A 106,972-nucleotide genomic window follows, 5' to 3' on the forward strand; every position below is an offset into this window, starting at 1 on the left:
TAAGGCCAGGTGTCTGGTTCATAGTTTAGGTCTTTGTTTTTTTTTAGCAGTAATTTATGTGAAAGCCAAAATGTGAAATCACTCTGAGAAGCTTGAATTTGTGGTAGATCACGTTAACATGTGCATACAATGTCATCTGTATAAAATTGATGGTAAATTGTTGACATAGAGAAGAGAAGTGGTCCAGATGTTGAACCCTGCGACACACCTCTTTGTTAACTCAACAGATTAGATTTATTCTCATGGAATGGAGGATAACACAGTATTTTCTGTTGCGAAAGTGAACCATAGAACCAATTGCAGGGAGTTCATCTAAAAGCAGATGGTGATCAATCAAATCAAAACCTTTAGTTAATTCAATAAAAATGGAAGTTTGAATGAATTTAGTCATGAGATGATGACTTACAGACGACAGTAGAGAGCTCCACACAAGAGCAGTCCACACCATAGTTAACAGGCAGCTGCATGAGTGAGGCCTTGAGTGCTGAATAGGAGTCAATAAATGAATGCAGAATACTGTGCAATAAAAAAGAAAAAAAATCCAAAAACCACCATAATGACAGCAGCTTTTAAGGTTATCATATAAAGACGGTACGTTTGCAGTATTAAATATAAAATCATCTCTTGTTTCTGCAGGTCTCATTAGTCACTTAGTATTTATAGTTCTTTATGGTTCTGTCCAGGTTTCAGAGGCATCAATTAAATGTTATCATGTAAAGTGGTCAGACAATCTGAGATTTGCCATTTCTGCATAGATGATGGAAACCATACACTGTAAATGGTTTCTGTAACTTTAACAGTATTTTACTGTGCTATGTACAGTAGAGTATGTTACTGTAAACAGTAAAGGATTCTGGGTAAACACTGGGTCACTTCTGTAATTCTTCTTAACTGTAAATCCATTTACAGTAATAAACCTGCCTGCGAAAAACTGACCAATGGGAAGGCAGATTTCTTCTTTTAAAATGATTTATACATTAAGTGTCTCTGGTAAAGACAAAGCTAAAGTAAATGCTTGGTTAGATGATGCTTGGTTAGAAGGGTATGAGGTTTTACTTTACTTTTACACTATTTAATGTAGCTGGAAACATTACACGGTCATTTAAATGGACATAGCAGTTGTGTTAACCTAACGCTAATAGTGAAAATGTAGTCGAGTGTTTGCTAAAAAGAGGTGATGTGATTTTGAGCTGATCAGGAGGTTGTATCACAAGAAAAAGTGACATATCAGCATATCTGTCATATATTAGAGCTCATTAGGAAGTGTTGTGAAATTAGAGAAAGACTCAAGCTTGTTCTCCATACTGTACATATTATTAATTTCTTCCATGTCTTCCATTTCTTTCGTTGCTGAACTCAGGTCACTGCAGGTCCAGCAGATGTAGATGGCAGTTTGTGTCACTGGGTAAGGCTATCAAGGTGTTTAGCTGATCAATACTCAGCCAGAGTAGCCATTTTTGATCCAGAGTTTTCGCTTCAATGTCATATAGCTTCTGAGGTCTCCCTGTTATCATGAGTATTGACAGTCCTCACAGCTGAAGACTGTTGGTTTTACCTGCTTTTAGACGACAGCTGGTCCTGTTAGTTGGAGCAGACTGTAGCAGCACAATGTCTCACAGGGAGCATGTTTTGCCCCAAATACACAGAAACAGTACGTCTAAGGTTGTGGTTGGTGTTATGTGTTTATGTTGAAGTTGATAACTCCAAATTGTGCACAATTTCTATTCATAATTTTTATTTATGTTTTGGTTTTTAGATTCCACACCTCCCAGGTAGCCATCGGTTCTAGTTTCTCAGTATGGTTTGGGAAACCATTCACAAAACTCTGAAACACTTTAAGGGAAGATACTCCAACCCAGTGAGCATTTCCATTTTGTCCAAATGAAAGTTACAGCATTAGGTAACCCAAAATAAAACTTATTGTCATGGAGCTTTAATGATCTGACTGTGATTGATTATCAACTAATCATGTACCTTCCCAGTAGGTTCAAATGTGTATGTGTAGATGAGAAAAAGATGCTTTTACTGGCAATTTTATCTAAGTAGTACATTTTATTACAGACGAGTTAAACACTAAAGGGCATACAGCACCTAGCGATGACGACCTGCGACTCAGAGGTGGGGAAACACTGGTTTGTACCAGCTTGAATCCCTCATGGCATCTCTCATCACAGAGCATGTGGAATTTGCCTGGAAAAACTATTCAAATGTAACACATTTGAATATTTTTTCTTCATTTTGTAATGTCTGTCATGCTTTTCAGCAGTATGAGTTCACATTTTAGTCACGCTAGCAGCATGGTGATCCTCTGAGTTTATCTGGACCCATCGTCAGGTCACAAGTGTCATTAGTTTAATACTTTGGTTTATGACTAGATAACCTGCAGAACTAACGACCTCCTCATCAGCCTCAGCTGGACTCTTATTTAGTGATAACTAGCAAATGTTGGTATGTTAACTCACCACATTAAGATGGTGACCATGGCAACAGCATGTTAGCTCCTTGTGGACAGTAGATTTAAGTGACACTGTGTGTGTGTGTGTGTGTGTGTGTGTGTGTGTGTGTGCGTGTGCGTGTGTGTGTGTGTTTTATGTTATTTGTATTAAACTGACTAAAATGTTTTGAATTTTTACTCATTAAAAGTTCTACAATTTAAAATGTTAAGGACAAATGTTCATTGGTAAATGTGGTTTCTTTGGCTGGTTTACAGTGCTATGCTGCACTTGGATTTAGTTTTTTAGGGGAAGATATTGCAAACAAATTATCAGTAAAACATTTAACTGATTTTATTCAAAGGAATTTCGACTGAATTGAAAATTTAATAAACTCTAAATAAAAATACCGTAATAATATGATACTGTAAATGAAATTACAGTCATTTAGTGGCATCCAGCTTTCAGTAAGTTAGGGTAAAATTTACAGCAATCTTTTTACAGTGTATGTTGATGTGGATTCCCAACCACCTGTTGCATTAACAACCAGCTCCCTGTCAGACAGACAACAGACAGAGAGACAGACAGACAGCTAGACAGACAGACAGGTGACCTGCAGTGATCAGACAGACAAACTGCACCTCTTCCTGCAGTGCTTGTGCCCAGCAGAACAGTGTGGATGTTTGGACCAGCTGTCCGTTATTCGGTAAACCGTGTGAACCCACAGCAGCTATTGGCCGACAGAGACTGAGGTGAGTCGATTCAGTGTCTCCAGATGGAGAGAGACAGTTTATTGACATTATTCTCACACTGAAGACATCAGATGTGTAGTGATGTATGTTAAGGAGCCATGGGACGGTCACGCGTTCATCAGGGTGTCCTTTCCTACGGGTTGGTGTCCACGTTGCGCCATGTGTCAGCACGTGTGGATTAAGGAGCGTAATCTGGATTACAGTCAGCACCGCCTGGAGATAACGGTCCTCAGAGATGAGACATGGGATGTTTTTAAAGAGGAACACACCCCATAATTTACAGCACTGGATCCGCAAACACACTGGCAGAAGATGTATTTATCACAATTTAAAGACTCTGCTCAATATTCTATATGTTTATAGCACTGAGATGCAGAAGTTCAATGAAGGGATCATTATTACTAACATGTTCATGCAGAATGTTGATGCTAGAATTGGTCAACATGCAGCTGCTGATTTTGAACAGTGTATTTTCTTCAAGGAATGTATTATATTTCACTGACTTGATGCATTCATCTAACTGAAGGTAAATAGGAAATCTAACAGTCAAATCACTATAGGGGGGTAAAAAAGTATCATTTCCCTTCAAATGCAAGTACCTCAAAGTTGAAGCACACAACTTGAATAAAGGTACTTGGTTCATTCAAACAGTTTGAAATGCACCAGACAAATGAGTTTCATTTGAATGTAGAGCTTAGCTCTATATAGGGCTCTAACTGAGAGGTCTCTCTTTCTTACTCCTGTTTGTTTTTGGTCAGTAACCTTTGGTCAGAGACCTTTACTGCCCCACGCCTTGAAGGGAACTGTAAAAAACTGCTTTGAGAGGAATTAGAGGGACAGAAACCAGAAAAAAAGAGAGACAGCGACAGCAAGCTTCTCTGAGAACTAAACTAACGCTGGAGGTGGACCTGTTGAAGACCCGGAGAAGGGCCGTGAAGCATGCAGGGCTACGAGGCTGGGAACAGACTACGCTACAGGTTGACTCTGGCCTCGGGGATGCTGGAGTGTCTGTGTTTTGCCGGTGTGGTGTTTGGTTTCGCCTCTCTGGTATTCGTGCTGAAGGAGGATGGCTACTTCAGCGAGCTATGTGTCAGTGCCCCAAGTACCAACGGCACCCTGACCAAGGCAGGTGAGAAACTGGTGATCTGAAACACAACATGCACAAATACTGTCAGTTAATAGATGAGCTCCACAACACAGCCACCCCTCTGTCATCATTTAGACACGCCAGTGATCATCTAGTTTACTTAAGGAATCTAATTCCAACATTTCTTCTGCTTATCAGTGAACACAGTTTATTGTCCACCACCAGTTTGCTAAATGATATAAATTAGCTTGATACATTCAACCTCACAAGCTCATGTGACTGAACTACCACTACCACTGAACTACTGCTGCAGTATCTGAGCCCACTGCACGCTGTGCAAACAATGATTATTTAAGATCATAAAACTCTGAGATCTTTTGGTATACAGTTGGATTTTGATGTGTTTAAGTTTGCTAACTGTGTCCCAAAAGGCCAAATAGATTGTTGAATGAGAACTTATTTATTCTGACTGCAGTAGTGTACTAAATGTTTCTGTCAGAGGATAATGGCTAATCACTGCTAAATGCTGTTTTACTCAGTGATGGTCTGAAAATGTTTTACCTGTTTTTCTTTATGGATCTTGTTTGAAAATGTTTCTGCTGCACTTGCTTCCATGTCCCAAGCTTCTCTGTTCCGTTTATCAATTTTGCAGACTGCAGTAGGCAAGATGAGCAGTTCTCTCTGGTCTTCACCATCGCCTCCTTCCTCAACAACTTCCTCAATCTAGCCAGTGGTTATTTGTTTGATCGATTTGGCACCATGGTGACCAGGCTGCTGGGAGTGTGAGTTCATGTTATTTTTCTCTCTCCAACCACCAACAAAAAGGAAGAGGTTTTTATAAGGTGCTGGTTGTTTATCCAGGTTGTAGCTGACTGGCAAACTCAGAACTTAGCAGAAGTTCAGTGGGCAAAACAAGCAGCCAACAGTTTGAAATTATTCCATTCACGATACACAGGATCTTTATTACTAATGTGTACCTGAGCTTGCAGTTCAGTTATTTAAAGAGTTAAAATGAAAAGGTGGATAAATATGATGCTGCTCTAAATTCACTCCGTCTTCTTTCTCCAGGTCCTTGTACACAACAGGAACCCTTCTTGTGGCCTTCTCCAGTGCAGGCTGGTGCACACACGACCACACACGAGCACTCACAACACATACAGTATATCAAACCATAAAGTGACCGTTTCAAGATCACTAAGAATGTTCAACATCTAAAGCAAATGAATCAGCTTATTGTATTTTTATATTTAGAAGAGTTTTAGGACACCATCTTTAAAGTGCAGCGTTTCTTTTGTTTTCATTGTACATTATCTTTGTAAAATAGTCAGACATATGGTCTCCCATCCTAGGAGGGGAGTTTGTCCAAGTAGCTCCTTGTTTAGCTCATGAACAGTAGTTACTGTAAATAAGGTGCGTCAATCATATCAAACCCATATTTCATTCATTCACTCTGGTGTCTCGCACTGACTATGTGAGGGAAATGAGTACAGAAGTACCCTTGGTGTTTACAGGTAGTCTTCCACTGTCATGTAGCCTTTTCAGAGCTGCTGTTTCCTGCCTTGTCCTGCATTGCTGTGGGAGGAATTCTGCTCCTTCTAACTAACATGCAGGTGAATTTGGATTGTAATTTCTTAGAAATAACTTAGCATGGAAATATTCTCAATGGCCACAGTAAATCATATTTCAAACTGAATGGTGTCTCTGTATGTGCGGAAGGTGGGCAATCTGTTCGCTGCTCATCGCTCCACCATCATCACTCTCTACAATGGTGCCTTTGACTCCTCCTCTGCTGTGTTTCTCATTTTCAAGGTAAAAGAGTGCAGCCACACCAGTGGAGCAGTTGTCATAATGTGCTCTGGCAGCATCTGAAATGAATTACTAGACAGGCAGATGCAACTGAAACACATTGTTTGAGCTCATGTTGCTCTTTGGCATACATGTTTATTTTTATTTGAGCAGAAAACCACGTTTGAAACTTGTTCAAAAGGGTGATGATCTATATTCTTGGAGTTGAACCAAAAGATTTTCCTCTGCTTTCCAGGTTTTATATGAACAGGGAATTTCTCTGCGCTCCTCCTTCCTTGTTTTGTCCATGTGCAGCATCATACACCTGCTGAGGACGTTTCTGCTGATGCCCAGAACCCACATCCCTTACCCTCTGCCTCAGCACTACACTTATGGGTGAGAACACGTGCTTGGGAACAGCTACTGCATTTGGTCACGTAGATCAAGTTCAGGATGGAACATGACATTAACCTTTCTTGCTGTATAGATTGAACTGCAGAAAAGCTCACACTTACAATGTGGAGCAGTCTGAGAGGATGAGGGATGGTGTCATGACACTCTCACAGGAGTTTAGAGAGAGAGATAATGTGCCACCAGCACCTGAGGACGGGACTGAGGAGCCAGACTCAGGAAAAGGTACTGATCCTTCCATCACCTTCACATTCGCACTGTCAGGTGTGGATAGCATGGTTCATCAAGAAAACTTCACACAAATAATTTAATTCCTCTTTGCAGAAAAAATGGTGATATGACTGCTGTAACCATGTTCAGTATGAAAGAAACAACAAGGAAACACCCACTGCCTTGAAAACATCACTGTACCTTCAGCTGGCATGTAGTTACTGAGATGATGGCTAATGTGTAATTTAGAGGTGAACAAAAACACAGCGACATTTGTGATTTGAGTATCATACATAGAAATATGGGAATTTATTTGACTTTTTTTGACATTAGTGCTTTGTGTGTACGTCAGTGTGTGTGCTTTGTGTGTGTTGTGTTCATCCTTCAGTGTGTGTGCTTTGTGTGTGTTGTGTTTATCCTTCAGTGTGTGTGTTGTGTTCATCCTTCAGTGTGTGTGCTTTATTCGTCAAGTTTATCAGGTTTCATGTGAATTTCCACGTTTAGAGGTGAGTTTCCGGAGCTGTGTGCTGTCCTGGTTCTTCCTGTGCCACGTGTTGTGGTTGTCCATAATGCAGCTGAGGCACTACCTCTTCATTGGCACGCTCAACCCCATGCTCAACCGACTGGCCAACAATGAGCCCAAACTGGGTAACTCATCGTAGCAGTGACAGAAAACTGACTGTGATTGAAAGCCTCCTTTTGTCCTCCTCCTGACTTTTCCACCATGTCACCCCTCAGTGAGTCACTACACCAATGCCTTTGCCATGACCCAGCTGTGTGGAGTGCTGTGTGCTCCCTGGAATGGAGTCATCATGGACCGACACAAGGGGACTCCTCTGGCTCCTGGTACGTTAGTCACTGCTGTGTGTGTGTGCAGCAGAGGGTCTTTACTCAGTCCTTCTCTACCATTTGTCCTCCCGTAGGAGAAAGTGAGCAGGAGGCAGACCTGCGCTCCTCCTGTCTGTCCCTCTTCCTGACTTCCCTGCAGTGCCTGCTGTTCTCTGTCTGTGCCTCTGTGCCTGTCCTCCCCCTGCAGTACGTCACATTTGCCCTACAAGTCCTCAATCGCTCCTTCCTGTATGGAGGAAATGCAGCGTTCATTAGCATCGCGTGAGTAGCCATCACACACTGGGGGCCACTGAGACACTGTGACCTGATGTAGTTTAGTGTCTTTCAGGTCGTGATTCTTTTTGATACTGCAGTTTTCTTCTGTTTGGCATCACACAGGTCATCACCATAATGATCCAAACATTTTTCAGTTTTTGGGGCTGGCCCCTCTTTAAGGTGCGCTGTTGCTATGAAGACTATGAATTTGCATATTTTACTCCAGCTTCACACCAAACATGCAGGAGTGCAGACTTGGCGTCATCATTAATGCTGAAATGACACTGGACACAATCCACATTCCTCTGTAATTGTGAACTACAGGAGCCCTCCATCAGTTTCACACATGGAGAACCCCGTTAACTTGTAACATTTTAACAGAAAGCCTGAGGCAAAAACTTGAATTCTGAAGTTTAGAATACGTGAACAGTTACCAGGCTTGGCTGATTTAAAGAAAGATGCCATTGAGTTGCATTATGGCAACCATAAAAACTATATAATGACCTCCACTAAACATTTAGGTAATGGAGAACTACTGATCGGAGACATTATGATGAACTTGTGTCTCTCTCTCCTTCTCAGTTTTCCAGCCTGCCACTTTGGGAAGCTATACGGCCTGGTGATGTCCATGTCTGCTGTTGTCTCTCTGCTGCAGTACCCCTGCTTCGCCCTGGTCAAAGGAGCTCTCAGTGGAGACCCCTTCTTTGTAAGAACCTTTGAACTTTACATTACATTATATTTATCTAGCTAGTTTAACAAAAGAACTACTGGGTAAACATTCAGCCTTTTGGAGAGCACATTTGGGCAGAATTCGTTTTTATGAACAATCTTAGTTTGTGCCACCGTAACGGTCCGGATGTACTGATGGAAACCTGGTGTTTCTGTTACAGGTGGACATTGCTCTGACTGTCCTCACTCTGTTGGTGTTTATTCATCCTGTCTACACCTTCATCCACTGCAGGAAAGTAGCCTGTCACAGAGAAGACTGTGCCCAGGCCCAGGCTACTGCCGCTTCCAAAATGGCTGAAGCCATCTTATAGTTCTGGGGATAATCATACTAATCATCATAATCCTGTTTCAGTGTCTGTCTAGACATTTCACTTTTCAAGTTGTTAAATGCTTTTCCTGGAGGAAAAACACCATCTTACTTGACTGTAGAGTAGAAAAGTTGAAAATAGTGCTTACCATATTTTGTATGACTCGTTCTTTTTATCTAAGTGCACAGATGTCACTTCAAATGTTTTTACTGCCTGTGGAAACAGAGACGTGTTGTAATGTTTTGTGTCTCAAATGTGTTCATTGTTTGACAAAAAAAATTATATGATGATTTATAGTGCTTCATTTTATTTGAGTGCTTTTTTAATGTCCACATGTATTTGCTATGATGACAGTACACAATGTAGTGCAAAATAGTGGACTTAATGCCCTGTACACAGTACATCAGTGCTACTCAGGACTGAATAGGTGGGCAGTTAAAATAGTATGAGATAATATATTTTTTTAAATTATGACTTTACAGTAAGACATTAAAAGCAGCACATGACCACGAGCGTCACAGTCTACGACAGTACAGACATTGTGCTAATAAGCTTTATCCATTGTGTTAACAGTGTGTAGTAATGTAGTGCTTATACTGAGCTTCATACGAACATATGAAACCGTTTCACATGTCAGGTTACTCTAAACACTTCCACAATCACCTGAAGCATAATTTAAGTTCTACTTCACCGACAAAAAAAGCAGCATTAACTAAGGTAATAGCTAATATTCAGTCTTTGGAGGTTTTTTTCCACGATAAACTGATTCACAACACAAGTGGTAATGTAAAAGCAAAGGCACATGGTAGTAGTTACACACAATGCTACCATGGGAGACTTGTGTATGTTTTTACAGAACATCTACACACTTGTAATCAGTTATACATTTGTAAGAAACAAAAATGAAGGATAAAAAAATAGGATACGTACCAATTTACTGTATGATTGTATACAAAAGAGGTAAGGCACTAGGTGCTAGAAGATCATAAGAATAAGAGTCTGAGTATTCGGTCTTTCGCTTCAGTCTCCAGGAAATAAAAATAAAAACTGCCACTTTTGGGCAAAACGATGCATCTTTAAGTTGTAGTTTTTTTCAACTTTAAATTTGCTGCACAGGTATATCAGATTTCAGTCAATTCAACTTTAGCCAAATATGAAGCCCAGTCTCATCCCTGTGTTCCTAATGTGCACCTATGTCACCCTCTGCTGTTGTGGTGCTGTTGTGCTTTTCCTGTTTTTGTTCCCTCTTGCTAATCTTATGTCGGGGCTTTGGCTCATGTTCTGAATCAAGCTAACATTTAGATGAGGCTAAGTGTTACACATGAAGCTGAGGGGGTTAGATTCAGAGTGTGAAGGAATAAATGCTGTTAGTGTGTCTATGGGACCTTGTTAGGCCCACTGCTCTTGTTGTCATTCCAGACCGCTGTTTGCCCACTCTCCGTGGTCAGCATGTGGTTGTGGTGCAGAAACAAAATTGAGTCCAAACTTTCTGGTGGGATGTTGGCTCTCTTCTTGTACGTGGCCCCTGCTCCGTCCTGCACAAAGTCCTGTGCAGCGTTGCCTGCCACTGCCGGGGCAGCCAGGAAGGCTCGTGCAACTGTGGCCAGCTGTGGGAACTGCACTGCTTTCGTTCTCCACCACTGCAGGGGCTCCACCCCCAGCGAGGCCCCCTTGTCAGCCCTGAAGACAGACATCTCCATGTCTATGGACTCCTCCACGGAGCTCTGCCTGCTCCTGGGGGCAGAGCAGAACAGGTCTCCCAGAAGGAACTCCATACCAGAGAGCCCGCCCTGAGAGCCTGGATCTGCCTGCTCGCTCTCATCAGCTTCTGCTGCATCACTCTCTTCATCTTCATCTTCATCTTCATCTTCATCTTCAAGCTCTCTGAAGTTGATTGGGCGGGATTCTTTGAGGCGCTTGCTCCGTCTCAGGAAGTCATTCTCTGACTCCGGTGACCCAGGGGAGGGGCTTCTCTTACCCTGGCTTTGCTTCTTAACTTGGCTTCTCCTCATTTCCTCCTTCACAATCCTGACAGCCTCTTTCTTCAGCCAATCAAAAGTGGCTGTCTGCTCCTGGGAAGATAATCATGACAAAAAGGTTTAACTCAGTTACAGTCAGAGTATCCTTTGTCCAACACACATTATTACATCTATGACAATGATGAAAAAAGCAGCCTCAGAAGCTAATGTACTTCAGTCTCCCTGGCCAATACACCAAGCAGGATTGGCTAGGAAGAGGTCACATCAGAAGAGCTGGGTACACACAGGGATAGGATCCATATTTTGCTACCCTCATGTTGGGAAAATTAAAAGTATAAAAAGTATAGACTTAAACTAGCTACTAATTGTAAGCTTCACAACATGGTCATACTTCATACATACACATACTGTATATCATACATGGGGCACTTTTGGCATTATTGATTATACATACTGCAAAATTATCCTACAAATATGATAGTTATTGTTCATCCAGCAACACTGATCAAAATGGAAATAAAAAATTCCATTTCCAAGGTCAGGTACCTAAGCCACCAATCATGACCATTGTGTTAACCTCTCCCCCAGCAATGATCTCCACCAGCGACTACGTTTGGAGGGTCCTATCTTTACTTCTTTATAGGCTTGTGTCTGTTGTTGGGCTTCACCAGAAATGGTGAGGACTACATGTTTCTGTCTTTTGAACAAAGGACTCCCTCTCTGAACTCAGTTTCCCAGAGTCCTTTAGTTTCACACATAGATGCTAAATGCAACCCCAAACGCAGCTTTACAGCCACAATTGGCCAGTGTAAGACACATGATGCTACAACCTCAGGACACAAAACCAGATCAATCGATCTAAGCTAGGTTCGGTGTCTTGTCCAAGGACACTCCGACATGGGACTTTGAGGAGCCAGGGACCGCCAATCTTCCTATTTATGGCAAACCCATTCTACATCTGAGCCACAGCTGCCCATTTGTAAAAAAAGAAAAAGTGTTCGTGCTCCGACAAGCACGTCAGTATTCATCTACATTACTTTGTGCAGTTACAGGTTAGAAGCTCTGTCTAACTCTATTGGATCTAGGGAAGGCCCGCCTGCTTTACCAGAGACAACATGACGCATTCAAACACAGGAGAGTCCTCATCCTTCAACAACAGTTACCTTGAAACGCTAAAAGGGAAAATTGTGATACAAACGTGTACGCTAATTGGTTTATGTTACGATGAAATAACAGCCTGTTCTTACATTTATCTTTATCATACATATACTACGAGGAGTAACTAGCTCTGCACTGCAATACAATTTAGTTTTTTTATTTCCATATCTTCTATATGAATCAGCCTCAGTCTTTTAGCATGATATCACTGTAAAATTAGTCAGCTGAAAACATTAAAAAGTCACCTGGAAACAAGAGCCATCATTAGTTTAATGACCTTGCTAGCTCAAGTTAAGTGACAGAGCAGAGCAGGGGTTAAGCCTACAGGAAATTCCCTGCAGTTTAACTTTATGACTCACCTTCTCCTCCATGAACCCCAGCCCATGGAACTGTGGGTCGAGGGAACATGCCACACACAGAACCTTGTTGACAGTGGGGTTGTCGTAACAGCTCGCCAAGTTCCGCCTCATCATCCTCTTTACGTCCTTCAGGATGGATGATGAATCTCCTGGCCGCGACACAAGGTGGCGGGAGAGCAAGCCAATGAGAATGGGTTTGATGAGGGACAGACGGGGGAATGCCTCCTTGGCAAGAGTTCGACATGCTACATCCAAAGGTTTAAGGACCAAACACAACTCCTCCAGAATCTTCCACTCAGATCGTAGAATTATCATGCTTGGTGAAGAGGTGCTGGAGGTTGAGTTTGCATGGCAGCAGCCAGATGAACTGGAATCTGAAGCAGCGTCTTCTTTAGAAAAGCCCTCACCTTTAATCTCTTTTATCATGTCACAGAAAAGGCTTTTGTGTTTGATGAGCATGCTCAGTAGAGGGTAAAGCTTATTCCATGTTGGGCGGCTGTGAGCCCATGACTTTAGCTCTACCAGTTCTTGTTTCATCAGCGTCTGCAGCAGATTCTGGGTGTGGTGCTGATAGGAACTTTTGCTTGGAGCAGGTGGCAAGAACAGGATTGACAGAATACCCTGAAACTGGTTTAGGGTTTTGGAAATGACGGGGTATGACATTACTTCTTCAACGCAGCCTTGCACAGCGCTGAAGAAACATGGCACAGATGGTAGTCTGTCACTAGAAAGGCCATGCTCTGAGCCATGTGGTTCCTCCGGTGACCTGGAGTCATCCCTCTCGAGAAACGTTGTTGAGTTTGGGTGAGGAACACTTCCTGCTGCCTCTCCACCTTTCTCACTCTTTGTTGGCCCCAGCCTGATCTGGTTCCTTCCCGACCCTCCTAGTAACACCACATTAGGATGGGAGATACCCCACTCCTGGGCCATCACTTTTACGTGAGTCTCTACTGTCCGAAGGCTGTAATCTTTCACTCCACTCTCTGTCAGTCTTTGGGTTGCAAGAGCGAGGTTCTGAAAAGTAAAATTACAATCTATGTAATGTGCCCAGAGGGTGAGGTACCTCTCGGTGTTGTCCTGCCAGTTGTGGAACCAAACATCTGCACTTAAAGTGACAAAGTGAGGAACTTCCCTCAGATGGCTGGGAGGTCGCCCACGTCTCCTGGGCTCAAACTCGATGGGAGCAGTGTGGTCGGATATTTCCTCATTTTCTCTGCTTGCCATTCTCCTCCTCAACAGCTGAGCCAGGCTCGTCTTGCCTTTGGCGTGGTGTTCTTTCAGGAGGTTCTCCAGCTGACAAGATGATGGCAGGTCTTTGTAGGAGGGCAGCAGGGTGTGGATCAGCTGTTTGAAACCTTTGCCTTCCACCAAAGCAGGGGACTGGAGATCCATGATGAGAAAGTTGGCGATGGCGTCAGTCACATGAGCAGACAATAACAGGGGGAATGTACTGACCAAGCCGCTGCCAACCACTATTGACTGTGAGCGCTGTTGACCTTTTGTGAAAAAGAACCAATCTTCAATCAGAAAAGAAGCTTAAACAGTTTGACAGCACATTTTTACAAAGCCTGTTTAAGCTCTACATCAGTTATGACCTACTTCACATAAACCTGAGCTCACATTTTGACAGAGATTTTTAAACAGCTGCAGAAGCTCTTCTTTTTTTTGCCATGCTAGCAACACGGCTCTGTGGAAGTCTTAGTCGGACACAATGAAATATCTTAACAACTACTGAATGGATCCTGAGGAATGTTGTAATATCAGAAATGTGCTCCACACATTACTGTCCCCCACACACGATGGATCCTAATAACTTTGGTGATCCTCTGACTTTCCATCTTGTCCCATCTTAAGGCCAAAATTTTCTGTTGCCTAATATTGTAGTTTATGATATTTTCAGAACTACTGACAATCCCTTCTGCCTTAGGTATAAATTCTTTGCGACAACAGCTGCTGATTTAGCAAATCTTATCATGGTTGCACACTAAACTAAGATGGTAAACATTAGACCTGCTTTACATTGTATACTGTGAGCATGTTGCCATGATAGTGTTAGAATTTATCTCACTGCACTGTTATGCCGAAATACCACCTCACAGAGCTGCCAGCATGTCTGTAGACTCTTAGCTTTGCTGTGATTTTGGCCATCATTCCTTTTAGAATTGATTAATAACGGAGATCAGGGAACACATCAGATAAAGAAGTCCAAGTATACAAAAAAACAAGCAGTCAGACAAGTAGACATGTAGTAACAAAAACTTATTTGAACTGCACTTTCACCTTCTATATTATATTATATTCTATATATTTGCTGGTACCCCAATGTTCCCAGAGTCACTAGGGATGTTACAAACATCCCTAGTACAAATACAGGAGTTTAGATTATTTAGCTTGGCCCTTCGTTAGTTTACAGACTGTCTGACAGCAGCATTCACTCTGGTTAATACAATGGTATCGTGACTGATAAAATTGATGGTAAGGTACTAGTTACCTGCTGCCAGATGACTCCTGTCCTTGTGACTGTCACGTGGTCTGATGTGGTGCTTGTTGGTCAGATGGCTCTGGAGATCTGATGCCCCCCCTCCACAGCCTACGTGTTCCATACATAGCTTACACACCACAATGCTCCGGTCCAGAGGCCGGCCGGTTGGATCTGGTTCAAACCCAAAAAAGTACCACGGGCTGTTCTGCGTGGGATTTGGATGACTCAGCAGTTTCTTGGTTCCAGGCATAAAAACGTATTTTTCCAATGGGTGGGGGTTAGGGGACGGGAAGGAGATCAGGGAGGAGGAGGGGAGAGCAGAGGCAGATATGCCAGAATCACTACCTGCGTCTGGGTTTGACATTGTCGTCACGTCACTGATCACTGGCATGGGGCTCTGTGATTGGCTGCGGTCTGACCAAAGGGAGGAGCTGCTGGGCTCAGGAAGGGTGACCAATTGGATGTCCCGCAGCAGGCGCAGAACCATCTCCTTGTCTCCAACTTCACGTTTCACATTGTCACCTGTAAACAATTAGATTCCTCCTGAATGAATGATGTGTGAATGAGGATGTGATGGAAAAGCACTTTGAGTAGTTGAAATGACTAGAAAGGTATATAAAGGCTATACAAATACAGACCTTTTACCATTTAAACATCACCATAATACGGTGGGTGGGATGTTGGCCAAGTTAAATTTAAGTCTGCAGCCTGAAGAAAATGAATGTGGACATGAAAACCTTAAAGACCTGCATCATATCATTGCATACTTCAGTGAACTCACCCATCCCGAGGCCCAGTAAGTTGGCATAATCCTTGCCGATCCAGACCCTGAGCTCCCCTCCCTCTGCGATAGCCTGGGAAACCCTGTAGTAGATGTGACGGTAAAACTGGAAGACGACCAGGTTGTGCTCCTGCTCACTGCTGGTATATGTTACATACCTGTAACAGAGCAAACAGCCGTAGTCTATAACAGGGACCAGGAAAATTAACTCTGTCAAACAAATGCCAAGACAGAAACAAATTCCCCACAAAAGTGACTGAATGCAAAACCACGACTAAAACTAGGAAACTACATTGAGAGGGAAATGTTACTGCCCACCTCATCCAGTTAGATTTGTTTTCATCAGAAGCATCAACGTAGACAAAAGCAGCATCATCCCTGATCTGGAAATGGGAGCAATATATGTGTCAGCTATGACCAGTTCTACATGGAATTTGTCCTGGTTATCAACACAAGTCTTAAATTACATCATGGATTCCAAACAGCCTCTGTACATCCACTCAAACCAGTCTACTTACAGCCCAGGCATATCTGAGGTTGGTCGGCATTTGTCCTTTGCACACTTCTCCTACAAATGGCCCAAACATGACGCCCTGCTGAAGGTGACACTTTGCATAAACCCTCATCTCTCCCATCTGCTCCTCGCCAGAAGATCCAGAACCTGACATTCCAGAGCCAATGTCCCCACACAGGCACAGGCAGGAAGGCAGGGACAGCACTGCCCGGGAGGGGCCACTGTGGAGCCACGGCTCTCCAGGCGGCAGCACAGCATCTGGGACATAGTTCTGGTTCGAAGCACTCTGCAGAAACGGAACCTCCTCGAAGAACTCTTCATGGTTCAGATCCAAACCTGGAGAGGCAAAAAGTTAGAGAAAGAAACCGTCAAATACAGATTTCAGCTGAGATGTAGACATCCAGATGAGAATGTTCACTGTTTTTTTTTTTCTTCTAAGTAACAAAACAGAGATTATGGAATTAATCAACACAGGAAATAGAGACAAGACCTTTTTGTGACTGCAATAGAATGTGACTGTTACTGTACAATATTAGACATATTATGTTATAGTAAATACACAACATTTTGCACATTGTTTGGACTGATTTTATTTAGAGTTTCTTTAGCGTGTTGTGTCCAGTGTCACATTCTTTCATCCTAACTTTCTATAGACATTTATCTCAACACTTCACCCAGACTGTAATCACTAAGATAATGACTCCATTGCAGCAGTGGTGCAGAATGTGAATGCTGGAGTGAACTTCTGTTAGGGATGCCCACTTGTCTGGTGGCAGACCTGCTGGGCCAGCTGAATCGCTCTCTTGCAACATCTCGCTCCGCTGCTTATGGTTCCCCAAGGCTAGCGTCTGGACACTTTGGAGGGATCTTTCAGACCTGTTGTAAAAATTATATTGAAGTAATTTCAGCAGGTGTCACAAAACACGTGGACATGAATTTAGCAGGGGTGGATGCGTTCATCCTACCTGTGCACGCTGACAGGAATCACTTCTCTCCTCTCCAGTCCCGCATCACACAGTTGGTGAAAGGGTGTGCTTCTTATGCAGTGATTGGTATAAATGACTGATGTGCCTGCTTCTTTACACATGCGAGCCAGCATTGAGCCCAGATAATTGACCCCTAGAGGAACATGGCTGTACCACATGTCATCCGTTGGCTCCTTACTCGGCTGCAAGTAAAGGGCGGTTGCGTTGGGTGGGAGCTTGCTGAGGTACTTTAAAAGAGACGTAATGGGACAGAATTCATGGCCTGGCTTCTCAAACATAAAGCATCGGTCCTTCTCGCTATGATTTTTCGTTTCATCAGCAAAGGATAAAATGCAGTATCTCAATCCCCTCTCATCTTTCCTGATCACAAATGAATCTGGCTTTAGGTTCCTGTTGGCCTGCTTTCCTCTGCGGCCAAAATGTACCTGTACATCAAACCAGACTTTGTTCAGAAGTCCCCTGGGAAAACTGGTGTCCATCACACGCGAGTGTCTGAGGACGTGGATGTCATCAGGAGACAGCGCCTGGTGGTGGGATGTTATGTCTCGACCGGACTTCCTAATTCTCTTGAGCATTCCCAAGAACACCTTGTTGGCTGAGGTGAACTCAGGATCTCTCATGAGGCACACGGGGCGGCTCGCAGGAGGCTCTTTGAAGTAACGGTTCAGTCCAGCTCTCAGTGCAATATAACTGGCAATCCCATACAGCTCCCCTTTACTGTTTCGTACTGACCCATAGAAGCGTCTCAGCAAACCGTTCAGCTCAGTCTTCTCCACTGTATTCAGGTCCACCTGCAGCCCCTGGACCTCAAGCCAGCCAAGGAAACAATTTACAGCCCATGTTGTCTGCTTCTTAGTGAGCTTACTTATTTCAGTCCTGCTGTCTTCAACCTCCTCCAACTCCAAGTCTGAGACCACTGCATGTCTACAAATGTCGGTGGTATTTTCCTCACACTCTCCCTCTTCTTTAAGTATGAGTTCCTCTTTCGTTTTCATATCTGGTTCAAACAAACCAAAACTGTCACGAGGGTCCCTCACGTCTGCGTTCATCTTGTTAGCTACAGTTGGCAGCGGTGGGACACACGTAGAGTGAAGCGGCCATGTAAACACAGCGGAGGGTTACCGCTTCAGTAGTCAGGTCCTGGTGCTATACGGTCATTTTACCACAGTCATTATCAGCCTGTAATGAAGAAACGACTCAGTTGGTTTACTAAAAGGCTTTTAAAACACAAAAGATGGCGGCCCTAACTGACCAATCACTGCTCCAGCCGCATACCTCGTTATTCACGACATATGACACCAATGAGAACACAGCAACATGACCCGTAACCATTTATGCTAGATCTCAAAAACCTTACACTCCAGTATATGTCCGTCCGCTACCCACAATGGACTACGTGAATGACTGTTTTGGTGATACCATGACAACAACAACAAGGGTGTGCAGCTGTCGTAAATAATGTTCTCTGCGCCTGCGTACAAGCCTCGTTTGGTGTTTTTAAACGTGTGTTTACATCAGCACTCCACACGCCGGAAAGCAAGTTGCGATAAATGTAGTGTAGAATGTGTGAGTGGCGCTGAAGGGGACTCGGAAAAGAGCTTCGGTGTAAAAGCGCTGACGTTAGAGAGCCACCTGTTTACTGACACACTCTGTTTCACCAGGAAACTCAATGAACCGGTGACACTGCAATGGATTACCTTGAATGTATACACCCATCATCGACGTGACAGTCACATCACTTCCGTGATACAACATGAATCATTTCAGGACTCAACTTTGACTCACACTTCACATTCACAGATCCTGCAGTGAAAGCAGAATACCTTGAGCCTCACACAAAACTCCGGAGGACGAGGAAGAAGTGGTCTCGAAAAAATCTGCACGATGTCGACGTCTCAGGTGACTTCTTAAATTCGTGGTATTTCCACCTTTAGCAAGCACTATTTTTCGGCATAAACGACACACGGCCTCGCCAGAGTTAAGAGGTTGTCCCTTTTCATCTGCTTTCAGGCCGAAGTACAGCCACACAATGGACTTGCTCCTGGGTTTACTGATCAGGTCCATATTCATATGGCCTGTCTTCTGCTGCTGCACAACTTCCGCTTCTTGTTCTTCTGTGGTTTTGCTGGAGGACTGCACACCAACATCAAAGGCGCATGCTGCCACCTTCCGTATCGGAGCGTGCCGCTGCAGGAGTCACCGTGGGTAGAAAGGACCCCACGCCCGCTGAATGAGTGGCACTTATCGTGTTTCTGATGAGGGGAACTGTGTATGTGTGGGTCTCTTTAATGTCTGGTACTAACTTGGTATCTTCCCTGGAGCCTTGCTTCTTTTGGTTGCTGTTTGTTTTGTCTCTCTCTAAAGAATAAAGATAGATGGATAGATTGATTTATTGATTTATTGATTGGTTGAAAAAAAACGTGCGACTCACATTCATACCACTATGACCGAAATTGTGAACACAATTGAGGACAACTACGACATGTTAATGGCAAATATTCCATCTTCTATTACGTTTCGTGACCTGTGCTAATCATGGATGTATACTGAGAAATACTGGGCCAGTTGAGGGTGTAACAAAAGTCCAAAAACGTGGCTCTCGGGATGGCGAGAATGAGTGATGTCACTTCTATCTTATTTATTTCTATGTCTTCATCTGTGCAACAACTACACCCCACTGCAGGGTTGCCAGGTCTTTCTGTTCATTGACCCACACAGCCTTTCAGTGGATTCACCATTCAAAAAAGTGTGACCATAAAAAAATATGTATGTATTATATATGTTTGCTTTAAATCAACTTAAATCCATGACTGAATTACCACCTGGTTAAAGCATACCGCTGACTCACTGTGTGGCAATTGGGTTTTTCTAAAGTTGAAGCTCTGCCTTGTGCCTTGACCTGTATCAAGATTTAGGCTACGTTTAATATCTTTATCATTTTAGCTGATTGCCCTTGAATGCTGCATATTAAAAACATATATAATTAATCTATTTACCACAAATTAACAGAGACACGGCAGACCTGAAGAATATTTAGCAGCAGTCGGATGTCTACATAGAAGTGGTGTAGGGAGAGATATAAGGGCTATATGAGGAGAACTGCACTCTGATGGACATATAGACCACCTAGAGATACGTTCGGACCAGTAGAGATGTTGTGTTGTGATGTTGTGGCTCTTTTGAATATGTAAAATACACACAAAGTCAGCAAAGGCTCATCCCGTTTACGTCAAATCTTCAAACCTGGCAACATGGAGGCTGTTGCCCCCACAGCCTGCTGCTCTCGTTAGCTGTCACATCCACGTACGGCCGCTCAGCAGGTGAGTGGGACTCGTGTTTTCAGCCCATTGATTCTTTCACACAACGGGTGGGGCAGTTGTTTCTGAATGTGTGTTCAGGAGTTACTACATCTTTCAGGTAAGACGGAACCCTCCACATACATTTAAATCTCGGTATTTTCACCATGACGACCTCACGCCACGCACGCTTCAGGTAAATACATGTAAGTTTATGGACACTGAGCTTTAGCTTAGTCTCGTGCGGTTAGCTTGCACCATCTGTAGCGACAGGGTCTCTTCGCTTCACGTGCTGGCCATTAGCTTTCGCGTAGCCGCTGCTAACAGCGTATTAGCCTCTCCGGCTTGCCGTAGCATGTTGTCTCCTTCGTGGTGGTGGTGGTGGTGGTGGTGTTGCTATGGCAACCGCACTCACAAGTCGTTGGTGGTAGAAATGAGCTGAACCCTGTACCTGCGGACACACCTTCGAGCAAAAGACACGCAGACACTTGAAACACACGCACTTTGATGACTAAGATGGCGTCCTGTCTGGTCCCAGACTTCCCGGCCGTCATGGTGGCTCTCGAGCATCTAAAAGAAGTGGACAAGCAGCTGAAAGAGGACGGAGCTCCTTTCTCACTCGAGGCCAGCTTCCACTTGGCAGAGATAACAGCTGCTGTCACTGAGCTGGAAGCGGAGCGGCGCGCTGCTCACGAACATTTAGAGGTGGAAACCATAGAAAACAGCAAGCTCAGACACCAGATCAACAATGTCCGGGAGAGAATGAGCCAGGACATCATGGAAGACGTGGCAGCAGCCCGGACATCTAATGCTGACGAGATGGAGCAGTTGCACAAAGACCTCAACACAGTTTCTCAGCAGCAAGAAACCACTGTGAAGAGGCAAGAGATCCTCTATAGACAAAACGAAGCGCTGCACGCAGAGCGAGAGCCGGTGATGGCCGAACACAGAGACATCATTGCTGTTCTCAATGATCAGATCACCTTCAAGTACAGCCTGCAGATCCAGCTGGGTCAGATACGGGAGCAGATAGAGGAGCTGAAGTCTTGCACGGCTGCTGTCGAACAGGATCAAATAACGCTGCAGCAGAACATGGAAGTGGAGCGCGAGGCTTCCACTATGAAGAAGGACAAGCTATCCAGAGAAGTGGAGCAGGTGGAGGGGAGATTCAAGCATCAAAAGCAGGGGATTGGGCTGAGCCAGAGTGAGCTGAAGAGAGTTAATGACAAGAAAGGAGAAACTTACAATCATCAGGCCAAGCTTACGATTCACACGGCCAAGCTGGAGAGCAGTTTACGCAGGCTAAGTGCATCACGGTGTCAGTGTGAGGGACAGCTGGGAGGGGAGACTCAGAAGTTCCAAGATCTAAGGCAGCAAGGAGAGAGGCTGAAGAAGGAGTTGTGCGAGTTAAGGGATGCCTTCAGTGCTGCTGTCCAGAGCCTTCAAGAGGAAACTGCTATAGTGGAAGGTAAAATGGAGGAGGGTCGAGCATCAACATCAGTCCATCAAGACTCCCTGGCACAAATATATGAATTATTCAAGCGCCAGCACGATGAAGAGACCGAAGTACAGACAGAGTATCTCCACGTCTCACAGCAGCTGGAGCGATCCAAGCTGCAGCTGGAGGAGCGCATTGCATCCATAGTCAAACACGGCAAGGAGGTCAATGAGATGGACAAGCAGGTCAGAGAGCTCCTGGAAGCTGACACAATCAACAAGCGAGTGTTTGAGAAGAATCAGGAAGAGATGTGCAGTAACGTGGATATGGAGAAGAAGAACATTGGCCGTTTGAAGGAGGAGAAGAGACACCTAACAAGGCTCTTGGAGGAGGCAGGGAGGAAGCAGGAGGAGCATGTGACGAAAATGACCTCCGATATCAACAGCACCAGAAGGAGGTACCAGGGGCTTCTACAGGAGGAGGCCGCACTGCAGCGGCATCAGCCTAAGAGCGCAGATGCTGAGATGCTGATGAGCCATGTGACCCAGTGTGAGGTGGAGTACAGACAGAAAGAGACTAAACACCATGAGGAAATAGTGTGGTACACTGCAATGACAGACAGTATTGCCAGGAACAACGAAGAAAAGCAGAAGGAGATGGAGAAGAAAGAGGAGATGCTGAAGGATGTTGAAGCAAAGTGGGAGGAAGAGCAATACAGGCACCAAAGATTGAAAGGACTGACCTCTGAACTGATGAGGAAGAGGAAGGATCTGGAGCAGTCCATTCAGGTGCTGAAGGAAGAAACCAGCTCTGCGCTTCAGCCAAAAGAGAAGCTGAAGGCTGAGCTGGAGGAGCTGCGAGCGATCTACATGGACACGCTGGACGAACAGGCCTCCGAGCTGAGAGCTGTGGAAAGGAGCATCTATGACCACAGAGTGAAACTGGAGCAGGTGAGCATGGAGAACAGCAGGCTGCGTCTCTGGGTCACACAGATGACTGAAGGCGTCGGCAAAGCCCGGGAGAACAAAGCCCGATACTGGCAGCAGGGTCACCAGTCCAAGCAGGACTCAAAGGCCTTGACTGAAAGTTTACAGGAAGCATGGAGAGAGGATCTGCTGGTGACCAAGAACTGTCAGAGCAGCGATAGTGTTCTGTTGGGGTCAATAAACACCATGTTGAGCCATCTGAAGGCCAGGAGACAACAGTTAGGGGATGTCAGCACACTTCTACACCAGCAAATGTTAGATTTCAGCAAACGACTGGGAGATAAAAGCACTGTAAGGTAGCTGAACTGACTCTCCAATTCTGACCTGTCACGTCTGACACAAACTGTATGCAACGTTGGCTTTAAAACCTTTCAATAAACCTCACAGCAACAAGAAAATGGCATGAAGTTGTGTCTTTTTTTTTTATTTTATCCAAGCTCATACATATAAAATTGAACTTGGACTTGAGTGAGAAGCTTTCAGACTGGGACATTTTCACTCTTTAGACATTTATCACAACCCTTTGACTTCATAGGTGTCCATCACAGGTGTCAGTGATAACGTGATGGCCATGAATCTCAACGACTGTTGATGTTAATCTTTCTTTTTCATAGATATTTTCCCACAAGAATCTTTCTTTTGCTGCAACACGGCAGGAAAAGCACTGGTCTAAATAATCAAATGCATAATGGCTGAATTCCATTTAGCTGCTTCAGTTTCAGGGGCTTGGTATTGTTAGTACTGACTTTGCTGACTGATCCACTGAGTATTTAGACTAAGTCTAAGACTAAGACAAAGAAAACAAGCTTTTCCTCTGTGTCAGCCTGTAGTCACACATAGTTTTTCTGCTTTTTCCTATTTAAGATATATTTGTAGACCAAACCAAACAAAACGATCACACCAAAACAAGAATAATTTTCCGTCTGTGTAATGAATATCGGCTTCAGTTTTTTTCAGTTGGTCTTTGAGTGGCTCCGACCAGCAGGCGGCAGGAGGGAGTTAGGCTGCTCCATACTGTGACCTTGCTCTGAAGCTAGAGGGTGAAGCAGCCTCCCACTTCCCTGTGAACACAACCAGGCGGCACGTGTTGTTCGAAAGGTACATTCCCTACATCTGCTGTGTCACATACTGTGAGAACAGGTGGAAAACAAGTGGGCGAGAGGGGGCCAGTAGGCAAGAAGGTGAATGTTCAGATAAGCGTGACGAAAACTCTGCTGTCAAGTACTTTGTGCCATGTGATCTCTGAACATATCTGAAACAGGGCTGTGACTTACTTTAGGTATGTAGCTCTATTACAGTATATCTGTATTATGTCTGTGTGTGATGGATGCCATAACACAATCACAGTGGGTCATCAGTATGTTTTGGTGTTGATCGCTGAACTATTCAAGCTAAAATCCTCTTTGTGTTTTATATTTTGCATATTACTTGAGAACAAAACAGCTTAATTATTGGCTGTGAAAAACTGACATTTTTCATTGGACCGTGAGCCCGTCTTTACATTGACTTAAGTAATGAAGAGTAAAGTCTTCTGACACAGACACAAACCTGTAGGTTTCTGAATGCTGTTACAGCGACATATCATCACTTCTCATAAATGTATCATCATCCTTTCAGACCCAGAAGACCACAGAACAAAGAGTTTACTGTGAGTGAGGAGTACTATCAGAGGTACCCTTATCTTAAGTGAAAAATACACTTTTCACCCTTTACACACACTTTGTCAGAAGTACTTTTGACTTAGACAGACTTTATTGTCATTCAGGTATGCAACAAGTGTATACAGAATGAATTTCAGCACAGTATTAAAATATAATTTAAAAAGTGTGTGTGTATATGTGTGTGTGTGTGTGTGTGTGTGTGTGTGTGTGTGTATATATATATATATATATATACACACACACACATACAGTGACTTTATGTAGTCAAGCAGAGTGCAAAGCGACTATGAAGTGCCCTGTTTCAAATGTCAAAATGCAAAATGGGAGTTTGAGGGTTCTGCTCAGTATCTTAGCTGTTCCTGTGACTCCTCACATCTTTTCCAGCTCTTCTTTCAGCCCTTGGTATTTTTCGAGCTTCTCATGTTCCTTCTTCCTGATGTTGCTGTCACTCGGGACCACTGCCTTCTTCTGTTGTCTATCAATCAGTCCGATGTCAGGTTGGTTAGCCATCACCATTTTGTTAGTCTGGATCAGGAAGTTCCACAAGATCTTGGCTCAGTCATTCTCTACCACTTTGGGAGGTGGCTATGCCAGCCACTTTGTTATGGCGTCCCATGTATGCTGCTCCTGCATGCATGCTGTGCCTGCTCTTGTGCTGCCATTATTAGTGCTTCTGTGCTGTCTGTTCAGTCTTTTCCAGCCACCGGTAGGATTTCTTGATGTGCTGATTTCTTGATATATTGTTTTGGCCTGGACAGTGGCTCTGATGCTCACCAGCCCTCGGCCTCCCTCGCTCTGCTTAGTGCACAGTCTCAGGGTGCTGGACTCGGGATGAAATCCTCCATGCATCGCGAGGAGCTTCCTCGTCTTGATATCAGTGGCCACTATCTCCTCCTTTGGCCAGCTTTTTATACTAGTGGGTTATCTGATGACTGGTAGGGCGTATGTGTTGATGGCTTGGACCTTGTTCTTCCCATTCAGACAACTTTTCAGGACCTGCCTTATTCCTTGGAGGTATAGCAGTGAGTCCAGCTGCTCCAGTGTGCAGTGTGTCCAGCACCTTTCCCCTCAGCCTGTCCAAAAGTCTCAAGAGACTTTACCCGTCACTCCCTGAGAAGATGTTACCAAGCTGAATGAGAGGGTTGTGGAAGATAGGCTCCTCCTATATATATAGCACTGTGCCAAAGAAAGGCAACATATCCACAGCCCCTCGTTTCAAAAGAAAAGGCTGTCGGTCCAGTCTAATACCACTGGTCACTGGCCAGAAGAAGTCCATCAGTATCCTCTGTATCCTCTCCAACAGGCCAGCAGGTGGATTTAGAACAGCCAACTTGTGCCACAGTGATGATGCCACTAAATTGTTGATTATCACCTGAGAGAGAATCCACCTCCACTTCACCAACTTGGTGGATAGAACTCCCTCCCAGTTCTTGCTGACCCAGGCAACTGAGCCGAGGTACACCCCTAAGACCTTCAGCCCTTCCCTGTTCTACTGTAATCCCCCTGGTATCAGTGGAACGTCAATCTCCCTTCACACCCTTCCTTTCCCACCCCACTTGAACTTTGAAGTATAGACTGACATATGTCATCAACTATCAGGTTTATGGCCATAAAACTTGATACAGATGTCATCTTTCTTTTTAGAAGGATTTCAGTGATATTGGTGACCCCTTTCAGCTAGCACCATCATCATGCCAGATTTATTTTGCCCAACACTTTATGCTATTATCAGCAAACACCTGAGCACCTCATGCTCACCAGCCTCAGCTGGACATTGTGTTTACTGCTAATTAGCTAATCTTAGCACATTAACATGCTAACTAGGATGTTGACCATGGTAAACTCTAGACCTGCTAATCATCAGCAGGTTAACATTTAACCTAAAGCATGCTGTGTCTCAGTTCAGCCTAACAGAGCTTCTGCTGACCTTTATTCAAAAACAGTTCTATCAGTCTAATTGAATACTGGATTCTGATTGGCTCCAGGGTGTCTATCAAAGTTTGATATGGGGCAACTACTCAGTAAATGCCGTGAGCTTAAGATCTCACCTGAAAACATTGATATATTTAGAACTTCATATAACTGCATAATTTACAGTGAACAAAAATGTTTTTCTTATTTGTATGGAAAAATTCAAAAGTAGTGAAGTAGTTTAGACATGACACACATGCGTGTATGCGCTCTCATACATGTGCACACACATGTAATGAGGCAACTGCCCTTCAATGTGGAAATGTCAATATGCCACTAAAGGATAAAGTGACGCACTCGTACACATTCTCTCTCCCTCTCTCTCCCTCTCTCTCCCTCTCAGTTCCAGTTCAACTGTATTTATTGGCTATCAAAATACATCCATCCATCCATCCATCAATTGTCTACACTGCTTATCCTTAAGGGTTGTGGGGGGGGTCCCAGCTGACTTTGGGGCCAGAGGCAGGGTACAACCTGGACTGGTTGCCAGCCAACACATACAGACAGACAACCATTCCCGCTCACACTCACACCTACGGGCAATTTAGAGTTCACCAATGAACCTGACCTGCATGTCTTTGGAAGCCAGAGTCCTCGCAGAAGAATCAAAATACAGTTTGTCCAAATATTTGGATGGTCAAATATTTTGGTCCTTCTGTGTTCAGTTTGTGGTCACTGAGCAACGGGTCTGTCTTTGCTTTCTATCTGTGACAGTAGAGCAACACTCAGCCAGCTCATAATCTCTGTTTAGGGCTTGAGAACACTCTTGGCTACTTTGTCTTTTAGTTTCTTCCTTGTTGGGTTCTAAATAGGCCTCTTTACATCAGAGTTCGGTTCACTCTGATTGGTGTTGTTGTGAGACCAGAATGTGTCTGTGGGGGTTCACTTAGTTTATGCACCAACTGACATAGGAGACTCTTTCCTGGACTCAACTCTGGGGTTTGTAGATATTCTATTGGATGTCTGTCTCAACAGATGCCCCCCCACACTTCCCTCCAATCAATTGTTCTGTATACAGAATATGACACAACTTGTGGTTCTTGTATGAGGCGCTTTGTTCCTGCTGCTTACAGACACTGCACACTGCAGAAACAGTCTGTTTCTGTGTCTCAGTGTTGTGACAGTAAATGTGTTGTAATAACTGTGTCATCAGTCACACACAGCAGGACTCTTTCTGCTCGCCTCGATGCTGCAACACTGACGTCAAACCAACGCAGTGGAAAATGAAAACATTCACTCCTTGACTCCATTCTGTGGGATTAAGAGGAGGCAGAATGACGTGGATCACAGTACATGGTTGTGCAGCAGGAATGGGTGCTGTTTATATTCTAAGAGGAGCAGGTGGATGTTTCACACAGGTATCTGCAGAATGTCCATCCAGACCTAAACACCACCTTCACATTCTTATTCAACACATACGCACAAGCATGTTGCTTACTGATGGCTTCAGTGCACACTCTGATCTAGACTTCACCTGTGCTGATAGTTGCCAAGTAAAAACCATTTTCATTCCAGCTCAAAATCTAATTATGTTTCAGCTTGGAAAAATACAATGTGGTACACGGAAAATAATACCGAGCACTGGTGTAACATCAGTGACGAGAAATCCTGATTAGTGATCTGGGTGCTGTTACAACATGAACACTGAGGAAGTTATTATTGCATACACACTCACACGCTCTCAGAGAGAGAGAGAGAGAGAGAGAGCACAGTGTATCTTCTCTCCCTCACCAGCACACGACCTGTAATACTCCATATGGCCTGATGACGTCTGTACTTCCTAATCTGCCCCTCTCTCCCCGAGGCTTTATAGGCAGTGGGGCGACGTGAGAAGTCTGATTTTAGTGTTCACACAGAGACAAACGCATCTGTTGCTCTCTCCTGTTGCAGTGAAAACACTTCCAGAGGAGCCAGGGAGCTGAAATCAGTTGACAGTAGCATACAGGCTCTTTTACCAGTTTTACTGTAGTGTCAGAAGGAGGCATTTAGGACAATTCTGTGTGCTGTGGACAGTGATGGAGACTGTAGGTAAGAGGCAACTATCCTTTGTTTTACTGTAGATGATCTGTACAGTATCTACATGACAGGTGTCACTTTAACTGTGTCAAAGATCAGATGTGGTTCTAATCACCGTATTCAGTCTCGCTGCTGCTTCATGTTTGTGGATAAGCATGCACCCACATTATCATTAACAATAAAGTGTTAAGGGTCTGTTGACCTGCCTCAGGTGTGTTTTACATGTGGAGAGAACTGGTAGCTGACTCTCATCAGTCAGGTCCCCTTATCGCTCATACACACAGAAACATCCGGGGTCAAACGGGCTCTGACTTCTCCTTTTATAGTCCAGGAGAAGTTAGTCAGGTTGATAGAACAGAGGTCTGTCTCAGATCTGTGCATGTTAACATACAAAACATGTTTTTCAGATTGGCAGAACGCACACTGCAAAGACCTGGTAGCTTACGATTACAGTGAAGTGCGTGCATTGCTCTGTTCTGAAAAATGACTAACGCCCTGGCTGGAATTTAATTGGTTGCAGAAATCTAGATTACAAAAACATTTGTGTTGTTTTTGTTGACAATCAGAACAGCTGGAGGCCTCATGTTCAAACAATCTAGTTTGAAATGGCTCAAGTACATTTAATATTCTCTTTTATTGTCTGCAAAACTCAGTCTGACACACTTTGGTCTGACCTACTGCAGCTCAAAGGTCTCACAAACAAACAGCTGCCATGTTAAATACTCACAGAGGGCCAGACCAGAAGAACAGATGGCACCTACCTCTGTGTGTGTGTCGGTGTGTGTGTGTGTGTGAGAGACATTATCATTATCAACAGGCAGCAGGGAATGACCCGTGTAAACTTAAACCTTAAACCACATTTATCAAGTGGACAGAAACACAACTCAAAATAAGCTAAATAACACGTATCTGCAGGATAGGTTAAGAAGAGTCAGTGTTCAGTCACTCCAGGTTTAAACTGTCAGGGACCACAGAACCACAGCGGTGGAGATACGACTGGATGCAAAGCAAACAATCACAACCTTGAATTTTTCCTTTCCATTGTCACCTCGTGTGGGGATTCTTGAATCCTTCAGTCTGAGTCAGTGACTGGCTGGGTCTGTCTTCATTAGTTTGGTCTTGACCTGCTCTAATGAAAAGTGTCTTGTTATGAATTAGCATTATATAAATTAAGACCAATTGATCTTCAAGTTAGTGTTGGTGACAGTCGCTGGGAAACAGCAGACTTCTTTTAGGTCGTATTAGTGGTATGGGTGTCCTGAGAGTGGGTTGATGTTGAGCCGACCTGCTTCTCCATTCAGTCACAGAGACATGAGAACACTGTGTACACGTATATGTGGTGACGAGGGCACGGGTCAGTCACAGTCCAGCTGCCTCTCAAACACGTTCACTAGAGAAGATATCTAAAACAAGCATCTATTGCAACAGTATGTTGGAACTGGAAGAATCCACAGAGACGGCATTGGAATTTGAAATGTTTTTCTTTTTCCTACACAGTGTGTCCAATGGGCGGAGGGGCAAGCCGGCTGCACAGCGCCCTGACTCTCAGCAACAGCTCTGCCCTCCCCCTCCCTCCATCTCATCTGGACCCCCACCAGCCTGCCGTCACAAGCCTGAATCCAGCTTTCTGCCAGGTGACTCCCGCTCTTCTTCTCCCAGTTCAGGGTTCAGTTGAACCAGTGCCTCATCAGATCCTGTGTAGTGTACTAATGTACGTCCTGAGGTGAACTAAATGGAAAATGTCATGTCGGCCTTGCAGGAGCAGAGGGGCCCCCCCGATCCAATGGAGCTGCTCCGACAGTGTGAGGAGGCCCTCAGGGAGCGACCACCTCGCTTACACAGGAAGTTCACTCACCTCCGTGATGGAGACGGCGTCCCCAGCAGCCCCATCAGGGTGATGCAATGGAACATACTGGCCCAAGGTAGCTTCTAGGTTTCAGGCCGACAGCAGTCTACAGTCACATCACGCTCTGACGACACACCTCACACTTCAGTCATAAAAAAAGTTAGTTAGTGATGTAGTGGTGATACATTTAGCTTTCAGATTGTGAACCAATATAACAAATGTCTTTCTTCTCTCCATTATCTTCCATTGATTTTCATGTCTGGTAAAGATGCACCAGTGAATGTCTCCCTCTTTCTCCTGTCCTCCAGCTCTCGGCGAGGGGCTTGATGGTTTTGTCCAGTGTCCCCCAGAGGCCCTCAGCTGGTCCCACAGAAAGTACCTCATCTTAGAGGAGATCCTCACCTACCGACCTCATATACTGTGTCTGCAGGAAGTGGACCACTACTATGACACCTTCCAGCCGGTTCTGGCAGGCCTCGGTTACAGCAGCAGCTTTTGCCCTAAACCCTGGTCTCCGTGCCTGGGTGTGGAGGGCAACAATGGTCCTGATGGCTGTGCGCTGTTCTTTGATCAGGTGCGGTACGAGGTGCTGGATAGCATGAAGTTAAGGCTTTCTGCCATGAGGATTCCAACCAATCAGGTGAGTAGAATCTCTTTACAGCCACACACAACACTTAAAATGCTTCTTATAAACACTGTTAACATGCTGGCATTCGGCCACAGGTTGCCCTGGTGACATTGCTACGTTGTAGGAGCACGGGCAGATGCGTGTGCGTCGCTGTGACACACCTGAAGGCTCGTTCTGGCTGGGAGTGGCTGCGCAGCGCCCAGGGCTCTGACCTCCTGCGACACCTCCAGAATCTGCTCCAGAAACACACTGGCGGGCCCCTGGGGGACACCAGCACAGATATTCCTCTGCTCATATGTGGCGATTTCAATGCGGTCCCAACTGAGGAGGTGTACCGACGCTTCACGGCATCGCCTCTAGGTTTGGAGTCGGCCTATAAGACACTCAGCCAGGACGGTCTAACTGAGCCGGAGTACACCACATGGAAGATTCGGCCAACGGGGGAATGCTGTACCACTCTGGACTACATCTGGTACAGCCAGGACGCACTGAGGGTGGACTCTGTTTTGGATTTGCCCACTGAGGAACAGATTGGACCAAACAGGCTTCCATCCTTGAGCTATCCATCTGACCATCTTTCTCTGGTCTGTGACTTCAGCTTTAAAGAGAAAGAGTGAGATGAAATGAACTAGCACGCCACAGGGATGACACTGTGAAGAGATGGAGTCGAGGCTCCGTCCTGGTTGGCTTCACCCAACATGGAGGCACGCAGATTAGATGCCATGTGCAATCAAAGACAGAACAAACTCAGGACGCAGAGAACCCAGAGCTAAAATTGCCAATGTAGCACAGACTGAGAGCAAAGGGGTTTGCTCTGTGTGAGGTTTATATTTGATGACTGGCTGGTGCTTCTGAAGTGCATTATTCAGAGGTCTGCTAATTACTTGGTGATTTGGGAATTAAAGGGTCCGGTTAGGTGTTATCTAATGATACAGTAGTTCTGGTTTTATTTGTCTGCATCCACTCCACTCTAATGGACGGGAATGTATTGTTTCTGGTTCGTCTAACAGTGCGCCTAGATTGGAAAAATAAATGCTATCCTTACTTATGAGATTAATAGCAGTTTTGAGTTTATAAGTAACCTCCAAGCTTCAATGTAAAACTAGAAATAAATCAGGGAAACCACAAGGGAAATGACGATGGCCAGGTTTCAAATGTCTTTATATTTCAGTAAAATCTAATACACTTTGAAACAAGAGTACAGCAAAATAGAATATACTTCAAATGTTGAATATACAAACAGTTCAGTCTGAACACAAATGTCTCTCTCCACCTTCCCTCTTTTAGATAAAAAATCATAATGAAGTATAGGGGCAGGGCTAATACGGCAGTGAAATTGAAAGTATGCTGGCAAGTTGCCCCTCTGTTTTCAGTTAGAAGTTGGTGACCCTGAATCCACACTGGTTTCATATTTCTCACAGCCGTTTTGCACAAACTGGTGATTTTCAATGCCTTTCTTTTTATCATTAAAATAATTGCTCCATTTCTTACAGACCTGTGTTTTCATACATTCCTATTTGGATTCATTTTTTTCTCGACATGGCAGCATGCATCAGCTCAGAGTCATCTTTCTTTGCATGTCCATGCAGCCAGACTGTTCTAAAAAGAGCAAACCAAAAAACAGAAGAATTGAGAAATTCAAGATCCCTTACTGGAAGAAGTCTGAAATTCAAGCCTAGAGATTTTCTAGATGCTGGAGGACACACTGCAAGCAAACCTGGCCACTGATCTACAACATGTTGCAGTTTCTGTTGTAAGACTCAATCTATACAAGGTTTAACAGCCTGGTAGACAGAAGAACTAATAATAAAACTAATAATATATTAGTTCCAGTAATACTGTGCTTGGTACAAGGTATCAAAACACAAAACAAATTTTACTGTTCAGACAATACATGAAAATTCAGATCTAAGGCTGTTCTGTTAACTTCAGCTCCGTAAACTGTATAGATACATACATGACAATTTTCTGTTCGATACTGTCCCTTGTTAGAAGCTCCACCCTCCATTTCTCACGTCAAACTCCATCTGCACAGTGATGCAAGTAAAAAAAATATAAGTTGTTGCTGGTTTTAACATTTCTAAACAAATGGTCTTTATGAAAGCTTCGTTACACCCCCGTGGTGCCTTTCACATTTTGGTTAGTTGTAATTATTTGCCTCATTTTGTAGTGTTAGAGCTTTTTTTGTGTATGCAAGATTCTTTCTTTTTTACCAGTTCGCGTCAGTGATTGAGATCCGTTTTGAAGATTGTAGTGATCAAGGTTGGTCCCTTTGCCTTCCCAGTAAAGTCCAAGTCTGTGTGGATTCCTTTGTTGCAGTACAGTTTGAGGCCCGTACAAGACAGAGGTTTCAGTGTGGTTCTGAGGGATTTCAGTAAAGTTCTAGGGAGCAAGAGGGAAGATGTGAAGTCACAATGAGGACTAAAAGTAGGCCTTGAGGAGTCTTTAAAGTCTGGCAGACTGCTGCTGGTTATTACAGGAGTAAAAAGGAGCTCAGACATGTAAAATCTGACCACCTCTGGCAGAGAAGGAAATATTGACAGATGTGTGCATTTCAACACTCGGGCTCCTCTGACTTTATCGTTATGTCGGGTGTTTCCAGTTTGATAACCACTTCCGTGTCCACAGCCTCTGACTGGACATTCTGGACAACCTCGGGGTTCTGCTGGACTGGCATTGGCACAGTTTGAACCTTAACTCCTGCCACCTTCAGCTTCTCTGCTGTGACTCCTCTGGGTGTTGCTGCTCCCATCACCAGCTCTGAGCCATTGATGACGCCGCCTATGATCCGTGGCTGTACCGTCTGATTGGCTGTTGATACTGTTACGACCCCTGCCCCGCTACCCGGCTGTGACATCACCAGAGTCTGTTGTTGCACCTGTGTCGGCATGGTGAGTCTCATCACTTGTGCTCCTGGGGTGACGGTCACAGGTGCCAGGGCCCGGACCGTCAGGGGGCTCCCGAGGAGGCTGATGCCTGCCGGGGAGCTCCCGACGCCGGCCTTGTTTGAGCTCGTGGATGTCTGGAGCTGACATTGAGCTAACTGGTGGGCTGGGATTGTGATGATCTTGGCCAGCTGGACAGTGATCTTGTCCCCATTCTCCGCGGTGGCTGGGACCATGGTAGGGATGGTCTGGATCACAACCTACCAAAACACACACACACACACACACACATTTAGAAATGGTCCAAATGGTAAATGGTCTGTATTTTGTACAGCACCTTTCTAGTTATTTCAACTACTCAAAGCACTTTACATCACATCCTCATTCACACATCATTCATACAGGAGGAATGTAATTCTATTCTTTCATACTCATTCACACACTGAAGCTGCTTCAGGAGCAAGTTGGGGTTCAGTGTCTTGCCCAAGGACACAACATGTTGACCCATGGGGATGGGGATTGAACCCCCGACCTTCTGTTTGAGGGACGACCCACAGCCGCCCCAAAGTTAAGAATGAGACTAGACACCAAGAGCATTACTTGTAAACTATTTCCTTAGTTGATCTTACAAGCCTTCCAGCGGTTCTGCAGAGTTCAAAACATTTCATTAAGACCTCTTATATACCACATACAAGCAGCAAAGATGGATCAGTTCATTCAAAAGTTCCCTAACGTTTTGGTACATTATGAATGTGGGCGCCCCGGCTGCTGTAGAAACACTAATGTTAATGATAATGACTCCACCTTCTGTTGTGAGTTTGTATTTGCGGCACCACCACCAATAGCCGAAGTGTTGAGGAGGGTGGTGTGGCTGGCTGCCCCCGTTGCTCCTGCTGCCTGCTGCACAGCGACAGTGGAGATCTTCTGGCCTAGTGATGTCGTCATGACCACGGGCACCTGCATAGCCACCCGCACTGTCCTGTAGACAAGAGGTGAGACAGCACAGAGTCAGAAGATGCCAATGCTTGGATGAGACACCCTGTCGTATAAAAGTGAAGGCCCTCATCTCAAACCTTGGCCCAGTGGCGGTGGGGATGATAGCCGTTTGAGACTGCTGGGTCTGACTTCCATCTGTTGAAACGGTCACTATCCTCGGTACTCCTGCTGCCCCACCTCCCGCCAGTGTCTTGCTGCTCGTGGCAACAGAGGCCTGGACCACATTGGCCCTGTTCCCACCCCGCAAGATGTTGGGTTTCTTGGAGGACGGCAGCTCAGTGGCCTGCAGCATCATGTCCGGTGAGGGTAGCACACGCTCGTAGGACACAGCCGTCTCTGAGCTGATCAGATCATCAGAGGTGGGCAGGTCTGCCTTGTCGTCGTCAATGATGACAATGTTTTTGGGCATGTCCTTGAACTGGTAAACCAGCCGCTGGCCCTCTACCTTGGCAAGAATACCACGCTGGTAGTAATATCTGAGGAACAAAGATCAGGAGTTATGATGCTGCTTCTCAAAAACACAAACATGAAAAAAACTAATCGAAATCTCCATCTCTCTCCCACACACACAGACACACACACTCACCGGAGTGCCCGGCCCATGGTCTCATAGTTCATGTCAGGCTTGTTCTTGTGTTTGCCCCACAGCTTGGACACGGCCTTCGAGTCGACCAGTTTGAAGATGCCTTTCTCCCTCTGGGTCCATTTGATGTACCTGGGACAGGTGTTCTTGTCCTGGAGGAGGTCCAACAGGAACTCCCACAGGTAGGTGGTGCTCCCTGCTGGAAGATCAAGCTAATTTATTACACTGCTCAACAGTAAGTCACCTTCATCTGTGCCTCACACATAAACTGATTCATGATTCAGTCACTAACATGACAACTGTTGGGTACCTTTCCCTTCTCTTGGTTTCTTCTTGATGCCAAGGTCTGGTGATTCGGTCACAGCTGACTGATGCATCTTTGGCTTCCGTCCAGCTATAAAAGGAAACATTTCAAACAAGATTTAATCATGTGCCGCCCCCCTCTGAGCCTGGTTCTGTTCCAGGTTTCTTCCTGTTAAAGAGTAGTTCTTCCTCCACTGTTTCCTAATATAATATCTGATGCTGCTCATGTGGGGATTCTTGAATCCTTAATGTTGAATTCCTGAATCGTTGGGTCTCTCTTTAATTAAAGAGTTTGGTCTAGACCTGCTCTTCATGGAAAGAGTCTTGAGATAATGCTGTTGTGAATTGGCGCTATATAAATAAAGATTGATTGATTGATTGATGTGCTTCGATCCCTGATCAACACTGAATACAGCTGTGTTATGAAATTGGATTTAAACCCAACAGTAAGTCCTCCACTAAACTCTGAGATATACTCAGCACCTATACTTATCTCCAGGTTTAGTTCTGAAGTTTGAGGTCTGTTCATCGCTGAGCTGCCACATGGATTCCACTGGAAACATTTGGTTTCATTTTTCCAAAACTTAATTCTTAATTTTCCAATACTTAATTCTGAGACTCCATAGTATGGAGATGATTGTGGGTCTAAAACTGCATGAAATAAAGATTTGAATATTTCTGTGTGTTTAACACAGCTTTGAAATACTGGGTTTTCACATTCCTCACTTCACAGATACACAAACTACAAGCTGTCCGTTTACCTCTCCTTTTCCTGGTAGGCTCATGGCCTGGCTCTGGCTCTTCCAGCAGGGTGACCATCTCCTCCTCCTCCTCCTCGCAGCACTCCTCCGTCGATATCTCCACCTCTGTCTCTGCAATCATGTCGGGACGCATGGCGGCATGAAGGAAGTCTGGTGTCGCTACGCAGGGCTGAATAAAACCTTCTGGACGGAGGAATGAAAAAGAAAACAGAATAGCTTTGAAGCTGCCTTATGACGTTTTAATGACAGTTCAAGTTTATAAGTGAATATAAACAGAAGGTTGCTCAGAACTCTGGGGATATTGTGTAACTGCTGTGAAGCCTCCTCAAAACTAGATTTTGGAGCTTTAAGACATATTTAAGCTAGAATACAATTCTTTAGAGAGCACTCAATGAGTCATTCATCAACCAGATGCAGACGAATACAATTATGTTGCATTACAATAATCAGTTTCAAGTGTAATCTGCTCTAAATTGTGTAAATGCTTGTGATACTTGGTTAGTGTGTTACCTGGGCTGCGGTCTTCTCTGAGGCTGGAAGGTGAATCCATGCGCAGCAGAGCTTCTGCAGCCTCAAAGGTCTTGTCAGAGCAGTGGACATTGGTACCGTGGACAGACGCCTCCACTGAAACACACAATCAGCAAAAAGTACAAATGAAGTGAAAAATTAACACATGAGTTAAATCCCATCGCAAACAACTGATGCCCCGTTCCAGGACGCGACACCACTCCGCTGGCCCATGTCTCAGCTAATACTGAAGCAGGATACTGAAGTGTGACATGATGAAAGGTCCAGAGAGGGCAAGCTGAAACTCTGAGCTCCACCTTAAGCTGCCCTCTATTATAAAGAATTCACAACTGTCAGGTAGAGGAACCCTAAATGTAGTGTAGTTATTCACTATCTCACATATGGCGAGGCACAAAAACACACAATGCTGTTTAAATCAACAGTGGGATTCAGATCATTGTGAGGGAAATGGTACATGCCCCATCTGGGACCCTGGGAAGGGACCCAGGGCACCTGCTGTTGGTGTCAATCACTGGTGGGAAATGGGAGATCCCGTTACACCCTGCTCTGCCCATGTTTGGCTATCTGAACCAGGCTATCTTTAGTGCTCTCCTCACAAACCAACACTTGCTGGTTGCCTTTACAGCACTTTTCTCTCTCTGCTGTTTTCTTCTTTTCTTTTCTGCAGCTGCCGTTGAAAGCAGGTAGCCTGCAGGGCTAGTGTGTGAAGTCAGACCTTACTTACAGGCACCGTGGCCACTTCAAGTCTGTCCCAAGTGTCAGTTTAGGATTTGGATTCTAAATGACTTAATAATAAAAATTTAAAAAAATACAAACATCGACCGTGTTTGAACCAATGTGCATTATGTGTGGGTTGTATAATAATACAATCGGGATATTTTTATTGGTTGGATGAACGCTTAATATTAAGTTATACCACTACATAACGGCGCCAAGAATAGCAGCAAGTCTGACAAAAAGTAGTGCCGGCCTAGATCACTTCCGTGTTTACAGTTCTCATCCTTTCCCTCCAGTTCTCCTCGAAGAAGCTCACAAATCCTCTTGTCACTCAAAACCCGCCTCGCTCCCTATTGGCTCGTTGTTCAAATAGCAGCCCGCCCCGGTTAAACATGATTGGACTACCGCTAACGCCCTAAAGCTGCGTCCACATTATTTGACTACCGGGTACGTCGATCAACGACACGACCCGCCCCCTCACAGACAATGCTTCCGCCATCGAAAATGGACAAAAATACTTAGTTATGATCGAATAATCAGAGCGGATACGACGCAGTATTTTCACAGCGAGTCACCCTCTAACAGACTCGGCTCACACGCGACTGAAACCGCACACCACGGGTAACTACCCTCCGTGCGGTCGCAGGATGAAGCCCCACATGGAACATCCAACAGGAAGAAAGCAAGTGAGCCAGGCAGGCCCACGCTCCAGCCGGAGGCTGCACAACATCACCACGGACACCGGGGAAGCACCGTATTAAAGCCTCCGGCACTGGAAGTCACCTTACAGTTCACTAAAACACAACACCGTGCTCACTGCTGCTCAGGTCCACGGACTGTTATTCAGGAACGATGACTTAAGGCTGCACATAATTCCCACCAAAAAGACAAATTAAGCCAGCCACGGCCAAACATCAGGACACGCGCCCCTCATAGCTGCACCGGAGCGGATATGTGACGGTGCGACACAGAACTGGGGGTAAAAATAAACCCACGTCCTTCCGACTCAGACAGCGTGGCAAAGACGTAGCAAAGACAACATCTTTGCACTTCCTGGTTGTGCAGGGGCGACCTGCGGACCGTTATTTAGAAGCACACTGCCGTGACAAAGCCCTGCTCATACATGCACGCCGTGCTTCGTGCAGACAGCTGTCCCTGTGTGCAGTGTGACCACCCCGCCGAAGGTTTACATCTCTTAAACCGGGCTCGATGAGCCGTGTAGCAGCGGCATACAGGTTGCTACCAAGGTGATCACTTCCTGATTGCCCTCCATTACTTCAGCACACTGCTGAGCGGACCGAGGCGCAGCGTCGAGCCCACAAACGAGTGCGAACGGTGACGCTTGATCTGGGTCGAGTCTAGAATTACAGAAAGATACGTTACCGGCTCGGATAAGAAGATCGAGCTGGTTCGCGTGCCCCTCATGCTGTGAAGTCGCCATGTTTTCCCCCTCGCTACAGACTCACATTGACTACTCACTGAATTGTATGGGAAGCTGCTAGCTCAGATCATTCCGCCGCTAATGGGAAATCTCCTCGAATTCAACGAGGCGCATTACGACGACTGAAAGGTATCCCTCCGCCACCGACACAGGAAATCCTTCCTTCGTCCTCCCACCCTCCCTGCGTGTGACTACGTCACAGAAAGCTGACTGTGATTACGATTTGATAAATTAATACTTTAAATAAACACGCTTTTTTTTTTTTTTTTTTTACAAAGTAAAGTTGCTGTTTGCACATAATGACGGCTCTTCTAGCTCGTGGCATGCTCTGAGATTCTGTTGAAACTACGGATCTGAATTACTGCACAGCAAAACTTATGGGTTTGAATCTAAAACACCCTCGCTGTTAAAACAGTGCCATTAGAAAATGAAAAGTGTACAAGATCTAGAACTTGGTTTTAATTTAAGGTATGAAGTTAACTCTTCCATTTAAATTGAAAATGACAGAAGATAGTTTCCCATAGTTTTCAGCACACAGTCCTCAGGTAGTGGAAATGCTTTCTGTCTATTAGGGGATTTTCAAACACATCTCTGCATGTGTTCGTTTGTTTGGTGATCTTGTCTGATTGTTCCTGTTGGATTAAACAGACACCACTTAATGAATTACACAGAAAGACTACATGTATGTATTTATAGTGGGCCATTTTGAACTCTTGTTTGTTCATCTAAAAGACAGTGTCTATGATGGTATGTACATTTCTGTTTAACTCAAATGAATCACTTTTTCCTTAGCCTCAATGCAGTATTGTAGTTAATACTGGATACCATCGCTGATAAAAAAAATAGTAACTGTCCAAAAACTATCCACAGGGTGGCAGTGTGTGAACATCACCCATCACTGGTGCTGCAGCAGACCAATATGCCCCATTTCAGCCCAAACCACAACAAACAAAAGCAAGATTTTCTAAGCCTGGATTTCTTATTCTTATTCTTTTGAAGCTGTGTGTAACAAAAAGCAATTTCCCCCTGGGGATTATTAAAGTAATTCTGATTCTGATTCTGAAACCCATGCGTCGACTATGGTTCTATACTAATTTTCTTTGGAAAAGAAATATGCTATAAGTTTTGAAGTTGGGGGTGAGGTGACAGAGGATGCTAAAATGTAATGAACTACAGGAGGATACGAACAAAGCTTAAGTAAAAGATAATTTGCATTTGAAAAAATGATGCATATACACCACAAAGACAATGCTTCAAAATGAAACAAAGAGTGAGTGAATTTTGAATTTTGAATGTGTGAATCTAAACCATGGCACCACCCATCACAGTCCTCACAATATCAGCCTGGTGATTAAGGACAACACTGGAGTCCACAATGTCTCACAAGTCCAAAACCAATGTTGTGTTGTGTATTTGTGTGAGCCCACAAATACAGCAGGTGGCAGCAGGTTCATTTCATCTCTTACATACACGTACATAAGCAGCCCAGAAGCATTAGGAAAGACAATACTATGTTGCAAAACGAAAAGAAAAAGAGAAGTGTGCTCTTCTCAGCAGTGGAACAAACCCTGCTGATGGAACTATATGAAGAATGTAAAGGGGTTCTCACAGGGTCATAACCAAACTGGCCAATCAGAGACAGAGTTTTTTACTTTTTCACTTAACCACATCTTCTTTTTTAACTCTTAATGTTCAGCACTTGACCTTGCATCTGATGTATAACCTGCGCTGTGTAAATAAAGTTTGATTGATTCACTGATTGATTAAACTTGGAGACCGTGAAAGTGCTAAGACATAATCTTTCTGGCTTTATTTTCTTAATCATACAGTTATTGGAACTAAGGTACATTTGTAGACTCATGCTTGGTCACATTGTCAGAAAAAAGTCTGAATTTTAGTTTTTTTTAAAGTAGAAATTGATTGTACAACATTACATGACTAGTGACACATCATCAGAAGTAGGCCTTTAGACAGAGTACACAATGTAAATGTAAACGCTATTCTAATCTAATCATAGACAATAATTAGAAAGAAAATATTATAAATAAACTACAATAGAAATGAATAGCTAAGGGGTCTCTTCTAATAATTCTAAAGGTATAAACATTGTTCAGTAGTTTTTTTGTATTTAAATCTTTTTTAACGTTTTGGTGATTTGCAGTACAGAGCTCGTTCTCTCATAAATACAACATATAGAATAACGCATAATAATTTATGGATAAAAAAATGTACCTAAAAGTAAGTATTCAAGAGAAATTCAGTTTTCTTATCCATCATTATGATTCCAATTCATTGATTGGTTGTTTTCGTTCATGTGTGACGGATTCCATATGCCATAAAGAGCACTAGGAGGAGCCAAAGGAACCTTGTTTTTTCACAGATGACCTATCTTATTTACTACTGTCAGGACATAGTGACAGTCTCAACAAATGTGACAAAAAGTTACTTCTACAAAAGTACTTGAACCTTTAATGAACAGGTCTGCTCTAGGCATTCTGGGTAGTGTGTGTGAGTTACGTCTGGTCTACAGAAACTGATAATCATCTGGAGCTCTAACCTACAGCGCCACAAGGAAGATTATGAAGCAACATTAAATATCCTTTCTGATAAATATAGGAGCATTCATGTCTCACCTGCCTCCCCCTCTGTCTCCACCTCCTGCTCATCGCCCACCTCCTGTATCATGTAGGCCTCGTCATCACACACCAACACCTGGGCTGAGTAACCTTGCTCCTCAGCCAGGCTGGCACTGGGTACCTCCTCCACTATGACTGCTGGGTAGTCCTCAGACTCCTCTCTGTCCTGTGCTTCTTCATAGGCTTCCTCAGCTTCACACTCACCTTCTACCTCTCCTTCAAGCTCCAGGTCCACCTCACACTCTCCCTCCTGCAGGGGACAGGGATCGAGAGACGAAGCTTTCAGTAAGACAGAAAGAGATAAGCTCCTTGTTGTAACTTCCCAAACTAAAATAAATATCGCAGAAACTTGAGAGGATGTGGCGTTCCACCAAACTAAAAATAGGCAATGTAATGATTTAACTTTAAACATAGGAACCTTAGAAACAGCTGTAAAACCTGATATATATTTAGACTAGTTTTATTCAATGGATCGTCGTGATCTTCAATGATTTCTTCATCCAAACCACCAACTTGTCTCTTAGACCCTAGGCTGCTTCAGGGAGTCCAACCCTACTTCTTTACTGGATGTGATTTGTCTTTATTAACAAGCTATATATCACAGTCCATGATACCGAAGCACTCATTTGCAAATCAGCTGTTGTCTCAAGCACAACTAATGCAACTAATCGAGGGCCTCCATAGTATTAGGTGTGCTTGAAATAGAACACATCAAATACCTGGACTGGATGGGGGTTTGTTCACATTTGTTTGCATGTCAGAAATATAGGTAAGTCAAGAGAACTATTCAAAAAGTTAAGAGAGGAGATCATTGGATGCAAAAAGATAGTAAAGGCACTGAATGTTCCTATAGATACTGTTGGAAGCATAGTTAGCAAGTTCAAAGCTAAAGGAACGCTGGCTACACTACGTGGATGTGGCAGAAAGAGGAAGCTATCAATGGCTGCCACCAGATTTCTGAGGAGGCAGGTGAAGGTCTCCATGCCTGAACTCTAAGATGTACACCACTGCTGACCCAAAAGCACATGACAAGTCGGCTCAAATATACTCAAAACACTTTAATTGACCTTTGTTTCTTCTGGCACTGGAAACCTGCAGCGTTTGGAGGGCAAGATGGATTCAATCAACTATCAGGAAATCCTAGGAGAAAATGTCATGCTGCCTGTGAGGAAGCTGAAGCTTGGAAGCACTGGACCTTCCAACAGGACAATGGTCCCAAGCATACCTCAAAGTCCAAGGCTTTGTTTCGGAAAAAGTCCTGCAAGATACTAGAGTCAGACACCTGACTTGAATCCAACAGAAAATCTTTAGGCGGTTTGTTGCAGCACACAACCCAAGAATATTAGAGAGCTGGAGGTTATTGTCCATGAGGAACGAGCTGAGATTCCTCAGGAACGCTGTCAGAACCTGGTGTCTGGTTATGCATCACGTTTGCAGCAGGTCATAACAACTAAAGGGTGCTTTACCATCTAAAGATGCTTGTTCAGAATGAGTTGAATAACTTTGAGACTGAAATTGTCATTAAAATTGGCATATTGAGTTAAATTTGGAGAAACCACCTATAATATTAGTTGTGTTGAGCTATTTCAATTGTTCTTGTTTGAGCTGCTCATTGAACACAGTTGAAAGTTTGCAAATTTTGCTAATACACCTAACTTGCAATGGGGGTTGAATAATTATGAGTGCAACTGTACATGTTTTCTCTAGGTAATGTCATCAAGAAAGACTCCATAAATTTGCATAAACTGTTGTGCAGATGATACCCAATTACATTCATTAGTAAAGCTAGTTAAAACCAGGTCCTTTTGCCAAAAGGAGATTGCTGGTCCTGGATGACCAGCAATTTTCTCCTGCTAAACTCAGACAAGACTGAACCTGCTGTGCTTGGCCCAAAACACCTTAGACAGACATTTTTCTAATGATATAGCAACTCTGGATGGAATTAAATTGGCGTCCAGAACTATCATTGATCAGAATTTGACTCCTATATAAAACGCATTCCAAGGAATGCCTTTTCTCATGTACAAACATTGCAAAAATCAAGCTTAGCATGATGCATGGTGGTCCAGAATGTTGCATTTGTACTGACGAGAATGCACCGGCTCCTGGTAAAATCCAGAACAGAATTGAAAATCCTTGTCTTCACCTACAAAGCCCTTAATGGTCTGCTACCACTGTATTTTTAAGAGCTCATAGTACCATACCACCCCACTACAGCACACAAACAGCCCGCACTTGTGGTTCCCAAACTCTCCAATAATGGTATGGAAGACAGAGCTTTCAACTATCAGGCTCCTCTCCTGTGGAAACTTTTTCCATTTTGGGTCCAGGAGGGAGACACTCTCTATAGAAGTAAGCTTAAAACTTTCCTTTTTGATAAAGCTTATAGTTGGGACTGGCTTAGGCTTGCCTTGGACCAGCCCCAAGTTCTACATGAAAAGTGTCTTGAGATAGTATTTGTTATAAATTGGTGCCATAAAAATAAAGATTGATTGATTGATTAAGAAAAGAGAAGATATTTTGTTGAAAACTGCCATTGCAGTTCTCAGGTGTGTCTGTGTCTAACCCACCTGCTGGGGGTCCTCCTCAGCTGTGACATACTCCACTACTGTCCCACCAGTGTCGACCAGCACCACTGAGGTCATGACTCATGCTCCTCAGGGATCAGCATTCACAGCCAGTGACGCCACAGCCACGTCCGTCTCGTGGCCTCCAACAGTTTGGTGAACAAAGGCCCTGGAGAGAGAAGAAGTAACATTTGTTTAACACAATAAAGCCTGTGCTGCAGCCATAGTGTATGACCAGATTCTGTCCACAGGGAGTCTAATGATGACAGAAGTGTACCCCTGGTCAGCCCATACTGCGTCCTTGATCTAAACGAGCTCCTGGGTTTTTGTTGTCAAGCTGACATAAGCCCCTTTTCCACCACAGGAACTTTTCTCATTTACCCAGGATTTTGAAAAACCTCTGCAAGTTTCCATCGAAATTACCCGGGGAAAAAACGTTGGAATTCTTGAGGGGCGGGGGCTGTGTGCTGAAGAACGCTCACTTCGTTTGTGATTTGAACATTTGGAAAATGGAGCCAAAGAAGAGAAGCTACGAGAAGTGGATGGACGACGAGGTCCAGGCTCTTTTCAGTGTATTTGCATAGGAAGAAGTTCAGCGGGACTTTGAGTCGGCGACTCGAAACTACAGAGTCTATGGAAGAACTAAATGTAGGTCGCAGTGGGTCTGACCACCGTACTAACAAGTGGTAGGACCAGCTGGACGCCATACTGGGCCACAGACCGGCATATTCTGGCACTCCCCCACACGTCATCAGCCTGATTTGAATAAATGTTCCAGAACTTTGAGGTGCGGTGGAAAATCAAACCACACAGATTACCAGGAATTCTTTTACCCAGGTAAGTAAATTCCTGGTAATAAAAGTTCCTGGAAATGGTGGTGGAAAAGGGGCTATTGTGCTTTGGTAGTTGAATCTTGTTACAGAGTATTAGACAAGAGCTAGGCTTGTTTAACTTTTCCTTTAAAGTATCATGATGTCCAGTTGCTTTACTAAAAGGAAAAAACTTTTGGTGGAGCTTTTTGACATATCTTCACTGCTCATGCTAATGCCAATTTTTAAAAAATCAGTTTCATCCATCTGCACCAACTGTACAACTAAGACCTCAGTAAAGGCAGAGATCCATTTCTTTTCTTCTGCTTTGGTCTGAAGGAAGTGTCTGTCTGCTCCTACAGGAGGAAATGCACTGATAGGAAGCCAAGTCCGTCCCTCAAACATGTTCACTTTGTTCAGAGGAAAGATCTAGGCAGGGTGGACTGCAGCCATGGTAACAGTTGCTAAGAACCACTGTGGCCTTACTTCCTCTCTGTGCTGCAGGTTAACAATAGGATACAAGACAAAAGGAAGACTAGCTCCACCTGTTTACTCACATGGTTACTGACTGTTTGCAACCTGCTCATGTCACAGTATTTATCTATCCTCTACAAACTGTTTACCATCATATTTATTTATTCTTTAGAAGCTGTTGACCATGACAGTATTTATCCATCCATCTCTGTACAATGTGATCCACTGCTGTATACACATTTTGATACCATGGTCTGGGTACAAAAATAATGTGAGCAAACAGAGGAAAAATCTAATACAAATCAATACTTGGTTTGACCTAGATGTCACAGATCATACAACATGGCAAGACTGAGCACAGCAACAAGACACAAGGTAGTGATACTGCATCAGCAAGGTCTCCCCCAGGCAGAGATTTCAGAGCAGACTGGGGTTTCAAGATGTGCTGTTCAAGCCCTTTTGTAGAAGCACAAAGAAACGGCCAACATTGTGGGCCGTAGACGAAGTGGTCGGCCAAGGAAACTTAGTGCAGCAGATGAAAGACATACAGTATGATGCTTACTTCCCTTCGAAATTGGAAGATGCCATCAGCTCTGAACTAGTAGAAACCAGTGGAACCCAAATACTGACTGAGCTATGCACGAAAACATAAGAACTGGCAGCAGGTGCTCTGGACCGATGAGACAAAATTTTAAATATTTGGCTGTGGCAGAATGCAGTTTGTTCTCTGAAGGCTGGAGAGCAGTACAATAATGAGGGTCTGTGGCAACAGTGAAGCTGGTGGAGGTTCTTGCAAGTTTGGGGCTGCATTTCTGCAAATGGAGTTGGGGAGGAGTTTGGTCAGGATTAGTGGTAAATGGTATGTATATATATATATATATATATATATATGTGTGTGTGTGTGTGTGTGTGTGCGTGTGTGTGTGTGTGTGTATACAGACCCTTTCCAAAAAATTATATATAAAATTATATATATATATATGTGTGTGTGTGTGTGTGTGTGTGTGTGTGTATATATACACACACATATACATATATATACACACACACACACACACACACATATAGATATATATATATATATATATATATATATATATATACACACATACACACACACACACACATATATACATACATACATATATACACACATATATATGTGTGTGTGTGTGTGTATATATATGTATATATATAAAATTAATTTTTTGGGGATATTATATTTGTATAGCACCTTTCTAATCATTTCGACTACTCAAAGCGCTTTTATCATTACATCCTCATTCACACATTTACACACTGAAGCTATGACTTAGGAGCAAGTTGGGGTTCTTGCCCAAGGACACATCGACAGTGGTGTTCTCAATGCGAAATACAGACACTTATCCATCATGCTATACCATCAGGGATATATTCTACAGCAGGACAACAACCCCAAACATACAGCCAATGTCATTAGGAACTATCTTCAATATAAAGAAGAAGTGATGGTGCGGCCCCCACAGAGCCCTGATCTCAACATCATCTAGTCTGTCTGGGATCACATGAGGAGCCTGATGGATTTGAGGCAGCGTACATCCACAGACGATCTGTGGTTAGTTCTCCAAAATGTTTGGAACAACCCATCTGCCCAGTTCATTCAGTAACTTTGTGGAAGAGTACCTTGATTTAGATTTTTCTTCACAACAATCACATTTTTGAAAGCATTCTTACTTTACAGCATATGATGATAAAACAAATTCGACTTGAGCATGTAAAAGCAGACAGACATATACAGACTGGATGGCGTTGCTTAGGGCAGCATGGTGGTGCGGTGGTTAGCACTGTTGCCTCACAGCAAGAAGGTTCCAGGTTTGAATTTCATTCAGCAAAATCAGCATTTTCCAGCTAGAAATAAGCACCTATTTTTGTTCAAGCACCTACTGTTTTGAAAATTACTACAAATTTAAGCTGCCACAAACTGCATACATGCAGTTTGTGCTGCACGTGAGCAAACAGGCATAGCCAGTGCCGTTGAAATACAGAATTACGACACTCTGTTCCCATTATGTAGGAAACATTAGAAAATGAATGCATACATATATACTGTATGTATGCATTAATATTATGTATAGTCGTGCTTCTATATAATTATTTAAATCTTTTATGTTAAGACAGTCACTTAAACATGCACAACAAAGTGAATAGCAGTCATGCCAGCTATTGCTCAACTTAAGCAAAGAAAGACGATTGGTCAATGGTACAAAATACACAAGGCAAACAACATTTACTATATAATATGTCTAGGGAGAGGGTAAAGGTCCATTCTGCTCCCCCATCCAGGGTCTTCCACTCCTGTTGTTGGTATGCTTGATCCAGGCCTAGCAACAGTAACTACGGGATGGGGCTTAATGCATTTTGTGCAATGATTGGTCAGGTGCACAGAGGTAACTGTGTAGACACCACAGAGCAGCACCAATAGACAACAGTCTATTATTGTTCCTATTTTTGCTGTTCCTGACGTCTCTCTATGACTGCAGGCTTCAAGCATGGCCATTCCAAAGAGACTTGAGACATCTTTGGAGACATCACCGAGGTCCCAACCAGAAGAAACTCTGCTGTCCTTATCAACCACAGCACATATCCCACCTTGTACAACCAAGGGAGCCCACCCTCTGCTTTAAGATAATCCTAAACTAAATTCTTTAGATTCCTCTCTTCACACAAAGGCATGGATTAAAATAACTCTCTCACCAACACTTCCATTTTCCCTCGTTATTCAGTGTAAAAGTAATAACACATTTCAAAATAGTGCAAAGTAATATCCATCCATGATGCTGGGCATTTTTCATTTTGTACAAACTAACTGAATGTCCATCATGGTGTGTATGAGGACATGCTTGGTTACTCTTAGCTGCTACATAATGGATGAGGCATGCTGTGTTGGTCTTCCCTCTGCAAGTAAGACCAACATGATATCAGCTCAGATGGAAATCCTCTGTTCAATTATTCAGGAGCAGACTGCAGACAGTCCACACAGTTGTTTGCTCTGTTTTGGGAGCACAGGTTCAGACACCATGTGACACATCGACGAGTCTCATAAAAGGCAACTAGCTCGCATGTGCTGCTCCTCAGTTCCAGGAAATTTAAGACAAAGGAGAAAACTGCTTTGTGCTAACACTTTCATGTTCTGATGTTAGAGTAAACCCACATTTCTTCTCATCCTCCCATTCCAGCTTGGCTTGAATATATTTAAGACTTCCCCTGTTCTTACATGTCTTTTGCTCTGTCTCCTGGTGCAGAAACAGACTAATAAGGGAAGAGTGTGCACATGTGTTGCACTATGTGCTGTTACTTTACTGTTAAACTTACAGAAGTTCTTACAGACGTAATCATTACACTGGGTTTTTGTAATCAGTCTAGCCCATCTGGCTGTTGTCATCAGAGAGTCAAACAGAAAGAGACGGAGCAAATGGGAGGGTAAAAGTGCAGAGTCTTGCTGTATGTGATGGCGGCCCGTTCTGTTGTCATTTGGTCAAAAGAATGACTTCAGCGTGGATCAGCCTGGGCTGTAGCCTCACCCGCTATACTACAGGTATGAAATCTCCCACATCTCACACACACACACACACACACACACACACACACACACACACACACACACACACACACACACACACACACACACACACACAAACAAGTATTACAGGCCCTGCTGGGCGCCTGCTAACACGTTGCTGCCTTGTTTGCTTCTCGGCTCAAACAGGCTGCATTGTCACCATTTCAGTTTACCTCAGAAACTCTTAACTCCTTTCAATCAGCTCCTAGTCATGTTGGTGTTCCAGGAACTGAAAATACTTCTGCTGCCATGAAAGTCATTCTGAAAAAGAGCTACAGCTACATGTCAGATTCAGCTCACTTTTAACTTCTGATCACCAGGCTGATTGCAGAGACCACTCTTTCTGTAATGTTATGGTTCATGATGCGTCAGTAGCAGTGTCCACACTTCACAAGATACAGCAGAGCCATCCTGACAGGTTCTTTTCCCCACCAGAGTGACACCAGACACCAGAGGACATCAAAACCAAATGGAAAAAAACTTGCCTTGAGGTGATTCAAAATGTAGGCTTGCATCTTTACTTGGTTGCTGATTAAAAATCCACAAAGAGATGAAGTGGGAATGAAAGAATGAGAACGGTGCTTTCTTGCCATGGTTAGAGAGAGCAGCAGGACATTTTCTGCATCTTCCTGTCTCTGACTCTCTCCCACATCTCCTCTGTCCGACATCTGCAAATCTATCCATCTGTCCATCCATTCTTCCATTCATCTATCCATCTCTCTTAGCCCGTCTGTTCCCTGGCTTGAAGGAACCTCTCAAAGCGACTCAGCACTTCTCAGACCCTGCCCTGAGCTCATATCACATGACAGGGGAGGAACACACACACACACACACACACACACACACACACACACACACACACAGTCACATGATCCTTCAACAACAGAGCTTTTGTTCCAAGTAACTGAGGCTGTTGGTAAAGATACAACGCCCAGCCTTGTGCCCTGATCTCTACCAGCACATACAAACACACACACACACACACACACACACACACACACACACACACACACACACACACACACACACACACACACATAGTGACACAATGAGCAAATACATGGCAAGTATGACCTCAGTATTTACTTGACAACCACCCAACATACACACACACATCCACATGCAAGACAGCTCCACTGTAGCTACAGCCAGAGTAAAGCAGTAATGAAGCTGTGTTTTACACGCAGTGCGTATGTGTTTAACTGTGACATTTAATCTCCTATCATTCAGTGGTGAGTTAGCATTGTTGGGTCATACATTCCCTTTGTTCAATTTGCAACACTGGTTTGTTGGTGTTAGAAAAAGCCTGTAACTTTCCGTCTGTCCTAAAATATAAAGAAGAGATCAATCAATCAATCAATCTTTATTTATATAGCGCCAATTCACAACAGCGTTATCTCAAGACTCTTTCCATAAAGAGCAGGTCTAGACCAAACTCTTTAATTAAAGAGAGACCCAACGATTCAGGGATTCAACATTAAGGATTCAAGAATCCCCACATGAGCAGCATCAGATATTATATTAGGAAACAGTGGCAGGAAGAACTCCCCTTTAACAGGAAGAAACCTGGAACAGAACCAGGCTCAGAGGGGGGCGGCTTTCTGTCAGGGTCTGTGTTGGGAGGGTCTTATCATTGAGATACTATATTAAAGAGGGGTGGGAAAATCATCAGGAAAAAAGGCTAGAAAAGCAGCAAATAAAATTAAAGTAAAATACATACAGTACCAGTTAAAAGTTCCCATTCAATGGTTTTTCTTGTCAGCATCTGGCATGTCACTGCAGAATGCTGTGGTAGTCATGCTGGTTCAGTGTGCCTTGAATTTTGAAAAAATCACCAACAGTGTCACCAGAAAAGCCCCCCCACACCGTCACACCCCCTCCTCCACACTTCACGGTGGGAACCACACATGTAGAAACCATCAAAAGGTGAGCACCTTTTCTGTATCTCACAAATACATGACAGGTGGAACCAAAAATCTCGAATTCAGATTCATCAGACCAAAGTACAGATTTCCACTGGTCTAATGTCCATTCCTTGTGTTTCTTGGCCCAAACAATTCTCTTCTTGTTCCTGTTCTTCCTCAGTAGTTTCTTCTTTGCAGCAATTTGACCATAAAGGCCATGACCATGATTCACACAGTCTCCTGTGAACAGCTGATGTTGAGATGTGTCTGCTACTTCAACTCTGTGAAGCATTTATGTGGCTCTAATCTGAGGTGCTACTAATTTGCAATTTCTGATGTTGGTTACAGTAATGGACTTATCCTGTGCAGCAGAGGCAACTCCTTTCCTGGGGCTGTCCTCATGAGAGCCAGTTTCATCATAGTGTTTGATGTTTTTTTGCGACTGCACTTAAGGATACGTTCAAAGTTCTTGAAATTTTCCAGACTGACTGGCCCTGCCTTGTGCCTTGCTGTGTACCAACCCTACCTCTGCACAACACAACCGATAAAAATTTAAAAAAAACATTCCAAGGCAACTATCTAATGAAACTGAATGAAAATTCTAAAATACAAAATATATTCTGGTTTGTGTGACACTTTGTTTACTACATAATTCTATATGTGTTCCTTCATAGTTTTGATGTTTTTGAATTATGAATTGTTGGAAAAGATGAATCTTTGCTTGCTGGTATCTTACCAAGCCCCGTCTTGATGTAAAATGACTTCAAGCAAAGAAAAGGCATCAACAAAGTTTGTACTTCTTGCATGAGGTGAATGGAGCATTAAACCTGAGTGGTGCTGATGTTACTGGCATAGCACAATGATTACTGATTGTGAATGATTACTTTCCTGCTGATGGCAGGGTTGGCAACCTCTGATCGATGAATGGTGTGTGAATGCGTGAATGTGAATGTACTGTTTAATTGCTTTGAGTGGTTAAAAAGACTAGAAAGATTATGATTATTACAAAGCTGATCATCGGATTTTATATAAAACTACATGCAGATGGAAGTCAGTCCTGGATGTCCAAAAAAGACATTACAGACTGAAATGAACAGTTAGAAGAATGTCACAAAAATCAATAATGTTATTAATAATTATTCTGCAAATGACCGACTCTGCTACACACACATTAGAAGCTCTCCATCCAAACCCAGCTTTGTGCGACATTGGCAGCCCCTCATCACGCCTCCCTCTCTGTATCTAGTAAATCTTCACAATTTAGCCCCATTACAGAACATCTAGGCATGACTGTGGCAGCAGAAACAAACTTCTCCACACACACACACACAGATCTGTAAAGACCAGCAGCCACTGCACTACACTTTGTGTTCAAATATAGGTACAGAGGCAGGTGATAATGCTGAGGGCAAACTATTCAATGTTAGGTGTTTTTCATCCATCACACACAAGTTTAGAATAGAATAGAATGGAATAGCCTTTTATTGTCATTGCGGTACGATGAAATTAGGGGTTTGCCTAATTTAAGTTTGCCAAAATTACTTACTTACTTACTTTTAATCATTTTAGTCATTTATCAGTTATAAACATAAACAGTATCACAAACACAAAAACCTTCTATATATTTTTATTTTCTATTTTTATATATATCTCACCTGTCTAGCTAGTCTTAACGGGCATTTGTCACTGTGTGTCCTATTGGTTAGCATTTAATACAAGAAATAAGTCAATACTCACTTCTCCAATATTTCAATTATCTGATTATTGATATTAATGTCAGAGAGTAGTTTAGAGGTGGAAGTAAAGTAATTTCATGTTGATAGCAGCATTACTGACCCCCCCATCATACTGCATGGCTACAGTCACAGTGTGCCCTCACTGCTGCCACACAACAGTTACAGTGGGATGCAAACACAAATCCTGTCTGTGAGGTTAGCTCCAAGATGACAGCCCGCCTGCACCACACTGCCAAGCATGGACACTACAGACAGACAGTCCCCCTGGTACCTCTGCTCCTCAGAGCAGCTAACTAACCCAATCAATCATTAGCCAGCCTTTACAACGTCACAGCTGATTTACATTCATATCAAACGCATACATCGTAATGTTTACACACACAGGAAGCTAACTGAGGAAGGAGAGCACTGACACCACCTTAGCTAACGTTAGCTAACTAAGTTAGCATTGTGACAAAAACAACATGTCATGGCACAGAAACAACAAACCATGTGGCTAACGCTAATGCTAACGACAGCTCACTCACCGTGAGAGTCCTCAGTCCGCTCTTCGCTGAGACCAACGTCTTATTAAGTTAGCTAATAGCAGCAGCTCCACTTTAGCTGGTCGGCTGTGTGTCCGTGTGATCCACTGACCGGACCTCCGCCTCGGGCACCTCTGCTCGGATCCTCACGTCGGACTGAGCACTGTGACGGCTAACAGTCACGCTAGCTAACCCCCCGCACTGTTAGTGGTGTGTGTTTATTGTGCGGAGCTCTGAACCTCCGTATACATTAACACAGACACCTCGCTGGGTCCCTTGGTGTTTCATGTGCGGCACGGAGCAGCCTGGTCGGGCTGCTGTTCCACTAATGGAGGGGGACAAGGACTCTGCCCCCCCCCCACCCCCGCGCTGGACCCGGAGTCACTTTACTCAGGCAACATACCGCCGTGACGTCACGCCGTACCATAAACAATCACAGCACTATTTCAGGTGTCTTTGTGTCCGTTTCTCTTCCCTCCTGCTTTTTCCTCCCAAATCCTTTCCTGCCCCACCAGAAGATAGTGTGTCCTAAGACCAGGAATGTATTTCCTTGTTGGTGGCCACAAATTATTAAGCTAATATGCATCACCTCAGACATGTGATCAAATGATAATCATCTGTCTCTACCTAGTGGTCAGTGATCACTGTCACAGGTTAACAGGAATCATGTCTGCACAGGAAATCTCAGTTCAATATCACTTTATTGCAAGTGTCTACATGGGCACATCATGACAACAGAGACATCTTCATTGACTACATAACATAAATATATAAACTATTCAACATAATACAAAATTAAAATATGAGCATTAATGCAGTGAACCTACAAATATTCTTAAAGATACATCTGTGTACAACTCTTAAAGAACTGGAGGAATGTTACTGTTGAATATTAACATCTAAATGAAAGGGTGCAAAAACATTTATATCACTTTGAACCTAGAAAGCTAATATCAACTTATATGATACATAATATAAACTGGTATTTATATTTTTGTGATGTTTTCTTTTGGGAATATACAACTTTTAAATTCACAACACAATAAAGGTCTATTTCTTTGTAATATTTTCTTATTGGAACACATCACTTTCAAAATAGACAATAAAACCTCAAGATAGTCACTCACATTTATACTAAGAAAGTGACAACAATGTAAGTGCTATCATATTAGCTGATATGTGTAGGTGCACTTAAAAAAATATTGGTTCAGTTTGTAAGTATTGTTGTTAGGGGAGTTATGGAATATCTATCACAACATTACAGTAACAACAAACCGTCCACTACCAACAGTTATTGAAAAGCTTTGCAACAGTGGCACCTAGAGGACATGACGGGAATCATTTCACAAGTGCTAATAAACAATGATCACAAATAGAGATAGAGCATTAAAAAAAAGAAAAAAACAACTCTGTGATAAAAGGAACATGTCAGTTAAACCCATCACTGGTTCTCCTGGTAGTGCTTTCATGGTCGTCCTGGCGTTCTGACAGAGAAGCAAGTGTTGTGGAAGGCACACTGTCTGTCATGTCACGACTGGGTTGTCACCACCATCAGAGTCTCTGTGGCTGCTGCAACAAACAAACACAGCACCGCTTTGAAAGGTACAAATGAATGGCAGAGTTTCCATGACTGTTATTTTGCTACATATTTGTCCTAAAGTTTGAATTAGTAGAATGGACATGGACAGCAGGATTTAAATATGATGCAAAAGTCAAGTTTATCATTGACCCAGAAGCTCTGTCTAAGAATAACACCTATCCTGAAGATGTCCATTCTACTGTCTCTTGCTCTACACGGAGAGCAGTATTTATGGCCGTGCTGCTTTTAATCGTTTACCTTCTTAACTATTACATCACTGAGCAGCTTTTTACAGTCCAGATAGACACCTCTGGCTCTGTGGATACAGGCAGAAATACATCTTTCTTCAGCCTTTACAGTCCTTTACTACCATTTAACTTAACTAAATTACCATTACTAATATTTACCATTTAACTTAACAACAAAGCAACAGATATAGCTGTTCAGATGATGCTAACATAAGCAGGGGGTGTTCAAAAGCTTTTCATGTTTTCTTACTTTGCTCCTCCAGAGACACTGCTGCCTCCGAGGCCTCATGTGTTACATCCACAGCTCCCTCGCTGGCCAGCTGTTCTCCCAAAGCAGCAGGAGGCACCACCTCCTCTGCTGCTGGTGGAGCAGAATGACAGGAGTGACAGTGCTTGGCCTCATGCACTGGAGCCTCTGATGGACATTCTGATTCAGCTGAGATGACCTCCAGGTCTGACCCAAAGGAGGCTGCTGCCAGGGGAACTGACACCACAACTGCTGCAGCTCCAACTGTCTCCTCTGCTGCTTCCCCTACTGAGGTCTCCTCCACAGAGGTAGCTTCAGCAGTGATGGTGGCCTCCTCAGTGGGAGCAACATCTTCAGGTGAGGCCTCTGTGGAGGAGATGGCGTCCTCTGGAGCTATTCCAGGAACTGGAGCCTGATCTCCAGCCTCACCCCCCTCCTCCACTGTAAGGGCTGGAGCTGTAGGCTCCTCAGATGGAGATACAGCAGCCTCCCCCTCCTCTTCTTCAGCAGCTGAAGCTTCTGCATCAGCACCAGCGTCTACAGACTTCAGATGCTCCTCATTCACTACAGCAGCCGCTTCCACAGCTGTTTCTTTAGCTTCCATGACTTCAGGCTCCATCACCTCCAGGGTGGAGTCCAAATCTTTCCCATCTTCCTCCATTTTCTGGACAACTTCCACCAGACGCATCTCACAAACAGAAGCTGCTGCGATCTCAACTGTAGACCCAGCCAAGATCTTCACAGCTGGTGTCGACTCTGGGGGAGAGGAAGTGTGGCTGAGACGGATTTGAAATATATAATAAAGGTTTACACAACAAACAGTTCTTATAATATAGGATAAATGAGCTTACTGTGCAGGAGGATTGCTTTAATATCAATGTCTTAAACTCTATGTAAGGCCTGATACCATGCATAGCACCATACTGTAGAATGTTTTGTCTTTGAAGTGCACAATGTTCACTAAAAATGATTAATAATGAAAATAATTAGCTGAAGCCTAAATGTCTTTATGTCAAACCAGAATTACACCTCATACAAACTGACTGAACATGAGGCAACCAGTGCTCTGTGCAGTGGTTTGCTATACTCGTGTATAAATTGCACTTACCCTGGATGCGTGTCTATCACTGGGAGGTCTACAGTCACCACAGGTTCAGAAAACAGTGCCCAGTTCATGCTCCTTCTGCTGGTCTAACCTTTCCAGAAACAGGTGTGTGTACAGGGATGTGCTGAGCACTCTAAACACTCTTCTTGGACAGAATTGGTTTGAGAACACTACATTTCCATACAGAGGCTGCAAGTCTTGTCTTTCAGAAACAAATAAACCCGAGAGACGTTTTTATAAAGATGACATTCAGAGGAGTTTAGTTATAGTATTTACACGCTGGTAGACAGCAAACCTCTGTGGCAGCCTGTCTGTCAGCCCATCTTGGAGAGCCTCCATGACACCTCATGCAAGCATTGTAATCTAGGATTAGTCCTAACCTGCCTGTAAGACTACTTTGAACTGCATGTGTCAGTCGCAAAATCCTTTCAGAAATGCTTGTGATAAAAAGCTATGTAGATCGATTATTTTGTTCGCAAGCTAAGCTGAGTGGTCATGCATTCCATAACAAAGGGCAAACAACAATCTGGAGATCACAGAACTGAAGACTTTAGATGGTTGTCTTTCAGTCTTCAGCTTTAAGGCACCGGAGCATGAACATGGCAAAGGGATTTTTCAGGATTTCTACAGGAAGTGGGTGTTTCTACACCTACAGCACAGATGTAGACATGAGACACACAAAGCAGCACTAACAAGCTAACTTAGAGAGTCACTAAACAAACTTCAAACTTTGATAAATGCAAACCAACCTTACTTTTGTACTAAAAAAAATGCAATACTGAACTAAAAAAAAAAAAAGAAAAAAAGAGAAACGAAGTCTTTACATTAATCCAGTGAGGTTTTATTCTTTGACAACTAAACTGTTTAATCATAATGACAACTTGCTCGGAGACAAAGGTGAGTGAAGTTTCTGGAGTGTTCCCTGACAGATGATCACAGTTACAGAGTAAAGACGAAGTGAATGTGGGAAAACAGAACAGTCTTGTAGACAGCTGGTTGAGTGTAGTGATGTGTGAACACGGGTCAGTTAGAATGGGCACAGGCCGAGAGGTAAGAATGGATACTGAAGTACTTGAATGTGCAAGAAAAAAAATATATATTGTTATGTAGTAAAAAATTTAAGCAGAAAAACAAATTTGTTTCACTCCGAGAAGAGGTGTGCGGAGGGGATGTTTTAAGAGTCAAGAAAACTAGACAAGGGCTATAGGCAGGAGAAGAGGAGCAAGCTGGTTTTTGGTCTTCACACTGAAACAATTAAAACTGGCTTCATGTTCCATTTCTCTAGCGTTTGCATAATAAACCTTAGCCAAGCAAAGATTCAGAAGATGTAGCTAACAATAAGCATTTGCTGAGCAGAGAAAAACCAAATGCAAATGTTGAAGTTGACAAATAGGAAACGACTTTAACAAGTTTTAAGTAAAAGGAAGGTTATTCTAAGGGCACTTAGAGCATCACTGTACAAAGAACATTAGTCATCACCTTGGCTGTACCCCAGATATCACCCAGTTTAATACTCCTGTTGACTGTCAGCAGCCAAACCATAATCTGGATTTGCTCCGAGTAGAAAAATGCTTTAGAAACTGAATTCTTCACACTAAATCTAAACAGACAGTCTAATACTAAAGCTTCTGGTTTGGGTCTGAAGGTTTGTTGAGGTAAGGGAAGGAAGGCACCTGAAAACCGGACTGATGAACCCCTAACTTGCCTTCATTAACCAACTGGAAGTGAAAACAAAGTGCCTTTTTTTTTTTTTTTCTCCCCTCTATTAATACAGGGGTTCATGAGTCCTTTTTTCCTTAGCCCAGAGAGGAGGAACACAGCACAACTAAGTTCCCGCCCTCTATTCTGGGCCAACTATGGAGCCATCACAGCTTTATGCAGTTGCTTCTGCAGCACAGGCAGCCTCAGCCTCAGCCTCAGGGGCTGCAGAGCCAGTCTCTGCCTCAGGGGTAGGAGCAGGAGGGACTTCATCTATTGGTGCCATACCAGCGCTCTCTGCTGTGGGGGCATCTGCTACAGGAGCCTCGGCTGGCATCTCCTCCAAGGCTATGGCTTCCACACTATCAGGAGCAGCTTCAGCAGCCGCCTCCACTGCTGCAGCTGGAGCGGTTTCTTCTGCGACTGCTGAATCAACTCCAGCCTCAGCAGCAGCCACCTCAGAGGCCACTGCAGCCACCTCTTCACACGTGGTCTCCACCACTGGTTCGGCAGCAGTCTCGGCCACCTGTTCTGCAGAAGCAGGGACTAACTCGTCGACAACCTCGGTGGCCGGTGCCGCCTCCTCCACTGGGGCGGGTGCATCTGTGGGAGCTGCTGCTGCTTCTGGTGCTGCTTCTGGTGCTGCTGCTTCTGGTGCTGCTGCTTCTGGTGCTGCAGATCAAGAGGTTGGAAGCACACATGAATAACAGCACTTTCATGACCGGTTATCTTCATCAATTGTAAAGTGCATCAGAAAAAATTCAATCAAACTTGAAAAAACAGCTAGTGCAGTGTACTCTAGGCCTATTTTAGATGTTTGGGAATATTTTCTTGAGCATCCAATGTTCAATAGCACCCCAGGAAAACACTATTTGGGCTTTAATAAACTTGTTTGATGTGAATGTAAGATGCACCTCTGAGGTCAAATAGTTTCTTCAATCTCTTCAGCTATGACTGAGGTCCTTGAATAATCATTCATTGCACTGGAAATCCATACAGAAGTGCCACAATCTAAAATGATGGCCATATACGGATTGACACAATCCCGGTGAGCAGTAAAAAAAAAACATTTTATGCCTTTAATTAAAGTCAGCTTTGAACCTTGTGTAACCTGTTGACTTCTGTCAACAGGTAATGTAGGGCTGAGGGCCAGGAGCTTATGTTTAAAAAAGGTAAAGCAGCACAATGTCACTAAAGCGAAGGATAATCGTTAATCCTAACATGTCATCCTCACGACAGAAATATAACCGCTGACCTCACTGAAGCCGTTTGTTTCTTCAGTGTCAGCTCTGTCATTGACACCAAGAGGTGGAAAATAAATTCAGTATTTATTGGGATTATTTATTCAATTATTCAATGCACACTGCAAGTAGTATTAAAATAATATTTTAGTCAGAGTCAATGGCCCAAGCATCAAATCTAGGCTAAACTATGAGCTAAAGTGCAGCTTTGTGCAGATTATCTCATCTTAATGTGCCATTACTGAATATAGTATACACTTAAAAAAAGATCAAGTGGGGGAGTCAAACCGCTCGCGTACTGTTTGATTTGTTCACCTTCAGATCAGCACCCCCCCTTTTTGGTGTGGGTGTGCATCCACTCTTTTTCCAGTACATTTTCAAACCGTACATGCCTGAAGCATGGCTCCAAGTATGGTGATGTCCGTTGGTCAGTCCACTACTGTGATACAGCCCAAAATATAAACTGAAACTGTGTGCAGTCATTTGAGATTCCTAAAGAATTAATCTCACTGAATGTATTGATCCTCTGACAAGAGGAGATACTACGGTGGTGATGAAACGTTATGACTGTAGCCCTGCCCCCTTCACAGCTCTGTAGCCTAGCACGCATGAAGAGCCACTATGGGAATGTGCTTTCTTCAGTCTCATATGGAGATAGGCCACATTTTCATAAGCAGCCATCAAATGACCCCCCTGATTGTGCAGTGTGAGGACACATAGCTACACTGCAATTATACTTGAAGAGGTATACTCAGACAATTGTGTCAGGACAATGTAATTTGTAATAAGAATTACTTTAACCACCGTCACTACGAGAACCAAGATGCAGAGCTTTGTTTCCTGGAAGTTTTTGCTTCAATACACAATGTGTTCAGTGGCCAGTTTAAAGCCAAAGTAGTGCAATCTGCAGAGCTACAGAGCTTCATGCTCCATTTGTGATCAGAAACAACTTTTCCAGGCTGCATGTACACAAGTGAACGATCGGCAGCCGCTGCTTATCCCATCACAGACCGGTCAGCTGCTCTGGGCGCAGAGCCACGCTCTCCCCGGGCTCAAAGTGGCTGAACAGACAAATAATTGGCAGACAGAAATCAAAACAGACAGGCAAGATAAAGCTATTGAGAATAATCAGTCTACCATGTTTGAGATTTGGATGGTGAATCCTGAACCAACATACAGCAAAGATATGCTGCTTTCTGTTTCTCACAACCACCCTGTGTTCATCAGCACATCCTGTATGTACATTACAGAAAAGGTCTTGAACAAGTGTTAGATTATACTTGGAGCCAAAAACAGTCACTAAAATAAAACCTGACTTTCTGGTTTCATATTTTTAGGTTTGCTAGTTTTGTCTAAAAGTCTTTGCAGAAGAAAGACATCTTGATGTTTAGCCTGACAAACAATAATGGACAAAATTTCATCACAGCAATCCGTCCAACTGAGATATTTCAGTCTGGAGCAGACGCTCATGGTCCTCAGAGGATGAAATTTAATTTTGAGAGCACTTGGTCATAATGTTAGCATGCTAACATGCTAAACTAAAAGTTAACATAGCAGCTACACATCAGCATGTTAGTGTGACCAGGTTAGCATGCTGATACTGTTAGCATGGCTGTAAAGCCTTTTATATAATTGGTTCTATGCTACATCTAATCTAATCTTTTGCATGGCAGTCTGAAATTTTATTGTTTACAAGAAATAAGTGTTTTTTTTGTTTTTTTTATTTATATTTGGACTTTCTGAAGTATCATTTGGAAACACCACCACACACTGAGCAAGAAACCAGTTACAGGAGGTTGTGTGTGTGTGTATGTGTGTGTGTGTGTGTGTGTGTGTGTGTCAGCAGCTGACCCTTTGCTGTGGAGTCCACGCTGGCGAGTTGGTCCTCGTGGTGCTCACTATCACTGTTGACTGTTTTGTAGGCCTGACAGAAAGAAGGCAGATAAATGCACCTATTACATTCCAGCACACAGAACTTGATAAGGGTATAAAAGCGCAGAACCATTACACAATGCTGCCTTACTCTGACATACTCTCCAACATGGATCGACATCTACAGCACACAGAACAGCAGCTATGTGCAGAAATCACAACCTTTCAGAGTCCAAGCTGAAAAATTACATTTATAAATAACAAAAATCCATCTACGTCTATACTGCTCATCCGTCAGGGTCGAGGGGGAGCTGGAGCAAATCCCAGCTGACTGAGGAAAAATTACAAAAATGTAATTCAAAATATATTTTATCATACATCTAATTGGAAATTCCATTTAGAATTTGAATGATTTATTCAAACACATTGACAGCCCAGGACTTCCATGTTTTCAGCATATATGTACAGAAAGGAGTGACTAAATCTTAACTTCCTAGAGAATTACATTCATTGTGGAGGGGTGGCTGGTTTGGAGCTCAGCTGCAACAGAGAGAGGTGCAGGGCTGGCCCAGGAGAGAGGTAAGTAGCACCAGCACACCTGGGAACAGGTGCAGTAAATTGCCTCTCTCCCAATTTGGCGGTAGCACGCCGGGACCTGGGTGGAAGGAGGGGAAAAGACACACGGCCAGAACGGGAGTCCACGGCCTGAACTGTGTTTGCTCGCACAAAAATAAAAAAAGAGTTGACTGTGAACCGAGTCCTGCCTGATCTGTATGTGCTGGGACAACCGACGAGAGACCGTCTCATGTTAGTCATTTACTGTTTGTAATGAGGAGTTAGCACCTAGTTACACTCACCTCTGATGCTATGGGCAGACTGAGTGGAATACCACTTTCAGAAAACACAGCAAGAGGACTGAACTGGTCGTATACAGAGGAACAGGTGATTGACTGCATAACTGAAGGTGAACCTGAAATGAAGGGACGCTTGCACAGATACTCACATAGACTGCTGCAGCAGTGAGCCCTCCTCCACACAGAACAAGGTATGCCATGTTGCTAGAGCCCCCTGGAACCCCAAGGGCCATGTGTCGCACTGGAGCTGCTGAGAGACAGGGAGGAGGGATTTATTTGCACCGTCCTTCGAGCTCTGTTTGAACAGAGGACACTTGCATTTTGCGTCATGAAATCCAAAATGAGCGTCAACAACAGTATAAATCAGAAAGAGAGAAAGTACTGCGTTTGTTTCATTCAGGAATTATTGGAAGTACGACTTGATTTCAAAGACTCGTGCATTCTGACAGCATCAACATGTTTCCGCCCCTTAATCCAGTTACACAATACAGCCGTGGTCAGCGGTAGCAGAAGAGAAGGAAAGACTTTTAGCTCCACAATCGCAGATTTGCATCAAATCAAACAATTTGAAAAGTATCTTGAATAAATAGCATGTACATGTTAGGACTTAAGGAACTACCTGGTGTTTCCTAACAGTATATGGCTGTGCTGGCTACGGCCTTTGGGGCTCTTAAGAGATTTGCTGTGAAGGATTGCCAGTGGTGCATGCGGAGGAGGCCATAAATAAAGCCACCCTGCATCCCAAAAACTGCCTCAGCCTAATCTCTTCCTACCTTGACTTCTCTCACACATAGCAAAGAGTGTGTGCATGCAGTTACAGTACATAAGATATCTTTAGCATGGTTTAGACCATGTGTGTGCACGTGGCTCACCAGGCAAGCCGAGTAGGCCACCTGAGTGAAGAACACAATGTGCTGCACGCCCTGCCCCCGTTTGTCCCTCACGTTTTAGGTGTGTGTTCAGGGATAATCAGAACTCTTCCTATGAGTGCTTGACTACATTCACAACATGTTGAACTACTCACTGGTTTACAGATTATTCAGATTGGTTAAAACATTGTGCTTCTGTTGAGAATGTTCCTGGTGTTTTTCCAGTCTTAACAAAAGTGAGAGAAGTGCTGATAGTTCATCGATGCAGGACTACTACTTCTTTTCAGATACTGGTCTACAGAAGCACGGCCAAAAGCTGGGACTTCCAGGGCAGATTCTTTTCTGGGCTTGTGGGCAGAGTTTGTTACCGTCTGTTACCTAAACTAAACTACCAGCTGATGTTCAAGCTAAATTCTTCATGTGACACTACTAAAAGCAAGAAATTAATCAAAACAATGTGAATGAAAGCAAAAGGGAGCTGGATGTTGTTGTGGACGCGGAGCGCCTGCAGCAGTAAGGCCTCCCCCTTCCCGTGTAATACCCATGACACAGCAGCAGGATGCAGGAACAAGGCCAAGTACAGGTTATTTATACAGGTAATCAGTTAATCCCTACAGCACGGAGCCCGGAAACATGGATGTGCATTTCAGCCAAGATGGCTACTGTGTGACATGACATGTGTGTGTCCACAAATATGTTACTGCTCTCCTGCTGCTGTCCATCAGCTGCCACCAGGGAGGAGAACATGCAGACCTGCAGCACCACCAGCACAGACCGTGAGGCCTGGCACGCATGCAGTGTCTTCATTCTAGGAAGAGAGCAGCTCTGATAGCTGCTCCCCCTGTCAGCCTCACCTGGACGCTCTTTTCACAGGAAATTAAAGCAGCAGTTTGCCCTCAGGCTGAGTCCCACGTGCTCAGATCCCGAAATAAAAGGATGATCCGGGCCAGGACCGTGAGGAGAGAGAGTGTCTCTCAAATCCCTTTCACTGGTCATGCAAACCCTCTGAAGTGAGATTCAGACGCACGTGCATGGTGCAGACTTGGAGTCATGTATAGAGGCTGTAGGACTTTAGGACATTATGTACAGGACCTCTTTAAACAGGACAGTCACCCTGTGCTGGAACAGCTGAGCTCCATGTGCTCCAGCTCATTACAAAGTCCTGAGACACGACACAGAACCACCCGAAAATCACCATTTGTGTCCAACCCCCGGACCACAGGCTGGAGATCTGCTCTCTCACTACTGTCACTGGATGGCAGTTGCTTAGAAAAGCTGAAAGCTGCAAAGGTTGAGTTGCGTGTGATGCGCTCTTTCATAACCAGTGTTAAAGAACTGCGTGTTCCCGAAGCATCAGACACACCTCCTCCTCCTCCTCCTCCTCCTCCTCCTCCTCTTTAGGGGACATTTTCATGTTCCACGTTTCTAACAAAATGCTCAAAAGAGATAAAGAACCGCTGCGGCACCGATTCATTAAAAAAAAAAAAAAGACATAAATCAACATTTGCAGTTTGACTGTTTGACTGTCTGCGGGCCAGAGAACGGCCCAGTGTTTACTCATGAGTCCAGACAGACGCGCTCCCCAGCCCGCGGGCTGTGACCAGCATGATGCCACTCACCGGTTCCGGACGCCGGGATGAGGGCCCTCCGGACCAGCGGCCCGACTCTCTGCCATGCCCGTCTGCAGAACATCTTCCTGGGTTAGCAGCAGCTGCTGAGTGGATCCGTGCGCTTCCAGTGGGGGTTTTAAATGGGATTGGGGAGGGACTGATTAGAGCTGAGCTGCTGAGTGCAAGGAGGAGGACACCCCTTTCAAAAAAAAATTAATCCACTAGTGCGCCCCCTGCAGGCCAAAGTAACGAGAGCTCCGAGCACACACACACACACACACACACACACACACACACACACACACACACACACATACACACACATACACACACACACACACACACACATACACACAGACACACACATACACACAGACACACAGACACACATACACACAGACACACACAGACACACAGACACACATACACACAGACACACACACACAGCAGTGTACTTCAGAGAATTATTATCAATTACCATTATTATCATTGTTGCTCTTAGAAATGTATTTTATTAATAAGATAAGATAAGATAAGATACTCCTTTATTTATGACACAATGGGGAAATTTCAAGTCAGCAGCAGTTCACACATACAAAGAAAGGGAATAATATATATATATATATGTTTACATGTACAGTATATACAAAAAATAATGTATGGTGAAAGAATGAAAGAATGAGGTGATAGAAAGGCTATTGCACATGGGGAAAATATAAATATATAAATATATATGAAATATTGCACTTGTTCCTTTTTCTTGCTCTTTGGTCTACTAGGAGCTGATTTGGTTGTAAAGTCTGATGGCAGCAGGGAGGAAGGACCTGCGATGCCTCTCTTTGGAGCATCGTGGGTGACGAAGCCTGTCACTGATGGAGCTTTCCAGGGCTCTTACAGTCTCATGTAGGGGGTGGGAGACATTGTCCATGATTCATGACAGCTTCGCTACCATCCTCCTGTCACCCACCACCTCCACAGGATCGAGGCTACAGCCCAGGACAGAGCTGGCTTTGTCCACCAGTTTGTTCAGTCTCTTCCTCTCTGCTGCCGTGATGCTGCTGCTCCAGCAGACCACACCGTAGAAGATGGCTGATGCCACCACAGAGTCATAGAAAGTCCTCAGGAGGCCCTCCGCCACTCCGAAAGACCTCAGTCTACGCAGCAGGTGGAGTCTGCTTTGGCCTTTCTTGAAGAGTGCCTGAGTATTAACAGTCCAGTCCAGCTTCTTGTTGAGGTGAACACCCAGGTACTTGTAAAAGTCCACAATCTCTATGTCCGTTCCCTGGATGTTCACCGGAGAGGGAGGGTCTTTGTGCCAACGAAAGTCCACTACCAGCTCTTTGGTTTTTCCGGCATTAATCCGGAGGCAGTTCTGCTGGCACCAGTCCACAAAGTTTTTGTTCAGCTCTCTGTACTCCCCCTCGTCTCTGGCTGAGTCGTCAGAGAATTTTTGAAGGTGGCAGTTTGTTGTATGGTGTGTGAAGTCTGCTGTGTATAGGGTGAAGAGGAGAGGAGCCAAGACGGTCCCCTGTGGTGCCCCCGTACTGCAGACCACCGTATCAGACACACAGCCTTTTGTCCTCACAAACTGTGGCCTGCTGGTCAGGAAGTCCACTAGCCATGCTGTAAGTTGGTGGCCCACTCCTGCACGGTCCAGTTTGCCCCTCAGGAGTTCTGGCTGAATGGTGTTGAAGGCACTGGAGAAATCACAAAACATGATCCTCACAGTGCTTCCGGATCCCTCCAGGTGAGACAGTGATCTCTGCATGAGGAAGATGACGGCATCCTTGACCCCAATGCTTGGCTGGTACTGGTAATAACAATATGAATAACAATAATTCATATCTACACTATGTACCCCTTTAAAACAAGAGGACATTACTACAAAAAAGAAAAATACAGTAATATGAGCAAGGTGAGCTGAAAATAAATAAGTGATTATTGCACATTCTCAGTGTGTTAACATCAGCCAGTGGAAATCAATCTCCTTTGTCTTGCTGGTGTTGAGCTGAAGATGGTTTAGCTCACACCAGTCACAGCCCCTACGATGAACTGAACACTGAACTTTTGGAGGTGACAGCTCCCAGAGTCTGAGGTGTACAGGGTGAGGAGGAAGGGGGAGAGTACTGTCCCCCTGAAAGACTACATTTGGTGAGCACGTGTATCACTTCCAGACTTAAAAGAGTCTCGTGGGGCCTTACCGTACAGGTAGCTTGCTAATTTGCATTATATATCACATTTTGGGCCATTTTTAGGGGCCACTAACATCTAATACACCTCACACTTGGCAACCGTGTAGCTGAGCATCCTGATGATGTCACGTTATCAAAGGTCCGCCCACACAGGATCAGCATTAATGGTGAGGCCTCCAATGAGGAAGTTTGGCCATCAGACAGGAAGTGGGTCATAACTCGGCTGTAGATGATCAAATGTGCCCAAACGTATGATGTTTGATCAGAGACCCGCCGTAAACAGACACTCAGAGCGCCTCCTAGTGGCAATACATGATTTACTCTGTGACGTCCACAACCAAGAGGAATGACCACATCCACTTCATTATACTACATACTATGTAGTATGTAGAAGGAAGGCCAAAATGGCCAAAGTCCACTATAAAGAAAAAGTGGAACAAAAACTAATACCCGGAAATGCAAAGGAGGCATGGCAGGGGTTGAACATCATGATGGGAAGAGCCCCCAAACCTGCAGTGATTAGCTGTCAGAACCCCCCCTCTTTTGCAGAGCAGCTCAACATCTTCTTCAACAGGTTCAATACATCAACCAGTGGAACCGTCCCCAGCCTGAGCAGGTCCCACAAGGCCCTCACCAGAGATGAAAAGCTGGTGACCTCCATCCTTAGCAGAGTGAACCCACATAAAGCCTCTGGCCCTGATAAGCTCAGAGGCAGGGTGCTTAAAAACGGTTCCACTCAGTTAAGTGGGGTTTTCACCACGCTCTTCCAGCAACTCTTGGACTCTGGCTGTGTACCTCACCAATGGAAGGAATCCACCATCATTCCAGTCCCAAACAAGTTACACACCAAGGAGCTCAATGACTTTAGACCTGTGGCCTTAACATCCATACTATGCAAATATGGAAAGAGTCGTGTGCGCCCACCTCTCCAGCATGGTGGCAGAGACACTGGATCCTCTCCAGTTTGCCTATAAGGCCAAACGGGGAGTGGAGGATGCATGCCTGACTCTGTTGGACAGGGTGGGCAAGCAGCTGGACTCGGCACATCCCCACACCAGGATTTTATTTATGGACTTCTCCTCAACTTTTAACACTGTTAAGACGAAATTTTATTGCACCAGCTTGTGGAGCTTTAGATTCATCCTGCATTGGTTTTATGGACTAAGAGCTTCTTGCAGGACCGGCCACAGCAAGTTCTGGTCAACGGTTTTAAATCTAACAAACTGTTTTTAAAGACTGGGCTCCCCCAAGGCTGTGTTTTATCTCCTATCCTCTTCTCTATCTATACAACAACATTTTCTGCAGCAGTGAAGGAATTACCCTTTTTAAATATGCCGACGATATGGCTTTAGTGGCCCATATGAAAGACAGCAATACACTGTCTGACTACCACCAGGCAGTCAACATCCTGATCAGCAGTTTTAAGGAAAGCTCTGATAAACACTGATAAAACTAAAGAACTGTGCTGTGGGAGCAGAGGAACAGTGGACTCAAAACAGTCTCCACTGTTTCAGCCCCTCAACATGAATGGCCAGCTGATGGAACAGGTTGTGTCATTCAAATACCTGGGGACTGAGATTGACACAGCCTTATCACACATACGGACTCCATCTACAGAAAAGCTCAGCAGCGCTTCCACCTGCTGAGAAAGCTCCGGTCCTTCAACATCAATACAAACATTCTGATCATGGTTTACAAATCACTGATAGAATCTGTACTCACTTTCAACATAGTATCCTGGTACAATTCACTCACAACCACAGGCTACAAAACAGGCTGGGAAAATAATTGGATCCCCCCAGACCCCCCTCACAGAACTTTACACCCAGGCAGTTACCAGGAAAGCCACCACTATCACACAGGACCCCACCCACCCTCTGCACCAATCTTTCCAACTGTTACCATCAGGTCGTCGCTATAAGGTCCCACTTGTGGAAAAGGACATACAAAAAATCTTTTATTCGCACTGCCATCGCCACCCTCAACAGTTTGAAATAACAAGTCCCGCCCACACACACTGCACTGTCATATATCACATAATGTTTGTCTTTGTACTGTGTGTTGTGTGTTTTTATCTATTTTTGGAGCCCGTCAAAGATGAATTTCTGTCACTTGAACAGACAATAAAGGCTTATCTTATCTTATGTACTATGTACTATATACTATGTACTATATATTATATACTATGTACTATGTACTATATAGTATATACTATACGGTCATTGATGAAGACCTTGATGAAGCTTTTTCGTCAGAGGGTGTGGTGGCGCAACAGTTTTCAGTTCTTTGCCATAACATTTCGAACTGCGATGACTACACAGGGTACCCTCTTTACCTAATGTCATGAGCTTGATGACAGTCATCTGAAGACATGGACAGGCTACATTTGAATCATGGTCATAGCGCCACCTAGCGGCGGGAGGAAATGATAAATTGTATTCTCTGACGTCTCCCTCCCAGCATATTAACCACAGCTACCTCAAATTTGGTGAAAATATTCCCAAGCCGTGGATGCTGATAACTTCTGAAGTGACGCCTTGTTCGCCATGAAGCGGGAGATTAAATGGCCAGGCTTGATTAAACTTCACCAACTTTGATGCACACATCAGGAGGCCTAAAATGTTTGATCTGATTCAGGTGTTGGGTTTGGATTTGTCAAAACAGCTCAACAGCACCCTCCCACAGAATTTCAACGACGCAGCCCCCACCCAACGTAAGACCTACATGTTTGAAATTCAAAGACCTAAAAAAAGCCTCTTGGAGCCATGTCCTAAACCCAACAGGAAGATCACTATTTTGAATGAAGTGTCTGAAAATAGGCTCCATGCCTTTAAATCCTTCACCATGCTGCCCTGACTTTTGTTTCAGTGTGATGGTGGGAAGTCAAAATAAAATGCATTCTGCTTATAACAGCACTACATTTATTCTGAGCTTATTCCATCTGCCACCAGAGAGCAGTGCTGCCTTTCTAATGTATAAACCTCTTTGGAAATGTCCATTAAAGCATTCTTCTCTCTGCACATCATGGCACAGTGTAATCTTCTCTATACCTGCTATTGATATTGTATAACCATGAGTATCATAATATCTGAGCACGTGTTCTGTGCTGGACAAGAGTCAAGGCCTAACAGACATCAGGATGTCAGTCTCATGTGAGATTTACATAAAACTTACATGTGATACACGTGATGTTCATCGTTGCAGTGGTCACAAAAATTCAGGTCATGTCGGCCGAACTCCAGCAGCAGCTGACGCCCCCTGACGCCCTCATGTGTGGGGGCCCTTCAATGCTGCTTGCAGCTTTAATTAATTAGCATTCTCCAAATAAGCTGCATTTTTGGCAAATTGAAGCCAAGCACAGATGTTGTTCAAAATCAAACTTGCCCAATAGAATTAACTTAAGCGACTTAGAACCAGGGACCTGATACCAACAACAACTTTGCGAAACCAAAGTTGCCAAATTTTGAAATTTCATGAAATGCCCTTTGATGGAGCATGGTGCTGAGGTTTAGGCCAAACGTTGAAATAGAAGTTGTTGTAACTCCGATTTGAAGTTCTGATATTCATGAAACATTCTTTGCATAATTTCTAACAGGCTGTCATTAGCTCCGCCCACCTGTAAGTCATTATTTGCCATGACCCAGGAAGCAATTTGTAAGGTGCTCATCATGCTTGAAACCTCACCATATGTAACACCCACACCACAGGTGTTAAAATGTGTAATCTGATGTGCTTCTTACTCTTTTTGATGTGTCAACGTGCTTGACAACGCCCCCTCCAAATTTCAATGAAACTGCCCCTGCAATATGTTTCACCCACACATACCCGTACCCACAGTCTGCTCGTAACGGCAGTATGTTTATTCTGCACTTATTTCATCGGCCAGAAGAGGACAGTGCTGCCATGCTAATAGATTCTGAAGAAGCTGTACAGCCTCACAAATGCCCGTTAAAAACCTTTTTTGCCTCTAACTTGCTATCTTCCCCGGGGGGCCTTTCTGTGCTTTCTCATCTCTCAGGTTCCTGTGGATCCTGGTCCTGGTCCTGCTGATGTGGTTCTCTGCTTCATGAATCACTGCTGCGGATTGTCAACCACTCGTCATGTTTTTCAATAATATCATACTGCTAATCTTTTAGTCACACTCCTATTGTCAGTGCTATAGTCACTGTTAGTACGTTGGTTGCTGTTTGTGTTGTCTCTCTCTCTCTCTCTCTCTCTCTCTCTCTCTCTCTGTCCAACCTCCACCCAACACAGACCCTGACAGAAAGCCCCCCCCCCCTCTGAGCCTGGGTCTGTTCCAGGTTTCTTCCTGTTAAAGGGGAGTTCTTCCTGCCACTGTTTCCTAATATAATATCTGATGCTGCTCATGTGGGGATTCTTGAATCCTTAATGTTGAATCCCTGAATCGTTGGGTCTCTCTCTTAATTAAAGAGTTTGGTCTAGACCTGCTCTTTATGTAAAGCGTCTTCAGATAACGCTGTTGTGATTTGGCGCTATATAAATAAAGATTGATTGATTGATTGATTGATTTATTCTGCTGATGCCCAATTCCCATAACATAGCACAGAGTAATCTATATAGCTGCTACCATGAGTATTATGATCACGGAACACATTTCTTCTATGAATTACATGTGTTTTGTGTGTAAAATCACTGATTCACTAATTCTTCCCCTAATTTGTCATGCTGGATAAGAGTCAACGCTGAACAGACATCTGCAGTACATGGCCACACGGAGTCACAACAACAGCTACTGACACCAGGATGTCAGCCTCGTGTGACAAAGAAACTTCTATCCTGTAGTCTCCACATGATGCACAGCAACATGATATACACGATGTGTGTTTTCTCCAGTGCCAGATTGTGGACACATGAAATGATATTCGTCTCATTTCCATACAGGCAGTGTCTGGCCGTCAGAAAAATTCTGATTGGTCGACTGACCTCTAGCAGCGCACATCGCGGCTGGCAGCACGCCTCAACGCGCTCAGGGGGCGAGGGCCCATTCAGCGCTGCTTGCAGCTTAATAATGACATTAGAATATTTCTGGGAGTTTTTCAGTATTTGGCACCTTAAGATCCCTCTGACAATCAGATGAGATCATGTCGCCTCTATATGGAGGATCAGACATCCCTCACGCTGCTTTCATGTGGATTACAGTCCCAGGTGGTTTCATGGGAAGAGACAGTGAATTGTGGTTGCATAATGTCTCCAAGCTATTGTGGGCCTGTATCATGCATGGCTCTGATTGGCTGAGCCCTAGCCAAAGCTAGATGGAGCTCGAGAGAGAGCGGGAGCACAGGCTGTATGTAAAGGGTTTGGGAACAAGAGACAGACTGCTCCTGTGGTTTAGGTGACTGTAGCTGGGCCAGTCACCATTTCTGACCCAGTAATAAAACAGGCAGGGATGCTACCAAGTACCAACAGAGGTCAATACATGGACTGTGTTACACTGCATACATTAATTCATCTTAAAGCAAGCCTGTGTAACTTTAGCGGTTACTGGATGGTGTTAATGCTCAGACCTGTCAGTGTAGCAGCGGCACAAGGAGACAGCAGTCAGCCATCTTACACAACTGTCAGCTGCACAGTAGCGCACAGTAGTCCAGAGTGGACTGAACTGAGAGAGGGGACCTTTTAATGCTCATGAATTTAATTTTTCATTAGTAAAAGGAAGAACAAGTTATTTCTTTCTTCAGAGGTTACATATCTCAAGTAAAAGTCATCTCATGCTTACTCCACAGATTTAGTTTTGCACTGCAAACTGAAACTAAACCTGATATCTCTGTGCCATCATCAGGGATAATGATCTCCGCTGAAGACACAGAGCTGTTTTCATATATGTCTAAAATTGGTGGAATGTTAATTTATTGTACTTTTCTATAGTCACACAATCAGATCAGTTACAAAGTGACAACACAATGATGTCTGCAGTGAACAGAACAGAGACACGCCCCCTCCTCGCAGGTACAGTGCAATAAAATGCTATCTCCTCTGCAGTCATTGTCTGTCCTGAGTCATCCACCGTTTGGCTGTTGAATGTTGCACCAGTGTGACACTTGCATGTGCATACACACAGCAGGCTGCCGTGCTTCCAACAGAATGCCGAGCAGAGGAGCTCTGATCCATCTTGTGACCACCTGTGAATCATCCATTGGACATACAATCACAACACATGATGCTCTCCCACACCCACGTTATTCACGCATGAGACTGCTGCATGACTGTGCTGATGTCTTGTCCCTTTGGAGACAATCCTGTGACGGAGAACTCTCACAGACAGTTTTTTTCCTGCTGAACTACTTGTGATGACTTATCTTGCACTCCATACTTTACATTATTGAGATCAGAGTTTGTCAACCCTGGTCTTGGGGACCAAATGAATGGGTCGATGGGTCAGGTTTTAGTGGAAGACTGATGATCCATTCATTTAAATCAGGGGAACATCTAAAATGCAGGTCAGGGGCCCCAAGACCAGAGGGGCAGGGCGTAAGAGCCAGGGTCAGGACCAGGGTTAGGACCAGGACCAGGGTCAGGACCAGGGTCAGGACCAGGGTTAGGACCAGGACCAGGGTCAGGACCAGGACTGATTCTAATGTCTTTAAACGTTTGTTTCTAAAGCAATGAGACAATGCAGGTAAAGACTGACACTGTGTATTTAGTGCCCATCTTTCTCCCTACGCTGGACTTGCTGGAGAGGGGAGTTGTGATTTGTTGTCTCCTGTTCCCACTGGGGCTGCCACAGTTAGACCTTTTCCATCATGACAGCGTCCACATGACACAGCTCCAATTCAACTTCACTCAATAACGTTCATATCAGATGGGAGTTGCTGTCACCTCCAAGTGGAAAACAGATTCTTCACTTCATGGGACTAATTAATGTGTTGTGCCTGTGAGCCAAACAAACATAGATGCCTCATGTGAGCCAAAGTCCGTCTTCCAAGATAATTCGTCCAAATCTAACAGCTGTAGAGCTACATAGCTACATATGTGATGCACAGTATGTTCAGTTCTGATATCACCAACTCTGTGTCCACAGAACTCTTCTGAGATGTGATCCATACTGCGCCTCCGTTTGTCAGGATCGCAGCCTGAATACTGTGAGCACAGCCATGTTTGTTCCCACCGAGACCTCACATGCTGAACAGAAACACAGGCACTGCTCAGAAGTTAGCAGGACATCTCACATATCTAAAGCAGAGTATAAAGATTAAAGCTTTGCATGGAAGTACTTCAGATGTAAACATTTTGCATTTTTGATGTTTGTCTTTGGTCAAAAACATGCACATTATGGTCCACACACACACACACGCACACACACACACACACACACACACACACACACACACACACACACACACACACACACACACACACACACACACACACAACAGTTCCCAGTCTCTCAGCAGCAGGTCCACAGGTCTTTCTCTGGTTTCTTCTTGTTCAGGACTTTGAAGGTCCCGCTGTAGGACGGGCCAGTTGCTGCTGAAGGTTTCTTCTGCCTCTTCAGTTTAGCACCAACAGCCATAACAATATCCTCAGCGTTATCATGCTGGTACACCACTTCCCTGTCACCTCGCCGACTGCTAACACATTTGTTTGGCGGGCTCTTGGCAGATGTTTCCAAAAACATCATGCTGTGGGCTTTGGCAAAGCTCATGGCCTGCTCCTGGCTCACCTGGCTGTCAGCCCTGCAGAGGTCACGGAGGTCACTCTTGTTACCCACCAGGAACCTGGGAGAGGGACAGATTATTAATTATGACATAAGTCAATTCAAGAGTCACAGTTCACTCAGAGAGCTGCCGTGGTTACCTGGGGATTTCCTGTCCCACAGAGTTCTGCCTGCACTCTTCTATCCAGGAGGTCAGGCCTCCAAAGCTGGCAGGACAGGTGACATCATATATGAAGAGCACAGCGTGGACATTACGATAGTAGTGTTGCACCATGGACTTGCGGAAACGTTCCTGTCCTGCCGTGTCCCACAGCTGGAGCTGGGTGGGTGGGGGGTGGGGCGAAGGGAGAAGATGAGAGGTGAACATATAGGCTCTTCTGAATGGCTGACATGAGGAGGAGGAGGAGGAGGAGGAGGTGGTCAAGAAAGGGGAAATGCATGAGAGGAAATCATGTGTTGAAATAGCCCAAAGCAGCCTGAAAAACAGGCAAACATGCACAGAGACATGCAATGAGTCATCACGGAGAGGGAACAAAGACAAGAAATAAGAAGCTGTTCAGATGTTTAAGAAGTCAAATCTTTCTGCTGGGCATCCTCATAGTCTCCTTCAAACACACCAGTGAGCCCTGACTGTAAAATCACTGATAAACCATGTGACTGATAGAAGAGGGGCTCGTCCTGCATGAACACACACCTAATCATTAGGTCTGTGCACTGAAGGACGAGTCACACCAACGCTGAACACACACATTTGAAGATAAAATCGTCAGATGCAAGATCATCTTATTACTCAGCCCTTGAGGACTTACTTAGATAAGATAAAGATAAGATTAGATTTATTGATCCCGCATTGGGGAAATTCATTTGTCATGTGACTGTCAATGACAGACAGACATTTCCTCTGTCATGTGGCAGTTTCAAAACACTGGCACACACACACACACACACACACACACACACACACACACACACACACACACACACACACACACACACACTTCTTTAAAACAGAGCCATCGAATTAAGATCACAGCACAACTGCAGGACCAGCCATGAGAGGAATGAGGTGTAACAGCTAACTGATCTACTCAGTGGTGTTCAGGCTGCTTTTGTTCTGTCAGTCTGGGACAGACTGAGGCTCAGCAGAACCTCTGCAGTGTAGAAACGGATGAAAGGAGCCTCTCAGAGTGTGGAGAGATAAACATGCAGTATGAAACATGAACAAGTCGGGTTTAAATAACTTGGAGGAACATTGGGGCCCGTTTCACGCGCATCCTCTCTGATTGCTTTGTCCCAACTGATTATTTAGTTTAACTGGGCCAATAACTTCACTGTGAAAACTACAAGTGCTTAAATGAAGCCTATCAAGCCGACGCCTCTCATTAGCAGTCAGTCACTTAAGAAGTGCCCCCCCCCTGTGCGTAAAAGCAGCTCCGCGCCACGTAAACCTGCTTTTATTCACCATCACCGGTTACCTTGAGCTTCTCTCCGCCGACATCCAGCTGTCTTTCCCTGAAGTCCACCCCGATGGTGGCCTCCACTCCGCTGGGGAACGCTCCTGCGCAGAGGCGGTGTGTGAGGCAGGTCTTCCCCACACCGGAGTCCCCGATCACCAGCACCTTAAAGGTCCTGCAGCGAGTCAGCAGCGAGGACACGCTGCCCACAGAGTTGGAAAACTCCAGGGAGGACTCCATTGATTACTGGCCGCTGTAAACTCAGGAGATGGAGGGATAAAAACGTGTTCGTAGAGTCCGCGGCGGAGCGCAGCGTGACTGAGGAGGCGCTTCAGTGGACAGCGTGATGGTGGTGGAGGCTGAGGGTGGAGATGATCAATTGACGAGCAGTGTTTAACACGTGGCCTTGTTCTCCTGGTAAACTGTTCTAAACCAGAAGGTACAGAAAGCATCCGGGTCTGCTGTTAGACCACTTTAATCATCACAGATCCAACACCTACATGCTGACTCACTCCTAGTAATCTTTTATCACCCACATTCATGATGGTCAGTGGCAGCTTCCTGATCCACCCTGTCCGTCAAACATCTGCCCCCCCCCCCCCGGTTCTGTTGCAGTACCTGTCTCCTGCTGTCCCACTGATCTCCTGTCAGGTGTCACTCATACCTTTTGGTTTAGATCATCTTATTTTCCCTTCAGACTCCACATAGCAGCGGTGCCAACCTCATGACAGAGGAGCCCGTTGATAATAAATAAAGAGAGAACATATCTGACAAGTCAAGAGTTGATGCTCTTCGTTCAAATGGACAGATTAGAGGTGACCCCCGCTTTGTCTCAAGAGAATTTAAAACTCTCCAGCCATAGAAGACATCTAAAACAGTCTTTCAGGTAAAGTGGGGATATGTTACAGTCCACACAAAAGATCTCCAAACGTCACAGAAGTCAAGGAATGATGTAATTTGACTGCAGCATGTTCTAAACTTCACTACATCCACCCAGAACCTGGGGACTGGGACCACTACAGGAGTTCTTCTCATCCAGCTCACGTCTCACGTCACTGTCAGGGCAGCAGAGATTGGTGTTCCACCTGTTTTACACAATATGGTTTTCATTCAACTATGAAAAAGTCTGACAGGTGTGTGTTAGAGTGGATCGTCAAGCATTTCAGTTATTACAGTTGTTAAACTTATTCTTAGTCTGAAGTGATCCACACCAGCAGCAGCAGCACATTAACACTTAACAGTGACATACAGATACACATGCAAACACTCAAATCTTTTTCTTTCATTTGGTTTTAATACAAAAATCCAGAGATATCATACATCGCCATCTCAGATTTCATCTTTCACATTAGAACCCAAATTAGAGGAAAAGGGGAAGAAAATAGATTATTGGAAAAAAAAGGGATAGCAGAAAAAATAAAACAAATTCCAGGTGTTCATACATTTTACTCTGTCACCCTGGGCAACGGGCCTGGATGCTGAACTCTCGCCTTTAGAGGAGCCATGTTCATTGGCGGAGTAGAGACCTCTGAAGGAGGAAGTACTACAGGCTTGTCCCTGTGTACATGAAGATCAAACCATTTCTAATGTGACAAAAGAAACAACACAAGTGACTCTCCCAGGGGAACAACTTCAACCAGATCTAGGAACCATCATCATCAACCAGAAGTTTCATTGATCCATTATGGGCAGAAAGCTGTCTATGGTATTGCTTTGATCTATCCAACTCTCACAGAACTATGTGAAAACCTTAAGAGTAGCAGTGTATTTGAAATGGAGCAAAACACACGACCTCTACAGTTTTTAATCTGTGCTACAGGGTGCTCCATAATGACAGAGGATTACATATACCCCAGTTTAACCAGAGACAGTGAGGGAAGCACAGTTTGACCAAAGAACTGTTTGCACGTGAAGTGACCCGGCCTTCCTCACACTCTGCGCTGCCTTGTGTAGATCAGTGGTTTACCGGAGCGTTACAGCAGATACAGACACACCTGTGGTTGCCGAATGTCCTCAATGTCTCCTTCAGGTCCTCAGAAACTCTTTCTGCTTTAGCTTCCTACAGATCTGCCAAGGATCAGATCCACTCAGCTCAGTCTCCTGCCCCCAACTGACAGCTCGGTCCTATTTTCATTTAAATTAGGTTTTTAAAATAAGGGCAACACAGTATGTGATAGGCGTGTGTCAGAGCGGCACCGAGTCAAACTCAAGTGGCTGCTGTCACCGTTGTGGATCACCTTGGGAGGAAACCGAAAGTCTGTGTCAGTCCATCACGGTTCCTCCAACAGTCTGCCAAGAACTTGTTTTTCCATATTCTGCATGGTTGTCAGCTTTTAAAAAAGTAAAATGGCCATTCTGATATCCCCCACCCCCACACCCTCCCACAAATATACACAACCGCACACATGCTGCCAAACACACACGCACGCACACACACACACACACACACACACGCACGCACGCACAGTCCTGATTTTCATCATGAGGGAGAGAGCCAAGCCATGCCAGGTCAGACCCGATTAAGTTGAGCCAAGGAACGAAACATCCATTTTCGCTTCCCGTGTCTGGCTCTACAAAATGGCTGCCAGGCGTACCACAAGGCTCCGTGCTCAGCCCAATTCCTTTTCTTATCCGCTGTTGTTCTGTTGTGCTCACATCTCATTGCCTAGCTCCTCCGTTTCCGTGGATACATCTCCGTTGGCAATCTTGGTGTTCTCCTCATACCCGGGAGGTGTGAAAGCTAATGTGTAAGGGTAAAGCTTGTAACACTCTGCGCGGTATGACTCTGCACGTTCCTTACAGTCGCCCAGGACGGTGCTCCGAAGACACTCCAGGACCTCCGTGCAGATCTGGTGGAGGGAAAGGGATGGCAAAAATATAAATGATTTTATTTCTTAAAACTCAATTAATACCTTCTGATGTATGACAGAACCTACGCCAAGACAGTAAGTGAGCCACTGACGGTATATATTCACAGGCTCTGTCAGCGTGAATACCCACCTGTATGGTTCTGTTGTCGAGGGACTCATCCAGTGCAGTGGCCAACTCTGCTGCCTTCGTTTCTGTTGAAGAGTCTAGATACACCATCATCTTAGCAGCTGAGGAGGAGAAGAGGACCGAAAAAGGTGAGTGACATTTTCAGTAATGCATAAAATACAAGTGCTGAGAGAGTGATTTTAGTGTTGTGTGAAGGTGCGCTAATGAGCAGAGAATGACACACACACACACACACTCATTCAATGTTTTTCTTTATTTTCTACAATGTAGATTATTATTGAAGATTTCAGAACTAGGAGGGAACACAGACTTGTGTATTAAACCAAACAGAATGTTTTATATTTCAGATTCCTTTTGCTTTAATAACGGCTTTGCTCACTCTTGGTATTCTCTCAATCAGCTTCATGAGGTAGTCACCTAGAAAGGTCTTCAGTTAAGAAGTGTCCCTTGTCAGGAGTAAATTTGTAGAATTTCTTGCCTTCCTAATGTAACTGAGACCATCAGTTGTGTTGTGCACAGATAGGGTTGGTACACAGTTGTACACAGTGAACAGCCCTATTTGACTACTATCCTAATTGATATTAAGGCAAGAACCACTCAACTAAGTAAAGAGAAACAACAGCTTATCATTACTTAAAGGCATGAAGGTCAGTCAATCCAGAACATTTATCCAAGTGCAGTTGGAAAACCATCAAACGGTATGATGAAACTGGCTCTCATGAGGACAGCCCCAGGAAAGGTGTTACCTCTGCTGCACAGGACAGATCCATTACTGTAACCAGCATCAGAAACCCCAAATTAACAGAACCCCAGATCAGAGCCCACATAAATTATTCAGGGTTTAAGGAGCAGCCGCATCTCAACATCAGCTGTTCCAGAGGAGACCGCATGAATCAGGCCTCAAGAAACTACCGAGGAAGAACAACGAGAAGAAGAAAGACTAGGACTGGACATTAGACTAGAGGACATCTGTACTGTGGTTTGATGAATCCAAATTGGAGGTTTTTGGTTCCTGACATATATATATACACAACATATTCTGGTTTGTTTTTTTGTTCACTAGATAATTCCATTCGTGTTCCTTCCTAGTTTTGATGTCTTCAATATTTATTTATAATCTACAATGTAGAAAATATAAAAAAAAAAAAAAAAAAAAAAAAAAAATCAAGAAAAACCCTTGAAAGAGGAGGTGTGTGTTTGACCACTACTGCACCTTGTAGGAAACAGAAGTCTACATGGAATCATCCAAAGATGACTGGTTAGGTATTGTGACTATACTAACCAATGACTTTGATACAATACCTGCCGAAATATCTCAATACCCATACTGAGATGACCTAAAGCATCAAGAAAAGTACCTGAATGCATCAGATGACAAAACATGTGGAGTGTAAACTAGTTTCCAGACAGCCTGTTCTCATTAGTTGTCATTTTTAATTCTAATTTGACCTAAAAGAAGACTAGAAAACAGACTCAGCAGAGTGCAGACCTCCGCAAAGAAGATCTTTTAAGGCATTTGTGGTCAGTGTGTTTACGCTCCCTGCTGCAGTGTGCAGGCTAATAAACTTCTTCACCATGACGTGACAGACTTCAATCAACTTACAAGCTGTAACTGTATGTTTACTATTTTTGTGTTCAATAAATGTATAGAGTATGTGCTGTTAAGTGTTTTCTCACCTGTTTGCTTTTTTATACATTCGTTTTTGACAATGAATTTGTACATTTAGAACATTAATAATTGGATTTAGTAAACAATTAGATCAAGGTCATAGTGTTATTAATGCTTTGCAGCTGTATGCAGCAATCCCATGTCCCATATACTTGAGTTGGTGATTTTTTGATAGTTAACTTAACATTTTCAACCAGATCTCACTCACTTAATAATCACCTTAATCAATTAAATCCACAGGTTTCATTGGTAGTCCTGCAACACATTGTAATTACAAGACCTTATTTTCCAGAATAAATAGCTTTCTAGTAGAAAACACTTAACGCATTAACAATGATTTTGTTGAGCATGAAAGTACTAAACATAAATCACAAATTGCAAGTTTGGCACCTCACAATAATAGAGCACAAACAAACGGAATACAAATGACTTAATGCACCTCCGTGGCCGAGGTCTGTGCTCCACTGATGGCATTTTCCAGTAAGACAAAATCATCGACAGCAATGCATTAGTAAGTTAGCTAACCAGCTAAAGCCAAATCAAACATATCATAGCCCTTAACTGCCTCGTCAAACTGAAAAAAGTGTTCAACCTTTGCATGAGGGAATTTTATTGTCATTCGCTGACCTGACATGCTAGCTCGTTTGTACTGCATGGGAAACCAGATTTCATTCTGCGAGTCTGCTTTGTCAACAAGCCATGGACGGTCTGCTAAAGCGCTTGTACATTAAGCCATGTCTCTTGTTCTGCCATCATGAAAGATGCAGCGTATGAGAGGGATGGACCGCCGACTTAGCCTTTAGGGAATGGGAGCACATACGGCTCTAATTAAACCATCATTGAAGTCGGTACAAAGAAAATTGGATATAGTGAGATACAGTACTGTTTTTAGCGGCTGGGTATTGGGTATACTGGGTATACCGTGCCTGGGATCGAACCACAGATCTTCTGATTGAAGAACGACCTGCTCTACCTCTGAGCCACAGCCGCCCTAGTATCTGTGTAATGCATAACACTATGATTGTGTACAGTGCAGTACGTGAGATACAGCACACAACCCGCAGCTGCCGGCTGTGGAAGGGTTCACAATTCCTAAGACTAAAAGTCTCATCAACGCAACAGGCATGCTGGACACCGCAAGGAGAAGGATGCAGAAGAGATCTGTAAAAGGTGCACATGTTCTGAGAATTCAACAGTCAAACTGGAATTGTGTGTGAGTGAGTGTGACAGAAGCCCACCAGCTAGTCGGTGCGGTATGGAGTTCGAGTGCTTGGTGAGGTAGGCCTGGTTGAAGCTCTTAGCATTGCTATCTCCGAACAGCCGGGTGATCTCGTGCTTCAGCACCGTCCTGACCCCCTCCGGCAGCTCCTTGCTTTCTGACACTGAAAGAAGGGAGGAGAGCATGATTGTTGATTGGAGAAATGTGGAGCACAAAGAGAAGAAAAAAAGAAGAGGGAAAAGGGAGAGAAGAGGTGGTGGGTATTCTATGAGGAGCCCATTGTCGCACCTCCTTTAAAGAAGCGAACTAGACACTGGTGTAACCATGGGTGGTCTGGGTCAATGGCCAATGCTCTCTTCACCGACTGCAGCATCAACAGGTATTTTTCTGAAAAGTGAAGACAGATTTCATCAATATAGTGAAAACTAAAGAAAAGCTGGTGACGTATGATTTAAATTAGCATGCTCACCAACCTTTCCTGAAGTAGATCTCAAAGGCCAGCAGATGTGTGTCTATTCTGTCCTTGACCAGGTGTTTGAGAGGCATCAGGAACTTGACAGCTTCTTCCAGTGGATTTTCTACCTGGAAACACGAAGAAGGGACACCAAAGACAAACCGTCAACATAACCTTAACGTCACCTAACCAGTGTGAGCCAAGTCCAGGAATGATTTCCACCATCTTGTGAAGAACTGTAAAGCTTTTCTGATTCTTCATGTTTCTCTCTCTAACCTTGACCAGTTTGTCAGGAATGAGCTCCTCCTTGGGCCCTCCAATCTCCTCATCGTCGTCCTCCTTCTTCTTCTTCTGGTTCTTAAGCTGCTTCTCCTTCTCTGCATTCTTCTTCTCTTCCTCCAGTTGAGCCTTCTTCTGGGCTCTCCGCTGCTTATTCCTCAGTTTCTTCAGCTCTTTGTCTGAGAGGTTAGCTAAAGAAGAGAGCAGTGGAAAGAGCAGGCCGTTAAATAATAAAATGTTCACACACACTCTTTGTCTTTGCCCGGGAGAGCATTTTAGACATATGCCAGTTTCATCCTCCACACAGACACAGTCTCACTTGGTGGTCCTCACCAGTGTCAGCCTGCAACTCTTTGTTGTCATCGGTCAGGGGGTTGTCATGGAGGCTCAGGTATATCTGGATGGCTGTAATGGCAGCCTTGTAGTAAAAGGGATGCATTCGGAGCACGTCCTCTAGTTTCAGAAGGTCCACGTAGGAGCGCAGCGTCATCTTCCTCATGCAGTAGGTGTGGAAATCAAACTGGTCATCTGTGATCTCCACAAAATGCTGATGAAAGTGACAAGGGAGAAAGAGGAGGATGTGAACACAAACTGAAGGCTTTGACCCATTCATGAAAGTCCAATCTTTCTTAATAAGGGCTCACCCTTTCAATCTCATGGCACTTCTTGAGAGCCTCCCCAAATTTGTTCATGCTCTTGTAGGCGAGTGCACACTCAGTCTGGAACCACATACATTGCATCTCGTTGAGGTTCTCCACCGCTGATGCTCCCTCCTGGACAAGCGCAGCATGAAAAGAACACAGAAACATGCATGAGCAAACTAAAGGGCAAAACAGAGACATGCTTAATCATCATGCCAACTGCAGCAAACACATTAGTCGAGTAGTCATTTAGTGTTACTGTACATCTGTTACTATTATTCATGTTCAGAATTATATCGACACTACGACTGTTTAGGTTCACCCTGTCTGTGAAAACAGTTGCAGGTATGGTAGCAAATTATAATGCACCAAGAGATCAGTGTCCTGACAATTAGACAGGAGGAAAACATTAAGCAGCCTTTAATTTACAGTTAGATTACAGAGGCACAGGTTTTTGTTGCATTTCACAATTTTCAAAATACAGAACTAAGTACGCATCTATACTTAAAACTGTTAAATATAATTAAAAAGAAGAAAACAAGTTAAATTATACTATGAGCTAGAGGAGAACCAAAAAAGATTTCATTCAAACATTCTGATGCACATTTACCACTGAAACACTACATCATATCAACTGTATTTACATTGTGAATACATATTTATTTTATTTGCTTATTTGATAGGGACAACGCAAGTTGATGAACAGCAGTATAAAAACATTAGATGTAAACATGCCGGACTTAGCAAGAATGCTAATTTACATGTGTAGTCTCTAACAACAAAAGACAGAAACATTACAAGTGACAATTAAAATAGAAGACACACCTACAGGTCTGATGCACCTTGAGCCATTGTTTAAGATGGTGTACATATAAAGTGGTGTATGTGTGACACTCTCTTATTGAAGATAAATATGAATCTCACACACACCCTTTTAGTTTAATTTATTACAATTAGTTTTAAATGTTTTCAAGTCAGTTTGAAACATAAGTCAATTCATTACTTTAGCTAACTAACAGTTTAGTGGACACTAAACTGCAGGTGACATGAGTTTCTATTATGATTCACTCCTCTCAGCCTCCCTGTCCTGCTCTCATACACACACACTGACAGACACCAGTTATATTAAAATGTACACACACAGCACAAACATGAACACTAAAGCTCCTTTTACTTATAATAATATATACTATAAATGAGCTTGCTCTGTCATTATAGAAATTCTTGTGGGTTCTTAATTCTCTGTGAATCTGTCAAAAGTGAATCATGTGTGGATAAAGAATCCCACCCATCGCTATTACAGGTTGTGGGATAGGACTACATGGGATCTCCAGGTTGTACTAGTTCCTCATAGATGGACTTCATAAGAAATACAACCATAATTATGTCATGACATTTCAAACTCACACAGTTTTTCTTACCCGTGTGAACTTGGAGCACATTTCCTCAGCCTCTTTGATCATGCCAGCCTTCAGCATGTACTTGGCACATTTGGAGTTGATAAATCTGTCAGCAGTGTCCAGAGCCTGAGCCTCATCCATCCACTGAGCAGCTTCTTTAATGTTTCCAGCATGCTGCAGGAGGATAGAGGTCAACACAACAGTCAAGACATCACCATGGCAATACTTAGCCCCTCAGTTACAACAGTCAACACACGTACAAATATATATGGTACATATCATATGGTACCTTGAAAATCTTGGCTTTGATAAGGAAGAGTTCAATGAGCGTAGGCGTGCTCTCAATGGCTGCATTGATATACTCTAGAGATAGAGTCTGTTGGCCGATCATGTCGTAGTGCTGTGCCAGGAAGTACTGTACCCAGAGCAACGTGGTCGGTGGTTCCTCCTTACCGTCATCTGTGACAGTGTGAGGAGATTCTGTAAGTTTACATCTTCAGGGTGGTAAACAAAAAACACTGTTGAAGTTAAACCTGCATTTTTCTGCAACGTCCCTTTAATGTATTTAAGTTGCATAAACTCTTATTGAACTCTCTTACTATTCTGCATCGTTAGTGGTGGAGTCATTCCTGCACTGGATTCAAATGAGGACTAGGGAGTCAAAGGAAACTATGCAGCTTGTAGTTTGGTGTCAGGGCAGGCATAATACCACAGCCGGTGCTGTGGATGCACCGGAGTGTGGCTGTAATGCTGACTCTAAAATTAACTACTAACACGGCCAGTTTGGCATGCCCTGTTGTGAACTGGCCACTGCCCAAGACGTTGCACCTTTCCTCATTCAAAACATGCTATGCAGAAAATAAACAAGCTCACATTTCCCCCCCCAATCCATCATCACGTTAGAAATCAACAGTAGCATGTTTGCTCCCATTCCCACAAATGCATGTGTAACATTAACAGCTAACAACAGTTATAGTTACGTGATAAGCACAAGCAGCTAAACACTGCACAGTGCAAGCAGTAATGAACGTGTGTTTAAAGTTAACTGGGATATTGCTTAGGACTGGGTGATCCATTATGCAGAGTCTCACTTCTAATTCACTGAACCTTGCCTCAAACAGTGAATAAACTACATTTAGTATGTACCATTATCATAAAGTAGGCAGAGATGTAGCTAGACATAAGGTATACTGAGCAAGAGAAAAAGAGAGGGGGGGAAACCAATGCTAACTGCTAAATTCAGAAATCATTGATATTTACCTTTTTCTACACATTGTAAATAAATACTATGAAATGTCTTCCATGTTTCTTTGCATATCCATACTCATAATGTCCATAATGTTTTTAACATTGAATCCTAACTGTTTTGTCTTCATACAGTGTAATATCACTTATTGATAATGCACCATTGGCTTTGCCCCAATAAAGTTGTATTTATCAAAGGCCATAGTGGCCTTTCCCTAAAAATGATTTCATTCCAGGCCTGCATTGATTATCTATATCAGCATATACTGCTCGCTTCACACAGCTGTATCGCAGCTAGATTTCATTAGTACTAATGCAAACCAAAGAATTCCTACTGCTGTGTCTTATTACAATTCAACTGGTGGGCAGTCACAGGAAACACAATGACTTGTTGCCAACGGCAGCACTGACCGCAACTGTGCATCTACAAAATAAGACATTTTCTGCAGTTCTCTACAAAACAATCGGTTTTAAGTATTACAGCGTTTAAATTTAGCAAATATTTACAGCATGCCCCGGAGTGTAGCTGTAATGCCCTTTCTAAAATTAACTACCAACACAGCCAATATGGCATGCCCTGTTCAACTGGCCATTGTGCTCATAGAAGAAAGCTGTGGATTTACTCATTTAAAACTGCATCTGATGCAGCAAATAAACAAACTCACATTCCCAGTGTCTCCGTTACCACACTGGACATTAACAGTAGTAGGACATTTCTCCCACGTTAACATAATTATGCTATTAACAACGAACCCACAAGCTAACAATAATTACGTTTGTGTTAAGCACAATCAGTCAAACATTCTGCATAAGTCTGCTTATGGTTTACTGGGATTTTGTTTATGGCTGGGTGATCCAAGGGGCCTTGCCGCTGACACGGTAAATAATACCAAGCAAGAGAGCAAGAGGGGGAGGGAAAGAAGCCAAAATGCAGCTAGCTGCTGAATAATGTGTAAACAACTATGGAATTAGTGACAAAGTTGCTAAAAGAAGGAGAGAGCTGTCAGTGCATGAGCAGAACAGGTTATTTGCTGCTGTAATGAAGAATTTTGCTAAATTAACTGGGCTGAGAGCAGCAAAATGCTCCGGGTGACAGAAACACTGGCAACCAGGAATGAGACCATTTCAATAATGCAGCATGTTATGTCACAACTTCATCTGAGTAGACTGCTATATTTGACTCATTTTCTGCAACAGCTGATTAGATATCATATATGTATTCATATCTGTCATTTCTAATGTTTAGACACATTATAATGCAATTTAATTGGATTACTTATTTCATGGATTAATATTTATATTCTGATGAATGTTTGTTATCTATAATTATATTAATCAATGTGTTTAGATACCCTAACTCTTGTATACTGTTTTGTCTTTAAACAGTGTAATATCACTTATTGTTAATGCACCATTGGTTTTGCCGTAGGTGCCCCACATTTTGGCTGCAATGCCCCAATACATTTTTATTCATCAAAGGCCAAAGTGGCCTTGCTCTACAAAATGACTAATCTAGGCCTGTATGATCATCTTGATTTAGAAATGTTCTACTCACCATTCTGGTTGAACATTCTACAGCTTTTTAATGAGGTTTCATAGCCGACAACCAACTCCTCTATTATTACCACCTGCAAAAACAAAGAAGACACAATACATTTTCTCCTCTGCACTACGAGTTATGGATCTGTGAGGGAATGACTTGCAAAGTAACTTTCCCTCAGATTGACCTCTGTTCCTTCAGTGCATTATGTAAGCAGGTTTTAAGTGCAGTGATTTGGATCAATCATCTGACATGTCCAGCAGCATTGGCGTCACCTTTTCTTTGTCGTTGTACAGTGATTTGAGAGTGGTGAAGACAGGTGGACAGCCTTTACTGAAGTTCATTCTTAGATAGCTGTCGAGACACTCTCTGAACTTCTCACCTACAGAGAAATACAGTGAGTTAGAAAAGATCGCAAAAACTTTACTTCTATCACACAATTAAAATCATTCATCATCAGAAGATGATTACAATCAAAAGTGGAGTAAAACAGAGCTATTTTAATTGGAGGGAGAAGTATCATTGGCCACACCAGAGAGGAAGTTGAGGGGCAGTCTGCGAGGAACCAGTCCTTTGGGAAACTTCTCCCAAGCTTCTTCATAGATCTTGTGTCTTTCCTCTACACTACCTGGAGACAAAAAACCTCAAATTCAGTAGAGTTGACAAATGTGACAATGGCTGTGGATATAATAGTCTGTGATGATGGTGCTTATGTTTCAAATAGAAAGCATAATGCGTCATACTTGGTTTGAGGGCATTTTCCAGGCCGTGGTAATAGGACCAGTTCTCTGGGTTCCTCTCCTGCAGCCGGCGGTAGACTTCTGTTGCCTCGTCCAGACGCTCCAAATTCAACAGTAACTCTCCTGTAGAAACATGAGGGGAGAGCTCTGGTATCACAGTAAACAAACATTTGCTGTCTGTCTGCAAGCAACAGTTTCAAGTCTTTTCATTGCATTCATTCATTTTCATTGCAAATAAAAAAGCACAGTGACCCACCTCGTGTCTCCTCCACAGCCAGCTTGTCACAGATCTGCTTCTCATAGTTGGACAGATGCTCCAGGGCCTCCTTGTACAGACCTGCTTCCCTCAGAACCTGGTTCTGGTACAGCAGCAGCTCACTGTATTCATAGTCCACTTTGTCTGGAGACGTCTGAAGAAACAAAGAGGTGTTAGTGAAATCAGCATTTTCTACAAGCAACTAGTAGAGTTCCCAACTTAGAATATTCATAGCTGAAACTGATTCATCAAGTCTTCCTTATTTTTTTTTTTCCATTGAGCCATTTTCTCTTTTGCAACAATGACCACTTTTTCCACACCAAACAAAAGAGGCAACCAATTAAAATGCTGACTGACAGACACATTGCCTGTATCCAGCAAAGCGGTTTTTGGTGGACATGGGTGCTCCTCTGCAAGATGCACAGCTGGAGGCGCTTGAGATCGCTTTGAAGGAGCAGTGTTTTTGGTAGCTATGATATCAACAAAAGGTAGAGTAGTTGCTCTGTATCATTTTCCCTGTTGATGTTGTGGTAGTCTGGGGATGACATCTGGTACAGATCTATGTAAAATCAGACATCATTCTGAACCCCCACAGAGCCCGAATGAAATGATCCTACGTTATAAAGCATGTTTTCACGCTGCTGAGGCTGTGAGACTGGCAGTTGGTCAAACACTTGGGGTCACCCCTACATGCAACAATGGAAAGCTACTGCAGAAGCTAGGTGGACTGCTGTTTCTGTGCTGTTCATCATTGTTGGTGTCTATGTGGTGTCTTGTTGTTGTACTTCCAAAGTGTGGCACAAAGACAGGAAACAGACCTCCACTGTTATTTACTAACCTCAACCTGGCCTCAAATGCATGCACTCTAACTCAGGTACATCAATCAGCAAGTCACACACCTACTAAATGGTATAGCGCCTTTCTAGTCATTTCAACTACATCACATCCTCATTCACACATCATTCATTCAGGAGAAGTTGGAGGAGACTATTCTTTCACACAGTGAAGCTGCTTCAGGAGCAAGTTGGGGTTCAGTCTTGCCCAAGGACACTTTGACATGTTGACCCATCGGAGCTGGGGATCGAACCCCCGACCTTCTGATTGAGGGATGACCCACTCTACCACTGAGCCACAGCCGCCCCTACTATATGACAATAAGAGTGAATCATCTTTTTACTGATCTCACAACGCAGAGTGTCGGACACCATCTGCGATACAGAATATACTTTGTTCATGGCTTGCTGTTACATAAGTGTCTCTGTTCTCTCCACATGTATGAAGGATGAAAAGGACAGATTAAAAGGACAATTAACCTGTTGTGTTTTCCTGAACTCCTCAATGATCTTTGCTGCCATCTCGTAGTCTTCTAGGAGGTGATAGGCAATGGCGTAGCCAATCCAGGAGGCCCGCTGCGCTGGACGCAGTTGTAACAGTTGGTACCGTGTCTCCTACAGGAGAAAATGTTGAAACACAGTCATGCTGAACATCAGAACTAAGAGGATGAAGAAACGCTGAGCTTAGCTTATGTCCTCTATATGTTCACTCATAGGCCCAAAGAATTCATAATGTCATGTGCAGCTGAGAGGGTAAACTGGGAGGAAAGGAAAAATGGTTGGCAGTACAAAGTAGAAAAGAGAAATGTTAATTCAAGACATTGACACCAGGTTGTTGCTAGGTGGCAGAGAGAAAAACAAGAAAAAAGACTCAACACTAGACAAATTACACTCAGATTCAGAGCCCTTTGGTTTCATTCTCTCATCCATATTTAATCTTTTCAACCAGACTTTCATCTCACCATTTCATACCTCTCTCTAGAGAACCATCTAAATCCCAGGCAGTGTCCCAAGAATATTAGAAAGCTGAAGGCTATTACCCATGAGGAATGAGCTAAGACTCCTCAGGAACGCTGTCAGAACCTGGTGTCTGGTTATGCATCACGTTTGCAGCAGGTCATAACAACAAAAGGGTGCTTTACTATCTAAAGATGCTTGTCAAGAAGGGGTTGAATAATTTTGACACAAACTGTCATTAAAAGTGGTATATTGAGTTAAATTTGGAGAAACCACCTGTAATATTAGTTGTGTTGAGCTATTTCAATTGTTCTTATTTGAGCTGCTCGTTGAACACAGCTGAAAGTTTGCAAATTTTGCTAATACACCTAATTGCAATGGGGGTTGAATAATTTTGAGTGCAACTGTATTTCTTTAATCCATGTCTCACGACAGGACTGTACTGCATGCTGTTCTACGGCCAACTTTGTGCTCTGATCCAAAATGTATCTCAGAATAATTATTTAACAAAATAGAAACCATCCATCCACAGTTCGCCTGTCGGACCTCACCCTGTAGCCCTCCAGGTCTCTCATCTGGATCTGCAGCAGAGACAGGTCTCGAAGGATCTGCAGATTGTCCTTGTCCCACTTCAGAGCGTTGCGGTAACACTTGATGGCCTCATCGTACTTCTTATCTGAGCGCTGCAGGAGGCCATATACATGCCAGCCTGGGACACACATGGAGTTAAGGAACAAAGGACAGTCTCCTCCACAGAGTCTGATGTTATCAAGGGTATAGAGAGGTGCACCAAGACGGTATGTCTACTGGAGCCAAATGACTTATCACACAGCCCTTTTCTTCTTGAAGTGGCATCCTGCAGTGCTTGATGAAAGATAACAGCACACAGAGCTATTGTTGTGATTGTTGTCTGAATGAATATTTAAGCTAAATTTCACTGCTCAATTGGCTACAACAATTAGTTTATTGGTTAATTGTATAGTCTACAAAAAGTACAAGTGTGAATCTCTGGGACTATCATGATTCAATCTAGACTCTTGGATGCCCAATTTGATGGAGTCGATTCGATACAAATGCGCTTCTTGACTGAATGAATAGAAAAGGGGGGGCTAATTCCATGCTCTTACTCCAACATTCTCTTTCCCAAACTATTCACAGGTGCCCTTGGTCCACTGAAATACAATATGAAACATAACCCAGAATTAAGATCAACCATCAGCAGCCTTTTCATTCTAGCAAGTTAACAGCATTAATGAACTCATTTATTCCTTCGATAGCATGTATGTGAATACCATAATTGGGGGAGTGCTGTACTGTTATATTTTCAGCAATGAAGAGAGGAGTCTCAAACGGTGGCACCCTGTTAGTTTCTGACTGACAACAGAGAAAGCTGACAATGTACTTCATGGTTGCCTCGCAAAGATGATCATTTAGTCATTAAATCAAGAAATGTTTCATCTGCTGTCTGTTTTGAAGCAGAATTATGAGATAACTTTACTGTGTCCACTGTAGATTCTGCCGTGCTGCAGAGTTCCACCTGTTTTGTTGTGTCATATTTGTGAATCAACTGAACTTTGTAAGAGGTAAATGTTGAAATTTTCATTTGAATAACTATTTTTTGCCACCCCTAATAAAAAGGTCAGAAATTAATGAATAAAATAATGAGATGTCCATCACACTTCCCCTGAGCTCAAGTTGAGGTCACAAATTAGCTTGTTTTGTCTGAGCTGAGTCTAAAATCAAACCATAATTTATGGTAATACAAAAGAAAGGCAGTAAAAACTGAGAACATAGAAGGTTATACTAAAATGGTTATTTGATATATCAAATTATCTGCGATCATTTTCAGTCAATCAACTAAATGACCATCCAACAAATTGTTTTCGCTCTAGTTTTGAGTAACTTAAATGTACAACAACAACAATGTATTGAGTCAGAGAAAACACAGCATTATGAGAAATACAGAGCAAGATGAGAGATAGGAGTACATTTAACCACACAGAAACATTGGTTATCGCTTTGTTAAAAATAATCTAAATGACCTAAAGGAAATTACGAAATATTAATGAAAAATTATGATTCATTGTGAAGCTGCTACTAAAAAAACGATGTAAATGAGCTGCATAGATACACACAGAGAGAAGGCCAGTTTCTGGCTTGTGAAGCTGCACAAGATAACAGTATAGTTTCTGCTCACAGATATTTTGACTTTAGGGCTTAGGCTGTGATAGCAGTTATCAGCTGGAAATGTGCACAGATTTCACTCTGGCCAAGGAGTCCCAGAGAGAGGATGTGCTGACTCTACTCCACAAAAAGGCACAACGTGTCAGATCTAAAGGTCCCAGGGCCTCAGACACCCACATTTACAAAAGAAACTCCAGCTGAAGGTCTAAAAAGACAACAGCTTAACCCAGAGAGTAACTCCTTCACTATCTAACACACAGACTCTTGTGTGTGCCGCATGTCATGAGTCAGGATACAGACGTGGCTCCTGAGATCATTGCGAAGGCCTCGTCTCACCAGGTCGTAGGCTTCCTCCTTCTTCCCCAGACAGTTCAGAGTCAAGCCCTTCATCGCCAGGGTCTCTGGAGGGAAACAATAGTACAGCAGACAGTTAGCCAAACACTGTATAGTACCCATGAGGAGAATTTCTTCATGCACCTTTTAATCTGTACAGGATACTCATGACATGTGCGCTGCTTACCTCCATGCTCTGCAAACTTGGGGTTGGACAGGATTTGTTTGCAGAACTTGAGTCCATTTCTGTACTGCTTGTGTTCGTAACATCGCTGTCAAAAGGAAGGAGAGAGAAATTCACATTACACAGAACCAGATAACAGAGAAGAGGAATAACACTGAACCTAGAGTTTACAGCCTTGACGACTCATGACAACCATCTCAACAGACTATGAAAATCAGCGTTTTGTGATCCATACTGATGAACTACAAAATGACATCTGGAAGCAGGATGTCAACCTCAGCTGGACCTGTACTGAATGTAAGAGCATTCTACAATTTACATTAAAATACTTTAAGTGAACAAGGAATAATAAAGTCCTGTAAGTCAGCAGCTTAGGTCCACCAGCAAATATTATTGCACTAGCACAACTTTCCAAGGCAATGTAAAGACTGTCCATATTAACCTTTATCAACCTTCTGAACACACCGCAGATTAAATATTGAAACAGACCTTTTACTCAGACACACAAAGTATTAAACCTTAAAGGAATTACCAGCATTTTGACCTAAAGTTATATTTAGCCCTGCTGTTGCACAATCAACCGTATGCCACTTCTCATTTTAAGCTGATCACTGAATGTCAGCAGAGATTGTGTGAGTGAAAGAGATGGGAAGAGTTAAGCTGGCAGATGGCAGTTTGTTGTCCCACCGCCAACGTCACTAATGGTGAAAAGACATGATGTCAACATCGAATACGGCTGCCATGGCCAGCTATGAAATTATAAATGTGGGACTGCACCATAAGAGGACAGAAGGAACAGGCTCCTGTCCTGTCAGGACCTGCTTTCGTCTACAGACTGTACTCTGATGGATTTCCATAAAGGACAATGGCACACAAAATGATGCATACTGGTGCAAAACAGTTGTAAATGTGTAGGAGTCCATCTGTTCACAGGTGTGAGGGGCTCAAGGTGAGTAACTGTACACACATTAAGAGATTTACACACACACACACACACACAGCCAGCCGTGATACTCATATCAATAGTACAATTACATTATACGTCACCACACAGCCCAACTGGTAGTAGCTATTTAATTTATCGACACCACATTTACACAGTCAAAACTACGAGGTACTATTACATCAAAACTAATGAATGAACAAGTGAAAATGCTTGCTCTAGTTAAGTACTTCAGTGAACGCCATGTATATAGTCTTTAATAACAATACCCATTAGCAAATACTAAGCTCCTGCTTTCTGCACAAGCTTTTGCTTTTTCACGACTGGAAAATTAAAGTAAAAGAAAAGATAAAACACAACATGAGTAACCAAAAGTTCATGAAGTGATTGCCTTGAGTGGACCGGATACAATATTGGATGAGCTTGTGATGCATCGTTTCGAACATCTTTGCTTCCATAAAAATCTGATTTATTATCTCTGAGGCAGTTTCAGATATTACTGTTGTGAAAGTACCCTAAGGGTGTATAGCAAAGAAGTGCATTTTAGACATTTATTGTAATAAACAGCAGCTCTATTACAATGTCACACCAATGTCTTCATCATTGTGACACCATTTAGCATTAACACAATTTAACACAGAAAACACGAGACAATGCTGTCAGCAATTACTATGGCTAGTGTCACTTCAAAAAGTCACATGTATTATGCAGGTATAATTCACATACTGTAGTGCACATTTAATGTAAATTTAGCAACATTAACAGCAGCAGCTGTGCTTATCCAGCATGTTCTCTGTCTCACCCAAAATAACTCGGCCAGAGTTACAGAGGGAGTCTGTCAGAGCGGGTGCTCTCAGATGCAGGGGTTGCTGCAAGCAGTGCACACGTTAGACTCAAGGAAAACACTTCAAAGTGTATTCCAGGCACCAACCATGCTGGAACGATGGGAGAGACGAGGAAGACTGCAAGTGTTCACATTAGTAAAGGATAAGTGAAGATTATGATGATGTAAAAGTTGTACTACAACTTTTCATTCAGTCCTGAGGTGTCAGTCAGCCTACCTTAGAGGGCAGTTCAACTAAAATTGTGTTCAGCCAAATTAGGGCATCCATGACCAGAAAAAGAGATTTTTTTGTAGCCATACTAAACAGTGTGACCTAAACGCCCTGGTTCCTATATTGTTCTATACATCAAATACCACCCATTATACACTCTACTCAGTTCCGCTCAACTGAATCTGTCCCAGAGCGTGTTGAGCAGTGGGGCTCCCCTTGGTGTGGATGTGCTGTTACACGTATCAGTGAAATTATATGAAGATACCTGGGAGTCCAGTATCCATGAATCTGAAGGCTCATCACATGCCCAGGCACTACACATAACAGTTTACACTCCTTTGAGTTGGGAGTTTTCTCAGTTGTCTCTATGACTGCCAAACAGACATCAGGTGTGTTTTTGACTCGATCCTTCTGTCTGTAATACAGTTTCATTATTTGTTGAAGCAGATTAGGAAACAATTATCAGCACGTTTGGCTACAATTCATTGCCTTGCAAATTCAAATACAGCAGGAACGTTTCCATCTAGGAACAAGACTGCAGTGGAGTATTGATTAAATCAAGATTTTAATGAGATTAATGGTGCACGGGTCCAATTTAACGTTAGATTAACAGTAAGGAAAAGTGCAACCCCTTAGCCTCAAGGAACAAAATGGATACCCAACTCCAACCTCATGCATCTCCAGTGCCATGCAGACATTGGATACCTGCCAACTTCTAATAATGCATTTGGGCAGTCAGTCTGGGAAGGCAAACATAAAGAGGGGTGTGGCCCGCTCCTAACTACGGGCAGAAAGAAAACTGTTTCAAACATGCCCCCACTGCAGAAACGTTAAGCAAACAACCGTCGGTTTAGTCTGCTTTTTTAGCACTCACAACAAATTCCACAAAATGCTTTCAGTCACCTTCTTCTAGGAACAAGAGTCAACAACTGACCAGTTAACTGGAAAAGGTTTGTGCATTAAAATCTCATAAATGCCCTCTGTGCAGTAATCTACTAATTGTAGATACTCATGTTACAGCAGGTTCAACTGTAGTCTAATGCCTAACTTGAAGTAACAGTGATGAGCAGAGGTTAACAATTTTATATCAAGTTTAAAACGTAATTGAGTTGTTCTGTATTATTGTCTTCCAATTCTTAAACTCCGCTATTATTAATCAATTGATTTAACTGTATTAATTGCACAAATTCTGCTCCATGTTTGCTGATATTTACCATAATTCAAGCTTTTTTTGTTTTCAGATCAGAAAAACTCCACAAATTCAATAAACCACATTCATCAGAGTAGGCTGACAACAATTCAAGGAAAAGCAATACCCCCTCAGAGGCATGCAGCAAACACAAGATCCAAGTTTTCAAGATCAGGTGCAGGTCACACGTCTGTTTGTCCTGCCAGAGGTGGAGCCACTGAATGGCAGCTTTCTGCCAATGTGCTGATAAAACACCCACTAACTCACAGCATGCCTTTTAAAATAACTATGGCCATCTAACATCTTACTGCTATAGTCCACACAGTTCCTGGAAGGCACTGAGCCAGATGTGCATGCAGGGATGATGTATAACAACACACAGTGCAACCAGTAAGCATGGCAGAAGAGGAAGATTTAACGAGCAGCAGACTTCACTGGATTCACACACAGCTCAGTTACTGTCATTACTGACTTCATCTACACCTGATCGACCATTCCTCTGGCCTGTATCAAACTGTGCTAGGGCTCAAATATGGAGGAGAGGGATGGATGGATGGATGGGTGAATGATGGGTGGGTATCTAGCTGCAGGCCTGAAGCTGCTTCAGATTTGCTGACACAGTCACTCAGGTCCTTCCCTTACTTCCACACGTTTTTCAACGACCTACCAGTTTGACCTAATCTAACCTAGACCATTGACGGCAGTGTGTGCAGGCCGAGGTCCCACAGAGCCAGATTAGGGCTGACAATCACGTAAGGTCTGCTAAACCATGATATCTAATATAAACTAGCTAACGTTAGCCGGCCAGCTAACGGTAACGTCAATTGTCTAGCCAGTAGATTGAGCCGGCTAACATTGACGGACACAGATCAATCGTACAGTTATGTTACGGTTAAGACAACTGCTATGCATTCCGCTAACAACAAACACGTGCCAAAACATGTAGCTATAAAAGTGGCTTGAGGTGCTAGCTGAACAGCAAACATGACAGTTTCATGGACTAGCGAGTTACCATGGTGGAGCCTAGCATAGCATTAGCCTATCGGTTGTTGTATTAAACAAGCGACGAGGTCTCATTAGGTGCAGGTATTTAGACCGGGTGCAGGTATTTTTTATCAGCACTGTATTTATATTACAATCAGTCCGAATAACAACAACGTCTCAAACGACCATTTGGGCATTATTGCACTATAACAACGCACGACAGGGCCGTGCTACCGTTAGCTAACCCATTCAATGAAGCCATTTTGCTAACAGACCGAAGCTAACATGGAAGCTAACCGCTATTAGCCGGAGAGCTATACAGACATTCAGAGTGAACCTTTCGACTGATCGGTTGTCTGTTTTAAGGGCAGATATCGATATGCAGCTCTTTGACGGGAGACTCACCAAAATCCTCTTGAAAAGAGCGTTCTCTTTCGGCGGTAAAGTTACTGACGGCATCGTTGCAGCGGAGATCAGTTTCCCCTCGACCTCAGCACATGTAGCTAAAGTTAGCCCAGCTAGTCCAAACGAGTCGAGTCGAGCCAGCGATGGCTCTGGCCTGCCTGCCTGCCACAGCCTGCCCGTAGACTGCAAATCAGCCGCTCTGCTCGATTGCTCCGTCTTCCTCCTCTCGCGGGGACGGAAGCTCCAACATCGTTCAAAATGGCGGCGGCTGGCTGTTACAAATGAAGCTGAACATCCCCTTCAGACATATAATGAATTCTTTCTACCCTTCCAGTGAATTTTTGAAGTTTAAGATTTAGCTTGGAGAATGTATGCAATGAATGTGTCTTTTTTTGTAAATGTCATAATTGCTGTTTATAAATTGAATTTCCGAATTAAAAGAATCCAATCTAGACCTGATTTAAGACATTTGAAAGTACTAATGATCCTTGTCAGACCAAAGTTCCATTGATTTGTTAATTCTAAATGTATGTAATCCTCCCACCTTGAAGAATCCAGAAACTCCGAATATGTGGTTCACTGAAACAGTTTTCTAGCTGGACTCATGGTGTCTCCTCCCTCACTGAAATGTCTGTGGCTTCAATAGCTGCACACTGCTGCATTTAATGTCAGTGTTAGGTAGGTTCTGTTTGAAAGCCCTCTGGGTTTCTGTCATCTCACTGTCCCAAGTTCTGTGGCTACAACATCACTTCCGGGTGGCACGGCCCACACTGCCCAACAACTGTGCAGTGGACGGTGAAGGTGGAGTGGTTTGATGCAGCCACCGCTGGGCTTATTGTGCCTCTTAGACACTCTGTAGTGTCTGTACTGAAGCTGGATTCTGTTGTCGGCCAGACCTGTTTTTCCACTAATAACCGTGATATGCACGCTTTATTTTGGAAAATAAAGCAAATGTTGTTTTCTGCTGGAATAACCAGCTTAGGATCTGGACTGGAAAAAAATCTGGCACCTACCTTCTCAGTATTTGATTATTAATAAGGTTAAGGAAATATCCTTTAGAATAATTCATCATTATTATCCCATCAAAGTATTCTGACAAAGATATAAAAAGGACATTGATGTGTACTGCTCATTTTGTTACATGGACCCAGAAGATTTGTGCCATTTACTTTGGTCCTGTCCCCATGCTAATAAGTTTTGGTAAGATACTGGTTTATTTATTTCCCAACACATTGATTCAGGTTTTTCCCTTTCCTATGACAATGTATTGTTCAATTACCCATCTCCCAAAACTATATCTGACTATAACTATATCAGTCATTTGGGGTTCTGCTCAGTATCTTAGCTGCTGCTGTGATTGCGCTCTTCTAAACAGAGACCTCAGATGTTGTACCTGGAATCTGCTGGAGCCACTCTCCCAGTTTGTGGGTCACAGCCCCCAGTGCTCCAATCACCACTGGCACCACTGTTGCCTTTACTCCTCACATCTTTTCCAGCTCTTCTTTCAGCCCTTGGTATTTTTCAAGCTTCTCATGTTCCTTCTTCCTGATGTTGCTGTCACTCGGGACCACTGCCTTCTTCTGTTGTCTATCAATCAGTCCGATGTCAGGTTGGTTAGCCATCACCATTTTGTTAGTTCCACAAGATCTTAGCTCAGTCATTCTCTACCACTTTGGGAGGTGTCTTCCATTCTGACGTTGGACTTCCAGCCCATACTCAGTGCAGATGTTCCTGCACACTATGCCAGCCACTTGGTTATGGCGTCCCATGTTCGCTGCTCCTGCATGCACCTTGACACTGTCTCAGGCACAGTGGGACACAACTAACTTCTGTTTTTATTGGTCCCTCATAAATGTAGCTAGGTATTTATTTCTCCAATGTTTTACTTAAAAGTGCAATAGCAATATTACTCATGATGATTCTGATAATACAATTATATATAATTACTGTAATTTTGAAATAACTTCTGCATAACAAACAACAGCCAAGATAATAACAGCAACTATACTACTGGTAATAGGAATGTGACTAATGATTAACATTATGGTAACAGTGAAAAATATGACAATAGTTAATATCTGAATAATAATAACAGGACTAATATCAGTAAAAAGTGTTGGTGGCTGACAATCAGCTGCAGTGATTCATGAAGCCAGAGAACCACAGCAGGAGAACCAGGACCAGGATCCACAGGAACCAGAGAACCACAGCAGGAGAACCAGGACCAGGATCCACAGGAACCAGAGAACCACAGCAGAAGAACCAGGCCCAGGATCCACAGGAACCTGAGAACCACAGCAGAAGAACCAGGACCAGGATCCACAGGAACCAGAGAACCACAGCAGAAGAACCAGGCCCAGGATCCACAGGAACCTGAGAACCACAGCAGAAGAACCAGGACCAGGATCCACAAAGATGCTGGAATACATATGGAATTAGTGATGAAACAGATTACTGTGCACACACAAGGTAAGTAAAACTGTCTGAAATAAAATGATGACAGCATATGCAAATGTTTCTTTAATGTTGCACCACAAGACTGGAGCTGCAACTGATAACTACTTATTTACTCTCTGTAAAAAGTGACCCCCTCTATTGCTGAATGAAAGTGCTGTTGTCTTTAGAGGGCTGACTTTGGCCCTCAGGCAGCTAAATGCCGACCACTGATATCAGGTATTACTTTTGTATATTGGGATATAATACAGTATCATGAACAGTCATTACAGTCCTTTATGTTATAGAGCTCTTGTGTTCGCAAAAAGTGTTTCATGGTCAGAACAGCATATGGTTCTAACAGATGGTATTTGGAACATGTCATCAAGAACGTTTTGAGGATCTTGAACACACGATGAGAACCCTCATCATCATCATCATTCTAGAATGCCAGAATGACAGCTGCTCTAGACCTGCTCTTTATGTAAAGCGTCTTGCGATAACGCTGTTGTGAATTGGCGCTATATAAATAAAGATTGATTGATTGATTGATTGATAATGAACATCTTTACATTAATCAGTCTAAACTGAGAACTATCTCTCTGTCTTTGGTGAGAAACCCACAAATCTACAACTTCAAGTTACCACAATAACTGTATCATTCAGATATTAAAAAAAGGTATTTATTTTCAGGTATTTGGACCACTGCAGTTTGATGCTGCCTTTTACAGCCAAACAGCCGGGCTGCAGTGCAGCTGCATTACTCCCAGTCTACTGACACCTCAGTTGCGCAGGGACTCAGAGATGCCTCGTACTCAGCCATGGCCTGCTGGGAAACAAGAAGATACTGGGGAGCCAGCTCAGAGAGGAGGTCAAACAAAAAGATGACCTCCTCAAAACTATAACCAAAAAAACGTAGAGCAGAACCAGAGCCAACATGGACACCCTAGACCTGCTACCTCAGACTGAGAAGAAACTGAAGAGGAGTGGAAGAAATGTGATGATCTGGAGGCGACTGAGCAGCTCCAGGCCTGCTGCCTCAGCTCATCCTTAACTTCACCACAACAAGTTGTTGGATTCTACTAGCTGGTTTTAGGGTGATTCAAGATGAACTTCTGCATCTTTTCAGAAACTCACCATCCAAATCAAATGAAAGGGGAGTAGAATAAAGGAATTAAAAATAAAATGAAAAGGAAAAGAGAGAAAAGACAAAGAGAGGGGCAAAGATGGAAATAGAAGAGAGAAAGGAGATGGGGAAGGAAGGAATGGAAAACTGGGAGAGAGCGTATAGAGAAGAAGGGAAGAAAAAGATTAATAATGAGCAGAAAGAAGGTGGAGAATGAGATAAAGGAGTGAAGAGAATGAAATGAATAATAAAAAAGAGGTCAAAAAGGAGGAGGGAAAGGAAAACAGGAAGAACAGCGGTGCAAATTGCCAAGCAGCTGAAGGAGGAGGAACCTGCTGCTGCTGTGACTCAGGTCAGACGACATCCTTCTTCCTGACACCCTGCCACTGCCTCCTACCCCCCACCCACCTTATCCACTCCCCCCTGCTCTCTCCTTTCCCACTTTCACCCAGCGTTCTCCAAGCAGCGTTCTTCCAACTTTGTGGCAACAGTTTGGGGAGGGGTTGTTCCTGTTTCAACGTGTAGAAGCCAGGTCCATACAGAAAAGGCTTTCCTAGCCTGGAGTCTTGGAGAAAGGTTGAGTCTGTTATTTTGGCAGGTTAATTTCCAGTGGTTTTGGAATGACATGTTCAACATCGGCTTATGTTCAGGTGTCATTTGTAATATCTAAATGATACTGCTGTGTTAATGTATTAATGATAACGAGGAAAACCCCCTCAAATGTACAAATGAAAACTTTAATTAGCAAAACCATGCTGCCCAGTAGCTGTATCTTTAATTCTAATTCTAATCCTACATTGAATGGAGGGCAACTAAAATGTTGACAACTGCATTTGTACATACGGTGGCTCAAAATGTAGTGAGCGTATCACCATGACTCAGCACCATTCTGATGTGTATTGGTTTACTACATGGTGAATTATTAGGTTTGTGCATCGGTTTCATTTACTTTATCAATTTCTGTCTGAACTCTTTTTAAATAAAGCACAGTAATGATCAACTGGACAAAACGATCGAGTCTAATACAAACTATTTCGATCTGACATTTAGAGACTACATGTTGAAGTGCGGCGTCACGTTTGTGGCTGAAGTGTGAAGTGGGAAAACAGATGGAGCAGCTCAGTGAGCAGACTGGAGCTTTTCCTCGGTTCCTGCTACAGTCCACCAGAGGGTGCCCTGCTGACAGCGGTGAGTGGGGGAACTACATTGGTGCTCACAAATAAACAGTTCTGCTCATCAGTGGCCAGTAAGCAGTGAGCAGCAGGGGAGTGGACAGTCCACTAAGCAGGTGTGTGTGTGTGTGTGTGTGTGTGTGTGTGTGTGTGTGTACTGTAGCAGGTTACCTTAAACAAAGCGGAGAGCTCTTAGTTTGATACTTTCCATTTAGATAACTCAACTAAACAGAAAGTTATCCAAAGGTTTTTAGAAGTGTGTGCGTGTGTGAATGGTGTGTGTGTGTGTGTGTGTGTGAGAGAGAGAGATTTTCATGCTGTTTTATTCTCAGTGTGAGACAGCTTAGGCCTTGCTCTGCTATAATCTGGTGGCCTCCTACTCCTCCACCACCACAATGGCTCCTGCTACCACATTTATCAACTTGACACACACACACACACACACACATTTCCTCCCTCTCACTCCACACATCCCACCCCCTGCTCTCTCTTTCCCCTTCCATATGTCTCCCCACTCCACATTTCTCCAGCTACATTTCTTTACCCTATTACTCTGGGAGAGGGAGAGAAGAGAGTGAATGATTCTTCTAACTCACCTCCCACTCTTTGTGACACATCATTTGTCGCACTGATTAGAGCCATAACAGTGCCTCTGGTGGAGTGTGTGTATGTGTGTGAGTGTGTTCGCTTACAGGAGGAAACGGGCCGTCATTAACTCGGACTTGTGACCGTCTCCTTGTCTGATGATCTCCTAAATGCAGAGCAACAACAAAGACAGATGCCATGAAATGTGGTTCATGTTCCCCTCAGGATGAACTGAAGTCACTCTGCCGAGCCCTTACCCTTTCATCACCATCAGGCCAGAATCTGAACGTGTCCAATACTGTGGTTTATGCAAAGCTATCGCCATTCCCATCAGCCTCAGCTGCACTTTGTGTTTACTGCTAATTATCAAATGTTAGCATGTTCTGACACGCTCTAAATTATCCATGCTATATAGATCTTCAGGGGGTAATACGCTCACTCTGTAGAAGTGACTAAAGAGTGTACGATCAAACCAGAGAGGAGGCGGGATAAATATACAGTCCATGTTTAAGCTGCTAACAATTGGACCAAATTAAGACAAACCACATATGCTGAATCATATCCTGTTAGTATTGAACAGTTTCTGAAGACTAACAGCTAAATAGTACATTATGAGAATCACTCGTATGGATTTGGGGCAACATTTTTTCCACTTTCATGCCAATAAAGTCAATTAAATTGAATTGAATATGTTCACAATAAAGAACTAAATGTAAAAAGTGAAATCTATTTTGGTGTTTTGTGGAAGAAATTCCTTGAAATGCAGGTCAAGTGTGATAGGTCTTTATAACATGTTTTCACATTTTATACAATATTGATTGATTGGAAGGAGCAGCAGGTTTAGTGATAAAGAAAATGGTGGTTTGTTGCAGCTGCTTGTTTCAATCTTCCAGGCAGCTGGAACCATCAACAGTTGTTCTACTCTTTCACACCAATAATAAACACCTCAACACAGCACTCTCTGGAGATGTAGAAGTGTGTGCTTGGGGGAGGATTGTCGCAAACACCTCCAACTGCAACCTCGCCCCTCCACCCCTTCGCTCTCTGTCTTCATCCTGTCCTGTCCTTCATCCTCCCTCTTCCTCTCGTTTTTCTCTGTCCTAGGTGGTGTCGCCACTGAACATGAGTAATGATGTTGTCATCTTTGTTAGTCTCCATTTATCAATGTCAGGTGGGAAACAGGAGAGTGTGTGTGTGTGTGTGTGTGTGTGGTGCGGGAGGAGAAACAATTCAGCCAGGGAGAGAGGAAGGGAAAGGTGGAGGGGAGGAAGGAAGCCATGACGAAGAGAAGAGGTGAAAAAAGGGGCGTGGCTGACAAAGGACAAGGGGAGGGGCGGACCATGGAAGAGATGAATTACAGCAAAAAGGTCCTGTCTGTCTGTCTGTGCCTGTCTGTCTGTGCCTCTGTCTGTCTGCCCCTGTGCCTGTCTCTCTGTCTGTCTGTCCCTGTGCCTGTCTGTCTGTGCCTGTGTCTGTGCCTGTCTGTCTGTCTGTCTGTGCCTGTCTCTGTCTGTGCCTGCCTCTGTCTGTCTGTCTGTGCCTGTCTCTGTCTGTCTGTCTGTCTGTCTGTCTGTGCCTGTGTCTGTCTGTCTGTCTGTGCCTGTCTCTGTCTGTCTGTCTGTCTGTGCCTGTGTCTGTCTGTGCGTCTGTGCCTGTGCCTGTGTCCATCTGTCTCTACGTCTGCTTGTCCGTCCATGTGTGTGTCTGTTTCTGTCTGGGTCCGTCTACCTGTCTGTCTGTCCATTTGTCTGCCTTTCAAATGTTCTGTCCGTCTGCCCATGCGTCCGTCCGTCCGTGTGTGTGTGTGTGTGTGTGTGTCTGACACCAACAGAGCTCCCATGATTCATTGTGGCTGTTACTGCCAGACAGAATGAAGGCTCTGCTCTTTAGCATATGCAAGTCTAATTATGCAAATGAAGTCTGTTAGACAAAACACAAGTGCAACAGTTAGTCGGTCTGGTTTCAGGCGCCCAGCAGTGAATGTGAGCGTTTGTCTCAGTCAGTCTTCCGACCCTGAAATGAAATGGCTGCTTGTTAGCTGACCAGGCCCCACTACTGATGTTGTTGTGTGTGCACAGCCTGTCTTTACACGACATGTTCCTTTCAGCACTGTTTCCAGCTTTCTTATGCATATATGTTAAAGAGATGAGTGTCATAAAACCACACCTCGTGTCTTACAATGACAGTAAATCTCAGACTTTATTGTGCCATTAGGATTTTGCAGATGTGTGTGATTTAATGTATTTTCTCATAATGTCAAACTAAAAACTTTTAATTGTTAGCTGGCTAACTCTGTTAGCATTGACTAGCAGAATGTTCTATATTTTTGATGTGTTCAGTTATATGTTTCACTTGTTTGATCACCTTTTGCTGCAGGCTACAGGCTAATGACGGCCTCTAATGAACAACAGAAATATTCATTTAATCTGATCAGCGAGAACATTCTCTCTTTATTGTATCTTTTTGAAAAACAAACAAAAAAAGCCTTTTGTAATTCTCTTTTGTTAACATTTCAGAATTCTGTACAGGATAAAAAGAAATAAGCACTGCTTAAGAACAGAGTCAAATCTCAAACTAGAAAAAACAAATGAAAAAAGTCCAAAAAAGAGAGGAGGTTTACAATACAAATTAGTAGTAAGACATTGTCTGAAGTGCAATGGCATAGCTCAGATGGGTTAAACGTGAAACCAAAAACCTTCAAAATAAAAAATAATTCTCTATTTTCCAACAAACAGTAAATTCTTTACAGAGTAGAGACTGTATTATCTGATGTATTTAAACCTGTAAAAACATATTTACAAATAGCCATTATCTTTTATATACTTTTTCTCATAATCACATATATGTCAGCACCAGTAAAAAAAAATTATAATAATAAAATAAAACAAAGAACAACAACAAGAGTTTTTGTTAAAATATTGTCTACAGACTTGGTCCCGGTACATAATGATATTTGGAGGAAGCTTCCTTTCTCTTCCTGAAGGGATTTCAAACCATTTTGTGAACACTTACATTGAAGAAGACAGACAGGTCACACAGGCTGTGGCCTTAACACTGAGCCACAAGTGTTTTTCTCCCTTGCTGCCTAAAGTTTGAGGTGGTTTTACTACACGCCGCCTTCGTTTCACTGGTCCAACACTCTGAAGCTTGATTTCAGCCTGCCCGGACTGTAGCAGGATCCAAGTTTTGGAAGCATGAGCAAGTGGAGCCACTGAAGCAGTGAGCGCACAATTGCATTTCCTGCACGAGGAAGGCTCAAACAAGCCAAGAATTTTTCTAAACTCTGACACAGGGTTTCATTCATTTGAACATACCCCCCTAATAAACCTGGGGGACATCTGTCTGCTGCTGACCAACAGACTCCACACAGTGAGACGGAGGACTCCTATTCCCCAAACATGACAGAATACAACTACAGGAGCTCATTGGTGGGTGCTACCAAATGCAGCAATGCTTACAGAATGATTGGCGTGATGGTTAAAGTTTGTATTAAAGGGTTTGATTATATAACATCAACAACCATGAGAACAAATGCGTTCATGGAAAGGAGTTAGTTTACAGAGAAGAAGGCTTTTTGGTTTGTTGATTACAGCATCATCATCCAAAGTTTTACTCCTAAAAACAAAGTAATGCATGTACAAACATGCTCTCATTCATCTTTAACCAAGATTACAAAACAGTTAGAGAAGTAAGGTAAGGTAAGGTCTAACCAAATGACGACTGCGTCCAAACCACACACATTTAGGACTCAAGCATTAGGGCAGAAGAGCGGACAGCTTGTTGGTGATGAATAAAAGCAAAACCTACAGTTTACTTAGGTGAGCTCAGAGGAGAGGACACGCTGACTTCAGTGGAAGCACTGATTGTTCTGATGCTAACTGGCTAACTGTCATCACCCTTGAAGCCAAATCAGCTATCTGAAGTTTCTCTACTGTGTGCAAAACAAACTCAAGGCTTAGCAGTGGTTCATCTTCCTAGTGAAGCGCTGGAAGGGGACAAGTCGGATTTCTTCACAGTAGTGTTACAGTATAGCACAGTCACGTTCTAGTTTGGAGTGAGGGCGTTTCATAGCTGCGGTACAACAGACTGTGGGACAAGAAAAGCCAAGATGAAGAGCAGGGCTG

General features: G+C 43.6%; 8 protein-coding genes across 16 annotated transcripts; 3 read left to right on the top strand and 5 right to left on the bottom strand.

The window, feature by feature from the left end:
* The first annotated feature begins 4,123 nt into the window (after positions 1-4,123).
* Positions 4,124-8,821, top strand: slc43a3a (solute carrier family 43 member 3a). Its single transcript, XM_070828212.1, has 12 exons — positions 4,124-4,313; positions 4,924-5,053; positions 5,340-5,386; positions 5,805-5,881; positions 5,988-6,080; positions 6,313-6,452; positions 6,544-6,643; positions 7,157-7,325; positions 7,416-7,523; positions 7,601-7,787; positions 8,364-8,487; positions 8,672-8,821. Exons 1-12 carry the CDS (start codon positions 4,124-4,126, stop codon positions 8,819-8,821), a joined length of 1,515 nt encoding a protein of 504 aa, XP_070684313.1.
* A 284-nt stretch (positions 8,822-9,105) lies between these two features.
* LOC139199384 (uncharacterized) lies at positions 9,106-18,302 on the bottom strand. 2 transcript variants are annotated; one of them, XM_070828449.1, is made up of 8 exons: positions 17,057-18,302; positions 16,870-16,967; positions 16,096-16,427; positions 15,896-15,960; positions 15,578-15,735; positions 15,142-15,318; positions 12,315-13,810; positions 9,106-10,890 (listed from the first exon to the last, which is right to left on the bottom strand). In XM_070828449.1, exons 1-8 carry the CDS (start codon positions 18,124-18,126, stop codon positions 10,195-10,197), a joined length of 4,092 nt encoding a protein of 1,363 aa, XP_070684550.1. In that variant the 5' UTR covers positions 18,127-18,302; the 3' UTR covers positions 9,106-10,194. The 2 variants fall into 2 exon arrangements, with proteins under 2 accessions (XP_070684550.1, XP_070684549.1); XM_070828448.1 differs by having other exon boundaries at positions 14,806-15,318.
* A 2,587-nt stretch (positions 18,303-20,889) lies between these two features.
* ccdc175 (coiled-coil domain containing 175) lies at positions 20,890-23,145 on the top strand. The gene has a single exon (XM_070828556.1). The coding sequence runs from the start codon at positions 20,890-20,892 to the stop codon at positions 23,095-23,097; it is 2,208 nt and encodes a 735-aa protein (XP_070684657.1). The 3' UTR covers positions 23,098-23,145.
* An 832-nt stretch (positions 23,146-23,977) lies between these two features.
* Positions 23,978-32,067, top strand: noctb (nocturnin b). The gene is made up of 5 exons (XM_070855334.1): positions 23,978-24,076; positions 29,943-30,079; positions 30,205-30,367; positions 30,600-30,931; positions 31,015-32,067. Exons 2-5 carry the CDS (start codon positions 29,951-29,953, stop codon positions 31,534-31,536), a joined length of 1,146 nt encoding a protein of 381 aa, XP_070711435.1. The 5' UTR covers positions 23,978-24,076; positions 29,943-29,950; the 3' UTR covers positions 31,537-32,067.
* Positions 32,054-53,763, bottom strand: elf2b (E74-like factor 2b (ets domain transcription factor)). 7 transcript variants are annotated; one of them, XR_011585989.1, is made up of 12 exons: positions 53,385-53,761; positions 44,340-44,505; positions 41,767-42,019; positions 36,958-37,071; positions 36,448-36,630; positions 35,694-35,777; positions 35,387-35,582; positions 34,878-35,276; positions 34,609-34,783; positions 33,133-34,064; positions 32,877-32,946; positions 32,054-32,518 (listed from the first exon to the last, which is right to left on the bottom strand). XR_011585989.1 is itself a non-coding variant. In XM_070855314.1 (10 exons), exons 2-10 carry the CDS (start codon positions 44,412-44,414, stop codon positions 33,474-33,476), a joined length of 2,067 nt encoding a protein of 688 aa, XP_070711415.1. In that variant the 5' UTR covers positions 44,415-44,505; positions 53,385-53,763; the 3' UTR covers positions 32,054-33,473. The 7 variants fall into 7 exon arrangements, 4 of the variants coding, with proteins under 4 accessions (XP_070711415.1, XP_070711414.1, XP_070711424.1 ...); XR_011585988.1 differs by having other exon boundaries at positions 32,054-32,946; XR_011585987.1 differs by having other exon boundaries at positions 32,877-34,064.
* A 3,616-nt stretch (positions 53,764-57,379) lies between these two features.
* LOC139198877 (uncharacterized) lies at positions 57,380-64,890 on the bottom strand. Of its 2 annotated transcripts, none has more exons than XM_070827853.1 (5): positions 64,714-64,890; positions 62,375-62,472; positions 61,351-61,423; positions 58,503-58,900; positions 57,380-58,469 (listed from the first exon to the last, which is right to left on the bottom strand). In XM_070827853.1, exons 1-5 carry the CDS (start codon positions 64,784-64,786, stop codon positions 58,434-58,436), a joined length of 678 nt encoding a protein of 225 aa, XP_070683954.1. In that variant the 5' UTR covers positions 64,787-64,890; the 3' UTR covers positions 57,380-58,433. The 2 variants fall into 2 exon arrangements, with proteins under 2 accessions (XP_070683954.1, XP_070683953.1); XM_070827852.1 differs by having other exon boundaries at positions 62,375-62,475.
* Positions 64,891-74,229: 9,339 nt separating this feature from the next.
* LOC139199319 (ras-related protein Rab-33B-like) lies at positions 74,230-76,265 on the bottom strand. Its single transcript, XM_070828367.1, has 3 exons — positions 76,047-76,265; positions 74,712-74,890; positions 74,230-74,632 (listed from the first exon to the last, which is right to left on the bottom strand). Exons 1-3 carry the CDS (start codon positions 76,263-76,265, stop codon positions 74,302-74,304), a joined length of 729 nt encoding a protein of 242 aa, XP_070684468.1. The 3' UTR covers positions 74,230-74,301.
* Positions 76,266-77,297: 1,032 nt separating this feature from the next.
* Positions 77,298-97,675, bottom strand: LOC139225693 (N-alpha-acetyltransferase 15, NatA auxiliary subunit-like). The gene is made up of 20 exons (XM_070856524.1): positions 97,533-97,675; positions 92,960-93,044; positions 92,736-92,840; positions 90,807-90,964; positions 89,779-89,913; positions 88,466-88,619; positions 88,213-88,332; positions 88,002-88,097; positions 87,745-87,851; positions 87,485-87,557; positions 84,974-85,143; positions 84,706-84,858; positions 83,288-83,416; positions 82,977-83,190; positions 82,641-82,834; positions 82,384-82,492; positions 82,199-82,297; positions 81,930-82,073; positions 79,026-79,123; positions 77,298-78,874 (listed from the first exon to the last, which is right to left on the bottom strand). Exons 1-20 carry the CDS (start codon positions 97,584-97,586, stop codon positions 78,677-78,679), a joined length of 2,595 nt encoding a protein of 864 aa, XP_070712625.1. The 5' UTR covers positions 97,587-97,675; the 3' UTR covers positions 77,298-78,676.
* Positions 97,676-106,972: the final 9,297 nt, after the last annotated feature.

The sequence above is a fragment of the Pempheris klunzingeri genome, chromosome 3, assembly GCF_042242105.1.
Source record: "Pempheris klunzingeri isolate RE-2024b chromosome 3, fPemKlu1.hap1, whole genome shotgun sequence".
Lineage (NCBI taxonomy): Eukaryota > Metazoa > Chordata > Actinopteri > Acropomatiformes > Pempheridae > Pempheris > Pempheris klunzingeri.

Coding starts and splice junctions, on each gene's coding strand:
- slc43a3a (XM_070828212.1), top strand. CDS start 4,124: ATGCAGGGCTACGAGGCTGGGAACAGACTACGCTACAGGTTGACTCTG. Junction 7,326..7,415: donor CAACAATGAGCCCAAACTGG/GTAACTCATCGT, acceptor GTCACCCCTCAG/TGAGTCACTACACCAATGCC. Junction 7,788..8,363: donor GCAGCGTTCATTAGCATCGC/GTGAGTAGCCAT, acceptor TCTCCTTCTCAG/TTTTCCAGCCTGCCACTTTG.
- LOC139199384 (XM_070828448.1), bottom strand. CDS start 18,126: ATGAACGCAGACGTGAGGGACCCTCGTGACAGTTTTGGTTTGTTTGAA. Junction 13,811..14,805: donor CAGGAGTCATCTGGCAGCAG/GTAACTAGTACC, acceptor TTTTCACAAAAG/GTCAACAGCGCTCACAGTCA. Junction 10,891..12,314: donor TGGGGTTCATGGAGGAGAAG/GTGAGTCATAAA, acceptor TTATCTTCCCAG/GAGCAGACAGCCACTTTTGA.
- ccdc175 (XM_070828556.1), top strand. CDS start 20,890: ATGGCGTCCTGTCTGGTCCCAGACTTCCCGGCCGTCATGGTGGCTCTC.
- noctb (XM_070855334.1), top strand. CDS start 29,951: ATGGGCGGAGGGGCAAGCCGGCTGCACAGCGCCCTGACTCTCAGCAAC. Junction 30,080..30,204: donor TGAATCCAGCTTTCTGCCAG/GTGACTCCCGCT, acceptor TCGGCCTTGCAG/GAGCAGAGGGGCCCCCCCGA. Junction 30,368..30,599: donor ATGGAACATACTGGCCCAAG/GTAGCTTCTAGG, acceptor CCTGTCCTCCAG/CTCTCGGCGAGGGGCTTGAT.
- elf2b (XM_070855313.1), bottom strand. CDS start 44,414: ATGACCTCAGTGGTGCTGGTCGACACTGGTGGGACAGTAGTGGAGTAT. Junction 42,020..44,339: donor CTGAGGAGGACCCCCAGCAG/GTGGGTTAGACA, acceptor TGTCCCCTGCAG/GAGGGAGAGTGTGAGGTGGA. Junction 35,583..35,693: donor GAAACCAAGAGAAGGGAAAG/GTACCCAACAGT, acceptor TTGATCTTCCAG/CAGGGAGCACCACCTACCTG.
- LOC139198877 (XM_070827852.1), bottom strand. CDS start 64,786: ATGTTCTGCAGACGGGCATGGCAGAGAGTCGGGCCGCTGGTCCGGAGG. Junction 61,424..62,374: donor TCACTGCTGCAGCAGTCTAT/GTGAGTATCTGT, acceptor TCTTTCTGTCAG/GCCTACAAAACAGTCAACAG. Junction 58,470..58,502: donor CTCCTGCTCCTACCCCTGAG/GCAGAGACTGGC, acceptor CCTGAGGCTGAG/GCTGAGGCTGCCTGTGCTGC.
- LOC139199319 (XM_070828367.1), bottom strand. CDS start 76,265: ATGGAGTCCTCCCTGGAGTTTTCCAACTCTGTGGGCAGCGTGTCCTCG. Junction 74,891..76,046: donor TCGGCGGAGAGAAGCTCAAG/GTAACCGGTGAT, acceptor CCACCCACCCAG/CTCCAGCTGTGGGACACGGC. Junction 74,633..74,711: donor GTGGGACAGGAAATCCCCAG/GTAACCACGGCA, acceptor TCCCTCTCCCAG/GTTCCTGGTGGGTAACAAGA.
- LOC139225693 (XM_070856524.1), bottom strand. CDS start 97,586: ATGCCGTCAGTAACTTTACCGCCGAAAGAGAACGCTCTTTTCAAGAGG. Junction 83,417..84,705: donor TGTGCTCCAAGTTCACACGG/GTAAGAAAAACT, acceptor GCGCTTGTCCAG/GAGGGAGCATCAGCGGTGGA. Junction 78,875..79,025: donor TCGACAACAGAACCATACAG/GTGGGTATTCAC, acceptor TCCCTCCACCAG/ATCTGCACGGAGGTCCTGGA.